Source organism: Martes martes (genome assembly GCF_963455335.1).
Source record: "Martes martes genome assembly, chromosome: 9".
Taxonomy (NCBI): Eukaryota; Metazoa; Chordata; class Mammalia; order Carnivora; family Mustelidae; genus Martes; species Martes martes.
Genome location: NC_137896.1, coordinates 89,880,186 through 90,002,081, shown reverse-complemented (window position 1 = coordinate 90,002,081; position 121,896 = coordinate 89,880,186). Strand labels below are relative to the sequence as shown.

The following is a 121,896-nucleotide window of genomic DNA, read 5'->3' as shown; positions in this document are numbered from 1 at the left end:
CACACGGGGCTCGGGCCCAGCGCGGGGGGCGGGTCCCAGGCGGGGGGCCCAGATCGGGAGCCGCGCGCTGGGGCCCAGGCAGCTGCGGAGCGGATCGCAGCCGGCGGCGGGACCGCCACAACCCGACCCGCCATGAACTCGGGACCCCAGCCTCGGACACCCCGGACACTATTCAGCATCGCAGACATCCTAGGCCCGCGCAGGGTTACCCGAGGACCTTCTACGTCTCAGCTTCCAGAGTCGAGCCCTGGTCCCACGTCGCCTCTGTGCGCACTGGAGGAGCTGACCAGTAAAACTTTCCTCGGACTCGACGGGCACGCTCCGGTGTCCTCTGAAGGTACAGCGCCGGCGAGGTCACGCCACTATGACTCGACCTTCTCCCCATCTGTCTTCTCCAGGTCCGGGTCTCGAACCTTCGTTCACCCTGGCCGCCACCCTAATCCGCCCCCCTGCCCTCACCCAACGTGCCGGGATTTGCATCTCCCGATCCTCCCCTCCCCTCCGTAGTTCCCAGGCTCCGCGGCCGCTCCTGGAGGCTGCCAGCGCCGAGGGGAAGGGTCGGTCTGTCGAGAACTGAGTGCCCCGTGGGTCTGTTCACCGTAGGCGGGCCAATCGCGACAGAGAGAGACGGGTGAGAAGGAGACAAAAGGCCTGAGCCGGAGGCTGTAAACGAGTGAGCTAGGGCAAGAGCGGTGCAGAAAGTGCTGGGAGGCGAGGTTCGGGCCTCTCTGGGGGACCTTGCTCCGCTGCCCGCGCTCTCTTCAGGAGAACGCACAGGAGCAGAAGGTCCTTGCCGAGGCAAGGGTCGGGGGACCACGAACTTCCTCTCTTCTTACCCCTTTGATCCCCCATACCTCCCTTTTGGGCTGGAGGAGGAGGCGCCGTGTCATTAAAGAAGTGTAAACCGAGAGTGCCCATCGTGACCCTTGCGTCTCTAGAAGGCCTTGGTCCGGTTCCTGTTAACACTCATCGTCCGGGGCCAGCTGCCCCTACTTTGTCCACGGTGGTCCCCACCTCGGTGCTGGCCCCAAGGCCTCGAAGGTCCCGCCCCAGATGGCCTGCCTCTGCGCCAGGTCGTCTCTGGCCCGTCCTCCTTCCACTCCCTCACCTCCGCAAGATGCCCTCAAGCCTGCTGCCTCCCATACCCACGTGGCCCTTTTCACTTTTCACTCTCCGCCTGAACCCCGGTTGGGTAAGCGGCCCCGGTTCTGGCGCCTGGCCGCCTTCTCCCACCTCTGCCTCCCCGCCCCTGGCTTAAGCTCCCCGCCCTACACCCCACCCCCCGCCCCGCCTCAGCTTCCCCTCCCGGCAGAAGCCCGATTTCTGCAGGCCGGAGACTGACCCCCGCCCTATCCTCGCAGGCCGCGCCGCCCCGGGTGCGCTGGGCCCCGGCCCCACCGGCCGCAGGCGGCGAAAGTCACGCACGGCGTTCACCGCGCAGCAGGTGCTGGAGCTGGAGCGGCGCTTCGTCTTCCAGAAGTACCTGGCGCCTTCAGAGCGCGACGGGCTGGCAGCGAGGCTCGGTCTGGCCAACTCACAGGTTGTCACGTGGTTCCAGAACCGGCGCGCCAAGTTCAGACGCGACGTGGAGGAGATGCGCGCCGACGTAGCCTCGCTGAGCGCGCTGTCCCCCGAAGTCCCGTGCGGCCTGCAGCGGCCGGATGGCGCCCCAGGCCCCGGCCCTGGCCCGGGCCCGCCGGACCCCGGGCACCATCTGACAGAAGAAGACATTCAGGTGGTCGACTGAAGGCAAAGCCGCTGCTGGCCCGGGCTCTGGGGCCCCGTCTCCTCACCTCCGTGCCCCGCACCCTGTCCGGGTTCCCGGGTGGAGGGAGGGTGTGGATCCGGCCTTCTCCGGCTCACAGTCCAGACGCTCAGTTTTCCCCGTTGTTGAGAATAAAATTGAGACTCAGTCGCAGGAGGCCTCAATCCCAGTGCCCCGTGGTGGAGAGAGCAAAATCGGTGATTGTTGTGCAGATTCCGTGTTTGGCTGAGTGCTTTAAACTGTCTCCTTTAACCCTCTAGCAACTCTATAAAGTCGGTGATATAATGATGCCCATTTCATGAAGCAAGAGCCACTAGGTCAGGATTTGGACCTATGCATCCTGCCAGGCTTCAGAGCCAGTGCTTGTCAGCCCCCACAGTGCTCTGGAAACTTTGAGCCCGGGGTAGGAGATGGGATTCTGGTAGCTGTGGGCGACTCACCCCTACTGACTGCCTTTGGTGGCAGGACTCCACCAGGCCTTTGATTCCCACCCCCCTCAGCCCCTCAGCCCCTCACCCCCCCTGGGAGACCTTACTCCTAACTTCTAGGTGGCCCCACAGTGACAATGATCCACCTGATTCTACCCTTTCCCCACCCTGAGGTTTCTTGTTAATGGGGTCTTGACCCTTCTCCTACCTCCGCTGAAAGATCCCGATACTGGGACACAGGCTAAGTGAAGCCCCCAGGGAGAAGGGCCACAACCCTACTTCTGTGACTTCTACCCTGCATTTGGGCAGGAAATGTCCCCGCCAGGATGGTGGCCTTGGCAGAAAGATTGGGAGGCCCACTGAGGTGGAGCTTGGAGTAGTGGCTTGGGGCCTTGTGGGTGAAGCCAACAGCCTACCCCCACCGGTGGACATTTCTGAGACTAATTTATTCTGCTGGTAATTAATCACTCTCTGGCAGTGTGACGGGGAGGGAAGAGGCCTACCACTAAGCAGGGCCATTTCTGCTGATCTTCACAAGACCATGCTTAGGCTCTTTCCTAGTTCCCCCCTCTCCGTGTTTGCCCTTCCTTCCCACTCAGACTTTTCCATGCTTCTGCCCAGATCCCACAGTCTCATTCTCAAGAATGCTCTGAGAGTGACCTTTCCAAGATCCCAGGGGAGTCAGCTAGGGCCTGAGTTGCAGGTGGAGGTCCCAGGAGAGGCTCTTTCAGGGAGAGTGAACAAGACTGGAAGGCAGAAGGGAACCTCGTGTTGTTAGACAATAGCCACCCCTGACTGAGCACAATTCAAGGGATTTGCATGGATTAATCTTCACAGTTATCCCAGGAGATAATGAGACTTTAATTTCATTTTAAGTGTAAAGAGACTGAATCACAGAAGCCCAAGACCACCCCACCACCTGGTCATGAAGCTTTTAAGTGGTGGGGCTGGCACTAACCTGCTTGCGTGGGTGACTCGGGCTCATGCTTTTGGCCACTGCAGGCTCTGTCCCTGTAACTGCGACTGGGCCTAACTGAAAGAAGAAAATGGTTTACGAAGAAAGCAGAGGAGAAAGAGCCAAAGGTAGGAATTTAGGCCTTGTACCGTAGCTCGAGCCTGGTCGGTGGAGATTGTAGAGAGGAGAGGTTGACCAGTGTTGGAGCCAGCTCATCTGGCTGCAAGTGTAGGGGAGACCAGGGACTGGCAGGGTCCTGAGGAAGGAGTGGATCTCTGGCCACTGTGGAAGGTAAGAGCTGAGGGGATTCAGGGCTAGACTTGGGGGATGGGGGAGGCTGTAAGGAAAGAGGAGTCTGTGTGATTATCCCAGTGACCAAAGACTGCATCCATCAGTGACCACCTCACAAACCTGGTCAACTGGAAGGAAAAATGGCATCATGGACAGAAATAATGACTACTGGTGTATATCTTAGAATTTGTCAGCCGTTATGTGTGAAAAGTATTCTTTACACCCATGTTGCCCTTTCAATACACATAGACAACATACACACACACACACACACACACACACACACTCCCTGGTTCTGGTCCAGGGCCCCTCCTTATTCCCTTCATCTGCTTCCTAAGGGCTGCCTCTCTTGAACCTTTAGAGTGACTGACTCATTCTTGTTTGTCCAAGACTTTCCCAGCTTCAGTATGGAAAGTCCCACACTCCAGGAAATCCCCATCCCAGGAAAACTGGGATGATTGGTCACTGTGCTTCTACACCCTAGGGACTCAGAACTCCGGCTGCTGGGTTGGAACCCTATCAGTTAGCAGTGTGAGTGTGGGGCAAAATGGGGACAAGGTGTCAGAAGTTCTGTGGCTCTTGGAGAAGATTCAAGTCCAGGACAGGTCAAGGGATACTGGGGTGGGGAACGTTTCTTTGAGAGGCTTGAAAAGCAAAGAGCCAGCTCAGCTTCAAAGCAAAGATACCACACAGTGGTGATGGGTGCCCATTCTTTGAGGAACCCTAGTGGAGTCCCCAAAGCAGGGAAGTAGCTCCCTGCTGCCTAGAACAAGATGGCCACACGAACAGGCCTGTTATGGAGTCATCATAATATAATCACCCCTCAAACAAACACAACCACATCTCCCCAACTAGGCATGAGCAAAGAGCTTCCAGAGCAAATAATTGTTAGGAAGGTGTGATTTAGTCAAGTTAATTGGCTCTGAGCCGTAATCTCCCTCCACTTGAGGCCTCCTAAATTCCTCTCCATAATCCATACCTCCCATAATCAATCCTTGGATGAACAAAACTCAAGCCTCTCCCACCAAAATGGTCACCGGATGGTGTATCCTCTGCCAGGTCCTAGAACAAGTGGGTGGGCATTAGGATCACCCAGAGGGCTTAATGAAACGCAACTTGCTGCTCCCCACTGTTGTCCTTTCTGATTGAGAAGCTCTAGGGTGGGGCCTGAGAATGCATTTGCAGCAAGTTCCCAGGTTGTTGCTGGTCCAGGGCCTGCACTTAAGAGAACCACAGCCCCAGAGCTCTGTATTTTGTGAAATAAGCAATAATTCACTCATAATCCCCTCTTTCCACTGTGGGAGAATCATGAGTATGTAGGACCATTGCAGATAAAAACCAATTTATTTAGCACCCATTGTGTATCAGGCACTTGGTAGGTATTTTCTCGCACTTTGACTTTCAGTCCTCATAACTGCCCTGTGAGGTAGGGATTTCCCCCATTTTTCAGATGAGGAACCTAAGGCACAGACATTAAGACCTGCCCAAGGTGACCCAGCTCATGCTGGCAGACTTCATTCTGCTATACAGTATTGAAAAACCTGCTCTGTAAACAAAAATAATCTGGGAAAGCCCTATATAAAGAAGGTTTTTCAACATCCCCTATACAGCTGTGAATGGTGTTGAGCAAGACCACAGGGGGGCAAGAATCATTTCTCCCGATGAATGTTTCCTCCGGGGAAGGCATTCTGGGAGGCCTGAGTCCCCTGCAGATCTACATTTCAGTGAGCTGAGAGTCCCAGGAAGGGCTAGGGAGGAAGCAGCCAGGGGCAGCTGTCAGGATCTTCAAGGAGAAACCATAAGATCATGATTCTTACACAGGAAGCAGGGAATGACAGCCTTCTTTGGGGGCAGTGACCCTTGGTCGAAATACTGAGTAAACTGACATGGGGAAATGCTCATTACAACGCCTAGTGCCAGAGTGGAGAAAGCACGGCCACAGGAGCAGCAGCTGGGGTGCCTGCTGGGGTCCCATGAGCAGGAAAGCCAGCACGGGTGAGCGGGCTGTGGAGATGTGTGTACCCTGCCAGCTCCAGGCAGGACCTGGTAAGGGATTTCCCAAATGTAAACCCCAGTGAACCTTCTGGCAGTTGGAGAAGGTGAGGCCCCTGGTCAGAGGAGGAGGTCAGAATGTACACCTAGTGACAGGAAACAAGGCATGAGGGGCTGGGGCTAGAAGGAACAAGGTGAGGCCGGGCTCAGGAAGATGTGAGCATCTGCCACGATGCAGAGTAGGACTCAGGCCTCAGGCATCCCCTGAACCTGCTCCTGAGCACAGATCTCTGGCTGGTGCATGAGGTGCCCAGAGCCAAAAATCAGAGCAGGCCCCAGATGCTCCCTTCTGGGTCTGATATAGTCTGAAAACCTGAACTTCTGTACAGTTCTCTCCTTAGCCTTGGTGGATTTTATTTTTCTCTACTGCTCCCAGAGGAAGCCATCTGCTTCAGAATCAAAGAAAGGCTGTTTCAGTGGACATGGGGTTCCTTTCTGTCATCAGGTCTCTTTGGCAAGAGGAATGGCCACCAGCGGTATCTTTAATTATGGCTTTAGACTACAAGATCTCAAGATATGCAGGGAACTAGGGGAGGCACACATGGCCTTGTCCTATGAGGGACAGGTCCTCCATCATCTGGCCTGAGGTAGATGTTGGGGCCGAAGTCCCAGGATACCAGAGCCCTTTGAGGTGCCCTGGAGATGGAGAGGGTAGGGTCTCCTACTCTGAGTCTGGGGAAGGGGCGAGTTACAGTGGCTCAGATGATTCGGGGGATAATGCAGCGGTGGAGACAGAAGGCCAGCGGCTCTTGGAGCAGTGCTTGGAGGATGAATGACAGACAGGAGGCTTGAGGTGCCAGGCCCAGCTTGGGAAAATGGCTGTGGGAACCCAGTTGAAAGAAGTGGCTCCCGGATTCCTCCTCGCTGATTCTGCTGAGAAGGGAGAGAGAGGGGCACCTGTTCCTCCTTTCCAGTAGCATAGCCCATGCCCCTCCTCCCACCCATCCCTGCCATCACTATCCTGATGAAAGGAGAAGCACCCGCTGTGGAAATCCCAGCCAGCTCTCCGGCTGCCCGCTCTGGGCCCGCCAGTGGGCCTGGTTCCCTTACCAGAGCTAGGTGCAGAAGGCAAGAGTGGAGCTCCCGGGCAGCATCGGGCTGGGAGCCGCCTCTCAGAGTCTCTTGGAACACAGCAGCTGCCTCTTCAAAACGCTTTCGTCCCAGAGCGATTAGAAAGAGGAAAGTTTAGGTATCAAGCAGGGGAAGGAAATTAAAACTGTCCCCTTCCTCAAACTTGCCTCAGCTCCTAGTACCACTAACACTGTGACACTGTGGTACCAGGAGCTTTACTAGAAAATGTCAGTACAGACCCAATCCCTACCCCATGCCACCCAAATTCCACCCACACTTCCAAACTCAGATCCCTTACCTGCAGTCCCATCAGGGCCTTGCCCAGGCGGAAAAGGCCCCGGGGCCAGCCCGGTCGCAGGGTGAGGGCCACCTGGGCATCGGCCAGGGCCCACATGGGCTGACCCAGCCGCTCATGGCAGAAAGAGCGGTTTCCAAATAACCTGGTAAAGACAAAGTGACCAAAAGTCCACAACACTCTGCCTCACCCTGACCTCCCAGCACAGCAGCCAAGCCCCCACTCACCGATAATCCCGGGGGTTGAGCTTCAAAGCCTGGGTAAAGAGAACCACAGCCTTGTGGTAGAAGCCATTTTGGGCAAAGCTGGTACCCAGTGCTGGGGAGGAGAGAAGGTGGAAGGGTTCAGATGGGGCTATCCCGGGGAGGGTGAGGTGAGGAGGGAGAGAGAAAGAGAGAATCTCACTTGCCAGCTCCTGGCTCTGCTGTAAGGCAACTTCCAGCAGTCCCGGAGATGCCTAGGGATGGGGAGCAAAGTCAAGCAGGATTCAGGCCTCAGCACCCCGCCAAATCCTTCTCCTTTGTTCAATGACTATTGCCAATTTCCCAACTTCTGTCATTCTCATGACAGTTCTGCAAGATGGGATCAGCCCTACCTTCCCTGTCCATGATGGAGCCTGACCCATATCTCTTAATCCTAGAGCCAGAGCACTTCTACTGGTCACCTCACCTCTGCCTTAGGACTCTGCCTGGGGCTCTCTTCTATTGGAGAGCTCGCTTCCTCCTGGCCAACCTTCTCTTGGGGGCTCCGGCTTTTGCCTCGAGGCTCCTGGCTCAGTCCCTTCTCTCTGCGGGCACTGGGAGGCCAATCCCCAACTTTGCGCAAAGCCAGAGACACAAAAGTGCTAGATAGATCCAGTGAGTCCTGTGAGCAGAAAGGAAAGTTAGGAGGGAGTGGGGATGAAATATGTCCTGGAGTAGTGAGAGAGAGGGGCGGGGTGGGGGGGCCCCGAGACCAAGAAAGGAAGGAGACTCTCACCTCTTCCTCACCGCACTGTCCCTGAGGAGGGTTCCCTGGACTGGATGGGGGGCTCCCATCCCCATTTGGGGTGGCCATGACCTGGAGGGAAGGCAGATGGGGATCACTTGAGCTGCCTGCCCTCTGAGCTCCCACCCTCCTGGCACCTAGTGTTCTTCATACCTGCTTGGAGACACTCACCTTGGGCTCCCCACCCTCCTGCTCCAAGCGCTCCTGTCGCTTGCGATCCTTTTGACGCTGCAATGATAATGATGCTGACGCTGATGATATGTTTTGAACACTACATGTAAATACACACACACACACACACACACAATCCGTATCTTGAAGCCAATTCTTTACATGTACAGTAGAGACTATAGGTCATGACCAGGTTAAGAGCTTTGCACACACTATCTCATTTGATCCCTGCAACTCCATGAGGTAGGTTTTGTTGTTATCCTTGTGTTACAGGTGAAAAAGCAGACAGGAGACTCACCAGGCAGAGGTCCCCCAGTAAGAAAGAGGCAGAATCCAGCCAGGTGGCACAGTGTGACTCCAGAACCATCACATCATAGGGCTTCCATGAGACCCTCCCCTCCAGGCTCTGAGCCCCCTCGGCCCCCTCTCACAAGAGGATCCATTATGGGCTACCCCAAGTTCTTTCCTGTCCTCACAATGTGTCCCCCTTTCCCTCTCCCCAATCCCTCTGGGTTCCCACTCCTCCTGCCCTCCAGCTACCTTCTTCTTGAGTCGTTTCTTCTCTGCTCTCTGTTTCATGCGCTCCTCTTCAGCCACCAGCTCCTCAGCCAGGTGGTTGGCTTCCTGGAAAAGAAAAGGCAGGTGACCGGAAAAGAGAGAGAGGGAGAACGAGAAAAACAAAGGGAGGCCAGCAGGATGGAAGGACCTTGAAAGGTCCAGATTAGGGGCCAGACGGATGAGGGCATATGGCAATTAGAAGAGCACTGGGCGAGGGGAGGCCCCTTGCTGACACTCTCACCTCTTCTGTCAGCAGGAGCTTCTGGGGCATGGCCACCTGAAGAAGGCTGTCTGAGCCACCAGGGGAAGGGGCAGAGGGGCTAGGAGGGCAGGGCTCAGACCCTTGAGGAGGATATAGGAAGGACTTTCGGAGACCACAGTAGGTGCCCAGTCCCTTGACCCCCTTGGGCATGTCACTCTGTCTAGGCGTTTTCCCCTCATCGCAGAAATGGTCCAGGAGGTAATCTGTCCGGAGGGACAGGGAGAAGGGAAAGAAAAAGGTACATGAGAGAGAGGAACATTTGAGGGCCAGCCCTCCCCAGGTACCAGCCTCGATCCCTGGGCTCAGCCCCTGCATGCCCCACCATGGTGCCAGAGCTGTAGCCGCCCGCTGCTCCCGTCCACATGGATCCGGTGCAGGCCCTGGGGATCACTCGCCACAAGCCTTTGAAGAAAATCTGCTATGTCCTGGGAGGGGGAGGAGAGGGGAGGTTGGTGTGGGGGGAGCTCTAGGAGAGAACGGGGGACTTGGCTGGGTCGACTGCTCCACCATGGAGACCACAACCCAGCCACCCAGCCTGGAGAACCTTACTGGCTGACCTCCCCTGCTCAGGGCCTGAAGACACGCTCGCTGCTCTGGTTTTCCTGGTTTATCACCTCCTTCACCACCCTCCTGCTTCCCAAGGGTTCTGTGTGGCCCTCAGCCCAGCCTTCTCTATCATATAAGATCTCCCCTTGACCTGTCACTATGTCAGCTACACTGAGGCCCAGAAAGAGCCCTCTTACCTGCTCTTCCAGCTGCACGCCCTGCCACATCCTTGAACACGGGTAACCCCATAGAACCCGCTCTGGAGCTACCTCACGCTGAAATGAGCGCAGCATCCCTGGCTGGCCTCTCCCCTGCACGTCGTCTGTTTCCCCCAAAACCAAGCTCTCAGAAGTTACTTCCCTACTCAGGAACTTCCAGTAATCCCCCGCTGCCAGGGCCATAGGCAGGATTGAGTCTAGCTCCTCACACTGGGATTTGGAGCCTTCCAGAAAGCCCGGGATGACCCTCCTAATCTGCCTCTGTAATTTTCTCCTGCTTGGCTGCTGTCGTCCCTCTGTTCTCAGATTTCTTCTAGTGTTGGGATCGTCCCTCCAACTGTCCCTAAATCCCTCCTGGCTCTGAGTTTCTCACCACACCTGTCTCACTTTCAAGGTTCAGTTCAAATTCCATCTTCCCTCAAACTTCTTCATCTCCAGTGATCTCTGCTCTCACTCAACCAAGCTGTACTCACATGGTCTGTGTTATACAATTTAGAACCTTATTATTCACTGCTTTTTATTGCGCTTTCAATTGGCGACCGGAAAGAACACTTTGCTGCCTGCATCTTAGTTCTGGCTTTGCCATACTGCCTGGCGATTGATTGACTCTGGACAAGTCATTTAACCACTCTGAACCTTGGCTTCATCATTCACAACATGAGATAAGACTCTTCAAGGCTTCGCCCGTTACATTCTGTGGTTCTTACAAGATTCCTCGTTTCGTGTCAGCTCTGGAGGAGGACAGGAGTCATCTTGTCCTTCTGGGGCCATTCAGGTGTAAACAGAGCGCACCCCTGACTAGGTGGTGGCCCACTGACTGAGAAACTTAGAAGCCACAGGAAAGAACAGAGTGCTAAACGAATGCATAGGAAGGACTTCAGATCAGGGAGGTATGGTCAACTTTCTAAACAGTCTCAGAGGTAGGCTATCCTTCAGGAGATAGTTCTGACTCAATAGCATCTTCACTGACACTGCTGTGGGCTTTCATCAAGTCTCATTCTCAAATTCAGTTTCCTGCTGGGTTTAATTCAATATCCTAACTGGCCCAGTCTAGCCATCTCTAAAAACAAACAAACAAACAAACAACAAAAAAAAAAGGATGATCTTGACCTTCTACCTCTCCCCAAGGCACAGTCTGTGCTACTGTCTAAATTCACCATGTGGCCGACCACGATCTGGCTCCCCAGTCCTGCATGAATCATCTCCTCTCCTCTGGTCCCGCCTCTAGCTACAGTGGTCAGTGGTCTGTGAAGGTCCTACAACACACCAAGTGTGTTCCCATCTCAGGGCTTATGTCCTTGTTACTTCCTCTCCCTGGAATGCTCTTTCCCCAGTGAATGGCTCACCCCTTCAGGTCCCTGCCTGCTAAACCGTTCCCAGGAGGCCCTTTCTGACTACTCCCTTTAAAAAGAGAAACTCAACTTCATTCAGCACTCCCTACCCTTCTTATTTTTCCTTGTATTTTTCATATCTGGCATACTCTATTGTTTATTTGTTGACTGGCTGCCTCCACTAGATGCTTCTAATTCACTGACTAAAAGGATTTTTGTGTTTGGTTTACTGCTGTCTTCCCAGTGCCTAAAACTGGTACATTGGTGGCGCTAAGTAAGTGTGGTGAATGAGCAAAGGCAGAGTGATTGGTGAGGAGACTATTCTATTAGAGATGCAGCCAGGAGCTGGCTCTGAAGAACCCTGTGTGACCCAGTGAGTTTGGACTTTGTCTTGTTAGGGATGGGAGTGGACCTGATCTAGGGAGTGAAGCACTCAAATCAAACACTCAAGTGAAACAGCACTGTGGTGGGGATGGAGAGGACATGATTCTAGGGGTGGGATGTTTAGTTGGCAGGCCCCTATGACAGAAAGAATGAATTCTTAAGCTAAGGCAGCGGCAGCAGAAGCAGGAATGGAAATGATGGGCTACAGTCAAGAGACATTTCCAGGGGCGCCTATGTGGCTCAATCAGTTAAGCATCTGCCTTAGGCTCAGGTCATGATCCTGGGGTCCTGGAATGGAGTCCCACATGGGGCTCCCTGCTCAGCGGGGAGCCTGCTTCTCCCTCTGCCTCTCTCTCTCTCTCTGTCTCTCATGAGTAAATAAATAAAATCTTTTGAAAAGAGAGAGAGAGAGACATCTCCAAAGTGGATTTTAGTGACTGGCTAATGTGTGAGGTAAAGGAAAGGGAGGATTATATACAATGATTCTCAGATTTCTGCATTAAGTAACTGGATGTCCGTTTGTGTTACTAGCCAAAACTAAGGTTAGAGGAAAAGCAATCAACTTGCAAAGTAGATGAATTAACTAACGGAATTGCTGAATTTGAGGTTTTGGAGATACCCAGGAAGCAGCTGGAAATACAGCTTCTTAAGTGCTCCCAAATCTGATCCTGTCCCTTCCTCAATAACCCTATCACCTACTTGAAGACATCCAAGCATTTCAAGCCACTTGCTGCCTCCCCCCACCACTTCATTTCTTGCAGTTCCAACCAAACCACTCAAGTCTCACTTCAGTGAAGTTTTCTAAACTTTTCCTTGCCTTGGTGTCTTTGCTCACACTCTTCCCTCTATTCATATTATCTTCCCCTAAGGAACTCCCATTCACTCCCCAATTCTCAACTCAGACCCTCGTCCGCCCAATCCTGCCCACTTTCACCACCCTCCATTTGCCACGCGCTCCTCCAAACACGAGCCCCAGGCTACGCCTCTACCGAGCCCTCCGAGCCCAGTGTGGCTGGAGAGAGGCGTGACCAAGAGAAACGGGGCGAGGGGGAGCTAAAAGTCCTTTTACCTCCGCGCCGTAGTCCTCGGGACCGAATTCCTGGCAGAGCTTGGGGACATCAGCGACCTCCAGCGGGCAGCCAGGCTGCAGAGGACAGTCTATAGTAAACGAAGGAGGTGGCGCGTCAAGGGACTTGAGAAGGATGGGCCGGAGCCTTTCGCCCACCCCGTGAAGCACAAGACCCTACTGAAAACAGGTAAACCCAAGTGGGGCTGTCCCTCCCCTCCTGGACCTCTTTGTCGTCTTGTCACACCTGCTTACCTAGCTTTATCCGCCCCACTGCCCTCGGAATAGGCGCCATCTCCCATCAACAGTAACCCGAAAGTGAAAGACCGCCTGGTATTTGATACCGCCGGGAGGGTTGGGCGGTGTTGGGGGGGGGCGGAGTAGCACAGGGTAGACCGCCATCTTTGTTAGGGGCGGAAGCCTCCGCTTACGGAGCGCGAGAGAGTCCACGACGGTCCCGGCGGCTCCCGGGCTAGAGATGACGGCTCTTGGGACCGGGCGGAGTCCCAGCGGCAGCGGGCGTTGGGCAGTGCGGGGAAGTGGGAATCGTTAGGTTCGTCCCGGACACGGCGCCCCATGGCCCAGGCATCTCGCTCTGGTGGTCTTCTGCCTCCGCTTCCTACCGTGCCGCCGTTGAGGGCGCAACCCGGAGGCGCTGTGGAGGAGCAGTGGGAGAGAAGGCAGGCGGGGACTCCTGGCGGGGACTTTCGTGGCTGGTCGTGGCTGCCGGTTGCCGGGAGCATCCCCTGCCTAGACCCGCGGCCCGGTGGAGCTCGGGGAGGGCGGCCGTGGTGGGCGGTGCCGGCTGACGCCGGAGAGCACCAAGACGAGGGCGCGGCGGACTGGCGGCGGGAGGCGGCTGCAGGCCGCCCGATCCCTCCCGCGCTGCAGCGTCTCCGGGCCGTGTTGCTGCGGTTGCATCGCGAGCGGGAGCAGCTTCTCCAAGCCCGGGATTGTGCCCGCCACCTACAGGCGGCCGTGCGCCTCCTGAGGATCATGAGTGCCAGCGCGCCGGGGCCGGGGTGGCCTCAGCTGTGCCGCGACCTGCTACCGCACCCCTCCCGAGGAGCTGTGCTGCGAATCGGCCTACGGGAGACTCTCGTACCGTTACTCCTGGCACGCCCTATCGGACTGGCCGCCCAGCGCCTGGATGCTGCCATCGAGATGCAGCTTCGGGCTCTGGGTCGGGAGGCGGCTAGCCCGGGCTTGTCTTCCCAACTTGCCGACGTGCTGCTGGCGCTTCCCGCCTACCACCAGCTGCAGGAAAAAGCCTTGAGCCATGTCCCCGGGGCAGCGCGCCCTTTCCCGCCGGCCCGTGTGCTCCGCCTCCTGACGGGGGAGCGGGGTTGCCAGGTGGCGGGTCAGCTGGGTGAGGCGCTCAAGGGAGCGGGCTTGCGGGATGAGCTCCGCAGTCGGTGCCAAGAAGAGCGGGAGCTGCTGCCGGGGCTGCTGGGGCTGCTGGGGGGCGTGGCGGATTCAGCCACCAGTGGACTGGGGCTTGAAGGGGCTGGAGCCCTGTGGAGCCGGTACTGGACCCTGCTGTGGGCAGCTTGTGCTCAGAGTCTGGACCTGAGTCTAGGACCCTGGAGGGACCGCAGGGCAGCGGCACAACAGCTGAGTCAGGCACTGGGTCAGGGTGAGTGATGGGGCCTGGATGGGCCTTTGCGCAGACCGGGGTCTCTTTCTTCTCCCTAGCCACGTCACTCCCCTGCCAAGCTGACTGCAGAAGCAGGCCCTTTAGAATGAACACTACCTCCCCCATCCCTTACTCCCACCTCTCTAACCCTCTCCCGACCCAATAGGCTCTAGCATCTGGGTTTCAAGGCCAGTCTTCCTCTCTACTCAAGTCTTGAGTCTTGGTGGCAGCCTCCCCTCTTCCCCCGTCATTGAGTGGGTGGTGGTTCTGGAAAAGAGAGGCCTTCTTTTCAGGCTCCAGAGCCGTTTCTCTCACTAGCGTCCCTGCCTCAGGAGTGTGAGAAGGAGTTGGCTTCTTTGTGTCGCAACCTATTTCATCAGTCTCTTACCTGGAGCTGGGACCAAGGTGAGAAGGAAGGGGCATTGGGAGTGAAACAGCCCCAGATTGCTCCTTCCTCATCAAACCTTATCCCTCATCTTCAGGCTTCTGCCAGGCCTTGGGATCTGCTGGTGAAGATCAGAGCAGCCTTGCGTCATCCTCTCATACCACTGAACTTTTGCAACAACTCTTCCCTCCTCTCTTGGATGCCCTTCGAGAACCCAGGTCAGAGCTGCTCCTCTGTCAGCCTCCAGGTGAGACAAGGTGCTGGGTGTGGAGGAACAGAACAGTTGAAGATGTCCCCGTTATTCCTTTACTCTGTTCTGAAGCCTGCTTCCTCCCAGAGGGGTTCTGCAACCCCTCAGATACTCCATCCTCCTCTCCCCAGGTCCCACACCACTTGCTCTGGGGCTCTGTACCCTGCAGACCACCTTGGTCTGGTTTCTGGGCAAAACTCAGCAGCATCTGGCAGCATGGGCCCCAGGTTCCTTCCTGGTCCTGATCCAGAAGAACTTACCTGTGAGTAGCTAGCCAGTGGGAAGGGGAGCAGCCTGGGCTGGGCTCAAATCTCACTTTCTGTTTCTGCCAAAGCCTCTATTGCACGAGGCAGCAGCTCTGTCTAGACTGGCGGCAGAGGAAAGTTTGGACCTGGAAGTGGAGCAGCAACTGGGCCTGGAGATCCAGAAGCTAACTTCACAGATCCAGGTGGGAAGAGCAGGGGCCCTGACAGTGGCAGTTGAAGAGTCAGTTCTGTGCCCAGTTTGGGGGGTGGGGTGGTGGTGATAGTCGTGGAACATTCCAGTGACTTGGAATCTGCTTGGAGTCTCTGCTGATTTTATTTTTTCTTGCTCTGTTCATTTTTGTTCTCTCTTTCCTTAGCTTGTTATGGAAAACTTCAAACATATACAAAACTAGAGAGAAGAGTATAATGGACCCCCATATTCCTACCACTGAGGCTTTAACAATTATCAGCTTGTGGTCAATTTTGTTTCATCTATATGTCAGGCTCTCATTTTGTGATGTTAACAGCCACTGATGATCACTGCCTAGATCCATTATTTCATTAGGGGGTACAAAGTGGTGATATTCCAATTCTATCATATCTTTATTTATTAGTACTTACTCCTATAAAGAAATTTGCCCTCATTAGTTACTTGGTTACTTTGAAGTATATTTTGTAAAGAAAAAGCAAGATAAATGACTGAATCTTTCCTTTTACCTACTAGCTTTTTTTTTTTTTTTTTGACAGAGAGATCACAAGTAGGCAGAGCAGCAGGCGGGGCGGCGGGTGGGGGGGGCAGGCTCCCCACTGAGCAGAGAGCCCGAGTGGGGCTCAGTCCCAGGACCCTGAGATCATGACCTGAGCCGAAGGCAGAGACTCAACCCATTGAGCCACCCAGGCACCCCTACCTACTAGCTTTTTTTTAAAAAAAAAAAAAAGCTTTTATTTATTTGAGAGAGAGAGAGAGAGCGCACACGAGCGCGCTCAGGAGGAGGGGCAAAGGGAGAGGGACAAATAGACTTCCTGCTGAGCACACAGAGGTGGGGGTGGAGGGCTGGATCCAAGGACCCAAGATCATGACCTGAGCCGAAGTCAGCCCCTTACTTACTAGATTTGAGAGGATTTTTCTCCCCTTTTCCAAGTTTATCATTTACATTTTTATTAAAGTAATACATGTACATAGTTTAAAAATGAAGTAGGATATTATTTTAGAAGCCTTCTAATGAAAAAAATAGTACTTTAATTGCCCCCAACCCACTTCTATTCCTGTTCCACAGTGATAAGCTTCATCCATTCTTGCCTATTTTCTAAGATTTTATTTTCTTCTAAACTTATGAAAAATATTATATTTTTATTTTTATTTTTCCCCATTTTGCACAGTATCTGCTCTTACTATGGAAGATGTTTCAGTTTTTTTGTTTTCTCTTCCTGCCCCAGTTTCTCCTGTGCCCTGAATAGGGGCAAGGCTATAGAGTTCATTCAGGCTTTGTCCCTCTGCTCCTTTTCTCTCCGCATCTCTGCTTACTCACAGTGCCTTGGTGCTATGCACTGCGTAGTTTAGCCCTAATCTACGATCTGCACCTGCCTGTTCCACCTTAGTTTATTGCTGTCTCCTTCAACTCAACATACTCCAAAGCAGGCTTCTCATGAGGGCATTGCCCAGTGATGGCCACGGGAATCCCCTGAGGAAGGCAGGCCATGGCAGGCATGTCGTTACAGAAGCTCTCTACAGGGTCTGTGGCTCAAGGTGGTGGCTATGCAGCCTCAGAAGAGTGGCAGGGGTTACTGGAGATGGGAAGTTCATAGTTCCTTGAGGGAGTAATGGGGAGATGACTGATCAAAGCAGAAACTCCCTGTGTGCACGCCTGTGTGCACACATACACACACACACACACACACACACACACACTTTTGTCCAAGGTTGGGTGGGGGACTGTGGAGGAGAAAGCAGGTTGGCATAAAATTGTGGAGGGCACTGAACACCAGCCCACAGAATTTGGGCTTTGTTTCATGAGAGATGGAAAGCCATGGGAGGAGTAGGAGGGGAACAGTGGAGACCGTCATAGAGTCTCATCCAGCTGTAGCGGTCAGGTTGGGAGGTAAGGAGACCTAAGAGAAGGGTCCAGCTCTTGCTAGTTGTGAGAACAGGGACAGGAACAATGTACTCACCATGTGAACTAACCATTGTGGGAAGGACTCTGCATGCCTTGTTCCTCTAGGAACATCCCAGACAGAAAGACTCTTTCATAATGTGACCCTCTGTTTCCTCGGAGTATTGAATGCAGGGAGATTCCAAACAAATGTCAGTTGACAAAAGGGTAATTTCCTTGGCATAAATAAGAGGGAGTCTGGGTTTTCAGAAGAGAGGAAGAATTGGATTTAGGATAGGCTGCTGTCAGGATATGTACCAGGAGCCGCATGGGCTCTACTTCCCCCTGTCCGGCCCCCAGGCCCCTTCTTCTCTTCAGGCTAACAGGCATCCAGTCACCTTGTCTTTACAGAGCTGCTACCACATTACCCATTTATTGGGGTTCCTCTCCAAAATAGGCTTAAGAGACCCCTCTTTTTTGCTCTCCCATTCCAAAAAGATAACCTATCAAAGCACAGAAACCAAACCAGCACATGGGCCTTTTCTTGCTTTATAGGTTACACTACTCTGGGAAAATGGAAGTGGGGTGTAAAAAATATTCAGTGTTAAGGACATTCCAAAGGTTCCTGAATCTCAGAGAGTTAAAGTCGTTGCTCCTGGTCTGCATATAATTCCTGCCTGCCTTTCACAGTTGATGGAAGACCATACAATTCCCTCTCTTCAGCCTCTGCCTGTCTGTAGGTCATGCAGATCCCTCTCTCTAGCATTTGCTTTGGAACATTCATAGTGGTGAGGGTGTGTCCCTGTTTTTTTTCCTCTTGATGTTCCTATAAAGTAAAATTAACCTGGAGGACTTCTAGATGCTGAACCAAGCTGAGGGAAGCAGGGTAATCCTATGGCAATTGTCTATATAATCTTTTCTGGGTCCTGGCCTTTAGGAAGACCCAATAAAAGTTAGGGTATCTCTTGTCAGAATGGCCCAAGCCCGTAGAATTATGCATACAGTTCTGTTCTGGGGCTTTATGGAAGCCAGTTTAAACACCTCAGATTTAGAAGAGCATCATAACTTGGCAAGTCCCTATCAGGTAAGCCCCTTTCATTTTTTTCCATATATCCACAGCTCCTGCCTGAGGAGTCACTAAGTCTCTTTTTTCAAGAATGTTATAAACAAGCCACACAGGGCTTCGAAATCTACATGCCACGGGGTCGGTACTGGCGGCATCGTCTCTCTCCTGGTAACTCCTCTTCCCAGCATCCCCTTCCACAGTTCCCAAGGGGTAATAGTCTTCTGACCCCTCCAAATCCTAGATCTACTGCTCTGTCTCCATCCTTGTCCTTGCCTTCTGTGCCCCTGCAAATCCTATCGTCTTCCCCCAAACACTCTGTTAGGGGCTCAGTGGATCTCCATAGCCTCATATCCTGGCCTTTCTCTTCTCTCACTCCAGAACTCCCCAGCATTCCTAGTGAGTATGCTGGGTTGGTGGTTCGCACTGTCCTGGAGCCTGTGTTGCAAGGATTGCAGGGATTGCCACCTCAAGCGCAGGCCCCTGCCCTTGGCCAGGCACTGACAGCCATCCTGGGTGCCTGGCTTGACCACATCCTGGCGCACGGGATCCGGTTCAGGTGGGGAGAAAAGGAGGCAATGGTAGAGGGCTGAATGGAACTGGCAAAGGGGAGGGGATAAGTGGGGCAGAGCAGTTGCAGAGGCCTTAGAGGCCCATGGCCACATTGTACCCTGGCCTTCACTCAGCCTGCAGGGGGCGCTGCAGCTTAGACAAGACTTTGGAGTGGTGCGCCAGTTGTTGGAGGAGGAACAGTGGGGCCTGTCCCGGGAACTTCGCCAGACTCTGCTCACGCTCAGCATCTTCCAGAGGCTGGATGGTGCCCTGCTGTGTCTATTCCAGCAGCCCCTGCCTAAGTCTGAGGTCCAGAGGAGGCCTCCGTGTTGCTGTGAGTCACTCTTCCCCAACTCTAGGCTCTTTGCCCTGCCCCTTGCTACTTTATGTGCCCTACCTCCCATCCTCATCAGTTACCTCCTGTGGTTGTCAATAGTTGTCAAACCCCTCCTCCTGCCCACTGCCTGTTTTCCACTCCTGCCTTCCCAGGTACATGCAATGAGGTCCAGTCCATCGAACTGCCCAGCAGCAGCCTCAACAGCCTAGAAAGCTTGGAGCCCCCTCTTCGGCCTGGAGCACCCCCAGCCCAGACAGCTCAGCTGCTAAGCACACTGTGGGGAGGGGGACCTAGCCCAGAGGCTTACCTGGTGGGAAATCAGCAGGCCTGGCTGGCCCTGAGGCAGCACCAGCGCCCACGTTGGCACTTGTCTTTTCTTTCCTGCCTGGGGATCAGTCCTGAATCCTAAAGAGTCTAGGACCAGGAGCCACAAAGTCAGAGCTCCCCAACTCTGGCTGGAAAAGCCCAAATATTTAGAACTGCATATTAAAAAAACCTACATTTGGGAGCTTAGAAGAAAGGCTACCTGAGAACCACAAGCTACACAGAACCTGGACTTAAAGTGAAGCATCCGTGATCACTCCAGTGCCTGCAATCCAGAGTAAAGGGCCAAACCACAGCCAGGAACCTGGAGGTCAGCATCCACGGGAGGCTCAGGCCTAGTACCCCAGGAGTGAATACCTCTCAAGACTCGCACTGGGAGGAGGGCCATAGTGTTGGATCCCAGAGGAAAGGGAGAGGGAAAAAGCAGTACAAAGCAGAGAGACCAGGATGCCACTTCCTTTTAAGTCCTAGGAGCCAAGCTAAACACAAAGTTAGTTCATCAGGAACCACAGAGGTGGAATAGGCATTTCTACACTTAGATCAGTCCCAGGAGTTGTATTACCCTCCACTCCCCGTCTCGTAACTATTTTCAGTCACTTAAGAATACTGGGCTAAAGGACCTTCACGTTTAAATTGCCGTTACTCAGAGTTCAACAAGTTTAATCTTCAGTTACCTGAGTAGCGTCCCCCCTACCCCCCGTAGCTATATAATCCCTGCCATGGTAGTGTCCCCACCGAAGGGACCAGCGCTTAAGATGGTGTTAACCTAGATCTAGCACAGCAGCGTACAGCGTACGGAAGGGGTAAAGGCTGCAGGAGACGGGCGTGTTACCGGAGCCAGGCGCAAGGGCTTCTGCACTATTTATTGTCTTCACCGTGGTACAAGAGGTCTATTGATAGGTATTTACTGACCGCTTACTTCAGGGCCCTCCATACTCTGTGTGGAACCACCTCCCTCCCTGGGGCCTTCCTCGTCCTCTCGGGCTGAGTAGCCCGGGTCGGCGGCGGGGGCGCGCAAACACTACGGAACGCTGATTCCGGAGTCGGAGGGTCGGAGAGCCGCACCCCGCAGCCGCGGGGGGCAGGAAGGGGCGGGGCGCTGCGTCAGAGGACACTTCCGGCCGCACGAGGCCTTCCGGCGCGGAGGTCACCATGGCTGCGTCTTTGGCTCGGCTCGGCCTCCGGTCGGTGAAGCAGGTTCGAGTTCAGTTCTGCCCCTTCGAGAAGAATGTGGAGTCCACGAGGTACGAGGCGGAAGAAGCGGGGACGGGAAGGGGCCGCGCCTTCCTCTCGCCGGGGGTCTAGCCCCCTGGGCCGGGAGCTCAAACGTTTTCACACCGCAGGACCTTCCTCCAGGCGGTGAGCAGCGAGAAGGTCCGTTCCACCAACCTCAACTGCTCGGTGATTGCGGACGTGAGGCACGACGGCTCCGAGCCCTGCGTGGACGTGCTGTTCGGTGGGCTCGGGTGGGGAGGCGGGCGGGAGGGGTGCCAGACAGCCCGCGCGCCCTCAGTCCCGGCCCCGCCGCCCTCCCAGTTCCTGACTCGTTTGTTTCTTCCCCAGGAGACGGGCATCGCCTGATTATGCGCGGCGCTCACCTCACCGCCCAGGAAATGCTCACAGCCTTTGCCTCCCACATCCAGGCCAGGGCTACGGCGGGGAGCGAGGACAAGGCCGGCGCGAGTACCGGGCGCTGATAGCGCAAAATAGCCCAACAAGCAGGTTTTAGCTTGGGGTGGCTAGGATACCTACCTGAGAAGAGCTTGAGAGACTTAATCACTCGAATCACCATCTGGAGGGACACGGAGCGCCAAAAAAAAAAAAAAAAAAAAGAGAGCGAGAGAGCCATGTGATTACTGATACAACCAGCGTTTTTGGAACAAGACACAATCAGATAGGGGTCTGGACAAACTTGAATTTATTTCACTTTCTAACCATCATCCCGCGCTTAACCCTTTTGAATTTGGCTTCACCCATACTCACCCAAGGTACCTCTTACTCTTATCAGCCAAATCCAGTGCTGTTTTTCTCCATTCTCACCTTTCCATCTCAGTAGCGTCTGCCACTTTTAATTCACTCCCTTGTAGAACTTCTCTTCCTCTTGTGGCTTTTTCCTTTTAGCCATAAAAGTGTACCACTCCCGTCCTTCATTTTCTTTTCTATTTCTGGGGCATCTCATCCTCTGTCATAAGTTGAGCTACCCTCTCCTGTTAAATCCTACATTTTTCTTTGGCTCTAATCTACTGATTACCTCCAAAGTCCACAACACTGTCCAAAATAGAATTGATAATCTTATATACACATATACTTGCCTCTTACCCTGACTTCCCCATTCCTTTTAAAGGCATTTCATCTTCTCAGCCACCAGGGCTGGAAACCACAGCATTTTCTCTGGTTCTGCCCTCTCCCTTTCCCTGTATATCCAGTCAGTAAGTTCAGAATATTCTTAAACAAAGGCTTCTGAAATGTTTTCTCCATTTCCATTCACTTATATCCCACTAATTATATCATTGTATTCTCCCACCCAGTCTCCTTTTTTCTGATTATTTTTGCTGCTGCTTAACTTTATCTTTCAAAGCACATCACTGTTTTTATATCTCCTTGTTTCACACTGTACCTAACCTGTTTTTCATACTGGGTTGCTACCCATTAGTGTGGATCATGAAATCAATTTAAGGGGATAAATCAGCCTTTTAACAACAAAGTAAAGTAGAATAGTATCAGTGCATGGCACAGGGAATGAGAAGTATTCTTTTTTTTAAAGATTTTTTTTTATTTATTTGACACAGAGATCACAAGTAGGCAGAGCAGCAGGCAGAGAGAGGGGAAGCAGGCTCTCTGCTGAGCGGAGAGCCAGTGAGGGGCTCGATCCTAGGACCCTGAGACCATGACCTGAGCTGAAGGCAGAGGCCTAACCCTCTGAGCCACCCAGGTGCCTTGAGAGAAGTATTCTTTTAAGAAATTTTGCAGCCTATAAACAATATACATATATAAAGTAGGAAGTATTTATATGTGGGGGTATCTGCATGTACTTGGTTGCAGTGTAGAATTATTTCTACCCTGAGTTGTAGGAAAAATGCTTGATTGCTACGGGTTTCAAGAACTTCAGAATGCTTAGCTAGGCAATCAAGGATCTGTAGACACTGTCTGCTGTATTCTTTGCCAAATACATTTTCCATGACTTTGTTAACAGTGTTACTACAGTGCTGCTCTGCTTAAAAGGGTGCTATCTTCAAGAGCTGGTTTTTCCCCCTCCCCCTTTAAAAAAGAAACGACCAAAAAACAAACAGCCTATCAGGAGGGAGTATGGTGTAGTGAAGAACCAGAATTCCTGGGGTTGAAATCCTAACTCTTGTCCCTAAGTAGCTCTGTGACTGTGGAAAATTAGTCTCAGTGCCTGTTCCCTCACAGATAAAATGGGGATAATAGTACCTATCTCTTAGAACTGTTGAGAGGATTAAATGAGCCAATACCTGTAAAGCACCTAGAACATTACTGGGAGCAAAAGTGTTGTCTAAGAGGGCTTATGCTGTAGCCAAAAGGATACTGACAGCCTAGATTTGTTCCTCAGCTCGATGGTTAACTGAATCTCTGGCCAGATTTTACCACTCTTCTTGTCTGAAAAAGTGGGGATGGTTCAGACATTGCTGTAGATTGAATGCTGGCACTGTGAACTTGAGGTTGGGGCTGTTTTCTCTGTGTCCCCAGCACTTTGCATAATCCCTGATACACATAGTGTGCAATAAACATGTGTTGAATTGACAGATATTTACTATCTACCTTGTGCCTGTAACTTTGATTAGTACTGGCATACAAAGATGAATAATGAAACCCAGGGATGTAATAAGTGCTACAATAGAGATATGAACTAGATGCAATAGTAGCAAGAAAGATAAAGACAGGAGTGACGATTGGGATTGTTCAGAAGGTGATCGTTGAAAGAGCAAAAAGTCTACCAGCGGAGGAGGCAGTGTCAAATAGATTATAGCAAAATAGTAAGTGGACATGCAACATACGGTATTAGCTTTAAATAATGAGTTTGGATGGGAGCTAGAGTAGCATCATGGTGTTGTGTAGGGTTTTTTAAAGGATGATAGGGACTTGTACTTTATGAACACGTCTTTTATGCAAAGCTGTTGGTGAGAAGTAACTAAATCCAAGTTGCTTTTCTGAACCACCATTAATTGTGATGTTACCTCTCCTGGGTCCCCCTGAGGTGCAGGTGCTACTTCCTACAGCCTTCCCTCCCCTGGATATAATTGATCCTTCCCCTAAGCTGCTTTGCTTCTTGGGTTGTAGAAAAGGGGTGGGGGGTGAAATGCATTCTCTAAACTGCATGCACCACCATTACGGTCCTTTTAGGGTTCAGCTAGATAAGGAGTCCTAGACTGTCAGAGGGTCGTTTAAAGACACTGTTGGAACAGAGCTCAAGCTTCCTCTTGGGTCCACTCTGGCACATTCCACTTAACTAGGAAAGAAGTCACGGGCGTGGGCAAAGTGATCCAGACTGTTTCAGATACCCAGGCTCCAAGCTGGCCTCTTCCTGGCTCTGGCCAGTGCCAAGTTACTTGAACTTTCTAGGCCAGTTTTCGACCACCTATTGGGGCAGTTAAATGTAAAACAGTCGGGATGGCACCTCAGGTTCTTAACAGATATACATTTTAAAAACAAGCGAATGTGAGATTACTTTTCTCTACTAGCCTGTGAACTCCGCGAGGATGGCAAATAAACTCTGGAGACAACCAGCCATATTTCACGCCGTTGGCGGCGGTTCCGGACTCGGAGACTTAATCTGACGTGGCGGGGCGGGACTTCCGGCAGGAGGCGGAAGCGGAGCGGGAGGCGCGGGCCGGCAGGTGCGGCTGACAGATCTGTGGACGCCCCGGCGCCGCGCGCAAGTGGAGGCGAAGCAGGACCCGGGCTCCATTGCCGCCTCTCCGAGCTCCCGCAACGCAGGCCTCTGTGCTGGGATGGCTCGGGGCGAGCGGCGGCGCCGCGGAGCGCCGGCCGACGGAACGCGGACAGCTGAAAGGGCGGTTCGGGGCGGCCCGGCACGACGGGGCGGCGAGGCCCGTGGCTCTGCCTGGAGAGCGGCTCTGGGCGTCGTGGTCCTGGCTCTGGCCCTGGGCCTGTCAGGATGCTGGCTGCTGGCGTGGCATCGTGCGCGGCGGGCGGTCACACTGCACTCCGCGCCCCCGGCACTGCCTCCCGATTCTTCCAGCCCCGCCGTGGCCCCGGACCTCTTCTGGGGCACCTACCGCCCTCACGTCTACTTCGGCATGAAGACCCGCAGCCCGAAACCCCTTCTCACCGGTAACTGGGCCTCAGGACGGGCGGGTAGGCAGGCGGATTCTTAACCTGGGAGCCCCAGCTTCACGCCAGAGCAAGAGTGGGGAGGGGTGTTGTTCAGGAGAGTTATGAGGAGGGATGACCCTGAAATTCTCGGAGACCCAAAGGGACAGGTCCCCTGCTCTCTCTTTGACTTACGTGGCCATTCTACCCCTAGGACTGATGTGGGCTCAGCAAGGCGCCACCCCAGGGACCCCTAAGCTCAGGCACACGTGTGAACAGGGGGACGGCGTGGGTCCCTATGGCTGGGAGTTCCACGACGGTCTCTCCTTCGGGCGGCAACACATCCACGATGGGGCCTTAAGGCTCACCACTGAGTTCGTCAAGAGGCCTGGGGGTCAGCACGGAGGGGACTGGAGCTGGAGAGTGACTGTAGAGTCTCAGGTCAGGGCCTCAGGACACCCTTCCCCCAGCCCAGACTCCCTCCACCCTTTCTTTGCTGGCATTTCTGCCAGCAAATGCAGTATGATGTGGCAGTTAACGACAGGGGCTCCAAGTCTGGCTGCCTGCCTTAAACATTGTATGACCATTTCTATTTACTATCCATAAGCCATGGTTTCCTTTTTGCAAAATGGAGATACAAATAGCACTTAACTCATAGGATTATAAAAATGAAAGAAAATGATAAATGATATGTAGAGTTCTTAGGATAGTATATGACACAAAAGCACTCTATTATAATTTCTAGCAAACCCTGTGCAAAGCTCTATATCTTATCTCACTGGGTGCTTACCATCACTGACCCTCAACACTGTAGAAGTATGTTTACCATGTTGCTCCTGCATAGTGCCCCTTTCAGTAAGGCTGAATTTCCAGGAGATACTGCCAATCTAATGCTGTGTTTTTCTGTCCTCCTTGGCACCCAGACCTCAGGTACCTCTGCCCTCCCTTTGGTGTCCCTGTTCTTCTATGTGGTGACCGATGGCAAGGAAGTCCTAGTGCCAGAGGTTGGGGCCAAGGGGCAGTTGAAATTCATCAGTGGTCACTCCAGTGAACTTGGTGACTTCCGCCTTACACTTATGGCACCAACCAATCCAGGGGACACTGCCCCCAAGTATGGCAGGTAACTGGGGGAAGAGTATGGGGGTGATGGTAGGGGTGGTATGGGTGCTGACTTGGCCTGATTTCTATTTCCCCCAGTCTACCTTCTTTCCATCAGTTATTTCCCTCCTCACCAGGCTCCATGTCCCCTGCACTGCCAAGACCCTCCCATCCTGACTCCCAATCTCCTCTTATTTCTCTGTATATCCCTTACCATTTTCTCCTGAGTAATTTTTTCTTATTTATCTTCTTCCCTTCAAGCTACAATGTCTTCTGGTCCTCCAACCCAGGACTTGCATTGCTGACAGAGATGGTGAAGAGCCGGCTAAACAGCTGGTTCCAGCACCGGCCACCAGGGGCTTCCCCCGAACGCTACCTCGGCTTGCCAGGATCTTTGAAGTGGGAGGACAGAGGCCCAAGTGGGCAAGGACAGGGTCAAGGGCAATTCTTGATACAACAGGTGACACTGAAAGTCCCCTTTTCTGTGGAGTTGGTGTTTGAATCGGGCAGTGCCCGGGCAGGAGGAAGCCAACCCCTGGAGCAGCTGGCAGGCAGCCTGCTGACCCAAGCCCTGGAGAGCCATGTTGAAGCCTTTAGAGAGCACTTTGAGAAGACTTTTAAACTGAAGGAGAAGGGCCTGAGTCCTGAGGAGCAGTCTTTGGGTCAGGCTGCCCTCAGTGGCCTCCTCGGTGGGATTGGCTACTTCTATGGACAGGGTCTAGTGTTGGCAGACATGGGAGTTGAGGGGTCTGAGCAGAAGGTGGACCCAGCTCTCTTTCCACCTGTTCCTCTTTTCACAGCAGTGCCCTCCCGGTCATTTTTCCCACGAGGTTTCCTTTGGGATGAGGGCTTTCACCAGCTGGTGGTCCAGCGGTGGGATCCCCGCCTTACTCGGGAAGTCCTAGGTCACTGGCTGGGACTGCTCAATGCTGATGGCTGGATTGGACGGGAGCAGGTGCTGGGGGATGAGGCCCGAGCCCGGGTGCCTCCAGAATTCCTGGTGCAAAGGGCAGCCCATGCCAATCCCCCAACCCTGCTTTTGCCTATAGCCCACATGCTAAAGGGTGGTGACCCTGCTGACTTTGCCTTCCTCCGCAGGGCCTTTCCCCGTCTGCGCGCCTGGTTCTCCTGGCTCCATAAGAGCCAGGCAGGGCCAGTGCCACTATCTTATCGGTGGCGGGGCCGGGACCCTGCCTTGCCAACCCTGTTGAACCCTAAGACGCTACCTTCTGGGCTGGATGACTATCCCCGGGCTTCACACCCTTCGGCCAGTGAGCGGCACTTGGACCTGCGGTGCTGGGTGGCCCTGGGGGCCCGTGTGCTGGTGCAGCTGGCAGAGCAGCTAGGAGAGGCTGAGGCAGCTGCAGAGCTGGGCCCACTGGCTGCATCACTGGAGGCAGAAGAGAGCCTGGATGAGCTGCACTGGGCCGCAGAGCTAGGAGTCTTTGCAGACTTTGGGAACCACACAAGAGCAGTGCAGCTGAAGCCTCGGCCCCCACAGGGGCTGGTGCGGGTAGTGGGTCGGCCCCACCCTCGTTTACAGTATGTGGATGCCTTGGGCTATGTCAGTCTTTTTCCCATGCTTCTGCGGCTGCTGGACCCCAACTCCCCCCGCCTTGGGCCCCTGCTGGATATTCTAGCTGACAGCCGCCATCTCTGGAGCCCCTTTGGTTTACGCTCCCTTGCAGCCTCCAGCCCCTTTTATGGCCAGCACAATTCAGAGCACGATCCTCCCTACTGGCGGGGTGCTGTGTGGCTCAATGTCAACTACCTGGCCTTAGGGGCTCTCTACCACTATGGTCATCTGGACGGTCCCCACCAGGCCCGGGCTGCCAAGCTCCATAGTGAGCTCCGTACCAATGTGGTGGGCAATGTGTGGCGGCAGTATCAGACCACAGGTTTCCTTTGGGAGCAGTACAGTGACCGGGATGGGCGGGGCATGGGCTGCCGCCCTTTCCAGGGCTGGACCAGCCTTGTCCTACTGGCCATGGCTGAAGACTACTAAGGGGAGTTTGAGAGGGGTGGCAGGCCCGCACTTTGGAATAGAAGGACAAGGTCTCTAGCTTCTGCTCTCAGCCCTCAGATACTAGTGCTTCAAACCATCCTCAGCTCATCTCAGGTGTCTCCTTACTGTCATCCCACACAGCCCTGGGGTGAATGTGAATTCAGAGTCTATTTTTCTAAATAAATGGAAAACCATGACAAACTCTATTGCTTTTGCCAGCTCTGCCTCACCAAGAGGTCTTAGCTCAGTCCAGACCTTAGGACTGCCTACTGTTCTTCAGAGGAGGGTGGGAAAAGTGGTCATTACATGTCCCCTCCAAATCCAGTTAGGTCAAGTGCAATGCAGCAAGTTGAGCACTAGTCCACCCAAATTCACAAGCAGCTGGTTCACATCTCTTTAATGAGATCAAAGGCTCCTGTGTATGTTTTTGGGGGGTAGAGCTAGCACAGTCCCCCAAACACTGCCACTCTTCCTCAGGACTCCACCCCTTTCAGGTAGATTCGAGATGGCAGGGAGAGGCCAAGAAGAATTCAAGGATTTGGGCCCCGGGCTGTTTCTAGTGGGCAAGGAATTCACCCACCCTCCCAAAACTGTTTATGGGATGTCCCCTTCACTGGAAGCTAGCCCCACAGGAGAGACCTGGGGTACAGGATCAAGGGGCAGCACACAAGAGTCCTCCAGATCTGGTGGGGTGGCACTAGCCCTAGCCTCCTTGACTGGCTTGCCCTCACTGGAGTCAGAACAAGGGCAGAGCTCAATACCTGAGTCACCAGTCAGGCGGCGATAGCGGCAAGGAGGAGGTGTGGGGGCAGGGCTCACCCCAGCCCCAGGCTCACCCTCCTGATGAGGGGGTGCGCTCTGGTGGGAGGAAACACCTTCCACATTTGTTTCCTCGCAGTGGGCAGGGCAGCTAGAAGCAGAGGAGCAGCAGGTGCGGTCACTGGAAGCAGTCAAGGGGCAACCTGAGGCTGCAGTGTAAGGAGGCGGCGGTGTGCCGGGGCGGTGAACCACATCCTCATAGGCTGGGGGTTTGAAGGTGCTGAGGAGGCCTGCAGGAAAGAATGGCATGGTTGGTGTGGCAGCCAGCGGTGGGATAGTGGTATCTTTGCTATTAGGGAAAGTGTGCTTTGAAATGTCTGAAAAGGGAATGTGGGGATGATTCAGGGTTCTGGGTTGGGAGGGGCCACTGGTAGTGTGCCCAGAGCCTCAAGCCACTCACGAAGGTCAAGCAGTGAACCGGTAGGGACAGGGCCAGCCCCATGGCATGCCCCGTGGTAGGCCAACAAGTTGATCTCGCGCTGGCGCTGCTGTTGCTGCAGCCGGAGTTTAGCTCGTCGATGACGGAAGGCGCAACAACAGCTAAAGAGGATGAGGACAGTCCAGAGCAGCCAGAACCCTGCAAGGGGTGAGGAAGGAGGGTCTTAGATACCTCCCAGGTAGACAGAGGTCCATGAAGGTTGGAATTTTGAGGCCCGAGGAATTCTGAGAGTGAGCAGAAGGACCCGAGAATAGCCCCCTTGGAGACTCACACCAGAGCTCATAGTAGTAGGTGCAGCAGCCCGTCTCCCCGCAGCAGTGACCACTCTCACAGAGGTAGGGCTGGTTGTTCACTCCTGGGCAGAGCTCTCGAAGCTGGGAGCAAGGAGGCACTTAGAACCAAAGGAGATCCCAGCCCCAGGCACTGTCCACCCCCACACCCCTACATGCAGGGACAGAGTCCCACCCTGTGAGCCAAGTTGAGCTCAGAGAGATCTGTGGGGAGGGGAAAAGTGACAGTGAGAGGAGTGTTCAAATATCTGAAGGGCTGCTGACACGGCAGAGGATTTGGAATAACAAGAATCTGTCTAGAAAACAAGATGCAAGGTGTGGACATACAAAGAGGCAGATTTCAGTTCTGCATACAGAGACTTCTCTCACACTGGGGCTGGCTCCCAGGGTATTTTCTGTTAAGGGAGTGTTTGGGCAGAAGCCAGGGGGCAGTCTGAGCTACCTCAAAGTCTCAGACAATAGGTAAGGGGTTTAAGGCAATTTCCAATGCTAAGATGCTTTCATTATCCACCCTCCCCCCACGGGCTACCTCCCCACCCCCACGCTGGATCTTTCCACCCCTGGGTCTCAGGCTTCCTAGGGTAGAGGAAGGGCCATTTGAGACACAGAGCAGTGCTCCCAACCAGATGGGATTGCTGTGGATGATAAAGGATGGCATCCAGGGCGCGAGTCTGGGTTCCAGCTCTTCTCCAAATTGCTCCCTCAAGAGAAGACGCTGCCGGACTCTGTTGTGACAACAGGCACACAGAAAAACATCACAAATAACTGTTGCAAGACAGAGGGAGCTTCCCTGGGCCTCACTATGCCTTTGGTCACTGGAGAGCCACTGCAAGCTTCCACTGCAGCCATGGGATGGGGGTCTAAGAAGCTGCAGGCAAAGTCAACTGCATCTACATTACAAAGTTTAGACAAAGAGTAGAAGGGACATATTTAGGAACTTCACAGCATCTTTGGCTACGTGAGTTCCTCCCCAACCCCCCAAAAGGAAGGGACAAGGAGAGGGGAAAGAGAAATAAATGGCTGTCGTGATAGGCTTTTGGAGCAGTCGGGATACCTGCTGTTGCGGCACGCGAAGTGCCCCCCAGGCCTCCTCGCTGCCGTTCCCGCTGCTGGCCTGAGCCATGCCTCCACCTACAGCCCCCGGTAGACCACAGCCTCCTCTATCGCCAGGCGCCCCGCCCCTGCCACTTCTGCCGCCACCGCCATGGTCCCTGCCCGGCCCATCTTCGCTGCCGCCACCATCACTCCGCGGCCGGAGCTTCCATCCGGGGAGAGCTCTGCCAACTAGCACCCAGATTGCTCGATCCTACCAATCAGCGATGCCCGCCGGCGGACGGGCCAATAGGAACGGACCAGAGGTTTCTCCCAGGGACCAATCTACAGCAGCGCCTCCGCCACTCTCCCAGACAACAGGAGCTTACACAGACAAAGAGCGGGGCAAGGTTCGACCATGGCCCTGACTGACAGCAACAATAACCAATATGGACAACAGAACGGGCTCGGAACTGCCAGCCAATAAGCGGCCGTCCAGAAAAGCAAAGTTTCCGCTGATTGGCTTGAGCGCTATTTTCGGGGATGACGCGGAAGGCCTGACCAAGCCAGGTAACCCCACTGGAAGAGGCGGTGCGGGGCACGGGGCGCGTCCCAACAGTGCCCCAGTGTTCTTGCGGCCTAGTGACCGTTTCCCATGTGTCAACGCAATCTCCCGTGACGGCAAAATGTGTGTACCGGGCATTGGCCTGCCCATACCCCACTTCCCCAACTCTGTACAAGTCGAGGCACCGGATGAAATTTAATAATAGGGTGGGGAACATAATGAAAACAGGACAGGGGAGAGGGCGCAGAGTCCGGGTCAGGTCAGGGACTTAAGTAGCCAAAAGAGGGGACCCGGGTCCCTCGGGCCCCCCAAGCCGCATCTGCAGGTTGATGCGGTAGCACTGAAGGCTGCAGAGCGCCTGGCCCGTGCGGGAACAGGCGTAGCGGCGGGGATGTGGGCAGCCGGGGACCGAGCATCGAGGGGGAGGGCCAGATGGGGACGGTCGCTGGGACAATGGCGCAGGGGTGGGGACACCAGGTGGGAAGGAAAGGGTGGAACCCTGTGCCCCGCTGCTGTAGCGCACCATGGGGGCCGGGGCAGCGGTCCTCCCACCCCGGCGCTCACCCCGCGCCGCCCCTCGGCCTCCCCGGCCACTGGGTGCCGCGGTCTTGGTGAGGCGCTCGATAGTCTGGTTCTTGTGCTCCTCCGCCCGCCGAGCCGCCTGTAACCGTCTCTTTCGCGCCCTCTCCTCGCGTTTCAGCAGCATCTCCTCGGTGAGGGCCGGGGCCGGACAGCCCCCAGCTACAGGGACCGGCAGCATCGGGGAAGGCTGACTCCGCGCCTTCTGCAGCAGAGCTCGCTGGGGAGAGACACACCGAGTGGTGTCAGGCGGGCGACGTCTGCCCAAACCGGGGTTGGGGAGGCGGGGGCGGCAGTGGGGATCTGGAAAGCAGGCTCTTGAGAAACACTGGCCTCGAGGGTAAGCGAGGGATGAGCACCCTCTCCAGGAGCCTTAGTACTGCCTCCTCCCAGATCTCCAGACTTTCATCTTCAGATCCTTGACTCTAAACAAGAAAAGCATTAATGGTTCCTGTCTGCCCTGAGTACCAAAACTCTGTTTACCACCTCTCTGGAGGTGTTTTTGTTTTTTCTGTTTTAAATCTTTTCATCTCATTCCAAACGGTGGGAAAAGATCTTTGCTTCGTGTCACCAGATGATGCTACAATTGAAGAAAGGGGGTCTGGAGGTGATCTAGATTTAAGAGTGGACCCACAGATGTGTCCAGTTAGTCAGAAGCTGCTCTCAAACAAGTGGCATCTCACCCAAACTGACAGAGAATTTGAGAAAATCAAGAGCATGTAGTCACAAGAAGCTGTCGTTTTTGAAAACTTTGATATGCACTGAAAACAAAATAGATCTCAGGGTGACTATGCAGTGTATTTATAGTGGTGCTGCTGTATATATAGATCTGGGATCTTTCTTCTCCCTTTAAATGTGATATGTTCCTTGGGATGCCTGGGTGGTTGAGTGGGTTAAAGCCTCTGCCTTCGGCTCAGGTCATGATCCCAGAGTCCTGGGATTGAGCCTGGAATCTCGGGCTCTCTGCTCAGCGGGGAGCCTGCTTCCTTCTCTCTCTCTGCCTGCCTCTCTGCCTACTTGTGATCTGTCAAATAAATAAATAAATAAATAAAATCTTTCCCCCCAAAAAAGTGATATGTTCCTAATCAATTACGAGGACTTATTTTGCTACACAATTTGCTAACATATTACACAAATTTCAAAAAAAAATATTTTTCTTTTTAATATAGTGTGTAAATTAAAACAGAAAATTACAGGCTTATGACAAGTATAAGGTGCTACTTAGGGGAATGGCTTTGTTAGCAGTAAGTCCTTCAGATTTTTTGTTTTGTTCCTGAAGCTTTGCCTTGGCTGTCTAGTTAAACATTTGACTAATATTGTGTTTGATTTTGGAAGTATTCTTTTTTTTTTTTAATTTTTTAATTTACTTGACAGACATCACAAGTAGGCAGAGAGGCAGTCAGAGAGAGAGGAGGAAGCAGGCTCCCTGCTGAGCAGAGAGCCCGATGCAGGGCTCGATCCCAGGACCCTGAGACCATGACCCAAGCCGAAGGCAGAGGCTTAACCCACTGAGCCACCTGGGTACCCCTGATTTTGGAAGTATTCTAATGACACAAAATTTGAATAAAGTTTCTCCTGGAAAAAAATAATCTTTTCATCTCAAGTGGATAGCATCAATTGGATTATTGCTCAAGGCCCAAACTGAGGGTTACCCTCGATTCCTCTTTTCTGCCCGCTCCCTAACTCCCAACAATTATTTCCAAAACATATCCAGAATCCATCTGATTTCCTCCACCTCCATAAATTCACCTTGGTTCAAGCCACCACCACCTCTCACCTGACTACTTCAATGGCTTCCTGGCTGGTCTTGCTTCTACTCCTTACCTGCACTAAGAAGCCAAAGTAATCTACTGAAATATAAATCAAATCATTTTCCCGCAGACAATCCTTTCATGCTTTAGTCACACTTATTTTTCTCCTTGACAACTACTAGGCATGTTCCACTCTCAGGTCTTTGCACCTGCTGGTCTCTGCCTGAAAAGCTCCTTTGGTATTGGAAGTGTAATCTCATCAGAGAGGTCTTCCCGGCCTTCCCTATCTAATGTTGTCTCTTCCCACCACTTTCCATTTCATCACCCTATTTTTGTTACAAACCATACTTTTCACAATTACTTACCCCCTCCCCCAACACACACACACATGAACACCTGCTCCATGAGAACAGAAACCTTTCCTTTCTTCCACTATTGATATCCCCACTGCCTAGCAACATTCTTGAGACTTAGGAAGTTCTCAATATATATTTAGCCAGTGAACAAAGAATGAACCAACTTACTTGTCGAGCAGTGAGCAGCCGCTCGTTGATCTCCTTCTTGAGATCTCCATTGTCATCGAGCTCCCCCTTCTCCAGGGCATCCAGCCACCTCTGTTCCTCCTCTTCTTCTTGACCTCCTAAGCCCCCTGACAGGTCCCGAAGTGGGGAGGGGGACAGATTACTGTCTTCATCTGAAAAGCAAAGTTGGAGAGCTAAAAGTAGAATTGTTCAGATGGAGAACCCTAATTTGGCCAAATTAATACTGAGACACTCAAAATTCTCACCCTCCTCCGAACCAACCCTCTTCCGTTAACCAGATATAATGAGAAGCCCAGTTTCCCCACCTCCAGATTCTTCTCACCCAGCCAGGCACGGTACTGCTCAAGGGGGACTCCTTCCATTGGTTCCTCTTCATTGTCCACAACCATAAGGGGAGAGGGTGAGCGAGGACCCTCAGGGATCACAGTGAAAGTAGGAACACTGCAGAGAAGCAACCACTATGTAAGTTGAGCAGTTCTCTCCTCCTGCCTGACAGCTACAACCAGCATTCCCCTACCCCCTCTTGGGTTCTGCCTTCACCTGGGCCCTTAAGTCAGTGTCCACCCTCTGTCTACTGGAAAGCCCAGCCAGCTTCTCCCTCTATCTCTGCCTGCTCCTAAATTTCCCCAAGTAAAACCTTGGCTTTCTTGGCCTCACCTCTTGGTGCCCAGGACCTGCCCACCCAGTTTGATTTTGAGTTTAAGTTGGGGCTTAGCAGGTGAAGGCTGCGTTGGCCCAGCCTCCTCTTCCTGATGGTGTTTCTTCTTGTGTTTTTTCTTGTGCTTCTTATGCTTTTTCTTGTGCACTCCATGGCCGTGGGCACCCGCCAGACTCAATTCCAGCGCTTCCCCTGCGTAAGGAAAGCCTGTCAACGGTGTACGACAAGAGCGGGACAGGAGGAGCCTTGAAGAACCCAATACCCCCGAAGGGCCCCACTCTTCCAGCCGGACACGCTGTTACCGTAACAACAGACCCGCCTCTCTCCTTCCCACCTGTGGCGAAGTACCCCGGAGTCTCGGAAGAGCAAAATGGGATTCCTTTTTTGCGAACGCCTAACTTGCTTTATCGACCCGCGCTTACCGGGTTCAGGGGCTTCCATAGCCCCAGGGGTGCTCCCCCGCCGCCACAGCTTACTCATGGGGTCCTGCAAGAAAAGGGGGCTGGAAATGGTAGGGACACATGCTGACAAGCCCTTTCCGCCCCGCGGAAAAACGGACTCCGGCAAAATAACAGGCTACTTCCGGTGCGTGACAACCATGCTTGTGCGGGCTGCGCGCTGAGGCTAAAACCCTCCCTCACAAACAATGAGGCTTCTAACAAAGGTTCCGGGCCCTCTGAGGCCGGGACAGCTCGAAGGGGCGCGGCTTTCCCCTCGCTCCACCTCCCCGCTCTCGATTCCAGAACTCAGCGCGGGCGATTCGATTATTATTGCACTCAAACGTGGTGAGTGTATACTCTGTACCAAATTCGGGATTTAGGCTATAAGGCTATAAAGATGAATATGAACACTTTCCCCTGCTTTTGAGGAGCTCACAGTGCAGTGAGTTCTAGGAAATTACATTGCCCGCAAAATGGCAGAAGTGCCTAATAGTACAAGTGCCCTAGGAGCAGAGCAAACGGTATTTAAGCCTAAATTCTCATCAGTAGAGAAATGAATTATGGTGCATCTATACAATCTGGAACACTATGATAAGTAATTGATTGACATGGACTTTAGGTCCTGTGGATAATAGCGTTAGAAACAATCTAAATGTCCCACTAATGAAACACCAAAATAATTTGGGGCATGGATATGGTACGTCCATACAATGGGCAGCTATGCTGCTCTTCAAAGAAATGCGGCCTCTGAGTGCTACCCAAGAAACTAGTGACATCATTTCTTTTTGGTGACTGGGGAACAAGGGTGAAGGGAGACTTATTTTTCATAATATACACCTCTGTGCCTTTTGAACTTTGTATAAAACATGTGTCGATTTTACCTAATTGAAAAAGAAGGGGGTGGGGTGCCTGGGTGGCAGTCGGTTAGGAGTGGGACTCTTGGTTTGGCTCAGGTTGTGATCTTGGAGCCTGGTGTGTGTGCTGCCCCACCCCCACCCCGCCCCACGGTGCTCAGAGCGGAATCTGTTGAAGAGTCTCACTCTCTCCCTGTTCCTCTGCCCCACGCCCTCGTGCTCTCTCTCTTTCTCTCTCAAATAAACAAATCTTTTAAAAAGGGGGGGGCGGTTTCTGGGTGGCTCAGTTGGTTAAGGGTCTGTCTGACTCTTGATTTCAGTTCAGGTCATGATCTCAGAGTTGTGTGATCAAGCCCCTTCCAGGCTCTGGGCTGGGAGTGGAACCTGGTTGGGATTCTCTTTCTGTCTCCCCCTCTGCCCAGCCCCCTGCTCTCATGAGTGCAGGCTCTCTCTGGGGGAAAAAAAAAAAGGACAACAGTGAGGTAGATCTGTACGTGCTGTCATATGAAATAAGAAAGGTGAGTTTCAATATGATGTTATGCCATTTAAAAAGAGTAATATGCTTCCATATATGCAGGAAAAAATTGAGGAATATATACTACTCCTTAGCCTGGTTATCTTCAGAAGCTGGGGTTGGGAGGGGCCCCTAGCTGGCTCAGTCAGTGGAGCATGTGACTCTTGATCTTGGTGTCCTGAGTTCAAATCCCACATTGGGTGTGGAGCCTACTTTAAAAAAAAAGAAGAAATTAGGGTTGGGGAACTTTTACTATCTAGATCTGTAATGAATTTTTAAAATTTATTTTTATTTTTAAAAAAGATTTTATTTATTTATTTGACAGAGAGAGAGATCACAAGTAGGCAGAGAGGCACCCAGGGGGTGGGGGAAGTAGGCTCCCTGCTGAGCAGAGAGCCCGATGTGGGGCTCAATCCCAGGACCCTGAGATCATGACCTGAGCCAAAGGCAGAGGCTTAACCCACTGAGCCACCCAGGCACCCCATATAATGAATTTTCTTAACACCTAATATGTATCACATTTATAATTAGAAAAAGGTACCACCTATATATATTTAAATATGTACAATATGTACAAGATCAGTGTCCAAAAAAGGTAGCATCAATGAACAAAGAAAGAACTGATTCAAGAGACATTTCAGTGACAAAATTAAAAGGAATCAATGAAATTATATATGGGAATTCAGGAAGAAGTCAGTGTTATATAATGATTGAGATTAAAAGAATGAACCTTGGAATCAGACAAGCCTATTATAAAAACCCATTTCCACTATTTATTAGCTGTATAACCTTGAACTCAAGTTATTTAAACTCTCTGAACGCTGGATTTCAGCCTTGTAAGATGGGATGAAGTAGGATCTACTTTAGAGGGCTCTTTCAAGGAAAAAAGCAAATCAAGAATGCAAAGCACCTAGGGGCGCCTGGGTGGTTCAGTTGGTTGGGCGACTGCCTTCGGCTGAGGTCATGATCCTGTAGTCCCAGGATTGAGTCCCGCATGGGGCTCCCAGCTCCATGGGGAGTCTGCTTCTCCCTCTGACCTTCTCCCCTTTCATGCTCTCTTTCTCTCTCTCAAATAAATAAATAAAATCTTAAAAAAAAAAAAAAGAATGCAAAGCACCTAGTATCTAGAAAATAGTAGATGTTCAATAAGCAAATGACAACAACAATAACAAATGATTTTTTAAAAAAGATTTTATTTATTTATTTATTTGACAGTGCACAAGCAGGAGGAGCGGTAGAGGGAGAGGGAGAAGCAGGCTCTCTGCTGAGCAGGGAGTCTGATGCAGTGCTCCATCTCAGGACCCCGGGATCATGACCTAAGCTGAAGGCAGACACTTAGACTGAACCACCAGGCACCCCTAATAAATGACCTGTGCATTTCTAGCTCAAGTATTTAGAGGGAGCGTGGTATGTTAAATAAGAAAGAGAACATAGGAGAAGCAAGTCAGTTAGTGTTGCCCAAGGTGAATTTGAAGTGCCTGCAGGGATGCCCAGAGATGAAATACTGACTGGAGGATCCAGTGCAAAAGGTGTGAGTGGGGGTGTCATGGGCATAGTAACAGAGGTGCCCCCAAAGGTACGGAGTAAGTGAGACATTCCAGAATGACCAAACAGATGAAGAGGAAAGGACCAGGTCTGAGTGAGTAGCTGTCCTGGACAGGCATGCAGACCGGCCAGGCAGGGTTGAGAAGAGGAAGTCAAGAGAGAGGCAAGAAAGGCACCCACGATCAGAGAGTATCAGGAGACCAAGTGTGTGATCTGCTGTGTACTGTCCTGCAGAGGGCAGGCTGAGCTCCTAGAAGAGGAGGCGGTCTAGCAAGGTGTGGAAGCAATAGTGCTGTACCATCAGGAGTCAAAGTGAGGGATCACCTGTAGTTAGTGTTTGTCAAACACATTATAGCTTATCGCCCGGTTTCATATCCCTGCTCTCCCTTGGTCCTCTCCGTAGGGGAGATAGTATTGTTCCCTCATGAAGAAACTGAGGCTCAGAGAGGTTCAATGATTTGGCCAAAGTGGCATAGTTAGGGAGTGGCAGAGCCAGCCTCCAACAGAGGTTTCCTGACACCAGGCCCAATGGTGTTTCTTTAACATCCTGATGCCCAGCAGGGAGGAAGTGGCAACAGCAAGTAGCCACTGGTTTCATTATTTTGCTTTGTTTAGAGTGGAAGAGGTTTGAGCATGTTTGTAGGCTAAAAGGAAGAACTTTATTCTCCTGGGTTCTTAGCCTTATTTTTAAACACAATTTCTTTTGAAATAATTGCGAACATGCAGAAGATTTGCAGGAAGAATACAAAGAAGTCTTCTGCTTCCTAAAATCAGATGCTGTGATTGTTCACATTTACTATCCCCCACATTTACTATTATGGGTATTCCTTTTCTGATTGATCTGAGACAAAGTTGCAGACATGATGCCATTTCACTCCTAAATGTATCACATCGTGTATTTCCTCAAAACAAGTACTGTGTTCTATAACCTTTGTGCAACCCTTTCAATCAGGAAATTAACACTGATAGAGCATGACCGTCCAACCCACAGACCCCATTCAAAAGTTTCACCTGCTGCCCAATGTCTACTTTTCCTTTTAAGCCCAGGATCCAAATCCAGAATTATGCAGTACATTCCCTTGTCATGTCTCTTTGATCTGCTTTAATCTGGAACATTTGCTCACCCTTTCCCTATCTTTCACGACCTTGACAGTTTTAGGAAGTACAAACCTTTGTGGGCACCTGGTTGGCTCAATCCATAAAGCCTGCAACTCCCAATCTTGGGGTTGGAAGTTTGAGACCCACACTAGGTGTAGAGATTACTTAAAAATAAAATCTTTAAAAAAAAAAAAAAAGTACAGAGAGTACAGGCCTTTGATTCCCTAGAATGTTCCTCAACCTGGATACATCTAGTGTTTGCTTGTGTCCTGACTCATAATTGTTGGCGGGAGTACTATACAAAAAAGACTCTGCTGTGTTCTTCTCAGTGTGTCCCATCAGAAAGCACCACTGATGTTCTAACCTTGATCACCTGGTCAAGGTGGTGTCTGCTAGTTTCCCCCCCTGGAGAGTCACCATTTTCACTTTTGTAATTAATGAGCTATTTCCTGGGGAAATACTTTGAAACTACTCTGATATCCTGTTCCCCATCAAACGTCCACCCATCAGGCTTAGTATCCATTGATGACTACTGTATGAATCAGCAATACTGTAATAATTGGCAATGGAATCTTTCTACTTCCATTATTCCAACTACATGCATTAATGGGCATTGCTACTGTGAAGAGATTCCATCTTGCATTCCTTTACGTGTGTAGTTATTTATATCATTACGGTTTCCTATTTCTGTCAATGAGTGGTAGTCCATTACTACCATTATTTATCTTGATGCTGAAATATGTCCCAGCTTTGGTCATGGGGCATTTCCTTAAGATGATTTCTGTGTCCTTTTGACATGTCTCCATCATGCTTTGAGTGCTTTTTTTACTTTCCAGCACTAAAAGATGTTTGGGGCTCTTCTTGTACTTTCCTTTGATAAGGGGTGGGAACCAAGAGAGGCCAGGAAGTAGCAGCCTGTGGGTGAGGTTACACAGAGGGTACACCAGTTACACCACAGTACCGTGCTGATGAGGACTTCTCTGCTGACACAGCTACCTGCCCCTCACGGACTGCAGGTGCAACGATCATATCATGAACTCTCCCTGGGTCTTGTTTTCACTCTTTCAAGATTCAAAGTCCAGTTGGAAGCATTCCAATTGGTTGACTTAGGCCAAGTGCTTACACCTGGGATGTGAAGAAGTGGGAGAGAAAATGAATGACCTTCTCCAGCTGCCGTAAAGAGAGTAGCGCCTCAGCCTATCAATATCGTCCACAGTAGGGGACCACACAGAAACAGGAAAATGGTTTGAACACCGGGTGACCAGCAGCTCCTCCAAATATCTACTTCAGAGCTGGAGAGACAGATACCTACATAAGCAAAGGAAAAAGTTGGAAAGATTGTGCAGCAAACCAGTAGCATGCTGGTAAATGTTTAACAAAAGCTCCTAGGGGAAAAGAAAAAAAAAATCCAGCCCTGATTTTTGTGTTCACCTGTTTCTGTTGTGTAACTGCTCCCACCATGCCCAATTTCAAACATGATGTGATGGAACATGGGAACTTAGGAAGAGCTATGCAATGGCTCACTTTTACGTAGCATTTCCACTATACCGATACTATCAATGCAAATCACCTCAAGAGATAATAGGAAAACACAGTGAAATAATTAGGAAGTGATGAGTTTTATCTCCTTTGCCTTAATATAATTTATTTCATTGTTTTTAGGTTCAATTTTTAATTAAAGCTGTGCTTTTAACACCTGGGATGCACAGTTCTGAAATATTCAGCAGTTGTCTCTTATGAGCCCGTGTGGGGCTTCAGTACACCATGGCACCAAATGTCTCAGTGTTTTTCTTTTTGATGATAGGGAAGGCATGCCTTTATTCTTATTTTTTTTTTACCTTATATTATATTTTAAGTGGTACAATTAAGAGTGTTCTTTTAAAACTGTTTTTGTGTCTTCAAAAAGGAATTTAATCTTAAAAAAAAATAAATCCACAGAACTGTTGACCCTGGTTTCTCCACTCTGTCATGAATGGTGTCAGCTGGCTTCCCTGACCTTAGTTGAAACTTCCTCCAATTGATTTATGCAAAAGGCTGCCAGATTGTAATCTGTAAAATACAACTCTTCGATGTGCCGCTTCTTTTGCAAAATATTCTGTCACATGGAGTCCAAATTCTCAGGCAGCATTTGAGCTCTGTCTCCCTTCCAAACGCCTTCCATTCTTCCACCTTTTGTCAGGGGCTTCCAAACCCTTCCCCAGAGCCTGTGAGCGCAGCTGAGGACCTGGGGAGAGGACAATGGTTAAGGCTCCAGACCTGCTTCCATCACAGCAGTTGATTCTGTTTCACATATTCCAGGTAAGAGTTCATTTGGAAAACAAAACACCACATTCTGCTGCTAACAAACAAACAAACAAACAAAACAAACCCCAGTTTTGAAATGAACCCTTTTAGTCTACCTGCTACTCATCCCAGTCAGGTGCTCTGAAATCTGCCTGTTTCCTTGAGGCATTTCCTGTGTTCATTTACTTCACTGATAGTTGACTGGGTACTTCCTTTGTGCCAGACACTGGGCATAAAGCAGTGGACAAGACAGACTGTTCCTTTCTGGGGAGCTTACAGTTAAGAGAAATGACGATAGATATTTGAAGAACTAAATAACAATTCCGGGGGGCCTGGCTGGCTCAGTCAGTGGAGCATGTGACTCTTCATCTTGGGGTCATGAGTTTGAGCTCTGTATTGGGGGTAGAGTTTACCAGGAAGGAAGGAAGGGGAAAAAAAGAAACAATGCCTTTCCCCCTCTTCCTCCTCACCCATCCTTTGAAGTTTATCTCAGAGGCCACAGATTTTGTGTGTGTGTGTGTGTGTGTGTGCAAATGGTGATTTTATTAAAGCAAGGGAACAGGACACTGGGGAGAAAAAGCTGCTTCCAGAGTCCACATATTTTATAAAATTTTTTTATCTGCCTTTCCTACAGACCAGAAGAACTCCCTTTTCCATGTGATTTTTGTATGTCAAAGCTGTTCGCTGTTCTTCCTGTCCAGCATCCATTCCCTCACCTTCTGGTGGTCATACAGGAACAGTTTTAAGGAAACTACCTCTCCCTTCCCTCCTCTCCCAGCTCAGTAGGTTCCAGCTGGTCTTCAGGAATGGCCATCTGACCCAGGTCTGGTTGACTGGCACAGAGAATCCCCCCCAGCATAGTGACTGGTTCAGGTCAGGCCACCCCTCCGGCTACAAAGGTTGGATAAAAGATCCCAGATGGCCCATAGTAAATCTAAGACATGTATAGGAGGTTCAGGAAGCAGATGCTGTCTTTTCCCCTGAAAAAATATAGACCCGGAATTTTTGGCAATGATGCTGTGCTGTGGAGGGTGAAGCCAACATGGAGCCAAGTAGAACTAGAGGAAGGGAAAAGACCCGATCCTAGTGACACGGAATGCCTGGGTCAAGCCACCTCTAGCCTGACCTTGGGACATTTTAGTTCCTTAAGACAATTAATTTCCCCTTTGTGGAAGTAATTTAAGTCAGGTTGTGTAGAACACTGAGCAATTTGCCATAGCAGAGCAATTTTAACACCTCTAAAGCTAAAGGTGAGTATTTCTCTGGCTCCAGCCCATCTGCTAGGAAGGAGTTTCACTACTGTCTCTCAAGTTCTCTCCAGGAAGTTCTGGAGTCCCCAGAAGACTCCCCAGTGTGGCCAGCAAGCTAATACTCCGCCATTTCCTTCTCTCTTACTAGGCTTTGTGGAGGTGAGGAGAGCCCCCTTTTCTTCACAAACTGAGTGGTAATCTTGGCCATCCAGCAGCGGCTGAAAAATAGTCAATACTGAGGTCAATGATCAACTCACCCTCTTAAGGCACTTAAAGTCTGGGTCCAGGGAGCTGAGGTCACCTGTGCCCCTATCCAAAGACACAAGGCGCTGCACCTGCGTCTTTATCTTCATAGGTCCACTTACGGGGCACTTGTTTAAGCCCGCACTATGCTGGGCATTTTACACCTATTCTCGTATGTAATCCTCATAGCAACCTGAAGGAAGGAGATAATCACTATATTCCCCGTTGAACCGGTGAGAAAAACTGAAGCTCAGAAAGTTCAGTGATTGGGTCGAGGCTCCAAGGTAAGTAAGTGACAGAACGGGATTACAAGACGTGCTTAAGCACTGCCCCACTAATTGTGTGGATGTGTACGCAGCCGTGCATGGGGAACTTAAAGCGGGAGGGGGTCGAAGAAGGGACATTTGGGATTGCAGGAAGTTGAGATGATCATTTCGGAAGCTGCTTAGGGGCGCAACTGGGCGCGGTCCCAGGGCCCTGCCAGAACCGCACTGTGCCACGCGGCTATTCCTGCGGCCAAGGGATTTTCCGCGCGCAGGGAGTGCGGCTTGCCAGGTGGGGGCGGCTGCTGGGCGGGGCTTCCCTGGGCCCGCCCCTTGCCCAGGTGAGGCGCCGGAACCTGGGGCGCGACCGGATGGTGCGCCCCCGCAGGGCTCAAGAGGTGTAGGGTGCCTGGTTGTCGGGTTGTCGGGCCAGGCCTGCTTGGCGCCCCAGGACTGGCCGGGCCGGCCGGGCCTCTGGCGGGGGTGGAGAAGGAGAGTGCCGCGCCCTGCCCGGCCCAGGTGTCGTCTCCGGGGGCGGAGTTTGGAAACCGGGCTGCGGGAGCTTCCCGGCCGGACCGGCGAGCGGGCGTCGAGGGACAGCGGCGGACTAGACCAGGCACAGCCAGGCGGCTCTGGGAACGCACCGAGTAGGTAAACGCGCGGGGTCATCAGCATGTTCTCGCGAAACCACCGGAGCCGGGTCACCGTGGCCAGGGGTTCCGCCCTGGAGATGGAGTTTAAACGCGGCCGCTTCCGACTCAGCCTCTTCAGCGACCCGCCAGAGGTGAGACCCACGTCCATGCCTTCCTTCCCCTTCCCCGGCTCCCGCAGCCCTGCCTGCCTGGGCTCCTCGTCCCTGCCAGCGTGCGCGCCGAGGGGCGGAGATGCCGCGGTGCAGGTACAAACCCGTTGTTGTTGACTTCCCAAGTGAGGCGCGGACCATCTGAAAGTTCCTCAGACCCCTCTCAGAAAGCTCAGACACTCTGACCCCTTGGGATGACTTGCCTCTGCCTGGAAAAACTCCGGGTTGGTTTCAGTGTAAGGGTCCGCAGGCTCGATTCCCAAAATATGCCTGGACCCGGCCTCTCCCGGGCATCCCCCCCCCCCCCGCCGCCCCACCCCGCCCCGGCAAAGGGCGGTGGGCAGGTAGGCGGGCCCTAGACCTCTCGGACTCGGCGGCGGCGGCTCCCGCTTCTTCCCCGGCCTCCAGCCCCATCTCACAACCTGTCCCGGCCGCCTGGGACAGCCTTCATCATCAACTGGGCTCCTAGGCCACGTCTGACCACTTCGTTGAAGCCCTCCCCAGCTGCTCCTCTGTGCCCCTGAAGGGCTGGGGGAGAGAGAGAGAGAGAGAGAGAATGTGTGTGTGTGTGTGTGTGTGTGTGTGTGTGTGTGTGTGTAGGGGGGTATCCCTTTTAACGATTTGGGTTATTTACTACACCAAAACTTTGTAGTCCCGTCTAGTCTGACAGGTCCTCCCCCGGCCCACCGCTCTACCCCTTGACCGGGTCCGAGCCCTACCTGTTACTCCTGGTAGAGACTCGGGAGTTGCTGAAAGTTCTGGGACTGAGAGGGCGAGTAGCGACAGCAAAGAGGCTGTCCCTGAGGTCAGCTCTCCTACCCTGCTGGGCCTGGAAAGGGTTAAGTGAGGGGGCCTCCCTCCCGCCCCCTCTCCCTCCCGGCCAGGATTCCAGGCCTGGCTTCTGCCCTTTCCCCCCTAGCCTGCCCAGAACAAAGGCCCTTTCACATCCATGCCCCGTGTCCCAGCCCTATTCTGACTCAGAACCTAGAGGACCTGGGGAAAGGGGCTCAGTCGGGTCTCTTACCAGCAACCCTGTGCGGGGCCAGCGTGGGGGAGGGAGAGGCGAGGCCCGGGGACCAGGAGGAGGGGCCTGTGGGCTGGGGCCGCCCCCGGGACAAAGCGGGCCTACCGGGCCAGGGCCGAGGAGCCGGGGCGGAGTCGCAGGGCCCTCCGGCCTCCGAGGGGAGTGTGACTCCGTGGGCCCGGGTTGGAGGGTGGGGGGGGGGGGAGGTGGCAGAGCTGCAGCTGGCTGGGAATCGGGGCTGGTTTCCTGTCTGGAAGGGAAGGGGCCCGCAGAGGGGAGCTGGGGCAGCAGCAGACAGGCACACCCCAGCCTTTCTCCCTCCCACACCTCCCTTCTGCTGGAAAAGCGAGGTAATTGTGAGCCCAGGGTGGGGCGGGCTGGATCAAGGCCCCAAGTTGGAAGAGGTGGCTCTGGGGGTTGGGCCGCATTTACCCCTTTGTCCCGCTCCCTGGGCTCACTCTCCCCACAAGTCCTCAGCTCCATCCTCTTCTTTCTGAGAGTGAGAACCCCCCTCTGAAAGCTGCGACCTCCTGCCAAACCCCACAACTCTGTAAAACCTGCATGAGGCGGCCCCGCCCTGCCCCCTTCCAGCTGTGCCTGCCCCTCACGCCCTCCCGGCACACAGATTCTCTGTCCACCCGGCCAGGGATGTGGGCGGGGGCTGGGGAGGGGCCAGAGTCGGAATGAAAGGGCCTTTTTCTTCCACAGCTGGGAGAACAGCTGCCACCAAAGCAAGACTGGACACTCTGTGCCTAGAGCCCCCTCTGCAGCTGGCCTCCCTTCCTGGGACCCTGCTCATTCTCACCTCGCTTTCCTTCCCTCCCATGCCTGGCTCCCACCAGGGCCCTGGAACAGTGGTAGGCAAGGAAGGTTTGTCCCAGCAGCCCGAGGGGTGTGACAGGAGCGCAGAGGGACAGGGGCAGCCTCTGCCCTCTGCCCACTCTTTCAAGACCAGGGGAGCAGCGGGAGGAGGAATTGTGGAGCAGCGCGGAGCCTGCCCAGCACCCCCCCTCTGGAGGGGTCCACAGGGGAAGGGGCACTGGGGGCACAGAGATGCAGGACAGATTGCACATCCTGGAGGACCTGAATATGCTCTACATTCGGCAGATGGCGCTCAGCTTGGAGGTAACGCCCCCGCCCCCAGGACTCCTCTGCGTGCAACCCAGCCTGGGTTTGTGCCCTGCGGGTCTCTGCAGGGGCTGAGAAGGGAGGGGGGCACTGCTCCAAGTGGGGAGAGGGACAGGTGGTTATGTGTGCCTTGCTTGTTAAGTGCCAACCAGCATTATGTTGGCAAAATGGCCTTCACACCTATTTCTGAAAGCTCTGGGGGTGGGGGTGGATGTATGTTTTGGGCCCCAGGGGTCCTTTTAGGTGTGGGAAGAAGAGAAGACTTCAGGGTAAGAGAGGTTTGCAGGAAGGATGTGGCCTTGCTGGAGAAGGGAAGGCGACTCTGACAGGATGTAACGATCTGATGGCCTTGGAGGTGGCAGGGAGCTGTTTATTCATTTATTTATTCTTAAACACTTTTATTGAACACCGCCTATATGTCGAGCTCCTTGTTGACCATGGGACACCTCAGTGAACCATTCAACTGGGAGAACACAATAAACATGTAAACACAGAAATCATCCCCCCAGTGACATGATGATAAAAACAGGGGTGTAACACCCATCAGGTGGGGAAGGCAGCATTCAGCGTGGAGGTCAGAGCAGGCCTCTGTGATGAGATCATGAGCTGAGACCAGAAAGATATGAAGATATGCGGAGACTAGAGGAATGGCTTTCCAGCTGGAGGGCATAGCAAGGGCAGAGGCTCTTGGATGAGGTTGTGCTCCAGTTCCAGTGTGGCTGGAACATAGGAGTTGGGGCTGAGATCATGGACAGACCCCAGATTAAGGCCTTACACAAGGCCTTTTACTCTAGGTGCGGCGATGTTGGCTCACCCAAGGGTTTTAAGCAGGGGAACGACTCATCTAATTTTTTTTTAAGATTTTTATATATTTATTTGATAGAGATCAGAAATAGGCAGAGAGACAGGCAGAGAGAGAGGAAGGGAAGCAGGCTCCATGCTGAGCAGAGAGCCCCGATGCAAGGGCTCGATCCCAGGACCCTGAGATCATGACCTGAGCTGAAGGCAGAGGCTTTAACCCACTGAGCCACCCAGGTGCTCCTCATCTAATGTTTTAAAATAAGGGCTTCTGTGGTGAATAGGCTAGGCAGGCATGGAGGGAGGGAGAGAGGAGAGTTGACAAGAGAGGTAGCAGAAGACCACCAGATAGGAAGTTGTTATGGCTTTAGGGGAGTGAACCTGGTGGTGTGGTTAGAAATGCTCATGGTAGAGACAGAGAAGGGGGTGGATTTCAGATGACGGTGGTAGATCTGATGGGGCTTGTTGGTGGATGGGCCTTGAGAACTGAACATGGATTTGCCTCATGGCAAAGAGGGAGCTCTGGAATGATTCCCAGGTGTGCCCAAGCTGGGTGGTGTGGCCATTTACTGAGATAGGGGAGGTAAAGGAGGCTGTGGAAGTGACCGCCTGGATAAGGCAAGAGTTTGCTGCTGAGGAAGGTCAGAGGAGGGACTGTAAAGAGTCCTGATCAGGAGTGGAAATTTATTGCCAATGTCGCCCCTCTGCCCTGGCGCCCACGCCCTGGACCATAGCAGACACTGCTGGTCAGTCACGGCACTCTTGACCAACAAGCCCAGACGTGGACTCGCGATTTTTCTCTGCATGTCCCTGGCACAAAGTGTGCAGGTTGTTTCCCTTACAAGGGCACCAGCCAGAGGAGGAGTCCCAGCCTGGTTTAGGGCTATATCAGGAGGGGACACCTTTATCTAACTTGTTTGCCTAGAGAGGGTTACCTTTTTCTAATTAATATGCAGAAAGGTGCTCAGCGAGCCCGTTGGGACTCTGCTACTACCTATTGTCCTGTAGTAGCACATGGGGTGAAACCTATTCCTCTGCGCTGTCCGCATTACTAGTTACATGTGGCTACTTGAATGTATAATTTAGTTAATTAAAGTGAAATAAACAATTTCTTGGTTGCTCTAGCCATTTCAAGATGGCTGTGGAACATTTCCATCGCTGCTGGAGATGTTATTGAACAGAGCTGGTCTAGGTATTTAAATGTTTAAATTCAGCATCTTCTCTACTCCCCTGCGCACCCCCCCACCCCCCGCAATGTAATTTTTCTTCATGGGAGGCCTGTCTGAGTTCTGGAACAGAGGATGGGGCTTAGATTTCACTTTGGTCACCTCTCCTACCTAGTGGAGAAACTCACTCCATCAAACTCAGCAGTACCCCCTCCGCCCCAGTCCCCACTCAAGAAAGAGAGATCCATTGATATTTCAGAGATTGGCCAGAGAGGTAATCATGGCAGAGTAAATCCAAGAACTTTCTGGAGGAAGCAACTTAAACTGCAAGTAAAGGGAAGATGGGAGTGAGAGAAAGGTCGTTCTTAAATATGTGCTGGTCCAAAGTAGTGATTAGACTTTCTCACTTAATTCTCAAACAGTACTATGAAGGAGGTGGGGCACTCCCCAGTTTACAGTCTCCAGAGGCTAAGTTCTCACAGCTAGTCAAATTTCCCAAGCCAGGATTTGGATTTAGCCCCAGTGGAGATTCTGAAGGGAACAGAGGTGATGAGAAGCAGAGCAGTAAGTCAGGGACTGAAAAGAACAGGAGGGAGGGACAGGAAAAGACATCCGCAAGGGCCTAATGTGTGCTGGGCTTCTGCCCATGACTCATCCTCCTTCAGCCCCTTGGGCCTTGACCCAAGTCCTGCTGACATCCAACTCTGGGCTCTTTCCCAGGAGAGTAGTGAAAACACTGCCTACATCAGGAGAAAGGGGTGTGTGAGTGGGGAGGGGGGATGAGAAACTATCCCTGGGGTGGCAAGATGGGGACAAAGCATAGGGATCTATAAACAGTGCCAGGATTCCTGAGATGCTCTGCCCAAAGGGTGGGAGCCAGAATTTCTGGGGCCCTGTCCTCCCTGAAGCTGTGGGAGAGTGGGTCTGGGGCCAGAGTGGGGTGGGAGGTGGTAGCAGAGGTGTTGGGCTCATCCAGGCTGAGCCCAGACACTTTTCCACTGCTCCAGTTTTTCCAATTTACATACTCTCCTCCCTCCCCTGTGCTCCTGGGCAAGGGGTCACCTTGGAGGGCCACCGCAAAGCAGGAGGAGCCTCTGGGCCTCCTGCAGCTCTAGCGGCACCAAGGCCAAAGCCCTATCCAGGGCAACGGGGGAGCTCCGGGAGCGGGAGCGATGTTGCGCGCGACTGCGACTGCGTCTCAGGGTTCTGCTGCCCGGAGCCTAGCCCCACCAGGCGCAGGGAGGAACCACCTGCGCCCGGGAGCCCCTCAACCCGCTCTCGCGGCAGTTGGGAGCTGATGTCACCAGCGCCCTGAGCGCCACGGCAGGCAGGCGGGCGGGGGCACTTGCAACTCCCCAGACCCAGCGCGCCGCCAGCATTGGTGCCTCAAGCGCAATGGACAGGGCTAGGGAAGGATCCGTGAGTGCTGGGGCCCGGGTAAAGAGACTAGCCGGGAGAGGGCTTGAGCACGCTTCTCTGTCCCCTCCCTCCCCCCCTTCTCTCATCGTTTCCTGGTGTTTGTGCCTGAAGCTGGAAGCAGAACGGGATGGGGGTTGGCAAGCAGGACAGCTTAGCAGAGGTGGGACCCTAGTGCAGACAGACATAGAGGGGCTGGGAGAGTGGGGCAGCAGGAGCTGTGTAGTCTGGGAGGGCTTCCTGGTGGAGGGGGCATTGGGACCTGGTTGGCCTACTTCTGAAGGGTCAGGAAGAGAAACTGTGGGAGAGGGGTGATGAAAGTCAGGCCCAGCCCAGTGGTGGCTCAGGAAATAAATTGTGAAGGAAGAGTGTGCGGAGAGGCTGGACAAGGCTTTTGAAAGCAGGAATTTAGGGTGTTCAGGTCTTGGAGACTTGAATGCTGGAGACACAGGGGACAGAATCAAGAGCACAGTGTGAGAGCTGATGTGAGGGTGAAGACAGGTTTTGGGTGATCACATTCACCCTCCTCTTCCTACCTGGTGCCTTCCCTGGGCTTCCTCTCAAACTAAGCTCACACTGTCATGCAGTTAGGCTTCCCCCTCCTTTCTGAAGCCTTCCCCATCACCTCAGCCAGAAGCAAACAGGGGCTGTCTCCCACGAGTGTGTTTATGCCATGACAAGGCACTTAGGGGGCAGCCATTAGCATCTGCATCTCTCACTGCCCAGCTGGACTTTAAATGTGGGCCCTTGGACAGCATGGGGATGCTCCGGGGTTTGTTGGGTGAACGCTACTTCTGCCAAAGTAACATTTAAAGAAAGCATCCTCACCATTCCTCCACACTATGCGCTGGGCACTGTGCTAAATGCTTTACATTTCTGGCTTACTGAATCCTCACAGTCCTAGCGTGTGTGACTACTTCCAACCTCATTTTATAGATGGAGAAACCAAGTCTTAGGGAGGTGGAGTAAATTTTAAATTTCTTCCCAGCTTCTCAAGACTGGCAGAACTGACTCAGACCCAGATTTGTTTTATGTCAAACTGGTGCTCTCGCCCTTCGCACTCTGCCAAGACCTCCAGGGCTGAGTGAATGTTCCTGAGAATCCTGGTGTCTGTCTCAGTGCCTAACCACCCCCCATCCTTATTCACAGCCTGTTTTGCCCCTCACTCCTGATCTCCTGCCCTCCTGCCTCCCCATCCCCAGTCCTTGCCTCTCTCCTCAACTTCCCAAGCTGAGAGGGCCAGCAGGTGGCAGAGCCCCTAATCTGGAGTGGGTACAGGGTTCTGTGAAGTATGGGTGAATGCTATAGGGGGTATGCTCCTGCACAGATCCCTTGCCAACTAGATGTTCCCCATCACTTGAGTCTTCGGGGTAACCCAGGAGGGTCTTTACTATCTTGTCCATTTTCTTTAGTTGGTGGTTCTTGGCCCCGGCTACACCTCAGAAACATTTGGGGAATTTTCAAAAAAAGACACCCACTAAATTCTTAGAGATTCTTATTCTGCAAGTCTGAAGTAGAGCCTGGTAGTGTGTGTGTGTGCACGTGCACGCGCACACGCGCATGCCGATGTTTAACTGAAAGGATTTAATTTTTTTAAAAGGTAACACAAGGGGTGCCTGAGTGGCTGAACTGGTTAACTGTCTGGCTCAGGTCATGATCTCAGGGTAATGAGATTGAGCCCCACATCGGGCTCCCGACTGGGTGTGAGCCTGCTGATTCTCTCTCCATCTCCAAAAAAAAAAAAAAAAAAGGTAACACAATTTCCAATAGCACAGAAGTAAAGAAGGATATATTTTAAAGTAGTATAAATCTGTTTTCCATTCCTGGCACCCAGGCCTACAGTGTCTCTTTTATGCATATATATATATGAAGTGAGAAGAGAGTATCACAGCATGCTACCACTTGTACAACATATAAGTACACACACACACACACACACACACACACACACACATAGGGGGGGTTGAGAGAGAAAGAGAACCTGTGCAAGTACAAGCAGGAAGAAGGACAGAGGGAGAATCCCAAAGCAGACTCCTCCTCGATGAGCACAGAGCCTGACCCAGGGTTCAATCTCAGAACACTGAGATCATGACCTGAGCCAGAATCAAGAGTCAGATGCTTTTAACCGACTGAGCCCCCTGGCACCCCCTCACTTCATACATTTTGAAGATTATTTTATATCTGCATATGTATGTCTACCTAATCTTTGATGTCTGCAGTATTCTATATTCCACAGGAATGCTGTGACTTATTTAACCAATGCCTGAGTGAAGGTTTTTTTTTTTTTTTTTTTTGAGATTTTATTTATTTGACAGAGAGAAACACAGCGAGATAGGGAACACAAGCAGGGGCAGTGGGAGAGGGAGAAGCAGGCTTCCTGCTGAGCAGGGAGCCCGAAGTGGGGCTCGATCCAGGACTCTGGGATCATGACCTGAACTGAAGGCAGAAGCTTCAGGGACTGAGCCAGCCAGGTGCCCCTGAGTGAAGGACTTTTGATCTTGGTGTTTTAAAACAATGTTGCAATGAATGTGGCTTTGCTTACATGTGTAACTATATTTGTAGGATAAACTCCTAGATATTGAATAGCTGGATCAGAGGATATGTGAATTTCTAGTTTTCATAGATTTTTCCAAATTGTGCTCAAAACAAGCCAGTGGAATTTATGCTCCTACCATCAAATGCATAAGGACATCTGTATTTTTACAAAGCTTCTCTGGTTATTATTGGGCAGGTGAGGCTGAGTTACCTGAAACATGTTTCTTAGTTTCTTCTGGAGCACATCCTGCTTAAGTCTGGAGCATGCTTCAGCCTATCCCCAACTGACATTTCTGTCTCATCCTTTCCCCCACTCTGTCTAGGACACAGAGTTGCAGAGAAAGCTAGATCATGAGATCCGGATGAGGGAAGGGGCCTGCAAGCTGCTGGCAGCCTGCTCCCAGAGAGAGCAGGCTCTGGAGGCCACCAAGAGCCTGCTGGTGTGCAACAGCCGCATCCTGAGCTACATGGGTGAGCTGCAGCGGCGGAAGGAGGCGCAGGTGCTGAGGAAGACTGGCCGGCGGTGAGCACAGGGTTGTGGCCCAGGGTGTGTGTGTTCGGGGTGTGGGTCACCCTGAGGATGACGTCCCCATGAAGCCTTGTCAGAGCCTGGGAGACCCCTTGGTGTTTTCTCACCACAATGTGCTGCCCAAAGGTGCACTGGTGAGTAGCTCAGGCTGGGCTCAGGAAAGCCATGTGTCTGGTGAAAGGCTGGCAGGTTGAGGGCTGAGAATGTAAACTCGCCCCTTGGCTAAGCACTGCCAGTGGTCTGAGGGGGCGGGCTGGGTGGCTTCTGGAAATCTAACTTCCCCGAAGTCAGTTCACTGGGTGGCCAGCTGACCACAGACTGACAAGAGTGTACCTGAGGTTCACCAGCACGAGCACTGCTTGAGAAAGGGAATAATAAAACAGTGTTTAAGGGAATGCCTCCCTGTTCACATAAATTAGATGGTGTATTTTAAAAGGGGTCGGCTTCTGGATGTGAAACGCCAGCTGCACCGACAGTTCGTGCTGCCAGTCTGACAAAGCTGCAGCCAGATGGCTGAGGTAATGCTCGGCTACAACTAAATGTTGGAGAAAATACCTGGCAAGTTTATCATTCTGAGAACTGGCCACTTGGGTAAACTGATCATTTGGAAAACTGGCTGCTGGCAAAATAAGCCTGCTTGTTTTGAGTGGGGAGGAAGTGCCAGCCGCTCACTGGGGTGACATCCATCCCAGCTCTGCCGTGAAGGCTGCCACAAGAAGGGGTCACCAGGAGCTCTCCAGAGCCCGTCCATGAAGCCCCCAGGGGAAGGAAGATAACCAGCTCTGTGGCTTCTCCACAAAGCTAACGGGCAAGCAGACGGGGTGAGGGGGGCAGGTCCTAATGTGAATTTGAGGTCTCCTGAGAGGCAGCCCTCAACAGGCTCTGCCCTGCCCAAGTCCCACCCGGCCTAGGCAGTGTGGGGTGAGGTACACCCCAGATCGCTGACAACTAAACGCTTTGCCCTCACTCAGTGGCACATCGTTTAGCTTAAGGCCTTACTAAGTTGCTAATGACATTAGTGACCTTCTGAATTGGGTGGCTAAACTGGCTTTCCACCTGAGGAGAGACACACGCTCGGAGAGCACTGCTGATGAGTGGGGTGGAGGGAGAAAGGCTAGGTGTCTGGGCCACTGCACTGGAGGCTGAGGAACTTGGGGTACTGGGAGGAGAGGGAAGAGAGAGGTTTGTGGCAAATGGAACACAGATGTTCTTTACTTGTGTTCTTGATTTTCCAACCACCCCAGTACTGTCCTATATCGAAGAAGTGATAAGATGGTAAAGCACAGCCTCCCCTATTGTTAAAAACAAAGCCTGAGAACTCCTCCAGGTCTGGGGTTTAGTGGAGATGAGCCCTTGAAAAGGAGTCTCTCTGCAGGCACCTGTTCCCTCAAGCCTCACTTGTGCCTGGCAGGGGTCTGGGGGAGATGGTCAGAGAGGGTTCTTGGAGGAAGAGGAGCCTGGAGCTTGTACTGCCTGTGAGCTAATGTGCCTCTGGTGTCCCCAGGCCCAGTGAACCCCTGGGTTCAAGTGACAGCTCAAACAGTCCCTCAGCCCTGCCCTGTCAGTCTGGTTGGGGACCCAGGGGCTAGGCCCTGGGCTGGAGGTGTCCTAGAGCCCTTGAGAACCAGGACAGGATTGGGGGGAGAGTAATGTCTAGAGGCCAGCCCAGGATGCTGTGATTTGCCCACAGGCCTTCTGATAGTGGGCCACCTGCTGAGCGTTCCCCTTGCCGAGGGCGTGTCTGCATCTCCGGTAAGAAACACAGCTCTTCCCCACCACCGCACCCCCCAACCCTGGCCCCCCCAGCTGCTGGCGTTCCTTGCCCAACTACATGATCTCCTGCCCTGTCTCAACATCCCTTCCTGCTCCTCTGCCCCTCAGACCTCCGGATTCCACTCATGTGGAAGGACACAGAATATTTCAAGAACAAAGGCGGTGAGTTCCATGCATGCTGGGACAAACTGAGGGGAGTGACCTGAGGTTGGAGGCTCTCGTGGGGCACTGTGCTTACTAGTTTGGGCCTTTGTCCCCAGACCTGCACCGCTGGGCTGTGTTCCTGCTGCTGCAGCTAGGGGAACACATTCAGGACACAGAGATGATCCTGGTGGACAGGACCCTCACAGATATCTCCTTTCAGAACAATGTGCTCTTGTGAGTGCCTTGTCCCTGGGGGCTCCCTCCTGTCTCCACTCTCCTCCAGTCCTTGGATGGAGCTGCAGGGGAGGAAGGAAGATGGGCGTCACCTGGACAGCTGTCCTGTACTCGCACCACATCATCCTCCATCCTGCCCACCCCCTCATGCCTCCCTGAACTTCCCCAGAACTAGCCTTCTCTCTTCCGCCCACCCTCCTATAGCACTGAGGCAGGGCCAGATTTTGAACTGCGACTGGAGCTGTATGGAGCCTGCTTGGAAGAGGAGGGGGCCCTGGCTGGAGCTCCCAAGAGGCTTGCCACCAAACTCAGCAGCTCCCTAGGCCGCTCCTCTGGGAGGCGTGTCCGGGCATCACTGGAGAGTGCGTCGGGTTCGGGGAGCAGTCCTATTCTGCTCCCTACCCCGGCTGTGGGGTAAGGCCCTCCATGCCCCCGCTGCCCTCAGCTGCATATATCCTGGCCTCAGGTGGCCTCTGAGCTGTGTCGAGCATGCAAACCTATTCTGTGCCACTGCCACAGCGTGCAGACCTACATGAAGGAGTGGCAGCCGCTTGGCTGGGAGGCACCCTGACCTGTGCCCTGGAGCCAGGCCCAAGTCAGCCAAGAGGACCAGTAGGAATATGGGTAGAGCTAAGTTTGGGGGGCTTGAATTTTTTGCAGCAGCAAATGCATATTATGTGGATAGGACAGAGTGCCCTGGTTGGAGCGAAGTAGCCTGGGTCCTGCGGGGTTGCCTGCTGGTGCCTGGAAGCACCCAGAGACGCTGGGTCTCTGAGCAGCAGTTGGAGAAGCTCTAGGGCAGTGACTTTGCTGCCTTTGGAGACAGACAGGAGGTCAAATTCCAGCTCTACCACCTACTAGCTGTAAATTATGGGCAAATTTCTAAACTTCTCTAAGCCTCAGGCTCTCTCATCTATTCACGAAACAATGCCACCAATCTCCCAAGGCTGTCGTGGGAATACAGTGGGATAACATACGTAAAGCACAGGAAGCACAGGACGTGGCACTTAGCAGCAGCTCGGGAAATGTCCTTACCCCTGTGGGGGAGGCCAGATAGTTTTCCTGCAGTCTAGGATGCCCGGCGCCGGGCTGAGGCCCACTTCTCTGTTGCGCAGTGGTCCTCGTTACCACCTCTTGGCTCACACCACGCTCACCTTGTCGGCAGTGCAGGATGGGTTCCGCACACACGACCTCACCCTCGCTAGCCATGGTGAGTCTGTTGTGGAGGGAGGGGACGCTGGACAGTGAGAAGAGGGGCTGTGGGATGGTCCCTTTTGTTCACCACCCTTACCCTAAACTTCCTATCCCCCAGAGGAGAACCCCGCCTGGCTTCCCCTCTATGGTAGCGTGTGTTGCCGCCTGGTGGCTCAGCCTCTCTGCATGACTCAGCCTACCGCCAGTGGTACCCTCAGGGTGCAGGTGAGGGGCCCTGAGGCGGAGAAGGGACCCTGGAGAAGGCAAAGGACAGTTGGATCATCTAGGCACCAAAGGACTATTGGAAAGTCAAGATCTGGGTGGAGGAAGGAGGGTTATGGCAAGAAGACAGGAGGATCAGACACGAGGGTGGGCAGAAAGGAACAGACTCTCAGTGGGAGAATGGGAAGAAGGGTGTTGGGGGTGTGATTCCCCCAGGAAACCTTGAGTCATTTGTGCAGCAAGCTGGGGAGCTGCAGGACTGGGCGCGAGTGCATGGAGTCCTGAAAGGCACAAGCCTCTTCTGTTACCGGCAACCCGAAGACGCAGACACTGGGGAAGAGCCGTTGTTTACTATTGCCATCAACAAGGTGATGGGTCCCTTGGTGGTAAAGCTACCAGGTGCCAGGGCCCAGGAGCGTCTCCTTCAGGTCCCAGGAGGGTGGGTGCAGAGAGATAGAAGTCAGGCCTGCTGTTCCTAACAGCACCGCACCCAGCTTCAGGGCCAGGAATGTTCTCACCAGTGTCACTGGAAAAGGCTCTTCTACTCACTAGCGTTAGCCCCTGTCAAGTCCCAGAGGGTCCCACGGCCAGTTTAGGATTTTCATCCTCTTTCTGCCTTTTCTCTCAAATTCCATTCTGCATCTTCTCCCTTTCCTGGCTTTGTCTCCCAACCCAAGTCCAATGACCCCTCTTAATTTCCAAGCCCTTTTGCTAGCTTTCCTGACGACTTTTATGAAAGTACTGAGGTATATTAGGCCTCAGCGTTCCTGCTCGTCTCTGTGCCTCCCTCAATCCCATCTCTGTCTGCTCCTCTTTCCTGACTGAGGACGCTCTGTCTCATCCCCAGTGCTTTCCTGCTTTTCCTTCCACTCTGCTCAATAGGAGATGAGAGACCCAACCAGCTCTTCCTTCTAAGGCAGGGATGAGCAAGCCTGCCTGGTATCTGTGACCGCTGACTTCTGTGACCAAGGTGAAGGTGGAAGCAGACCCCTTCCTTCTCCTGCAGGAGACTCGAGTCCGGGCAGGGGAGCCGGACCAGGCTGCAGGCCGGCCCTTGACCCTGAGCATCAGTAACCGGTATGGGGAGGACGAGGTGACACACACCCTTCAGACAGAGAGCCGAGGAGCCCTACATAGCTGGATGGAGGCTTTGTGGCAGCTTTTCTTTGACATGAGTAAGAGGAGGGGGCTGGTTTGAACCTTTGGGAGGGATGGGGTTTATTTTTATCAAAGGGCTCTATTTCCAGAAAGTGTGGAAGGGGATGTAGCGGGGGAGGGGACGGCCTGGCCATCTCAGTCTTCCTCCTCCCACCCTAGTCATTGCTCTCCCTTCAGGCCAGTGGAAGCAGTGCTGTGATGAAATCATGAAGATTGAAACCCCTGCTCCCCGGAAACCACCCCAAGTACTGGCCAAGCAGGGGTCCTTGTACCATGAGATGGGTGAGTGAAAGTATACTCCGGGAACCTGACAGCAAGTGGGGTTGGGGGCTTCAAGGCAGCCCAGATAATGGGAACAGAGAAAGCAACAGGCTGAGGCAGAGCTCTGGGGACCCAAGGCCCTCTCGGTCCTGTTGTATTTGTTTCTCTTCTCCAGCTCTTCTTAGAGCCATCTCCACCAAAGTTCCAAACCAACCCCCAAAGAGCCGGATTCATTTCATGGATTTCTTTCCTAATTTCTTCTTCTCTGTTTCCCTTTCTGCATGCGGATTCCTGTCTCTTCCTCTGACCCTTCACTTGCTTGGCACTGCTTTCATTTTCCTCCTCTTTTCTTGATTTTTTTTTCACCCACTTCTGCCCACCCCCTCATCTCCATCCCCCCTGCACCCTGTATCCCATAGTCTTATCAGAGCCCATGGCTCCAGGGGGCCCTGGTGAGGGGCTTCTTCTGCAGGATAACACAATCTCAGCTGAGATCCGGGCTTTGCTTTCCTCCTATTACAGTGACAGGTGATGGTCAGGGCTGGGTAGGCCTGGGGCCCAAGTTCTGACTGGCCCCCTCCCCTCAACCCCTTCCTGGTGTCACAGCTATTGAGCCGCTGGATGACATCGCAGCGGTGACAGACATCCTGGCCCAGCGGGAGGGCACAAGGCTGGAGACACCCCCACCCTGGCTAGCAATGTTTACAGAACAGCCTGCCCTGCCTAACCCCTGCTCACCTGCCTCAGTGGCCCCAGCCCCAGCTCGGACCCACCCCATGCCCTGGGGGCGACCCCGAACATTCTCCCTGGATGCTGTCCCCCCAGACCACTCCCCTGGGGCTTCCCGCTCCGTTGCCCCTCTCCCCCAGCAGCGATCCCCACGGTCCAGAGGCCTCTTCAGCAAAGGCCCACCCCGCACTTGGCTCCAGTCGCCAGTCTGAGAGAGAAAGGTGCTGGCCGCAGGATCTGGCCAGAGGAAGAGACAACCTACGAGCAGCTGGGCTCCGGGTGCGGTGCTGTCGGCAGCAGGTTGGCCAGCTTGGCCTCCCCTTCCTCTGCTGGACTGGGGGTAGGCTGGGGAGCGGGAGCAGAAGCCCCTCCTCAGCTATGCTTGCCAAGGTGTTGAGGGGCTCCTTCCTGGGACTGCCTCGGACCCCCCAAACCCTTCCTGGGAGAAAACTGGAACCAATCCTGCCCTACCTCCCTGCACTAACCAGCTTTGAGGATGGCACTGAAGAGCCTTGGGAGGGAGTGCACCTCCCTGTGACTCTCACATCAACCATTAAAGTTATTTAACGGCAGCCCTCACCTGGTTCTTGAGGACAGGTTGCCTCTCTGCTTGGTCTGGAACTGCCCCCTCCCCTCATCCCTGGAGCTTAGTTGACCGGCCTGTGATACTGAGTAATCAGACAAGGGCTGGGTGGAAGGGTACTTTATAAATACCACAAGGAGAAAGGAGGGCTGCTCTTCTCTCACACGCTGCTGAATCTCAGGATCTCAGCAAGGTCATAGCCAGTCACAGCAAAGGAGCTGCCTGAGGGGTCACAGAATCGGGCACCGCACACCTGGGTGTCAGGCACACACTCACCATGACAGTGTTCCACCTGGGGGAGAAGAGGGCTGCTCAGGGCCTGCTGCCTCATCCGCGGACCCCCCTTTCCACTCCTCCCACAACACGCACCTCAGTGCAGCCATTCTCTGGGCTTCTGCTCAGCTTCCAGATATGTACAAAGGTGTCCTCGGCTGCAGAGAGAAGCTATAAAACCAAAGGTGGGAGGATAAGTGGGCATTAGCAGGTGCTGATGGGACGAGTATAGGCTGGAGTGCCTGGCCCAGGCACCCAGGGAGAGGGCTCCACTGAGAACCAGACAAGCCTGTGGAGTTCCTCTCAATGTCCCAGCACCAGGGGCACAGGTACGTAGGGGTGGAGGAGGAGACTGACCTTGCCCACCTCGGGAGCCAGGTCCAGGGCACAGATGGCCCGGGCGTGGGCGCTGATCTGGACGTGCAGAGTTCCTGTACCGGCCTCATATAGACGCACTTGCCCATCCCCATAGCCTGCTGCTACTGTCCCGTGCCACAGCTGCACGGAAGGGCATGGGACCCTGCAAGGGTGATAAACCACTTTAATTTCCTCTGACCCCTCAGGAAGGCATCCACCCCCTTCCGCTTCACCTACCCAAATCCTGGAATTTGGGTCACTAATTTGAATTTGGGCCCTGACCGCCAGACACACAGCAAGCCTGAGTTATCTGCCGTCACCACGTCAGCCATGCAGTCCTGAGGAGAAAAGCAGGATCAGTCCTTCCCTTCCTCCCCTGCTGGGTCCTATACACAGGGCAGGAGGGGAAGGGAGGCAGCATTTGCATCTTTGCCTCTCCAGGGAAAGGGCAAAATGTGGAGCCCTTATCGGCTGGATGTGGGGTTCCCTCGGGATGCATAAACTGCCTCCCTTACATTCCTTAGAATCTCACTCCCCAGACCTGACAAACCATGTGTGAGGAGCGGGGTATATAACTGCCCTCACTGGATGGATGAGGAAGCTGAGGCCACAGTGTTATGATCTGGAGGTCCTGCAGTAAGCCAGTCACAGTCATGACTACAGTCCAGGCCCCAGGACAGTCCCCAACCCCAGGCAACCAACATAGACCCTGGGCCCAGCCCTGGGTCAGGTGCAATGGAGGATATGAATGAGAACACACATACCCTGTTCTCAAGAGGTTTGTGATCCAATTAGGGAGACAAGAGTTGTCTGAGGCTAGTACCAATTCAGGGCTCAGCCAAGGGAGATCAGTGGGAGCAGGAATAGAGGGATGGCTTCCTGAAGAGAGTGGCACTGGAGGTGGGCAGGACTTGGCAAGTCCAGAAAAGGAAGCTGCACACGTCAGAGTTGGAAAGTATCTTAGACACCATCTGTCCCAACTCCTCAGTTCACACCAGTATTGAAAAGTGTTCGTGAGCTATTAAATGCCACGTAAATGGAAAATCAGATTTTATCACTGGACTTGAGGTTGCTGAAGCCTGGGAAAGGGCAGCAATTTGCCCAAAGTGATCCAGCTGCTTAGCAGTGAAGTCAATTCTTAACCCACGTCTGCTGCCTGCCGAAGTGGGAAGGCTCCCAGGCTCACTGGAATAAATAGGGGGAATCCACTCACCTGTCCCTGGGCAGGCTCGGTCGCAATGTCTGTGACTGATGTCTGGTGCCCAGTCAGCTCTTCACTTAGTACAACGTTGGGACCCTTGACTGGGATGTCAAACACCAATACCTGGCCCGACCACGTTCCTGCAGAACCAGTGCCCCACTGATGGCTTCCTGATCCTCCCGAGTCTCCAACCACCACACATAGCACGCTCTCCACCCCAGAAACCTCTGCAGCAAACCCACCACTCACTGCTCCAACAGCTCTGTTCCGCCGTTGACTACCATTACTCTATCCTATCCTGCCCTTCTGAAGCCTGCCATGGCTTTCTGCAGTCTCTATAAGAGCCCCCTTCACTCCCACCCTTCCCTCTAACCCTCAAAAATTCCCTCAAACCTTTAGCATCATCCTAACTAAAGCCCACACCCCTATGCCACAGCACCCCCCGATGCCCTGCCTTTGGCCCCCTCACCCACACAGATGAAGCGGCCACTGGAAGCAATTCCTCGGGCAAACACAGCCTGTACTGAGTATGAAAGGGGAAAACTATTAGAAATAGCACCTCCGCCAGCCCCACCAAACACTCCCTACCCCCACCCCACTCAGTCCTGCAGGTACCTGGAGACGCATCTCCAGAGTCCAGCGCGTGCCAATAGACCATGACAGAGCCATCTGACTCGTACATCTGGAAGACAAGAGCAAGGATGGGGGCACATCCAGCTGACTTTTGCAGAGCTATGCTGAGTAGTTCACATACAGGATAGCCTTAGAGTCTCACTCCTCTGAGCTGACAAACCATGTGTGAGAAGGAGGTATACAATCCTCGAAACAACTGTGGGAGGCAGGCACTACTTTTATTTCCATCTCAGGATACTGAGGCTCTGAGAAGTTAATTAAATTGCTCGAGGTCATACAGCTAGTAAAGGGGCAGGTATAGGAGATGGCACTTGGGAACTGGAAAAGATAGAAGGAATGAAGATGAGAAATAAGGAAGAATAGGCTAAACATGTAAAAGGTTTGTAAGTGTTTAGAGGTAAGTGGGAAGGTGTTTATGGGTCTGGGGGAAGAGTTGAAAAGACTCTAGTGGGGGAGAATAGGAAGCTCTTCTTACCTGTATTCCTCTATGTGAGGTGAGTACCAGCAACACTCGGAAGGGGAGGACACACCAATGGACCTATAGGGAAATGGCCCAGAGTAGGAAGAAATGGTCAGACTGGAGGACAGGAGGTCTCCAGAGTGGAAAATCGGAGGGTTAGGGAAGGCCTATTCCTGAGGCTTGGAAAGAAAGGACAGAGATGAGGATTCAGCAACACCACTCTCAATTCAATGCCTCACCTGGGTGATAAGTGGAGGGCTCACTCCGGCTCCCTCCTTAGCGTGGAGCTGGCGCTGGGCCAAGGGCACACCCTCAGGAGCGGCGCTGAGAAGCTGGGCGCTGGGTCCATGGACAACCCCAAAATGTGTGAGGTTGCGGGAGGGCACCTGCAGCACACTGAGGTTATTGCACAGGGGTGCAGCCGAACCTCGAAGGGGAATCGGGCGCTCCCGGCGGAACATCCTAGCGGAGAAAGGCCCCAATCACGGGCGCGTAGGAAACACGACAGTGGTGATTCCTGCGGGAGGAATGGGGGGTGCTGTCGTGAGGCACTGAAGGAGACCACTGAGGTCAGAATGTGATGGGGAACCCGAGGACTGCAACAGGGGAGTCCGGCGTGGGGAGGTCTTGTGGAGCAGGAAAGGGGAGCCCCAGAGCTGAGTCAGTGGGGCGATGGGGGAATCCCTGAGGAGGAACGGTGGTGGCACAGGACCTGGTGGCCCCAAGCGCCCGAGCGAAGGCAGATGAGGCAGGGTAGTCCCCAGACCCTTCTTCTCCCTTCAGCTGGCTCCCCGAACCCCCCGGCCCAGGCCAGAAGTCACACCCGCAGCCCCAGGGTCGCTTGCCTGACTCGGGGAATCGCTCGGTCCCTCCGAACCCGCCGCCACCATAGAGATGACGCACGTACGCACGGCCATTGGGCGGAGCCGAGCAACCCTAACGTCCGGAGCGCGGCCCGGTTGCCAGGGCAACCGTGGGCGGGGCGAGCCTCTCTCCTCCAGGTCGGGCGCAATGTGCACGGCGCCGCAGTTGCTTGGGAGACGGTTAGGCGGAGGTGGCAGCATCAAGGAAGGGAAGCCGAAGCAGCGGGGTTGGAGCGACAGCTGCGACAATGGCTCACGAAGGCTCGGTGAGCTTCAGCTCAGCTGGGGGTGGGCCAGAGTCCGGACTGGCATTTAAGGTCGGCGTGGGGAACCGTGGGTCCGCCCCACGCCAGCCGCCGCCAGCCCACCATGCGGGCGTACAGGGCGACCAAGGAAGCCACGTCGGTTTGGGGCAGAAAATCTGCACCTGCACCACGCACACTAACACGCTTTGTCACACTCGGAACCTGAGGGAAAAAGTCAAATGTATGGTTCAGTGCCCAAGAACGGGAACTGACTTTGGAAGCAGCTAAGGCATGTAATAAGTCTCTTAAACTGAGGCCCCCATTCAAATGGATAAGCCAGAATTGGTCAGGCACTGGGGAGAGGTGTTTCTAAATAAACTCCCTTTCAAGGATTTTAGGAGGAAGGAATGGGTTAAACAACAGCTTTGAGGCTGCATTTGAAAGTCAAGTTGTTTAAAAGCCAAGACTTAAAAAAAAAAATTATTTTTATTTGAGAGCGAGAGAGCCCACGAGAGACAGGGACTTGTGGAGGGGCAGAGGGAGAGAGAAAATCTCAAGCGGACTCCCCGCTGACTGGGAGCTCCACGCAGGGGCTTGATCTCACTACCGTGAGGTCATGACCAGAGCCAAAATCAAGAGTGGAGGCTTAACCTACTGAGCCACCCAGGTGCCCCCCAAACCAAGAAATTTTTAAATAAAACACATTTGAGGAGACTTTGTGCAATAATATCTCTGGCCTCTAGAGGCCACATGTAGGTACAGTCACCGTCAGGAGTGGCAGATGAGAGGCTGGGAGGGTAAGTCTAAGGAACTGGCTCCCCTCTCCCAGCCCTACCTGCCTGGACTAGTCTGTGGGCTATTCCCTGGGCTTGCCACCAGGGCTGTTTTCATTAGCAGAGAAAGGAAATGAGGTTTAAGGGACTTTGAGTTCAGTGTAATGTTTAGGAAACACCAGATACAGCAGAGAATGAATTTGAGGGGACGTCTCATAGGAGGCAGTAAGGTTGGGGTGAGGAGATAAAGATTGGGAAGACTACCTTTAGAGGTAAATTTTGGAAGGAACCAAGTGAAGGGAGACATGTAGGAAAGGAGGAGGCTCCCAAGAATCTTCCTATAAGTTTCCTATGTCCCTAAAATGAATTTATGGAACTAGTCTTTTTCTTTTTATATGATTTTTTTAATTACAAAAGGACACAGACTCATTGTAGAGAACTTACAAGATAGAGCACAAGAAAGAAACATATCTACTGTGACAATTTTGATGTTTTCCATTTCTTTTTTTTTTATTTTAATAAACATATAATGTATTTTTATCCCCAGGGGTACAGGTCTGTGAATCGCTAGGTTTACACATTTCACAGCACTCATCATAGCACATACCCTCCCCAATGCCCATATCCCCACCACCCTCTCCCGTCCCCCCTCCCCCCAGCAACCCTCAGTCTGTTTTTTGAGATTGAGTCTTTTATGGTTTGTCTCCCTCCCAATCCCATCTTTTCATTTTTTCTTTTCCTAGCTCCCCCCAACCCCCCCACATTGCATCTCCACTTCCTCATATCAAAGAGATCATATGATAGTTGTCTTTCTCCGATAGACTTATTTCGCTAAGCATAATACCCTCTAGTTCTATCCACATCGTCGCAAATGGCAAGATTTCATGTCTTTTGATGGCTGCATAGTATTCCATTGTGTATATATACCACATCTTCTTTATCCATTCATCTGTTGATGGACATCCAGGTTCTTTCCACAGTTTGGCTATTGTGGACATTGCTGCTATAAACATTCGGGTGCACGTGCCCCTTCGGAGCACCACGTTTGTATCTTTAGGATATATACCCAGTAGTGCAATTGCTGGGTCATAGGGTAGCTCTATTTTCAGTTTTTTGAGGAACCTCCACACTGTTTTCCAGAGTGGTTGCACCAGCTTGCATTCCCACCAGCAGTGTAGGAGGGTTCCCCTCTCTCCACATCCTCGCCAGCATCTGTCATTTCTTGACTTGTTAATTTTAGCCATTCTGACTGGTGTGAGGTGGTATCTCATTGTGGCTTTGATTTGTATTTCCCTGATGCCGAGTGATGTGGAGCACTTTTTCATGTGTCTGTTGGCCATCTGGATGTCTTCTTTGCAGAAATGTCTGTTCATGTCCTCTGCCCATTTCTTGATTGGATTATTTGTTCTTTGGGTGTTGAGTTTGATAAGCTCTTTATAGATTTTGGATACTAGCCCTTTATCTGATATGTCGTTTGCAAATATCTTCTCCCATTCTGTCAGTTGTCTTTTGGTTTTATTAACTGTTTCCTTTGCTGTGCAAAAGCTTTTGATCTTGATGAAATCCCAATAGTTCATTTTTGCCCTTGCTTCTGTTGCCTTTGGCGATGTTCCTAGGAAGAAGTTGCTGCGGTTGAGGTCAAAGAGGTTGCTGCCTGCATTCTCCTCAAGGATTTTGATGGATTCCTTTCTCACATTGAGGTCCTTCATCCATTTTGAGTCTATTTTTGTGTGTGGTGTAAGGAAATAGTCCAATTTCATTTTTCTGCGTGTGGCTGTCCAATTTTCCCAGCACCATTTGTTGAAGAGGCTGTCTTTTTTCCATTGGATATTCTTTCCTGCTTTGTCGAAGATTAGTTGACCATAGAGTTGAGGGTCTATTTCTGGGCTCTCTATTCTGTTCCATTGATCTATATGTCTGTTTTTGTGCCAGTACCATACTGTCTTGATGATGACAGCTTTGTAATAGAGCTTGAAGTCTGGAATTGTGATGCCACCGACTGGCTTTCTTTTTCAATATTCCTTTGGCTATTCGAGGTCTTTTCTGGTTCCATATAAATTTTAGGATTATTTGTTCTATTTCTTTAAAAAAAAGGTGGATGGGATTTTGATAGGGATTGCATTAAATGTGTAGATTGCTCTAGGTAGAATAGACATTTTCACAATATTTGTTCTTCCAATCCATGAGCATGGAATATTTTTCCATTTCTTTGTGTCTTCCTCAATTTCTTTCATGAGTACTTTATAGTTTTCTGAGTACAGATTCTTTGCCTCTTTGGTTACATTTATTCCTAGGTATCTTATGGTTTTCGGTGCGATTGTAAATGGGACTGACTCCTCAATTTCTCTTTCTTCTGTCTTGTTGTTAGTGTAAAGAAATGCGACTGATTTCTGTGCATTGACTTTATATCCTGACACTTTACTGAATTCCTGTACAAGTTCTAGCAGTTTTGGAGTGGAGCCTTTTGGGTTTTCCACATACAGTATCATATCATCTGCAAAGAGTGATAGTTTGACTTCTTCTTTGCCAATTTGGATGCCTTTAATTTCTTTTTGTTGTCTGATTGCTGAGGCTAGGACTTCTAGTACAATGTTGAACAGTAGTGGTGATAAGATGTTTTCCTTTTCTTTAACATATACTGATTTATACATCAGAGATGACACTTGGTATGTAATTTCGTATACTGTTTCTTTCATTTATCATTACCTATATTGCAAATTCTTCCTAAAATTATCTTTAATCATTGCATAATATTCCTTATATAGAGGGCACACAATTAGCCATATATTCTCTTTTTGTTAGATAGATATTTTCAATATTCTGCTATTATAAATGACAGCAGAAGGTCTATGTTGGAGGATATAATTTTATTTTCATTTCAGGATATGCCTTTGGATGTGTTCATAAAATTGGAATTGATATTTTTGAAGGTTGGACATCTTTTCAAACGTTTATTAGTCATTTACAGTTCCATTTTTGTGTAATGTTATGTCCTTTATTTATTATTCTTGGGGTCTTATGATTTTATTTTTTATGTGGGTTTTTAATATACTTGGGGATATTTATCCTTTTTCATATTTGTTGCAATTTTTTTTTATTTTGGAAAGCAGGATAAAGTCAGGCTCTAGAGTCAGACAAACCTACATATGAATTATGACTTCACTACTACCTTGCTGTGTGATCTGGACAAATTCTGTAAAATGAGGATAAAAATAGTATGTAGTCTAAAAATGTAGGACTTGAGTCAGTGTTTGTAACTGATATGCTTAGGTGCCGGTAAATGGTAACTACTGTCAAGTTGTAATTAGGAGTGTCTTAAAAATAAGTACAGGAAGGGGTGCCTGGGTGGCTCAGTCATTAAGGGTCTGCCTGCTGTCTCTTTCTGTCAAATAAATAAAATAAAAATTTTTTAAAAGTACAGGAAATTTTTGCCTGTATGTATATAACTCTCTAGCTATTTCTTTATTATTTCTTTTTTTAAAGATTTTATTTATTTGACACACAGAGAGAGATCACAAGTAGGCAGAGAGGCAGGCAGAGAGAGAGAGGGAAGCAGGCTCCCTGCTGAGCAGAGAGCCCGATGTGGGGCTCAATCCCAGGTCCCTGGGATCATGACCTGCGCCGAAGGCAGAGGCAGAGGCTTAACCCACTGAGCCACCCAGGCACCCTCTTTATTATTTCTTACATAATGTTTATGCTTCGGCAGTTTTTTCTCACCCAGAGATTATATGACAACTTAATCTATTTTTTCCTACATTTTATTTTTTGCTTATATTTTTGTTTCATTTGTGTGTGTGTGTGTATCCTTTAATCCATTATTTAGATGTGTGTTGTAAAATGAGCATCTAAGTTGATTTGGGGGAGAGAAGGAGACTAGTGTTCTTTAAACACTAACCATTTATTGACTTATCCTTAATTTTTCTGAACCCTCAAGAACTTTGAACCTTTTGAACTAGTGCCAATAGACTGTGGTGTTAGAGCTCTACATAGCCAGGGTGTACTCTGTAATCTGAAGCAAGCGCTGGTTAACTTGTGTCCTTCCAGTTTCTTTGTAAAATGGGTTTAGTGAGCTGTCATGAAAATTATATTAGCAGGGTTCCTGGGTGGCTCAGATGGTTAAGCATCTGCCTTTGGCTCAAGTCATGATCCCAGTCCCGGGATCAAGCTCACATCCAGCTCCTTGCTTGGCAGGGAGCCTGCCTCTCCCTCTACTGCCCCCCGCTGATGCTCTCTCACTCTATCAAATACATAAATAAGATCTTTAAAAAAATAAAAAAAATGAGGGCGCCTGGGTGGCTCAGAGGGTTAAGCCTCTGCCTTCGGTTCAGGTCGTGATCTCAAGGTCTTGGGATCGAGCCCCACATCGGGCTCTCTGCTCAGCAGGGAGCCTGCTTCCTCCTCTCTCTCTGCCTGTCTCTCTGCCTACTTGTGATCTCTGTCTGTCAAATAAATAAATAAAATCTTAAAAAAAAAAAAAAAGAAAAAATAAAAAAAATGAAAATTGAATTAGTTAGGCCAGGGGTGCCTGACTAGCTCAGTCAGTTAAGCCTCCTACTCTTGATTTGAGCTCAGGTCATAATCTCAGGGTCCAGATATCAAACCCAATGTCCAACTCCCCACTCAGCAGGGAGTCTCCTTGAAAGATTTTCTCTTTCTGCCCCTCCCCCCCAAATAAATAAATAAAATTTTTAATGATTTTATTTATTTATTTGACAGAGACACAGTGAAAAGGAAACATAAGGAGGGGGAGTGGGAGAGAGAGAAGCAGGCTTCCCACCAAGCAGAGAACCCGACGCAGGGCCCAATCCCAGGAGCCCAGGATCATGATCCAAGCCAAAGGCAGACGCCCAATGACTGAGCTACCCAGGCACCCCTAAATAGATAAATCTTAAAAAAGTAAATTAGCAAGGTCAAACATCTAAAATAAATTTGACATGTAGTAGGCCGTTGGTAAATTATTCCTTTCAAAAGGCTTTTCCTTCCTACTGGACAGCTTGAGAAAGCTTCCTCCTAGTCTATAGCTGCTTCTCCATTCCACTTCTCTGTTTCCTGCCCTGATTGCCCTGTTCTTTCCTCACAGAGGCAGGAGAGACAGATCCGGGACCGTGGGGTGACCCGATCCAAGGCGGAAAAGGCTCGGCCCCCTACGGTGCAGGCGCCACAGGTGGACATCGTGCCTGGGCGGCTCACAGAGGCTGAATGGATGGCACTCATGGCTCTAGAGGAGGGAGAGGATGTTGTGGGGGACATCTTGGCTGATCTGCTGGCGCGAGTCATGGACTCTGCTTTCAAAGTCTACTTGACCCAGCAGGTGGGCCTGGATCCAGGTTCTTCAGACCCATCTCCACCCACACCCACCCATCCGTCCAGCCCACCCTGGGCTGAGATCCTCTCTCATCTCCACAGTGCATTCCATTCACCATTAGCCAGGCCCGGGAGGCCATGCTGCAGATCACTGAGTGGCGTTTCCTGGCCAGGGATGAGGGAGAATCAGCAGTGGCTGAGGACCCCACGTGGGGTGAGGATGAGGAACCGTTGGCATGCACGACAGATGCCTGGGCTCAGGGATCAGTGCCTGTGCTGCATGCCCCCGCCTCCATGGGCCCAGAGGAGACCTTCCAAAACGAGGTAAGCCCAGCCCCCAGCTCCCTCTGATCCCCACACCCCTTCCCTAAGCCCCATCGAGCCTTCTCTTCAGGTCCTCTCTGGACTCCTCTACCCTTAGTTCCTGTCTCCTCTTTCCAAGGTCTCACTACCCACCCACTACCCCTACTCCCAATGCATTTCCCTAGGAACAAGGGAGCGAGGATCGGATGTCTCTAGGAACACGGTGGATGGGGAGAGGCTCTCAGGAGCAGATGGAATCTTGGGAACATTCTCCAGAGCTGCCAGTCACTCAGGGACCACCACCTACCCCAGAGCTGTTTCAGGACACAGGGTCCCAGGGTCCTTTAGAGGACTTGGACGTCCAGGCCAGAGACCACCAGGCCACAGTGGGGTCCTTGAATGCGAGCCGCCAACCGTCTGTGGAGATGGCTCCCAATGGCAGTCCCCACCCTTCTCTGGAGCTGTTCCAGGTAGCCAGCACCCAGGCCTTGACTCAGGCGGCACAGCCCCGGGGCTCCCAGTTCTCGCTGGAGGACCTCTATTGTTGCACGTCCCAGCCGCACGTACCTGGGGACTGGCTGAAACTCAAGGAGGAGGACGTTCCTCTCATCGAGGAGGACGCGCCCCTCATTGACTCGGGCGTGTTGGGGGTCGGCCTCTCTGTGGGCGACCCCACCACGCTCGTCCCCTCGGCCTCATTAGAGCCACAGCAGCCTAGGTTGGAGGACCCGCTGCGGAGCCGGCCTCGCTATAGGATGGGTCGCAAGACTGGGGCGCATCTGGACCCCAGGCGTCTGCCGCGCCACTGGGTGCGCCCTCTGGCCGAGGTTGTGGTTCAGGACGCCGAGGCACGCCCCCTGGAAGCCTACCGCGGGCGACAGAGGGTCGCGAAGACCAAGACTCCTGAGGCTCCCGCCAGATCCCTAGCGCCCAGACCTGGTGCTCATGTCTCCCCGACAGTTTTCTTCTCTCTCCCGCCTAGCGTTCATTTCCCTGCCTTGGGCCTGGGCCCTGGCCTCCAATCCCCAACTTTAAGCTTAGGCCTACCATCGCCAGGCTTTGGGTCAAAGTTGCCCTTTCCCAAACCTGGGCTTGGCTTTCTTGCCACTCATCTGGCTTTCCCTGATCTGGCCCGGAGCCCCAGCCCCAAACTGTGGCCTGGTGCGAAGTGGCCCAGTGGCTGGGAGGGGGAGGCTGAGTTGCTGGGTGAGATATGGGCTGGCCGCAGCCATGTAAATCCACAGGGCCTGGATCCCGGCAACCGGGAGGGTCGGGATCCTCGCAGGGGGCCATATATGGCACCCCGAGTCCTTGAGGCCACGTCCCAGGTGATGTGGAAGCCCATGTTGCTGCCTGACGCAATGAAGCTGGCTCCTGGTGTGAGCATGTGGAACCCAACCACCCAGGTGCTGCTCAGGGCTGCAGTACCCCAGCAGGAGGACAGGGAAAGTGGCACCTTTCTTCCCAGTGAGCAGCAGCCCATCCAGACAGGCGCCCCAAATCCTCAGGTGTCCGTGAGACAAATAATGAAGAACCCAAAGCCCAAAGTGTGGTCCCTCCTCCCCGAGCACCTACCCTATTCTGGGCTCTGAAGCTCAGGTGGTGTGTTCCTTCTTTCTGCTTGCCCAATAAACACCTGAGTTGCCTGAAGAGTTGACCTGATGTCTTTGTCAGTTTCTTCTAAGGGCGCTCAATCAGGAGCAGTTGCCCTACAGTCCTAGAAGGATACAGAACACTGGTTCCGGGGAATGACCCCGTTTCCACCCTTGGGAGACCCTGCACTGGGTCACTGTTGCTCCCCAGCAGAGGCATTCTGGAGAACCATCCCCCTCTCCCCAGAGGAGTAGACATAAGGGCTGCAAGAGGGGTCTGTCTCAGATGGAATCACTCAGTCTCCTTGCAGTAGGGGCTGCTTAAGCACACATTGATTAAAGACGGGGAATTTGCTATCTTGCTTCTCCAATACCTGCAATTCACCAATCCAGCTTAGAGTGCAAGTCCAAGTTTCACTTGGAGACAACCATCAGCTTATACACATTTCAAAGAAGCGCTGGCTCTGGGCTAAAGAGAGCAGTGAGGCAATCAAATGTCCAAAACTTGCCATTTAAGGTGGAATTTACTCCCCAGTCCAAACAGCATGCTTGAGCAAATCTGAGAGTGAGTAGCCTCTTTAAATTTTGTGTCCTAGGCACTACCCCAGCCTGATTGCTAATCTGTATTCAGCTTTGACTAGTTCCTCCCCAGTTTACCTCCACCACAGCCCAGCTCCCCTGGTGGCAGACCACCAAGTCTTTGTTATGGCACTGTGGTCGCTACTCAGCACCCTGGTCTGGAGCCCTGGGTCTGTCCTGTTCATGCTGGTTCTCCTGCTTCGACTAAGTGTGTGGTTCTGGCACGAGTCTCACCTTTGGGACCTCCAGCAGTGCTCCACAGACCTAACTGGGAAGACAGCAGTGGTGACCGGTGCCAACAGTGGTGAGTCCTCTTCTCATCCTGTGGCCTCACTAGGTGCCTCAGGCCCCAGTGGCGCCAGGAGGGAGGGTGGGGGCGAGGACCAGCCTCTCTAGTCACTCCCCAGGCTAGGCTACTCTGAAGCTGCTCTCCTCCAGGAATAGGGAAGGCTGTATCCCAGGAGCTGGCCCGCCGTGGGGCCCGTGTGATCCTTGCCTGCCGGAACCGGGAACGTGGACAGCAAGCCCTGGCTGAGATCCAAGTAGTCTCAAAGAGTAACTGCCTCCTGCTTGGCCAGGTGGACTTGAGCTCAATGGCCTCCATCCGGAGCTTTGTCTGGTGGCTTCTGCAGGAGTCTCCTGAGATACACCTGCTGGTTAACAATGCTGCAGTCAGTGGTATGTTTCCTCCGGACTTGTCTCAGGAGCCTCCTTTCCGGTTCAGGGACCCTAAAACAGGCATCCACCAAACCTAACCTGTGCACCTTGCTGAAAAACCTGGAATTCATACACGACCCTAAAAACCTGAATTCATACATGCCATGTTCTGTGGCATTTCTATTAAATGCCAATTTGTCTCACAGATCTTGTCTCCTTCCATTACCTCACCTGTGTTCTCATCTCCTCCCAGGAATCCCCAAGACACTTACCCCAGAGGGCCTTGATTTCACCTTTGCTACCAACTATGTTGGGCCCTTCCTGCTTACAAATCTACTCCAAGGTAAGGAAGAATGGGGTGCCTCCCTTCTGTGCCACCCTTGCTTCTCCACTCCCCTGGCATTTTCGTGGCTTACTGTCCCCATGGCCACTTCCTTCTGCTTGGCCCTAGCTGCTCACTGCGTGATGACCCGATATGCTTTCCCCCCTCACACAGCAGGGGAACCCAGCTGACACAAGTCAGGAGTAGGAGGCTGGTAATAAAATCAGTGAGCCCCAAATACAACCAGCAAGAGGGTTTAAGATCCCACCTCTCCTAACCCCCAGATGTGCATTTTAGCTAGACCAGTAGAGTCAGTCATCTCAACAAAAGGTTAAGGGGAGCACTAGACCACTAGGAACATAGACACCAAGAAGCCCTACTTCCTGCTCTCAAACAGCTCAAGAACCACCAGGAATCTAGACAGAACGCATCTCTCTCTTGGGCCTGAGTCCTTTGATTTTCTGATTTTTTTAATACTTTCCGAGTAAGGAAGTTTGGGTTCTTCCTGGGGAGGCTGGGACAGAATGAGGGGCAGGTGCCTTCTTCCTAACATTTTCTCCTGGATGTGTAATAGCCTCTTTAAAATAAAATCAATTGTTTGGGTTAGGTAATATGTGTCCAAAACACAAAATTGAAAGTGTACAAAAGGGATTACATTTTTAAAAATTCTCCTCTCCTTGAAAATGAGCTACCATTCCCCTCTTGAGAGGCAATTTGTGTTGCCAGGATCTCATGGACTCCTTAGCGGCTGATTAAATGAGCCCCAGCTGGAAAGAGAGCAAAGAGCAAGGCAGAACTCGGGGGGTTCTCAAGTAGTAACTTTTCCCCTTTTGACAAATTGTAACACCCTGTCTACACCTTGCCTAGTCCTATTTTCTCAAACGGTCTTCTCTCCTCCCCTTCTCTCTCTCTTTTTTAAAGTGTCTTCTCTCCTCCTCCTCTTTCTCTTTTTAAAGATTTTATTTATTTATTTGTCAGAGAGAGTGAGAGCACAAGCAGGGGGAGTGGCAGACAGAGGGAAAAGCAGGTTCTCCACTGAGCAAGGAGTCTGATGCAGAAGTCAATCCCAGGACCGCCGGAGTCAAAATCAGATACTTAACCGGCTGAGCCACCCAGGCATCCCATCTCCTCCCCTTCTTCATTCTTTCTCCTGCTTGTAGGAAATCATTCTTCACCACATCACTTGCTTAATATCCTTGGAAGGTATTTATCCGTTAGAGGAGAAACTCTAAGCCTGTTCTTTCCATGCACAGATCCCCTGCAGACTGAGAGCCTCACCTTCTCCCCTTCCTTAATCCACACTCTGCTCTCCAGCAGACAGTCCGTAGCTATGCTCTGTAGCTCTTGGACCTTGTTTTTTTTTCCGCTCTGGCTCTGCTTTTTGCACATATGCTTGTTTCTATGAGGAATATCCTCTTCCGCTCTTCTAGCTGACTTAACTTTAGTTCCTCCGCCAGGAGTCAGCACAGATATCACCTGTGCTGTGGATCCTGCCAATACCTCCCCTAGCAGCAACGCCCCCCACCCCCGCATTTGCAGGGCTCCCTCCACCCTTGTATACATCCCTGTTCCTGCATCAACACTGTTCCATGAGGATCTGTCTCCAACTAGGCTGTGAGCCCCTTTGGTCTTTATGTCACTATGCCTGCAAATCTCCGGTCTGTTTTCTTTAAGAATAATTTTCTCCCCAGCAAATTTTGCCTAAATACCAGCTGCTCAGTTTTTCATTTCTGACGCGTGATCTAAATGTACAGCTCAAAATAGTTTTGGCATTTTGAACACCATAAACTTATATGTGATAACTACTATTTTTCATATTTTATATGATCCAAATTTTATAGAGATATAGATATATAGTGAGGTACTGAGGTACACTTACCCCAGAGGGCCTTGATTTCACCTTTGCCACCAACTATGTTGGGTCCTTCCTGCTTACAAATCTTTAAAGATTTAACTTATACTATTGATTGTAATTTTATTTTTGTGACCCTGGAAGATAGCTGGGTTTTTAAAGATTTTATTTATGTATTTATTTGTCAGAGAAAGAAAGAGAGAGCACAAGCAGGGAAAGCTGCAGGCAGAGGGAGATGCAGGCTCTCCACTGAGCAAGGAGCCTGATGTGGGACTCGATCTCAGAACCCTGGGATCTTGACCTGAGCCTAAAGTGGATGCTTAACCAACAGAGCCACCCAGGCCTCCTGAGAGGTGGTTTAACACACACACACACACACACACACACACACACACACACACACTCTTTCCCAAGTATCTCTACATACATTTCTTCCCCCTTCAACCCAGAACCCTATGTCCTTAGCATCTGTCTTGGTGTCTGCCATTATCCAGACACCTAATGAACGTTTGTGTGACAAATACGCCAAAGATAGCTTCCACAGTGTCTCCAACCTCTGCTTTTCTCTCAGCCACCAGTGAGGTAAAACATAAACAGGGATCAATTAAAGCAGCTCCAACTGACAAGTGGAAGAAAAGCAAGACAAAAATCCAAATAATACAGTAAAAGAGGAGGAAAAACATTAGGAAAGCAACTAATGAAAATGAAGTCTCTGTTCACATTAAGCTGTCCTATGCTTAGCCTGGGGAGCATGGGGTGTGGGGCCCACTGACCCTATCTTGAAAGCCCTGGATGGTCTCTGCTCTCTTGGGAGTCTCCTGGAGAGGTAGGCTGGGGAGTGGGCATGGGAGTTCACTCCAGAACTTGGATTGATGGAGTGGGGTCCTCTTTTCACCCAGGGGCCCTACAACGGGCAGGGTCAGCCCGGGTAGTGAATGTGACTTCCTTTCGGCATACACGCGGCTATGTTGATGAGAAACATCTGACAGGGGCTGGGAAGCCTTTGGCCTTCAACCAGAACTACGATTGCAGCAAACTGCTCTTGACCTCCTTCACTGGGGAGCTTGCCCGGAGGCTTCAAGGGACAGGTAATTGCCTCTGACACACCCTATTCCTCCATCCCAGTGCCGCCTCCCAACACTTAACATCTTACCCAACATGTTCTGGCCATAAACTACTCCCAGTGTCCCCCAGGTCAGCTGTTAATCTCCCCCACTGGTCATCAGTGCAGCCTATAGTTCTCTCAACCCTGTCTTCAATCTCCTTTTTCGATCTTTCCAACTCTCTTACCACTCACAACAGGTCTCTCCTCTCAGTATTCTCCCAAACCAACACCATCCACTGTGTTCACCCAGGGCTTTCTGATACTCCTGTCTCCTCACTGGCTTGAACATATCACCATTTGTGTGAGTTCCAGAGGACTGACTTTCTTGGCACCACCCCCAAATCTCTGGATACCTCTGCCTCACAGACCTGGTAGAATCCTCCCATCGTTGCCCACTGGAGAACCACACTTACCCTTTTCTTCCCAATATCCCCCTCTCATTTCACTGTGCACCGTACCCGTGTCTCCTCCTCTCAGGTGTGACTGTGAACTCTGTGGACCCAGGTGTCGTATACACAGAGATCATGAAGCAGTTCTCTTGGCCATACCGATGTTGCTTCTGGCTCTTCAGCTTCTTCTGTAAGGTGGGTAGGGGAGGAGCCGGCTCAGCCTGAAGAGGGTGGGGCAGCACTGTGCTTCTGTGTGTCCCCAGCAAGGGAAAGTCAGTTTGGCCTGACCCCCTCTCTTCCCCTCTACAGAACGTCAAACAAGGGGCAATTCCAGTCCTCTACCTGAGCTTGGCAAAGGAGCTGGATGGTGTTTCTGGAAAACATTTTAGCAGTTCCTGTATGATAACTCTTCCCGCTAAAACTGCTCGGGATCCTCAAGTGGCCCAAAGGCTCTGGAATGCCACAGTCCGGCTAACAAACCTAGAGAAGATGGACTGACCCTCTGCGACCCCTGCCCTACCTTGCCATCCTCACAGGCTCCCAGCCCTCCTCTGATCATGCCTTTTGTTTATTGGCTCCAAGCATCAATCATCTTGTCCGGATAACAATCACTTCCTCTTCCTACTGGCTCAGGGCCATGAAAGCTCAGATTAGCCAGAGGATCGTTTCAGCTTCTAATTTCCTGCCACTTCTCTGATGGAAGTATTCATCCTGTGGCCCCTAGGATCTGCAAACCTATAGAGTCCCACTTGGTGTTGAGACGGAGTAATAAGCCAAGCAGCAAGATCAGTTAATGCAGGTGCTGGGAGCCCATTGTTTTTCTCCCAGGGTCTTTGTTCAGCTATATACATTTTGGAATCAGCTCTTCAAATTTCACACGCACACAAACCCTTCTGTGATTCCATTGTATCTACTATTTAATTCTTTCCAATATCTTTACAAAATTTTAAATAATTTTATCCATAAAGATCTTACATTGGCTTTATTACGTTTAATTCAGGTACTACATTTTGATGCTATTGTGAATGATGCCTTAACCTTTGTGTGCTGATAGTCTATTGAATGACTATAATAAATTATCTAAGTTTCATGAATTATCTGTAGGTGCTTTGGTTTTTCTACACAGAAAATCACACTGTCTAGGAAAAATAACAGTTTTAGTTCTTCTCTTTCCACTATTCTTTTATTTCTTTTTCTAGAAGACCTGTATAGGTTTTCTAGTATTAAGCCAACCTTGCATTTCTGGTCACTGTGTTGTGTAGACATTGCTAAATGGAGCATACTCAGGTTTTTGTTTAGCACTTTGTACCGTGTTCATAAATGAGACCGGCCTGTATTTTCTTTCTTTCTTTCTTTTTTTTAAATTTTATTTAAGCCATCTCTACACCCTACGCAGGGCTCCAACTCATGACCCCAAGATGAAGAGTCACACACTCTCCCAACTGAACCAGCCAGGCACCCCTGGCCTGTACTTTTCTTTACTCATGTTGCCATTGACTTGTTTCACTGTCATGGATCTATTCACTTCATAAAATGAATTGGGGATTTGTTCTAGTCCAGGAATATCATCTGAGAAGCAGACACTAAGTTGGGACTGAATGTACAAGAAACTCTTTAGGGGAAATGGCTGTGAGAGAAATTGGGAAGGAATCTGGGAGAAGCTGAGGGGACCACCAGACTGGGATCTGAGTCAGACCCTGAGTGAGGGAGGGGAAGAAGGCTGGTTGGGAGCCTCAGAGAGTAGTGGAAAGATTTTTTCCATTTTTAAACTCCCTCTCTCATTTTGAAAGTATTAGATAATCTATTTCGGTTCTTTAGTGTTTAATCAAAAAATTTCAACCTGTACATTTGACTTAACAGTCTCCCTTTCTTAAGGATTTTATTTATTGTAGAAAGAGGGCTTGCAGCAAGGGGTGGAGGGGCAGAGACAGAATCTCAAGCTGACTCTTCAACTCCTTGCTGAGTGCAGAGCCCAGAAGAGGCTCAATGCTCAAGGATCCATCTCACAACTCTGAGACCGTGACCTGAGTTGAAACCAAGAGCCCGCCGCTTAACCAACTGAGTCATTCAGGTGCTGCAGACTTAACACATATGTTGTCTCTTTAGTAGGCATTTTTACACTTCTTTCAAACAATACATAGATGTTAGAATTCTTTAACATTAATTATTCTCTTTGAATTTATATGCTCTTATAATCTGATATTTTGATGATTTTGTTAATTTTTTGTTATTTTGTTAATTGCACAAATCAAATGTATTGTTATTATTTTAAATAGTTCATATTTGTGTAGACTTACCCACATGTTTAATATTTTCTTTTTTTTTTTTTTAAGATTTTATTTATTTATTTGATAGATCACAAGTGGGCAGAGAGGCAGGCAGAGAGAGAGAAGGGGAATGCGGGGCTCGATCCCAGGACCCTGGGATCATGAGCTGAGCCGAAGGCAGAGGCTTTAATCCACTGAGCCACCCAAGTGCCCCACATATTTTCTTTGCCTTCTCTTCTTTCTTGTGTCCCAGATCTTCCACCTGGGATTATTTTCGTTTTACCTGAAGTACATCCTTTCGTATTCTTCTTCTTTTTTTTTTTGAAGATTTTATTTATTTATTTGACAGACAGAGATCACAAGTAGGTGGAGAGACAGGCAGAGAGAGAAGGGGAAGCAGGCTCCCCGCTGAGCAGAGAGCCCGATGCGGGGCTCGATCCCAGGACCTTGGGATCATGACCTGAGCCGAAGGCAGAGGCTTAACCCACTGAGCCACCCAGGCGCCCCCATCCTTTCATATTCTTGTCATGAGGATTTAAGGTACATAGAATTTTACTAAGACAGTCCCCAAGATTCCTACCCCCTGTGTGCACATTCTGTATAATCTCCTCCCCTCCAGTGTGAGCAGAACTGATGAATGTGATGGAATTTCACTCCTGTGATTACCTTATATACTGACAAATGGGATTTGCTCATGTAATTAAACTCTGTCATCAGCTGACTTTGAATTCATCAAAGGGAAGATTACTGGTTGGGGGGGAGGCTGACCTAATCAGATGAGCCTTTTAAAATTGTTCAGGTCTTCCCAGAATTCAGAAAGATCCTCTTGTTTACCATGAAGAAATAAACTGTCACATTGTGGAGGGGAACACCTGGCTTCCAGGAGTAGAAACTTTGGTTCCCCAGCCATAATGAACTGGATTCTGTCTTTGAGTCTGGGAGAGGACCTGGAGCCCAGATGAGACTGCAACCCCGGGCAACACCATGATTTTACCCTGGTGACACTCTGGGCAAAGGACCCTGCTAATATGTACCCAGACTCCTGACACAGAAACCATGAGACCATACATGGGTTCTTTCAAGACACTAAGTGTAGTGATTGGTTACGCAGCAATAGAAGACTCGTATAGGAGCTGATGATAATAAACCTCAGTTTTATTGGCTTGAAAATGTCTTTTTTTAAAAAAAGATATTGCTTATTTATTTGACACAGAGAGAGAGGTCACAAGCAGGCAGAGAAGCAGGCGGGGGCCGGGAGCAGTCTCCCCACTGAGCAGAGAGCCCCATATGGGCCTCGATCCCAGGGCCCTGAGATCATGACCTGAGCCAAAGGCAGAGACTTAGCCCACTGAGCCACCCAGGCACCCAAAGATGGAGAGGTAACAGAATACCACTTTTTTTTTTTAAGGTTTTATTTATTTATTTATTTGTCAGAGAGAGAGAGAGAGAGAGAGGGCACACAAGCAGGCAGAGTGGCAGGCAGAGTGGCAGGCAGATGCAGAGAGAGAAGAACAAGAAGCCCGATGCGGGACTCGATCCCAGGACCCTGGGATCATGACCTGAGCCGAAGGCGGCAGCTTAACTGACTGAGCCACCCAGGTGTCCCAAAAATGGCTTTATTTCACCATTTTTGAGGGATCATTTTGCTGGCTAAGGAATTCTAAGCGGGCAGGTGTTATCTTTTAACCCGTTGAAGATAATATTCCTTTGTCTTCTGACTTTCATTGTTGCTATGAGAAGTCAGGGGTTAATCTAACAGTCCTTTTTTCTCTCTTGCTCCTTTTATGATGTTATCCTTGTCATCACATTCCTGCAGTCTCACTACTGTTAATCCAGATGTGTATTTCTATTTGTTTATCCTGGAGGCAGTCTCTTGGGTTTCCCGAATCTGAGGACCTATATGTCTCCTGTATTTCTGTTTGTTTGATAGATTTGACATGTTATCTTTTGTAAATTTAAGGTATACAGTGTGTTACTTTGATACATTTATATATTGTAATATGACTGCTATAGAAGCAATGTTTATCACATCATATCATTACAGTACAACATTATTGTCTATATCCCTCGTATGATTCATCAGACCTCTATGGCCTATTTACTACTCATTACAAGTTTATACTCTTAAACACCATTAATCTTATCCTTCCCATCCCCCCTCTCCTAGTAACCACCATTTTACTTTGTTTTTTCATAGGTTTGACTTGTTTTAGGTTGCATATAAAAGTGATGTCATACAGTATTTGTCTTTCTCTGTCTGACTATGTCTCACTAAGCATAAGGTGCTCAATGTCCATCCACGTTGTCACAAACGACAAGAGATCCTTTTTTCTCATGGCTGAATAATATGTCATACACATTCATGTGTGTATGTATGTGTATATATATGTGGGTGTGTGTGTATATATATATATATATGCTCTCTCTATATCATCTTGGAATTTTTTTTTTTTTAAGATTTTATTTATTTATTTGACAGAAATCACAAGTAGGCAGAGAGGCAGGCAGAGAGAGAGGAGGAAGCAGGCTCCCTGCTGAGCAGAGAGCGCGATGCGGGGCTCGATCCCAGGACCCTGGGATCATGACCTGAGCCGAGGCAGAGGCTTTAACCCGCTGAGCCACCCAGGCGCCCCGTCATCTTGGAATTTTTTTGGCCACTCATGTGATATACATTCTGGTCCCAAACTGATGTGAGTACAAGCTTATTGTTTCAAATTACCAGAGAGGATTTTCCCCCATTACACCCACGACTAAGGATGAGAAGCTTTTATCCTTACTGTTTACTTTTGTGGAGCACTTTTTTTTTCTTAAGTCACTGTCTGGGGTGTTACTCTTAGACTCTCCTGGCTTTATGTGCATGTGTGTAAGGGGGTAGTAGTTTTCTATTCCAGTCTTCTCTGTTCAGCCCCAGATTTCGTCTTCTGTCCCTACTTAAGGCTCTTTAAACCCCAGTTCCAGGCCACCTAAGGGTTGGGTAGCAAACACTGGCTCCAGGGATCATCTGTGCCTTGGGATTTGTAATTTCACATCATCTCTAGCTTCTGAGAAATTCCCTTACTTTCCCACCAATTCATTTAGGCAACGTGGGCAGGTGCGTGTGCGTGTTTGCGTGTTTGTGCGTGCATGTGTGAATGTTGCATTCCAGCATTTTTAGTTGCACTGTATCAGGTGGAATTTCCACGATATTTTGTCCTCTATTGCCAGAAGCACCCATTTATTCCTTCCTTTGTCCTTCCCTCCCTTCTCTCATGTCTGTATAGCCAGTTATTGCAGCACCATTTGTAGAATAGTGCGTCTCTCTCCCACTGGCCAATAATATAAATTATGGCTAATATCAAATGTTCCCATGTATTTGTGTTTGTTTTACGTCTAGACTCTTTTCTGTTCTAATGGTCTATTTTGTTTTCTGTACCTACAACGGTACCATATTGCCTTCATTACAGTAACTTTAAAATAACCACAGTCACCCCTGAGCTGTGTTCTTTTACTTCAAGAGTTTCTTGGCTATTTTTGGCCCCGGGGCTCTTTTCTACAGATTTACTAATTTGTTAGCATAAACTCCTAGAATATCCTGGTGGGTTATTGACTGGGATTGTTTCAAATACATAAATATGGGATAATAAGTTCCTTGTGACATTAAATTTTCCTGTTCACAAGTATGCCATATCTCTCATTTATTTAGATTAACTTTAATGTCTTCAATAAGATTTTATAATTTGGTTGTGCACATATTTTGTTAAGCTTATTACTAGGTGCATCAATTTCATTAAAAAATCATATTATTGAGGCACCCAGGTGGCCTAGTCCATTAAGTGTCTACCTTCGGCTCAGGTCACGGTCCCGGGGTCCTGGGATTGAGCCCCGCATCGGGTTCCCTGCTCAGCCGGGAGTCTGCATCTCCCTCTCCCTCTGTTGCTTCCCCTGCTTCTGCTCTGTCTCCCTCTCAAATGAATAAATAAAATATTTAAAATTTTTTTTTAAAAATAAAAATTATACTAATTAACTTTCCATTGTTGGTTATGGAAATGTAATTGATTTTTTATGTTGATTTTTACCGCTAGCCACTTTGCTATTTTTAAATCAATTCTAATAATTTTTAGATTCCTCTTTTAAAGGTTTTATTTTTAAATTTTTAAAGATTTTAAAAAAGATTTTATTTATTTATTTGACAGACAGAGATCACAAGTAGGCAGAGAAGCAGGCAGAGAGAGGAGGAAGCAGGCTCCCTGCTGAGCAGAGAGCCCGATGCAGGGCTCCATCCCAGGACCCTGGGATCATGAGCTGAGCCGAAGGCAGAGGCTTTAACCCACTGAGCCACCCAGACGCCCCAATTTTTAAAAGATTTTAATTTTAAGTAATCTCCACTCAATGTGGGGCTTGAACTCACAACTCTGAGATCAAGAGTTGCATGCTCCATCAGTGGAGCCAGCCAGGCACCCCAATAATTTTCAGATTCTTTTGACATTTTCTATGTAGGTCATCATATCATCTGTGAGAAATTGCAGTTTAATTTCCTCCTCCTAAACGTTATTTTTTAATATTTTTTCTTACTTTATAGTTATGTCCTAAAATACAATGTTGATTAGAACCAGACGTATTAGACATTTCTGTATTCCTGATTTTAGAGAATCTAACGAGATTTTGTGTACTTTGGTACTCTGATTTAACAAAGTATCTGTCTCTATAGATACGGTTTTTCCCGTGATTTCTGCAGTAGGACTTGTGTGGTCCTAAGTTCCCACTGTAAGAGGAACTTTTTATGACTGTTCTGTCTTACCCCACATAGTGGGTTCTTAGTACATTGTTCTCAAGGTCCCCTGAGGGGCCACCCTCACGCTGTCCCCACCCTTACCCCAGAAAGAAGTGGGGAAAAGCAGGCCTGGCTCTCCCTGGACCACCTTGACTCCTCACACTCTATCAGTGTGTGGTAACAAAGCCAAGTAATGATGAGTTGAACATTAGGTTCTTTTTTTGAAAAGCTAGAGCTCTCATAAAAGCATAAAAAAGCAGGGGGAAGAAGGGTTGAAGTTCTGTCTCTAGACTGTCTGATACGAAAGCACTGGCCACATGTAGCTACTGAGTATGTGAAATGTGGCTAACATGACTAAGAAACAGAATTTAAAATTTTTAATTAAATTTAAGTTTAAAAATGAATATTCAACCTGGCATTGAAACACTTCTAAATATGTTTGAAACAAGTTGCATATATGAATATGCTTCTTCAATTATAAATTATTTATTTATTTAAATTAATTTAACTAACATACAGTGTATTATTAGCTTCAGAGGTAGAATCTAGTGATTCATCAGATGCATATAACACCCAGTGCTCATTCCATCACCCAGTTATCCCATTCTCTCCACCGCCCCTCCAGCAACCCTCAGTTTGTTTCCTATAGTTAAGAGTATCTTATAGTGTGTCTCCCTATCTGTTTTCTTTTCTTTTTTTTTTTTTAAGATTTTATTTATTTATTTGACAGACAGAGATCACAAGTAGGCAGAGAGGCAGGCAGAGAGAGAAGGGGAAGCAGGCTCCCCGCTGAGCAGAGCGCCTGATGCGGGGCTTGATCCCAGGACCCTGAGACCATGACCTGAGCTGAAGGCAGAGGCTTTAACCCATTGAGCCACCCAGGCACCCCTCCCTCTCCGTTTTCATCTTATTTTTCCCCTCCTTTCCTCTTTAATCCTCTGTTTTGTTTCTTAAATTCCACATATGAGTGAAATCATGTATATTTCTTTCTCTGTCATATTTCGGCTAGTATAATACTCTCTAGTTCCATCTAGTTCCATCCACATTGTTGCAAGAGACAAGATTTCATTTTTTGATGGCCAAGTAGTATTCCACTGTGTGTGTGTGCGTGTGTGTGTGTGTGTGTGTGTGTATACATACACCACATCTTCTTTATCCATTCATCTGTTGATGGGCATCTGGGCTCTATCCATATTTTGGCTATTGTGGACATTGCTGCTATAAACAATGGGGTACAGGTGCCCCTTCAAATCATTATGCTTGTGTCTTTGGGGTAAATACCTAGTAGTGCCATTGCTGGGTCGTAGGGTAGCTCTACTTTCAACTTGTTGAGGAACATCCATACTGTTTTCCAGAATGGCTACACCAGCTTGCATTCCCACCAACAGTGTAGGAGGGCTCCCCTTTCTCCACATCCTCCACATCCTCACCAATGCCTGTTGTTTCCTAATTTGTTAATTTTAGCCATTCTGACTGGTGTGAGGTGATATCTCACTGTGGTTTTGATTTGTATTACCCTGAAGCCAAGTGACATGGAACACTTTTTCATGTGTCTGTCGGCCTTTTGTATGTCTTTGGAGAAATGTCTGTTCATGCCTTCTGCCCATTTCTTTCTTTCTTTTTTTTTTTTTAAAGATTTTATTTATTTATTTGACACAGAGAGATCACAAGTAGGCAGAGAGGCAGGAAGAGAGAGAGGGGGAAGCAGGCTCCCCACCAAACAGAGAGCCCGATGTGGGGCTCTATCCCGGGACCCTGAGATCAGGACCTGAGCTGAAGGCAGAGGTTTAACCCACTGAGCCACCCAGGCACCCCGCCTTCTGCCCATTTCTTGATTGGATTATTTGTTCTTTGGGTGTTGAGTTTGGTAAGTTCTTTATAGATTTTTGGATACTAGCCCTTTATCTGATATGTCATTTGCAAATATCTTCTCTCATTCTATTGGTTGTCTTCTGGTTTTGTTGACTGTTTCCTTTGCTGTGCAAAAGCTTTTTATCTTGATGAAGTCCCAATAGTTCATTTCTGCCTTCGTTTTCCTTGCCTTTGGAGATGTGTCTAATAAGAAGTTGCTGTGGCCAAGGTCAAAGAGGTGGTTGCCTGTGTTCTCTTCTAGGATTTTGATGGATTCCTGTCTCACATTTAGGTCTTTCATCCATTTTGAGTCTATTTTTGTGTATGGTGTAAGAAAATGGTCCAATTTCATTCTTCTGCATGTGGCTTGTTCTCTGCCTTTATCCAATCCCCTCTCCAAGTCTCTCAACCTGAAAATCATCTCCTCCCCCTAGGAACCAGCATTCTTTTCCTCAAGGAGAAGTTTTCCCCTCTTGGTCCCTTCCCATGTTTTGTAAAGCACAGGATTCCACCCAATGAGCACAGATATTCTCTGTTCAGCATCACAGTTTGGGAGGATGGATTCCAGTGATGCAGACTGGAATTCCTAATCAGAGGGATGCTCAGGCTGGCACCTATGAAAAAAGACATAGAACAAAGATGCTATTAATTTTCCTTGAAGACCATGCAGCCTAATCCAATGTAAAAGAAACAATATTTCTCCTATTAGTACATCCCATCCTTTAGACTCAGGGGCACCCCCTTTTATGGTGCTGATGAGCAGTTGGGTCTTTCCTGTATCCCTACTCCCATTCCAGTTAGGCAAACTGAAGCATGTATGTCATCTTGAACTAAGGGGAGGGTGGAAAGTTTTTTCCTACAAAGGGAAGGAAAGCAAGTCACAGGCACATGAAAAGAGTAAATTTTGGAGAATAAGTAGTTGCTGGGCCATCCAGAAACAAGGAACACAGAAGGAATTTTGATCAAACAGTCCTTGTCATGTTCCTCCCTTTATACCATTCCTAGTTCATATTGTAATGTAGTTATCTATAGTGAGAGCTCTCTTCCTGAAGCAGGTCCTCTATCTAAATTCTTTAAGACAGTTAGGTGGGAGGTCAAAATTTCTTCCTCTCTTGGTCCTTGATTGTTTTTAGTTTGAAATAATCTACATGTCAAAGTGGCACATTTTGGGGCAGATTGCCCTTGGTTCCTAGAGTTGCACAATAATGTAGGTGTATTTAGTTCCACTGAACCATATGCTTAAAAATTGTTAAAATGGGAAGTTTTATGCATGTGTTATCACAATAAAAAGTATGTGCATGTAGTATCTTTTAGATTAATTTTTATATGCTGTTTCTCTTTGACTGAAGGGGATGGAAGCCATTTCTACTACAATTACAGATGCATTTGTTATTTGATCCAGATGTATCCTACCTGTATATACCTGATCACATATGGAGTGTCATATGTACAGGGTGATTCATTGTAGCCTTGCTTGCCACAGCAAAAGCCTGGAAACAAAGTATCCCACTAGAAGAGGCTGGCTCATAAATTATGTATATCCAGACAATAGAGTACTATGTAGCTGAAAAAAATAAGAGGGGCACCTGGGTGGCTCAGTTGGTTAAGCATCCAACTCCTGATTTTGGCTCAGGTGATGATCTCAGGGTCATGGGATTGAGCCCCACATCAGGCTTGGGTGTGGGGCCTGCTTGAGATTCTTTCTCCCTCTGCCTCCTCCACCTGCCCTATTCCCCCGTCCTATGCTTTCTTTCTAAAAAAAAAAAAAAAAAAAAAAAAAAAAAAAAAAACTAAAAAGGAAGATCTCTATTTACTGATTTAGAAATATCCAGCATATATTAAGTGAAGAAACCAAGATGCAAGTGTATATAGCATGCTATCTTTTGCATAAGAAATGGGAGGACTAAGACTATATATTCATATTTGCCTGAATTTGCATAGAACAAATAGAAGATAAACAAAGGTTACCTGTAGTGGGCAAAGGGAAAGAATGGATGGAAACAAAGTCTGAAGGGCGGTTTACTTTCTATATTGTTTTGATTTTTGAATTATCCAAATACATTATCCATTCTATATATTAGAAATATTTAAAAGGTGAAATGGGAAAAAAACAGGGCCGTGGTAGAGATGTTGCCCAATTCATCCTTTCTACCATTTATACCTCCACCCCCACCTCCACCTCACCATCAATTTTATGGACTTTTCAGGTTGTTTTCAATGTTAGATTAGCTGAGATAAGCATGATATCACAATGATTATTATTCAGTTTCTTTATACGGATTCATTTAATTTTCCTAACAACTTAGTAATATGGACAATATCATTAACATTCCCATTTTACAGATGAGGCAACAGGGGAACATGGACGGGTTAAGGAACCTACCGAAGACCTCACACAGCCTGTAAATCAAAGTTAGAATTCAAACCCCTCATATATCAAATCCTGGCTCTCCCAACATCTTTGTACAAGTATCTCTGAACACTTGCCCTACTATTTCACTTAACTACACTATTATAAGTGGGTGCATTGGGTCAAGGGGTTTGTCCTTTTGTTTTTTCTTTGTAGATTAGACAAGCCAAAATGCCATTAGGTGCATTTGCGTTATTTTACATTCCCATTGTAAAGGCGTGAAAAAACTGTATCCCCATATGGATGACGCCGAGTAGCCGCAAAATTTAAATTTTCTCCTCAAGCTAACTGACGAAATACGGTTATCACTAATGTTTTAACTAGCAGTTTAGCGCTCAAAAGCGTAGGGACCCCTGGAGATACATTTGCCCAGAGCAAGCAGTCCTCCAATCCCTAAACACTGTCTCCCGACGGCCGGCAGAGGGCGCAGGCTTAGAGGTGCCTCTCTCCTGTGGTCCTAATTGGCTTCCCAGGCACAGTGCGCACGCGCACATCCCGCTCCAGGTGTCCAGCTTTGTGCCTGACAGAGGTCGTCTCGGCTGCGCTCAGCGCGCAGTTTTCAACCCGGGCTGGTCTTCGGGGAAGAGTAGCGTGTTGCCTGGAGCTGGAGCGTCCCTGGGCCTCTGGGGCGAGAGGGTGTGGGGCGGGCCTCAAGGGGTCGGGCGGCGCGTCGGGCAGCCCACGCGGGCGGGGCGGGCTGGGCGCGACCGGCAAGGTCTTGGGCGTCGGTCGCCGGTGGTGGGGCCGGAGCCGGGCGCGGAGCCCCTGACAGGACAGGTACGGAGGCGGCCACCCTGCCAACCGTCTCCTCCGCTGCCCCCCTGCGTGTTCGCTAGGTTCCCGGCGGCGGACGGGGGGCCTGGTGCTGGGCTGGGCTGGGGCGCGGTATGGAGCCCGGTGTGCGGAGCGGGGACGGTAGGGGTGGGCCGCGGCGGGGTGGGCGCCTGCCTGATTCTGGGCTTGTCGGACCCACCTGCGCTCTTCCGCCTGGCCGTGTGCTCCCGGGGTCGGAGTGGTTGTGTCCCTGAATTCCTCCGCAGCGGCGAGGGTCTCCCTTCTTTCCTGGGAGCGTCTGAGGCACCCCTGAACCCATTCTGAGCCACAGGTTTCTGTGGGCACATGATTAAGAAGTTTGTGTCAAACGAAAAACAAACAAACCAACCAACCCCCAAATCTCATAGAGGACTCAAACATGGGGACCTGGATATGGGTCTGGTATGTCTGTATCTCCGACTCCCGGGGTCCGCCTTAACTGGCAGGATGACCCTTGAGAAGTCATCTTGCACATTTCGCTTGTCTTTAAGGCAGAACCACAGGTAAATCACACAGATGAGGAACTCCGGTGTTTTTAAAGAGACAATGATTTGGAAGCTTCCCCTCATGTATTGCAGTGAGAACTGCAAGCCCACGTTGACCGCTTACTAATCAGTATGCTTAAGGTACCGAGAGTCCGAGAACTATGAGGTGGAGACTGACATTCTTTACCTGGGGTCCAGCCAGAGCATGAGTCACGGGGATATTAAAGGAGATTGCCGTATTTTTTTTTTTTTCCTTAAGGCATTTTGTGCTCAAATATGTTTAGGAACTTCATGGTTAAAGTTTTCTCTTCTGTGGTATATTTCAGAGCCTTCACTATGCTAAAGATAGTTACCATGAATCTCACACTGAAGTATGGTATGGAGAGTTTCACAGATTTGAATGGGGAATGCTGTTTTTCTTCGGTGCGGATTCTGTTTAACAGTTGAAGTAGTTTGGGGAATGCAATTCCAGATTGGGAAAATCAAGGTTTGGAAGGGTCAGTGTAGGTCAGTGCTTTTCAAACTTTAATGGTGCATACACCTGCCGGTCTTGTTAAAGAACAGATTGCGGTTGGGTCTGCATTTCTAACAAGTGTCCAGGTCCTGCTGCTGCTGCTGCTGCTACTGCTGCTCAGATCGCACTTTGAATAGCAAGGGTGTAAGTCACTGGATTGAAATTTAGAGACTGTATTCTCCTTCCTGCTCTCTGACACAAACTTTGCTGCCTTGAGCGAGCCCCTTGACCTGTCCAGGCTTATAAAATAGGAGGCTGGACTAGAAGAGCACTAAGGTTCCTTTCAGATCTAAAATGCTGTGATTCGAGTTCAGTTACCCTTTTGATAGTTGAAGTCCATCTAAAATATCCTTCCCAGATAGCCAGTTTGGGCTTGAACACTTCTAATAATGGGGAATTTACTACATTTCATCTTGAGATAGCTTAGTAAGGAAGTTTTTCAATTTTTTGCAGAAATGCGTCTCTGCAACTTCTGTCCTATTGGTCCCAGGTTCTCTTTGACAACTGAACAGGAAAATGAGTACAGTCTCCCTTCCAAAGGTGACTCTTAAAGTGTTAGATGATAGCTGTTCCCACCAAGTTTCCTCCACTGAATTATCCTTAATTCTTCCATGACAGTGTTTTAGATGCCTCTCTTAAATTTCGTCTTTCTGCAGGGAGTGTAGTGGGGCTTTGGTTGGCCTCTGAAGGATGGGTGGGGCTGGCAAGACCAGGGAAAGCATCCTAAGCAGCTGACAGTGGTGCAGAGATGACACTGCATATGTCACAAGCAGGCCTGTTTGTTTAAAGTGAGAAATGGTGTGTCAGTGAAAGATTTGGGGCCAGGGGCTATCTGGGCAAAACAGTATTTTAGAGTGTGTCATTGTCTTACTCTGGGATATAATGTGTGGCTGGAAATGGGGAGAGAGGGAGGGAGCCAGATGTGCTTCACGAATCAGTAGTAGAGGACTCAGGCTGGTGATAATAAGCGTGCCTTCCATTTATGTATAAGATTTTACAGATTACAGAACCTTCCACTGGCATGATCTCATTTTATTTAATAATCCTGTGAGGTAGGCAGAGCAGCTGTTACCCTGTTTCGTAGATGAGGCTCCAAAGAGGGAAAATAGTTTGCCTCAATTCTCAAAGCTATTAAATGGCCAACCAAAGAGATGACAGTGGTAATGGAGAAGAAAAAAGGGATGCGGGAGGCGGTACTAAGAATTGGTGAGTTGGGCCTGACATGAGGATACAAAGGAGAAGAACTTGTTAGGGAAGATTCAAAGATGTGGGAGCTTTGTGATGCTTTTGACAACTTCCACTCTAGGTTTTACTCTGTCATCTCTGTCATTGCTAGGAGTTGCTAGGCTGCCTGGAGTTATGGGTTGGGAGGGATTGTAGTAGAGGATTCCCAGGCTCCTTGGCTTGTGTATAGCTATTAGTGGTACTGTCTTAGGGTCCTTTCCATTTTGGAGACTCTGGATTTGGCTTTCTATCTTTTTTCTTTTCTTTTAAAATATTTATTTATTTACTTAACAGAGAGAGAGAGAGAGAGAGAGAGAGAGCGTGCCGGTGCACAAGTAGGTGAAATGGCAGACAGAGGGATAGGGAGAAGCGGGCTCCCCACTGAGGAAGGAGCCTGATGGGAGCTTGATCCCAGGACCCCGGGATCATGACCTTAGCCGAAGGTAGCCGCTTAACCCAGGCGCCCCTCATTTTTCTTTTCAAGTTCAGGCTAGTACCAGTAGCACTTGGCTGATGGACAAATTGAGTGTCCCCACACTCCTACACATCCCCTGAGGGCTTCACTTAAGCAAAGACTAGACTTTGTCACCTCCAAAGCCTCACTCAAGCTGTTTTCCCAGATCTGCATTTGCGGTATAGCCTAGAAGCCTCTCTCTGAGTCCTTTCACCATGAAAATATGTGAGATTGAGAACCAGTGTCATTACCAAATTCCGTACCCTCCATTTTTAGTTTCTTAGGCTCCTGTCTGGAGAAGAAAGAGCTACATCTGCTGGGGTTCGTGTGTACATGTCTGTTAATTTCCTCTACGTTGGGGGGGGGAGTGGTCTTTGAGGGTGGAGTTACTCTGGAAAATTTGTCAGAGCCAGCTTATATCCCAGAGCCTGGTATTGGTACAGGCTTGTATTTAACATTGAATGTCTTCTGTGTGCAGTGCTTAGGATACTGAAATGAATAAAAACTCTCTTCCCTGGAGGCGTGCGTGATGGGATAAGGGGGACAATATTTTAATAAAAATGTGATGTTATAATAGAGATATGTCCTGTGAGAGCACAGGAAGGAATGAGTAGCTCTGTATGGAGACATTGGGAATCTTCAGGACAAAGGTGGTAATTGAACTGAGCCTTGATTATTAGGAAAGGGAATGGCCTTGGTGATTTTTGCAAAAGTTATAGAGGCATAATGGGGAAGGTAAGTATATCCATGTAGCTGGAATGTTAGAACTTTGAGTTCAGAGGAGAGGTGATCCATGAGACTAGATATTCATAATGAGGCCAGGTTTTTAATGACCTGAAGTGCTGTGCTAAGGAGATTCAGTTTTGTGGGCAGAGAGGTGATATTGATTGTATTTTGGGAAGCTAACTGTGGAAGTAGACTAAGGGGAGAAATTAGATCAGGGACATCGGGAGACTCTTGTAATATAACATAGGCATGGTACAACGCTGAACTAAGGATTAGGTCAGTGGGGGTGGAAAGGAGATGAATCTGAGACAGTAGAGACAGTCAATCTGATGTAATGATTAATGGGTTGTTGAGAACAAGAGAGGGAATTGTTAGGGATGACTCTATTTTCTGTTTTGGGTGGGTGGTGGTGCCAGTAGAAAAGAGGAATATAGAAGAGGAACATTTTTCGAGGGGAAGATACCAAGTGTGTTTTGAGTTATGTTGAACCTGGGGGGTGTCTGTGGCACTTAGCAGACAGGTGGAAGTGTGGGTCTGAGATTCAGAAGAGAGTCTGTGCCTGGGGCAGTAGGTGTAAGTGGGGGTTGATGCCATGGAAATGGATGAGCCCAGCTCTGCTTCTAGGTGGCTGAAGATGACAGAGGAGTCAAGAAGGTTTGGTGTGCAAGGTATGAGAGAATGTTGCCTGGGGACCTAGGAGAGGAAAAAGTTCCAGGAAAAGGAGCAGCAGCTTCAGCTGCTACAGGGAAGTCAAGCAGGATGAGCTTGGAAAATGCACCTTGAGACTGGACAGTTGGGAGATTGTGGTCACCAGGGCTCTTACTTTTTTCAGTGTGAGCAGCTACTGAGAAGTGGTAGGGACAGGAGTGAGATTAAGCCAGATCGAGGAGTGGTTGGGAAAGGAGGAGAGAGAGGGTGTACTCACTTTGAATAGCCTGGCAGGGAAGGAAGGAAGAGAGGTGGTGGCATCTTGTGGAGGAGGTAGCAGAGACTAGAGATAGTTTTTCCTAGAATAGAAGTCTCCAGCATAGGTTGCTGGATAATGTATAAGAGCGAGTAGAGAGGGTGCGTGCAGTTGAAGGGACAAGGGAAAAGATGATTGTTAAGTCAGATCCTTGGAGGAGGGTAGAAGGGTTGACCTGGAAAAGAAAGGGACATCATTTTCTTTGAAAGAGGAATGACAGAAGAAAGGAAAGAATGTAGGAAGAAAGAGGCAGTGATGGTGGCAGATATATCTAAATTTGCAAAGGAATTCTGCTCTAATAGGTTCAGGTTTTTTTCTTAGGAACTTTATCTGCTGAGGGGAGGTGTGGTTTGGGCTCAGATAGGAATTACAGTAGTAAGGGAGGCTTGAAATAACTGTCCAGAGGAAAGGGACAGAGATCAGACCTGAGATTCTCTCCAAGAGTGTTAAGTACCCTCAGAACTTAAACCTCACACTGTAGGCCCCTCCTTCCTCTTTCTTCTAATAATAATGGCTGATGTTTATTGAGTGCTTCGTACCAGGCACTCTTCTGAGCGCTTTTCAGGCATTCTCACAACAGCTCTTTTAAAGGAATTGTTACAGTGTCAATTTTACACAAGAGGAAATGGAGGCATGGAGGATTACTTAGGGTTAGTAGTGCTTTGATGAGCCTCTTACCTCTGCAGAAATGGCATTCCTTCCTCTGAGGCATCAAGAGGAGGCAGAAATTGAATCCCAGCTCCAGGTTTCTGGACCTTGAGGGGCTGGAGTCCAGGGCTGCTACAGAGAGGGTCTTACCTGGCTGGTGTGTGGGCATGCTGGTGGCATGGGTGGGCAGGGTAGTGGGGTCAGTGTGGCTGCCGGCCTTTTATAGCCACATCGGAAACTCTGAATTCCGTGAATGAGACTAGCGTCCCGACCAGAAAGACAAGTGACTGAGAGTGCTTTGTCAAGTATTTCGGGCTGAGACTGTGTCACCCGAGACAGTGCATACTTAAAAGGGAATTGTCCCCATCCAACCAGAAAAAGAAAATTTTTTTTCTGCCAGATATGGGAGTAGGCAGACTTATAACCTTACATAATAGCATAGATTATTAACACTCACCTTTACGTTTTCCCCTTTGATATGATAGAATTTGCAGGTAGGGTACGCTTGAGTGAAGGGGGAGAATGGTGGGATAGCATGGATGGTAGAGAAACAGGCTTACCTTTTGCTGCTGCAGCTACTGGAGCATCGTTTCCGTGTCCTTCCTCTTGTGGTTGCTATGGATACGCCTTTGCGTGGTGACTTGAGGAGATTGATTTCCATTACGATCAAATGATGACGTGGATTTAAAAAGAGAAAGGACAGAATGCTCTGCTTTTGGGGAGTGGCCGGTGAGCTGCCCAGAAGGCAGAGCCCAAGCACAGCCAAGGTGGCTGTGGCTTTGTTGGCTGCCTTGGCTTTTGCTGAAGTTGTGAAATGGTGCATCTCTCTCTTTAGAGCGCAGGCTCAGGGTTCCCTGTCTGCAGGGTCCTAGTGCCAGGGAATTGCTGGTTGATTCATGGGGAGGAACCAGCAGCAACTTCAAACAGGCTGTCAAGTAGGACTCCTGCTAGCACAGGGAAGGTTGCAGTTCTTAAATGTGGGGCTGGCGGCTTCTCATGTACCTGGTGCCATCCTGCAAAAGTTCCTTTATTGAGGATAAGTGGGGAATATTGTGTAGATTTCCTTCCTGGCTCTTGGAGGTCTGGGCCTTTGGAGGTGGGCCTGGCAGTCACTGGGTGTTCTTGGGGGAAGGGGATACTTTGGGAGGAGATTGAGTTACATTCAGAATGAGAGTGGGCTGCAGACATTTCTGGGGAAAACAAGGAGCTGGAAAGGTAAAGAAAGTCCATCTAGGATTTAGGTCCTATCTGTATGAGATCTGTAAGGCAGATACTGGAGTAGGACTTTGGAGCAATGGGCTGTGTACCTGTCTTCTTTCTGGGTTCCTGTGTGTCTGAAACCCAGCCTTCCATACTTCGAGGCCCATAACTTCTGTTCCCCACTCAGTGAGCAAATAGCTCTTTTTTTCCTGATTCCTGAGGGACTTACATCCACACTTATCCCTTCCTTACCAGTGCTTTCAGAGATGTACAGTTTTGTCCTAGTCTGAAGAAAATCTGAATCTTGCTAGTTGCTATTGTGTTTCTTTTATCTTTGTAACCAAACTACTCTATACCCAGTGCCTGATATAGTTCAATTCAAGTGTGCGGGCCCTGCTATGAGACTGCCTGGGATTCAAACCAGCTCCTCTATGAGAGGGATGAGGGAAATCAGATAGCTGGGTTTGCTCAGGATTAAGGTTGGGTGAGATCGAGACAAGAGGTGGTCAAAGGCTCAAAGGATGCTGGGGTGCTAGTAAAAGCAAGGTAGGAATAGTGCAGACTCAGTGCCAAAGAGGCTTCTTTTTACTTGTTCCTTCTTAATTCTTAACAAGCTACTCTCTTTCCTGTCATTTTCTGAAATAATCTCCAAGACCATTGATTACCTATTTATCAGACACCTGTTTTCGTAGATATTTCAACAGTATTTAATATCACTGGGGAAGAAAATGAATTAGAAGTCTAGGGCATATCTATCTTGTCTCTGGCTGAGGGAACATGTAACTCAGAATTGTCCTGTGTGACATGGCATGGGGCCCAATGGTGCTGTGATATGATCACCTGCCTGTACAGCTAGTCACATGTGCCCCCCTGCCATTTTCTGGCCATGAGACTCAGGAGAGTCATTTGACTTCTGAGACTCAGTTCCATCACCTATAGGACAGAGATGATGCAATCTGTTTTGTCCGCATCACAGGTGCATTTTGGAAGGAGACAGTGAAATATGCATGGTAGTGTACACAGTTAAATTTGCTCTGGAGAAGGTCCTAAGAAGAGGACTTACCTTCTCTCCTACATGTTCAGTTTGCCTTCCCATTTCCTCCCAATTTCTTAAATGTTTTCAGTCATCATTCTTCCATTACTCACGCTTGAAAGCTCCTGAGTTTGTTCATTTTTTTGTTCATGCATTCCTTCATCCATCCATTTATTCCTGCATCTTTCAAGTTCCTGCTGTATGTAAGTCATCATTGATGTAACTTCCCAATAATGATGGAGATGATATCTACATTTTGTTCAGCATATATTCTGTGCCAGGCACTGTGTTAAGTGCTTTCTTCAATCTTACTTAATCCTCACAACATCCCTGTGAGGTAGGTATTATTTCCACCCTTTTTTCAGATGAGGTAGTTTTTTTTCAGATGAGGTAGTTGGGCTCAGAAAGTTAACTGTCTTGACTAGAGTCATACAAGTGAGGAGGGAACCAAAGCTGTGTCTAGGTCTGTCTGTCTCTGGAGCCCGTGCAGGCACTCTGCCTCTTTCTCCACGTGTGATCTTCTTAGGGCCTTCTCACGGCATTTTTGTACATTCTCTGAATTAGCTCCTATCCTCTCCTGCTTCTTTCTCTTTCCCTCCCTCTCTCCTTCCCTCCCTTCTCTGGCTCAGACCCTCCCCACCCCTTGTGCATTATGCAGCAGTCTCCTCGATGTTTTCCTGTCTTTACTGGGTTGCTCCTGCCTCCATTCCAGCCTGCTCTGCCACCCGTTTGATCCTCCTAAAATAACTTGTCATGCCAGTCTCCTGCTCAGGAAGAGACCCACTTGTTGTTACTGGATCATGTAGATGGACTTGTCTCTCTCCTTCTGAATGTTAAACTCCCTAACTATCCATACTTACCTTCTAGTGCATCTCAGTATTGATGTCATTATTTACTCAATAAATATATGACTCCATGAGGTAAGGGTGATGGGATCACAAAGAGGGAAGTTGTGGTCTGTGCTTTAAAAGGCTTATAGTTCGATAGAACTCATCTAGAATTTTTTACTGAAGCCAATCTAGTCTTCTTTAATATTCCCTAGTCAAGCAAAATTATGCTGTCTCTACTCAGTGTGTTCACAACTTACAGTGTTTGTAGGCCTTTTCACATATCCAGAAAACAGCCCATAATTCAAGACATAGTCAGGTACCCCTTTTCTTGTTCTAATTTATTTTTTAACCCCTTTTTAGTTCACCTTTCTTTTGTCTGTAGTTCCTTAGAACATTTGTTGTCTAGATATTTTATTTTTAGACTTATATATCATCTGTTATGTCAGCTAATTTTTTGCACTCTGTATTTTTGCAGAGCACTTTTACATGCTTTATTTTATTCGGGCCTAGTAACATTAGCTTAGAGATGACAGGTGATATTCCCATTTTATAGAAGAAACAGCCTCCAAGAAGTTAGGTGATCATGTAAACCTACGTGACTGGTCAGTTGTGAGGTTGTTCTTAGATAAGTTCTCCTGAATATCTGGAGGCAGTGTGGTCTAGAGGGGGACACAGCCTAGGAAGAAGCCTAGAGAGATGTGTGGTCGACACTGAGGTGAGTGGAAAGTGCAGAGGGTTCTGGGGCAGCCCCTGGTTCCAGTTTTGGTTCCACACCTCACCTTCTATGTAACTTCAGGGAAGTTACTCAGTTCTCTAAGCCTGTTTCCTTGTCAGCACCGTTCCTGGCCTGCTTCTCTGTGGGGTTATTGTGATGTCCAAGGATAACAGCATGGATATTAGCTGACTTGTTGAGTACCTACTAAATACCAGGCAATGTCCTAAATGTTTTACACGGATTATCTTGGCTAATCCTCAGAACCGCTCTCTGAGATATGTTCTTTGTTCCCAAATGACAGATAAGGAAATCAAAGCACAGAGATGTTAAATATCTGGCCCAAGTTCATGCAGTTCCCAGGTGTGGAAGCCAGGAATTGAACATAAGCAGTCTGAGTCTAGAAACAGTACTCTTAACTATAGTACTATAGAGCTATGTTTTTCAAAGTACTCTCTAGACTGTAAAGTGCTCTGAGCTTGGAAGTCCAGGCTGCAAGGGGCTGCATGGCCCTGCCTACCTGGGTAAGTGTGAAGGGAAGGGAGGAGGTAAACATGGAGAGTTTTACTAGAGAAATGGTTCCCTAGCGGGTCTGGCCAGGATTGAAGATGGGGAGAGGTGTTTTGGGGCCATATATCTGGCTATTGGCTGTCATTCTAGTGTCGGGCTATCTGGCCTGCCTTAGAAAGAGAGTGGAGTGGAGGAAGATTCTGTTTGGCCAGTGAAGTCCAGTGCAGACAAGACAGGTATCCCTAGATCCACACCGCATCTGGTGGAGCTATACCGGTCAGACCCCAGGCCAACCTTGTTTGGTGCTCAGGGGCAGGGAGCCTGGTGTGCTGGCTCGTAGCCCATGTTAGATGGGTGAATGAACACAGAAGCATCTTGACATAGCCCTCTGGAGACCTCTCACTAGAATGCTTAATCTTATTAAATATTTATAATTATAAAAGTAATATGTGGCTATTACAGAAATTTGGTGATATATAGAAAAGAAACCATCTTGTTTTTTCTGTTGAGGAGGTGGCTGGGAAGCCAAGAGTGTAAGTAAGGGGCAGGTGGTTGAGGTGGGACTGGGGAGGGGGAGGTGGACTGGGCCTTGTGCTACAAGGGGCATGTGGAGCTGTCTGCTCTTATTCATGCAGTTGAATGTGACAGTCTCGGGGTTTGAGCTTGGCCCTTTATAACAGCCAGAAGGGAGAAAGAGTCTGGCAACCTTTGCCAGTGTGGAGGTACTTGACTTGCTTTGCTGTATGAAGTTACCTCCATTACTGCCCTTCCTTTGCCATGTCGTGCGCTGGGTCTGGCTGGGTCTGGCTGGTTCGGTCAAGTGTGAATTGAAATCCAGACTAATTACATAGGTTTGGACCCTGAGTCTAGAGTTTAGAAGAAGGAGGGAGAAAGATGAGCCCCAGAAAGGGGGGTATGAGACCCTTCCTTTGGCTGCAGGGAGCTGATCTTCTTGAAGTGTACCTTGTTGCTTGTGGTCCTGCTGAGGCACATTGTGAGGGGAAGTGTTGGGGGTGGCAGCAGTAATGCTGAGGGGTGCAGACTAGGAGGACAGTCAGGGCTGTGCTCCCAGCCCTGAACTTTGACGGTTTACTCTAGAGGTGACTGCTGAGGGTCTGTGGTGTGGGCGGAGCCCCCGCAAGTCCCTGCCTTGCTTGTCTGGCCCAGGTGAAGCAGGGGGGCACTAGGACCCAGAGGCTAACACGGTTCCTGACAAGTCTAGAGCAGCACTAGCGCAGAGTGAGACTCATCAGCTGGCAAGCAGGATTCGGTGTCTCTGGGTTCAGGAATCATCAGGCAGCAGAGAGGACTTGCTCCTCAGCCCCCATCTCTGCCCCCATCCCTACCCCGGTAGGCCACCGAGTGAGGTCCATGGACTGGGGAGGGCCGTGCCTGACGGCTTCTGTGTCTGTCCATGAGGGCCTGGAGCCCTGACCCTCCTGCCTAGGTTTCTGCCTTTTCTCTCTGTCTTTGGCCCGCTGGGGGAGGGGGTAGAGGCCGGGTGAGCAACATGGCCCAGAGCAAGAGGCATATGTACAGCCGGGTAAGTGGTCCTTATCTGGGATGGCCCTGGGAGGGCTGCTGGAGAAGGCCTGGGTGCCTGTGGACACTGCTGTGGGGGCTGGGGAGACAGGCTGGAGCTAGGCTGGGGCCACTCGCAGCAGGGACTGATGGTGTAGGGCTGGACAGGCCTCCTCTCCCAGTGTTGGGACTTCAGTGGGGACTGGCAAGGCCTGACCTTTGACTCTAACTGGACCTCTGTCTAGAGGTTCCTGAGGGGATTGGACTATGCTGGGGACTCTCGGTGGGGTTGGTGGGTTACAATGGCCTTACAGTGACGCCTTTCTTTAGAGCTGCTCTGTTGTTTGTCACTTGCTTTCTCTCTATTCTGGTTTAGATTGAATCTGTACGCACTATTGTGTCCACCTGGTTTCGAGAGGCTTATTAGGGTTGGGAGGTTGAGGGAGTCTCTTGAGTTTGGGGCTAGTCCTGATGTCACTGTCAGTTTTTTTTATTGTGAGATCTGTGAGAGCAACCCTGCTGTCCCAGGTGTGATTTGGGGTCCTGAAGCCCCTGGGAGCTATAGCCTTATCTTCCTGGATGAGCTCTTAGGGGAAGGGATTTGGGAAGTGACAGGCTCTGGCAGGGCTCCCTTCTGAAGCCAAGTGGGAGCATTGGAGGGAGCCCTGTGGAATCTTTAGAACCAGGGAGTCACTTTCTCATGCCTCATTCATCTCTTTGCTATAAGGCCTCTGGTTCATGGAGCTGTTGTTGCTAAAAATGGCTTAGGTGTGATTTTCTTCTAAACCATGGCCCTCTTTGGAAACCTAATTTCAGGTTGTGTCCTGTCATCACGGGTGTGTCAGAAGCTGAGAACTTCCGAAGGACAATGTTTAGTCTGTTTCTTTGCTTTGTTGATCCATGGGATGATAGCCACCCATTTGGACCACTGGGCAGAGTCTAGGGGACAGTGTAGGTCAGATCTGAGGTACCAGATTTACCTGGCCTTTGTTTTTCTTTTTATAGCAACATAATGTGGGGGAAGGATCTCTAGAGCTTGGGGTAGAGTTGTTAGGACAGGGCTCAGGCCAGGAGGAAGGGAACTAAATGGTTGAATGGGCTTCAGTGAGGCATCTAGGAATGTCATGGTGGGTGTGTGGATGGGGTGGGGGGAATCGGGTCTGGAAGGAGTGATGGTGACTTGAGGGCTGGAAGGAGGCACAGTTGTGTACCTTTGAAAGGGAGAGGCCTAAGAGAGCTGGTTGACCACAGGGAAGACAGATAGCAGTGGGAGTAGAATAGGATCCTGTGGGGTCACCCATGAGTCACCTGTCTTCTCAGCTTAGGCACCTGAGTCAGGGCACTGGGTTTTGGAGAGCCTGGTCTCAATCGAGTTATTCGCTTGAGCTTCATTCCCCTCCTTGGGGGCAGTACTCCTGAGACACTGACATTCACAGGTCTGTCATTGAATTCTGATTTGTTATAAAATTTAAATATAAACTCTTAAAAAAACGGTAGCAGATTTCAAAGGAGTTTGGAGAAGTGTTAGAACATCACCGGTACTTTTCAGAAGGGAATTTGGGACCCACTTCACCCTGAAAATGGGGTTCAGGGAAGTGACTTCTTGTCCTTTTTCAGTCCAGGATCCTGACTAAGGCCTTTCTGGTGCATTAGGCTGCTACCCTTGACCTGAGGCCTTTAACTGCATATGTTTGCACGTGTCTTTCTTTCAGACGCCCAGTGGCAGCAGAATGAGTGCAGAGGCAAGTGCCCGGCCTCTGCGAGTGGGCTCCCGTGTGGAGGTGATTGGAAAAGGCCACCGAGGCACTGTGGCCTATGTCGGAGCCACACTCTTTGCCACTGGCAAATGGGTCGGCGTGATCCTGGATGAAGCAAAGGGCAAGAATGATGGAACTGTCCAAGGCAGGAAGTACTTTACTTGTGATGAAGGGCATGGCATCTTTGTGCGTCAGTCCCAGGTACCTCTACCCTGTTTTGAGTGTGTGCGTGTGCACATGCTCTGTCACTTGTGCAGCTTTTGTGTGGGGCTCCCTTTTCCTGGGCATGAGTGTACATCTCTGGTTGAGAGAGTGGGAGGTAGCGGGGGAGGGAAGATTGGTGATCCATCCTTATGTCCATCCTTATGGAAGCTGCCCTGTACCCCAGGCTTGCTTGGGCCGTGGGGTGGGGGCAGATCACAGCCATCCTTGATTTGACTATATTGAGTCTGTTCTCTGGCTTCAGATCCAGGTATTTGAAGATGGAGCAGATACTACTTCCCCAGAGACACCGGATTCTTCTGCCTCAAAGGTCCTCAAAAGAGGTAACAGCCACTCAGTTAAGTTGCCTTCCCACATCTAGAAGTCCTCAGGACTTCTGCCCAGAATACAGGGCCACAGTGGTTCATGAGATTTTTCCATCACCACCATATTCCCTTGTTACATCTCTTCTACCCCACCACGATGGTCTCTGCTCCCACCCCTCTATACAAACACACAATTTATTTCTGCTTGCTTTCTACAGAGGGAGCGGACTCAACTGCAAAGACCAGCAAACTGGTGAGTGGTTGGGGATGGGAGTGGAGAGTAAGAGAGAGAAAGAGGGGAAGGAGAAAGAGGAGGGAGACCACTCCTAGGCAGGTAGAAATAGTAGGTGAGTAAACGGAGTTAAGCCTTCCTGTCTCCAACCTCCTTGAGAAGGAAGCTTTCTGGGTATGAGTTGCTGCTTTAGGGGTAGAATAAAGGTGGTAGCAGGGAAGAACTGTTAGGGCCCAGAAGTTTAGGGTCAAATGGGGCCAAGGCTAGGGGTGACAGGAAAGACAGGTCTGACCCTAGTAGTGCTATTGCCAGCTTCCTACCTTTTGGTACCCAAGACTGCCAGGATGTTAAAGGTCAGAGGGTAGGGGTAAGGTGAAAACAAGAAGAAGAAGGAGCTGTCCTGCTCACAAGTGAATGATAAGGAGCCCCACTGCTGCCTGTTTTAGGCTGTATGCAGAGGCCCTGTTCTAATTCTCCGCTGCTCTGCACAGGGTATGTGTGGTGGGGATTCAGACCCTCCAGCTTCTCTGGGTCGGGGTGTGGACATCCTGGAAGCTAATCCTTCAGGGATCTCACTTACCCAGGAGCTGGTAGTGACCTGACTCTCCCCTTTACCTGTCTGTACCTGAGTTGGTCTTAACACCTCCCCCAGGATGTCTGGCCAGGTAGCACACTGCGATATCTGTTCTCTAACTCTCCCCTTTCCTACTCCTCATGCAGCGGGGACTGAAGCCTAAGAAGGTGGTGTGTTTACTATTTGTGCCTGGGTGGGTGAGGGCCATGAGCCCCCTCCCCAGCTGTCCTGCATGTCCTTGGGCTGCTGCATGCATGTTTGTGTGACCTTGGGGCTGGGATGGCCAGAGGAAATGGTGGCCTTGGCTTTCAGGGTTCCTTTGAGGGATGCAAAGATATCAGGCTTAGTGTCCAGGCTCAGGTGGCACTCATTGGAGATGACCGCTGCACCTACTTGTCCCCCTCCCCACTGCCTTAGGACTTCTAGTTAGAGACTCCAGACATTCGACTGTAAATGTAAAGCAGTAGCATGGAGTAGGGCATTTACTGGGTTACACTCAGTTTCAGTCTGAGTTTGGGGGCAGTGGGAGGAAACACGGAGGTTGGGAGTGGAGAAAGTACCAAACAAGATGATTGGGCAAGGAGCAGGAGGCCAGGGAGCAGAGCACAGGAAGAACAGCCCTGAGTTAGAAGGCCTGAGAGTCCGTGTGTCTGTTTCTGGGTGGGCTCTAGCTGTGGATGCCCGCCCTCACTCTGCTCTGTCAGTCTTTCCCTACCTCTTCCTGCCTCTGGTGCTGCACTTGAGGCCCGCCTCCCACCCCTTGCGGCCTTCCATCAACCATCATTGTGTGGGGCTCAACTCTGCCACCCCCAGACTCTTTTTAAACTCTGAAGTCACTGCCGTGACCACTTCCTCTCACCAGCCCGTGTCTTGGGCCTGTGCCCAAGCTATCTCTGAGTTGCATGTGCCTGTCTGACCTGTATGTCCTGTGCCATATGTGTGGTTCTGTGACTTCCTTGTCGCCAGCTCTCTCAGGCCCTTTTGACCTGCATGAAGAGCTACTGGATTGGGCCAGTGGGTGGGGAGAGGAAAACATATTTTCCACTCCTGGTTGTTGATGGGTCCTCACTCTGGAGTCTTGTCATGGAAGAGACCACATTCTGGTGCTTGCCTTAAGGTCCTGGCTCGGGTGGGAGTGGGGATATAAGAAGGAAAATAATGCTGTAAAGGGTGCTGAGCCCATTACAAGGTTATAGAAACTTGGGCTTTTCCCTGGATTATTGTCTTCTGGTTGGGGCTCCCAGTCTTGCCTCAGGCCCCTGCATAGAGAAGAGCATTGACCTGCAGTCTGATATCCATGGAGGACTTCTCACCACAGGGGGACCTGACCCTGGGCAGGGCCTGAGCTGTGTCCGAAAGTGGGGGTTTTGGCATCTGCCTGGGGAAATGTGGCAAAGCCCAGCCTAGGCTGCCTTCCTTGCTCCTGTGCAAAGTGCCAGTCAAATAGTCAAGTCCCCAGCCAGGTCGTCATCTCCAGTGGTTCTTGCACAGCAGAACACCTAGTCCAGGGCCCTGCTCTCACCCCCCAGGGGGAACCGGGGGCTAGCACCAGAACAACAACAACAACAAAAGGAACTTTGAGGGGGAGGGCAGAAGAGAATCCAGATGTCTCTGCAAGGTGCCCAGTCCCTTCTGGAAGGTCTTTAGAGACAGGCTTTAACCTGCCTGTAACCAGGGGAGGTTTGGGAGAGGAGCGAAACAGTCATTATTAGAGCTGCTGCTGAGTGTTTCCTGGGGTTTCTTATTGTCATTGTATGCCCCTCAGAGCGAATGCTGTCACAGAAGGGGTATTCTGGGTGCCTGCGCCTCATGAGAGACCAACCGTAAGGGCGTTGTCGTGTGTATAAGAGACAAGTGGAGTTGATGGGGCTGTGGACAGAGGGGAGTGTCTGAGAGAGGCTGGTGGAGCAGTGAGGCTCTGTGCGCCTGCCCAGTCCTGTCTCAGCCCCAGAGAGTACCATTTCTGGGATGGTCCCTAGCCCAGTTTTTTGGAGCAGACTCTTGGGGATGGGGGTGGGAGGAGGGAAGGGGAGGGAGGAGTCAGAACGCGTTCTACAGAGGCAGAAGCAGGGCGGGTTCTGCGCAGGACTTTGTCCAGTCATGTGGAGGAGGAGGAGCCAGCAGAGCCCGGCAGTTGCTAGGAGACCAAGGAGCAGTGGCTCCACCCCCACGGATCAGAGGAGGGTGGGTGCATGACGTCAGGTGGAGCTGGTGCTGCGGCCACTGAGGCTGCCATCAGCCTTAGCTGGTGAACTGGGCCGGGCTCCTCTCCGGTGCCTGCCGGAGCCTGGCTGTCCTACTGCGCACCTGCGGGGGCTTCTGCGACTGAGCCACAGCCGTTTGCGGGCCGGGAAGCCGGCCTGCCGGGAAGCTGAGGCTGCATTGTTGGGATTTGATGCACTAATCTCCTGTCTCCGCCGCCTTTCCCTCTGTTCGGTCTCTTTCCCTCCCTCCCTTCGTCTGTCCTTCCTCTGTGTGTTTGTCCATCCTCCTCTGTCCCTCCTTCTCTTTCCTCTCCTGGCTTTCTTTGGTTTTCTGCAATGATGAGACAGGCACCGACAGCCCGAAAGGTACTCTTGCTTGCTCTGGTCCTGCTGCCGGGTTGCCAGGGCGATGGTGGCAGCAGGCTGCTGGGGTGGGGGTGGGGGCTGATCGACTTCATCTGTCTACCTGGTTGGGGGAGGAGGGTAGGGATGTGGAGGAGGAGGGAGAGGTGTGTGTCACTGCCATGGCCCACACCCTGGGCATTTGCTCCCTGCTTTGGGCTCTGACTGTGTGTTCTGGGCCTTGTACCCAGTGGCCTCACAGCCTTGGGCTTCAAGCAGGTTTTGCTGCAAACTGGCTCTGGGAGTTTCCTGTGAAAGGATGTGGGGAAGCAGGTCTCGGTGTCTCCATGCCTCTAGCAGGCCTGCCTCACCCTTATCCTTTGCTAGGATGCCTCTTGGTTGTACTCTCGGCATCCCTTCTCCACCAGGGTTTGTATTAAAGGGCTTTTCCAGAGTGGGATGGGGAACCTAGAATAGTTTTTGACCCACAACTATGGAGGCTCAGCTCAGGGTAGGAGGGGTGGGGTTTGGTCTCCTTAGACTCAGTGTCTCCTAGAGGTAGGGTCCAATCCAAATCTGTTTTTGCTATTTTGTTGTAAGATACTGGGTAGCAGGAATACAATTTGGAATTTGGGATTAATCTCTTTTGGTTTAGGGCACTAGTTTCTCTATGCTGCTGCCTACCCCCACGTCCTTTCTTGCAGCTGGGTGGGGTTACTTTGCTGAGCTCTGGGTTCTGGTTAATGCAGTATTCATGGTCCTGACACCTGAGCCCTTTGCCCTAGGGATGGGGACTGCTGCAGGATGTGGTCCTGGGGGAGGTGAAGACAGCAGCGCTGTTTTGCCTAAGGGGCCTGAGCACCCCCCTGCTGGGGTCATATCACTCACTTCTGGGCTTCTAGCATCACTCTGGTCACATGGTATTTCTAGGGGGTCTTCTGTGCAGTCTGGCAGTTGAAGGAAGGGGCTGACCTGGGAAAGTCCTTGGCAGTGGTGGGTGGGCGGGGCCTCTGGCTCTGGGCTGGAGTGCTAGAAGGACGGTCTCTGGGGACCTCCACCAGCTGCTGCCTTTGGTCTCCTGTGGCTCAGGCTAGAAGATGGGGATTTCTGGGATTTTCAGGGTATTTGAAGGGGTGAGGTCTGCAAGGGTTGGGCATAAGTGGGGCAAGGAGCCAATGGAGAATAGGATTCTGAGGTCCTGGAGTAGAAACAAGGTGATTCACTGGAGGGAGAAGGGGATGGGGTGAGGATGGGAGTGGGGAGGCAACTAACTGTAATCCCATTCCTGGTACTTCTTCTGCTCTCATTGCTGTCCTTTCTGCTGTCTGTCTTTCTGCCATTATCCTTTCTTTCCTGACTCCTCCTCCTCCTCTGGCTCCTGTTGCCTGTCCAGACCACAACTCGGCGGCCCAAGGTGAGAAAAAAAAAAGGCCTCTGTACATGCCACTGCTGAGTGTAGACTCACATTTCAGGCATGTGCTTGTGTGTGGGCATGTGTGTGAACAAGTTAAAGGTGGTCGCAGTGCATCCTGGGTTCTCTTTTTTGGAGGAGTAAGGGGACTTAGGGTGGTGACAGGCCTCTCCTGGGAAAATGACTTCTGACTCTTAGGAGGTTATCTGAGCCAGTAGCCTGACTGCAGAAGGGAAATGAGAGTGGTTGTGGTCAGTCAGGGCTGGCTTTCTTGAAGAAGGGCATTTTGACTAGTTTTTTGGTGTGTGAGTAGGGGTAGAAGTTAGAAGAAAGGTGAAGAAGAACTTGTCAGTGTCAGGGGATAAGGACCTGGGGTTATCTGTGGGTAGCATATGAACTCTGAGTGTCAGCCCATCAGGAGAACTTCAGGGCTCAGTACTGCAAGAGAGAGCACTGGGCAGGCCTGTCTGCTACAGGGCCTGGGGCTCCAGGGAGCTCTGCCCCAGCCCCATGGGGCCCTGGGTAAATGTTGCCTGGTTAGAGCCCCTTTGTCTTGTGGGAGGGAGATGACAGAACGTTGGCCCTACTGACCATGTTTCAGAGGGGAGCCTAGGAGTACAACTTCCACTCTGGCCCTTTTACCTGAAGGGTCCCCTAAAGTAGACCAAGGGAGGGAGAATCACCTCAACTCCCAAAGAGTGGCATATAGATCTTGGTACCCCCACTTTTAGCCCAGCCTTCTCTGGGAATATGAAAGTTAGAGAACAAACTCCAATTTGTTCTTTTGCTCTGGGAATGACATTGAGGCACTTTTTCTTCCTGGGGGAGGAGGGTACAGGCCCAGAACAACAGTAGAACTGGGAGTATTAAGAAATTGCTATAATGATCACAACTGGGTCACAGAGGGGAGGACTGGGGAGTAAGGGATTCTGCTCTAAGGGGGTAGTGCCAGAACTGGGAGGAATGTGGAGTCAGTGCCAAGGGAGAAGCATTATAATCTTATGTCTTCAATCACTTCCTCCCTCTCTCCTCTGCCCGCCTCCTGCCTCCCCCGTCCTTTGTCACTATCTCTGACTCTGTGTCATTTTTCCTCTCCCCTTCACTCTGCTTCTCTGTTCTCACTGTGCTTTGATACTCTCTCACTGCCTTTTTCCTTCTCTGTCTCCTTCCCTTGGCGGATTCTCATATTCTTTCTCACTGCCCCCCACCCCGTTCTTTTTCTGGCTTGCCCCTGCCCTCTCTGAATAGCCCACCCGCCCGGCCAGTACTGGGGTGGCTGGGGCCAGTAGCTCCCTGGGCCCCTCTGGCTCAGCATCAGCAGGTGAGCTGAGCAGCAGTGAGCCCAGCACCCCGGCTCAGACGCCGCTGGCGGCACCCATCATCCCCACGCCGGCTCTCACCTCTCCTGGAGCAGCACCTCCACTACCTTCCCCCTCCAAGGTAAGGACTGGGGTTGGAGTGAAGAAGAACTAAGACATGGAGGGCCTGTGACCCTAGGCAGGATCTTAGAAATTTTCCAGAGGTGGGGGAGACCCAGAATTTGGGTCCAAAGGGTGGGGACACAGCATATGGTTCTGCCATTGACTCAGCTACCTTTTCTTTTCTGCCCTTTTCCACACTTTTCCCTTCTGGACCCTCCTTTCTCAGATGTTTGTAGGCCACTTTTGCTTTTGACCCTGGGGCTGGAAAGATGTTTACGTACATTCCTGTGCTTTTGCTCCAGCTCAGCCTTGGTGGGGAGAAGGGGGAAGCTGTGTACCTACTGAGGGGTCTCTCCTTTGCAGGAGGAGGAGGGGCTGAGAGCCCAGGTGCGGGACCTGGAGGAGAAACTGGAGACCCTGCGGTTGAAACGGGCAGAAGACAAGGCAAAACTAAAAGAGCTAGAGAAACATAAGATCCAGCTGGAGCAGGTGCAAGAATGGAAGAGCAAGATGCAGGAGCAGCAGGCAGACCTGCAGCGACGCCTCAAGGAGGCGCGGAAGGTGGGACTTGGGGGGAGCTTGGGACCAAAGCCAGTGCACCGGACAGTAGGCTGGAACCTGGAATATCCCGTGAGAAAGGGTACGTGAGGTGTCCCTCACTGGTACTCCCACCAAACTCCACCCCTCCTCAGGAAGCCAAGGAGGCCCTGGAGGCAAAGGAACGCTACATGGAGGAGATGGCTGATACTGCCGATGCCATCGAAATGGCCACTCTGGACAAGGAGATGGCCGAAGAGCGGGCCGAGTCCCTGCAGCAGGAGGTGGAGGCATTGAAGGAACGTGTGGATGAGCTCACCACTGACTTAGAGATCCTCAAAGCTGAGATAGAAGAGAAGGGTAAGGGGCCAGGAGCTGATGGGGGCCAGATGGTGGGGTTGGAACCATGTCTGAGAGTGTTGATGATCTTCCCCAGGCTCAGATGGGGCAGCGTCCAGTTATCAGCTAAAGCAGCTCGAGGAGCAGAACGCCCGCCTGAAGGACGCCCTGGTGAGGTAGGGTCCCCGCCCTGCTTGGCTCCAGGCTCACTCTCCTTTCTCTAGATGCACTAGAGAGTGCCCATGGCCAGTGACTCGGACACAGCGCTTCCTCCCTTCTCCCTCTCTGCTTCTCCACAGGATGCGGGATCTTTCTTCCTCCGAGAAGCAAGAGCATGTGAAACTCCAGAAGCTCATGGAGAAGAAGAACCAAGAGCTGGAGGTTGTGAGGCAGCAGCGGGAGCGTCTGCAGGAGGAGCTGAGCCAGGCAGAGAGCACCATCGATGAGCTCAAGGAGCAGGTCTGGGGAGCCCAGGCCCTCACCCAGGGGACCTCTCTCTTCAAAGGCCAGTGCCTTCTCTTTCTAGGTGCCTTTCAGCAGCTCTTTCCCTCTGTTCCCTCCTTGTAACACAGGTGGATGCTGCTCTGGGTGCCGAGGAGATGGTGGAGATGCTAACAGACCGGAACCTGAATCTAGAAGAGAAAGTACGAGAGTTGAGAGAGACCGTGGGGGACTTGGTAAGAGAATAGACCCCTGACTTCCCGCCCAGGTAAAGGGTATTTGGAAGGCACTTGCTGGAAGAGGGACCGATATGACCTCTGACCTTTGAGCAGGCTGTGTGGTGAGTGGCCCACCCTGACCTGCTACCCTGACTCTGCCTTTCCTTTGCCCCTACTGCCTTGTGGCCTCCCAGGAAGCAATGAATGAGATGAACGATGAGCTGCAGGAAAACGCACGCGAGACAGAGCTGGAACTGCGGGAGCAGCTGGACATGGCAGGCGCGCGGGTCCGGGAGGCCCAGAAGCGTGTGGAGGCAGCCCAGGAGACGGTCGCAGACTACCAGCAAACCATAAAGAAGTACCGCCAGCTGACCGCCCACCTTCAGGTGCCTGTGTACCCCCTGTTGTCCACCCACAATCACCCCGGGTTCCCTTGTGACCCAGCTGTGCCTCATTGTCTCTCTTCTCCTAGGATGTGAATCGGGAACTGACAAACCAGCAAGAAGCATCTGTGGAGAGGCAGCAGCAGCCACCCCCAGAGACTTTTGACTTCAAAATCAAGTTTGCTGAGACTAAGGCTCATGCCAAGGTCAGGGGAGTGGATAGGCCAGAGAGTGGGGAGTGTTGGGGCATCCAGACTGGCTGTGGCTGTAGGCTGATCTGCTGTGGGGTTCTGGACTTCACGTGGCTGGAGGGGGGGATGCTTTGCATGGTGGTCTGGAAGACTCCTCGCTAGGGCTTGTCCCAGAAGCAGGGGGCCTGGTGGAATGAGGCGTGATAGTTCCGAGGTTCTCTCCAGCCTGGCTGAGAGCCCACCTTCCTGTCCACCTCACAGGCAATTGAGATGGAATTGAGGCAGATGGAGGTGGCCCAGGCCAACCGGCACATGTCCCTGCTGACGGCCTTCATGCCTGACAGCTTCCTTCGGCCGGGTGGGGACCACGACTGCGTCCTGGTGCTGCTGCTCATGCCTCGTCTCATTTGCAAGGTATGGCTGGTCAGTCTAATCACTTGCTGTGTAGCAGGCCCAGAGGATGCCGAGTGAAGATAGCGGTCGGCGTCCCTGCTCACAGAGTTTATCTTGTGGTGGAGGAATGCAGTTGGCCAAGTCGCAGATGCATGCATATTACAGACGCTGGGTTGTGAAGGGCAGGTGGCTTCTCTGAGACAGCACTGCTGGGGCTCTGATTTAGGTGGAAGGGTGGCACCAAAGGAAGAACATTGGAACTGAGACCCGGAAGGTAATTAGGAGCTAGTGTGGGGGATGACCGTCAGGATAGGATTCAGGTGAAAGGATAGTGGGTGCAGTAGCTTTAAGGCAGGAAAGAGCTTAGTCCCACTGGTTCACTACCCTTTCATCTCCACATCCCAAATCCTCACAACCGCCAGTAATCACATCATTATCCTTTCCCTCGGTGAGACTCCTTTGCCCACCTAAGAGCTGTTTCTGCTTTCCTTCTCCACATGTGTCCATGCGTCGTCCCCCCTACCCCCACCCTCCCGCCTAGTTGCTCAGTTTTGTGTCCTGTGTTCCTGAGTCTGTTCTGTGTTCCTGAGTCTGTTCTCCATCCTCTGCTCTGAGTCCCAGGTCCCTGGTGCTTCTTCCCATAGGCAGAGCTGATCCGGAAGCAGGCCCAGGAAAAGTTTGAACTAAGCGAAAACTGTTCAGAGCGGCCTGGGCTCCGAGGAGCTGCAGGGGAGCAGCTGAGCTTTGCTGCTGGGCTGGTGTACTCGCTGAGTCTGTTGCAGGCCACGCTCCACCGCTATGAGCAGTAAGTGACCCCCCAGCCCCTGCCCCGGGACCACAGGGCCAAGATTGGATGGAACTGAGAGTTCCTGGCAGGTCTTGGCCTCAGAGGACCCTTTTCTGGTCTCCAGTGCCCTCTCTCAGTGCAACGTGGATGTGTATAAGAAGGTTGGCAGCCTCTACCCTGAGATGAGTGCCCATGAGCGCTCCTTGGATTTCCTCATTGAGCTATTACACAAGGATCAACTGGATGAGACTGTCAACGTAGAGCCTCTCACCAAGGCCATCAAGTACTACCAGGTCTGGGGCGAGAATTCAGGCTTGGCACAGCAGGGAGGGAAGGTTTCTTCTGCTGAGGCTGTTGCCAGTGTGGCCAAGGCTGTATGTCCTAGGCTGGCTGCTTAAGGCTTGGCTTTCTCCTAAACGCACTTGCCCAAGGATGCAGCTCCTTGGGGTCTCAGATTTTCTTATACCTCTGGAGTCCTGTGGTGACTGGGGCAGTCTGGGAAGAATTCGCCATCCTTCCAAGGTCTGAAAGCGGTCTGTTTGTCATTTCTCCTCAGCATCTGTATAGTATCCATCTTGCTGAACAGCCCGAGGACAGTACCATGCAGCTGGCTGACCACATTAAGGTGAGGTGTCTGGGCCAGTGCTTGAACCCTCTGTAGAGGTCAAGAGGTCAGCAGTGGGGGACATCAGGTCAAGAGACCTGGCCCTTAGGTGTCAGGTGTCCCATAAGACTGGAACAGTCAGATCAGGGAAGCCAGAGAACCAACATCTTTGTTGGTGGAGAGGAGAGACTTGTTAGAAATAGCGATGGGGCTGAAGGGCTCCTGTTGGGGGCTGACAACCACACGCGTCTGTCCTTACAGTTCACCCAGAGTGCCCTGGACTGCATGAGCGTGGAGGTGGGACGGCTGCGTGCCTTCTTGCAGGTGAGAGCACAGCCAGATCTTTTTCACTTCCTTTTCTTTATTAGTCCCCACCTGCTCACCTCCAGCCCTAATGCTGCCTTGGTTCCCTGTCTACTTCCTGTTCCCTGAGTAGGGTGGCCAGGAGGCTTCAGATATTGCCCTTCTGCTCCGGGACCTGGAGACATCGTGCAGTGACATCCGCCAGTTCTGCAAGAAGATCCGAAGGCGAATGCCAGGGACAGATGCTCCTGGGATTCCAGCTGCACTGGCCTTTGGAGCACAGGTTTAGGGCAGCGAAGGGGGAAGGAAAGGAAGCTGAGTAGAAGCAGGAGGGGCCTAGAGTGTTGAGGTCTGCATCTGGTCAGGGAACAAGAATGGTCTTGAGGTAGCTGGGAGCTCTGGCGCGGGACCTGGGGTGGGCTCCTGACTCTGAACTGTCGCACAGGTGTCGGACACACTCCTAGACTGCAGGAAACACTTGACGTGGGTGGTGGCCGTGCTGCAGGAGGTGGCAGCTGCTGCCGCCCAGCTCATTGCCCCACTCGCAGAGAATGAGGGACTGCCTGTGGCTGCGCTGGAGGAGCTGGCTTTCAAAGCGAGCGAGCAGGTGGGCCTGGATGGCTGGACAGAGGTGGTGCCAAAGTCCTGGGGCCAGTATGGGATTTTCACTGCTGCCCTTGCTCCTGCAGATCTATGGGACCCCCTCTAGCAGCCCCTATGAGTGTCTGCGCCAGTCGAGCAACATCCTCATCAGTACCATGAACAAACTGGCCACAGCCATGCAGGAGGGCGAGTATGATGCAGAGCGGCCCCCCAGCAAGGTGGGTAGGGAGCTCTTTGGAGGTGCTCGAGGACCCCAGACCCTAGGACCCCTCGAGGACTTACAGAGTTGCTGCTGGTGTGGGAGGGCTGGGAGGTGGGAGAAGGGAATCTGGAGAATACCACCCTGCTTGGAAGGCAAGGCTTTCCCTATGCCCAGCTCTCTCTGGAAGGAGCACATTGGTGACCTCCTCTCCCCATTTCTGCCTTCTGCTCCCACCTGACCCCTAGCCTCCCCCAGTTGAGCTGAGGGCTGCAGCCCTTCGTGCAGAAATCACCGATGCTGAAGGCCTGGGCTTGAAGCTTGAAGATCGAGAGACAGTTATCAAGGAGTTGAAGAAGTCATTGAAAATCAAGGTGAGGGTGGAGGGTAGGCTCGGGATCTGCGGGGCCAGGAAATACTGCTGAAGTATAGGACAGCTTTGAGTGTTAGGGATCTCCTGGGACTGAAACTGGTTGGGGGTTGAGGGGAGAAGTGGCACCTGTGATCAGTGTGGGGGAGCACCTATGGGCTCTTTGGAGCTTCTGGTTCGTGGTCTGTCCCAGGTCCCTGGGGCCCATGAGAGGATGTAAGGGAACTAGACACTCTGTCCTTGTCCAGGGGGAGGAGCTGAGTGAGGCCAATGTGCGGCTAAGTCTCCTGGAGAAGAAGCTGGATAGTGCTGCCAAGGATGCAGACGAGCGCATCGAGAAAGTCCAGACTCGGCTGGAGGAGACGCAGGCACTGCTGCGGAAGAAGGAGAAGTCAGGCACCTTCTCTGCGTCTCTGCTTGTTCCACTCCTTCCTGCCAGCCGCTCTCCCTCCTAACCCGCAACCCCCACCCCCTGTCCCCAGGCCCTCTCCGAGTGAGACTCTCCTCAGGGGAACAGATACCATTTTCCTTCCCCACTGCCAACCCCGTTGTGTCATCCCAGTTGGAGCATGTGCTGCTCCTGGCTCCTCACCAGCAGGGCTACTCTGAGGCCCTGTCAGGACTGAGAAGTGGGGCTGGTGCTCTGGGGAAGGGACACTGCCCAAGCCCAGATTCTCATCCACAGGGAGTTTGAAGAAACGATGGATGCACTCCAGGCTGACATTGACCAGCTAGAGGCAGAGAAGGCAGAGTTAAAGCAGCGGCTGAACAGCCAGTCGAAGCGCACGATCGAGGGGCTCCGGGGGCCCCCTCCCTCGGGTATTGCTACCCTGGTCTCTGGCATTGCTGGTGGTGAGTGCAGTGGGAGAGGCAGCGTTAGCCCAGAGGAGATTGAATGGCTTCCCTCCTGTCCTTGGCCTCAGTTTGATTTCTCACCCCCTCTTCCTGGATGTTCACCCAGGAATATGTTTGCCCGGTTTTGCTCTGTGAAAGCTTTTTACCAAGTTTTTACTTCTCCTGAAGATAATGCGCAAAGTCTCCCTTATCAAGGTGGGGCATTACCAGCTTGTCAGCGGAGCCCAGAATTACGATTACAGTTAGACTCTAGCAGATGTCCCTTTTGGGTCTGGTCTTTCTGTGCCAGCCCAATATCCCAGACAGTCATCAGCCTGCAGCAGATTAGGCTAATTTTGCTGCTGTACCCAGCCACGCCTGATGTCTTATCTTGATTGCTCTTCTGCTTGCACTTTGTATTTCTCTCTACTGAGTTCACGTGCCTTTATCCTGTGGTATGGCTGTCTTTTCCATTGCTGAGTTCTCCCAGTTCCACTTGGGACTTGTATTCTGACCTCTCTCTGGTCTCTAGTATGGTCAGGGCTCTTTACCTGGAGTTTTTCTGGTTCTGAAGCCCAGTCTCCCTAGTTTTCCAGGACCAAGGGGGTATCCACTGCTGTGCTGGTTCTCATCTACCCTTTCAGTTTTTCAGTTTCTTTCTTACTTCCAGAAGACAGGCTCCTCAGGATCTTTAGAGCTCCCCTGCTATGCCTGTCTTGTCAGTTGGCCTTCCCTAGGTTCTTGTTCTCATCAAAGCCCCCCTCACTGGTGCCTCTTGTTCTTGGGAGGTGACCGAGGACTTGTTGGCCTTGGACTTGTGTGGTGTAGTTGGCTCCTATTCCTTGGGCAAGGGGTCTCCAGAGTTACCACATTGTGTTGTTGTAGCACAGGCTCTCTAAACCGATACTGGTTCTGATTCACAAAATTTCCCACTAAAAAAGAGCATCTTTCGCCCCAGAATAATGGGGAACCCAAGGAACAGGGAATGCAGCTGTACCCTCAACTTCAGCTTTGCTGCTGCGAAACAGTATGGGTGCAGACATTTTGGGGTCTCGGGACCAATCCCTCTGCCCTTCTTAGAGATGGAATGTGAGGCAGGGAGCAGGAACGCCTCCTGCCCCAAGTGCTCCCTCCAGTGCGCGCCCCCACTGCCGCTCTTCCTCACGCTTCGCCCCTCTTTCACACATACTTGGTCTTCCTACAGGCGCAGAGAGCAGGGGCAGGTTCTTGTCGGAGGGGGAGTAAGGGTTAGGAACAAGTTTTCCTGTAGATTGTGTCCAGGATTCCTCTGGTGTGGCCCCTTAATCCCAAGTCCTCTAACTCATCTCTCCTCTCTTCCTGCTCCCCCATGGGCTATCCTGAGCACAGAAGAACAGCAGCGAGGTAGAGAGCCTCCCTGGCGCGGGGTTGCCAGGGCTGTGGGAAGTGGGTCTGGGGGAGCAGGGTAAGACTCCCCCCTTGGGAGCAACCAGGACTGGAGGTGGGAGTGGATAATGAAAGGGGATGAGCAGGGATGGTGCCCATCTTCCACCCTCTCCGCTTGGGGCTGATGACATTCGTCTTTGTACATGCAGGAGGTGCCCCTGGGCAGGCTCCAGGATCTGTGCCAGGCCCTGGGCTGGTGAAGGACTCACCACTGCTGCTTCAGCAGATCTCTGCCATGAGGCTGCACATCTCCCAGCTCCAGCATGAGAACAGCATCCTGAAGGTGAGGGGGTCACAGGAATGACTGGGGTGCAGATGGAGTCCACCTGCCCCATTGATGATAGATGGCAGGACCTTCTGTTGCCTCTTACCACCATTCCTCTTCTTCCCCCCACAGGGAGCCCAGATGAAGGCATCTTTAGCAGCCCTACCCCCTCTGCATGTGGCAAAGCTCTCCCCCTCACCTCACGAGGGCCCTGACAGTGAACTAGCAGCTGGTGCGCTGTATCGTAAGACCAGCCAGCTGTTGGAGACGTTGAATCAACTGAGCACACACACCCACGTAGTAGATATCACTCGTTCCAGTCCTGGTATGGACCCATCAACCCATGAAATGAGTAACATACCCCCCTCCCTTTGCCCCAAAGCTGTAACCCCTACCCAGGCATGTGCCATATGGTAGAGCCTCTTCCTAGCATTGCATTCTGGCGTCAGTGTTCGGTTTGCTTGATTCATCCATTCTCTTACGAACCTGCTCCATGAGAGGGTCTACTGTCGGCACTCCTGACCCTTCATCCGGGACACCTGGCCTCCTGGGCCTTGATGGGCCTCACTAGCCTTCCTTCCTCACAGCTGCCAAGAGCCCGTCCGCCCAGCTCCTGGAGCAGGTGGCTCAGCTCAAATCCTTAAGTGACACCATCGAGAAACTCAAGGTTAGCTCAGACCCTACTCTTCCTCGGTCTGCAGAGTTTGCTTCATAACATTCCCTGCTGGAGCCCTTAGTACATTTGTTTCCTTGGGCACTCTCAGAGTTCCTCTGGGCCCAGCCCTGTGCTAGACAGCATACTGGGGAGGAGGTGGAGGGCAAGGCAGGGTTCCTGTCTCAGAAGCTCACTGTCTTGGTGCAAACAGAAGACAGATTCTCATCAACAAATTGGGTTGAGCTAGGATCATCTTTAGAGAGCGGGGTTCGGGTGCAGATTCTTTAGTGCTGAGTTCACAGCGGAGTAGAATGGTTGGGGGTGGCTTCCCAGAGGCTGTAGAGTCTGAGTCAGGCTTTAAAGGATAAAGTGTCTGTAAAGTAAGGATGTTGGATAGGGATGGAGTTGGAGGTGAGAGCAAAAGTATGGTGACAGGACCGGGTCCCTGCTCCTCCTGATCCTGGCATCCCTGTGAAACCAGGGAGATTCTGGGCTAGCCTGAGCAGGGGGTGTTGTTGCTTAAATGAATCCTTGTTTTCCTCCTTGCCAGGATGAGGTCCTTAAGGAGACCGTATCTCAACGCCCTGGAGCCACAGTCCCCACTGACTTTGCCATCTTCCCTTCGTCAGCCTTCCTTAGGGTAAGAGGGAGAATGAGGAGAATTGAGGCCTCAGGTGGGTCCTTCCCTCTTCTCCAGAATATGAAGCAGCCTTTGGGGGCTCAGGTCCAACAACTGCACATCCTGAGTTAACTGGCCAATTCTTACTCATAAGCAACTCAGATGTGCTTGCAGTGCTTCCAGAAATCCCAGTATTTTAGCAGTTGAACATCTTCTATGACTTTTGACACCTGGAGAGGCTCAGAACTCTCTTGACAGACTCTCTACCCCAATTCTGATTTGGAATATGTGGTCACCATAGACTAGGAGCCCCAAAGTCTGTCTCATGGGGGCTGCCTTTGTCCCAGTGCTCAGAGTCCCTGTCAGTGGCACACAGCTCAGGTGAACCTCTGACTTGGGGACCTCTTCCCCTTGCCAACTCCCAGGCCAAGGAGGAGCAGCAAGACGACACGGTCTACATGGGCAAAGTGACCTTCTCGTGCGCAGCTGGCCTTGGACAGCGACACCGGCTGGTGCTGACCCAGGAGCAGCTGCACCAGCTTCATGGTCGCCTCATCTCCTAAGTGCTCCTTCCACCCCATGCACTTCTACCCTCCGCCCTCCTGGTGCCACTCCGCCTGACGCACAGCCGCCTCAGCTAGTCCCCATTGTAGAACTGTGCACAGCTGTTCCTGCCCTGTTCAGCTTTATTTCCACCTGTCAGAGCCCCACCCCTGCCCCTTGACTTGGGTTCCCCTATTTCCATTCCTTGGCCTCTGCCAGCATTTGCTGTTCAGCTGCTCCCTCCTTCCTGAGGGGCCTCAGGGCATGTGGGGGGTAGGCTGAGACCCCACCACCAAAGGTTCAGTGAGGTCCCCCTGATAGAGGACTTCACCCCTTGATTAAAGCAACTTCTGCTTCAGTGCTTTCTGTGTGGTGTTGGCAGTGGGACTTGGGCCTTTTGGTTCAGAGCAGGAGTGGAGGAGAAGGGATGCTGAGGAGGCTTTGGCTGTGCCAGATTTGAGGGTCCCTCTCTGTAGAGACCAGTGGAACGGCATGCCCCTAACACTCATGTGCACTGAGTTACTGTGAACAAGGGGAAAAGGGCTAGACCAGGGACTTGGCACCCAAGTTCTTTATGGAGTGAGGGGAGATAGGACTTAGGGTCAGCCACCCTACCTCCATGCATCTGTCAGCCGGTTCCCACTCACGTAAGAGGGACCTTTCCAGAATGCAAACTGGGCCATGTTATTCCCTGCTTTAAATCCTGAAATGGTTCTTCCAGCTAAAATTTCTAATTTAAATAAAATCCTTAAGTCATTTCTCTAAGTATCTAGAGATACTTTAAATTCACTAGAAGTGCACACAAGGCCATCTGTGTTCTGGGTCTTGCCCACCTCTCCAGCCTCTCACGGGGCTACTCGTCCACGTGTGCCTTGTGGTCTTCCCTTAGCGAATCCCTGCAGTTGCTTTGGCGCCCTGTGCTCTCTCAGGGCTCCTTTCCGCTGCCCAGAATGCCAGCCACCTCCTGCCCTCTGCTCCCCCTGCGTGCCCCACCCTTCCTCAGCTGACATCCTGTTCATTTATTAAGACAGCCCTGGGCTTTGCCGCCTTAGGAATCTCCAATTCCTGTGGCCTCTTGGGTGCTCCCGTACTGGAGGGAGTAGAGAATGCGAACGTTTTTTCCAGGTGTGCTTGGATTTAGTGGCTTTGTTCTTTGACAGGGTTTCTAACCTTTGGTTTGCTTTCTCAATGGCAGAATGGGAAGAGTGATGCCTCCCAGGGTTGCCATGAAGGCTAAAAGAGAGAACGCGTGCTGGCTTCCAGCACCGTGGCCCGTGCCTGGCGGGCCTGCTTCTCTTCCCAGTGCCTGCACCCACAATACTGCTTCATACCGGGAAGCATCTCTTGTCATTGCAGTCATCAGTTAACCCTTCGGTTACCCACTGTATACAGCATGAGAGTTCCTAAAGGTTGTCTTTTATCTCGGCATCCCCCAAAACACAGGGAGAAGAGCACATGTTTGGGAAGGAGAGCTGTGAATTTCATTTTGGAAATGGATATGAGGTGCTTGGAAGAATGTATGAGTGCAGATGGCCCTGGGCAGTTGGAGCTGAGGTCTAGAGCTTAGCAGGGAAGTCTGGATGGGAGATACAGTTTCGGGGATGAGTTGTGTCAGTCGTGGTTGGTTTGGATGAGGTGTAGGATGAGGATGAGGTTTAGTGCAGGTCACTTAGAGAACTGAACCAGAGGCAAAACCAAAGTGTAGTGCTTTATAGTAGCTGCAGTCCCAAAGCACTGTGACTGAGGAAAAGGGCAGGAAACTAGGCAGGGAAGAAGAAGAAACAAGGTTTGTTTTAATGAGTCGTCCACTGCTTCGCCAAAGCACAGCTAGCCACCTGCCCACATGGGCTGTCTCTGGAGAGACCGTTCACAAGCACGGTACCTGGTTGCAACATTACACTGGGGTTGATGGAGGGGTGGAGAGCAGATTCGCCTGTTCTCCCTCCTGTCTTCTGTCTTCTGTGGTGCTCTCCCTTACTTGCTGGGATTGTATGACTTGGCCACGGGAAAAGCCAGATCCCATGCCCTGTAGTCCCCCAGGTCCTGAAGGAGTACGGTGAACAGAAGGCCACTGCCCTGCAGGACTTGGTCAGGGCAGAGCAAGCGACTGATGGCTTGGAAATAAGGTGAGGCCACAAGTCACCTGAGGAGAGTGTCTAGGCAGAGGGAGGGCAGAGCCCTGGGCAGTTCTGAGTATTGAAGAGCCTGCTGTGGAGCCTAGGGCAGCATTCATTGGAGCAGAGGCCCCCAGAGGAAATGTCAGGGCCAAGGAGGAGAGATTCAGGAGAGGTAGTCAACAGCCTCTAATATAGCTCAGAGGCAGTGTGGCTGCATTCTAGAAAGTTGCATCTGATTCTCAGATGCCTGGTGAGCTGAGCAGTCTCAGTGGGTTAGAGGGAGCAGGAACTGGGTCATGATGGCAAGAAGGGGAAGAGAGCAGCATGTGTGTACTGTGTCCCAATGTTCAGTCAATGTTCAATTGTGGAAGCTGGCCAGCGGATGGCAGACCGCTGACACAAGCATCATTGCCTGTGAATAGTGATGAGAGCTGCTTATGAGGCCCACGAGGGTTCGGGAAACTGGGATGTGATGATGAGGGGAGAGAGGCCTAGTGAGGCACTCGGTACAAGGATTGGGGAGAGCATGGGAATGGCCTCCTTTGGTCCATCCACTAAGCTGACAGCTGTGATGTGAGAACCAAGCAGACTGGCTGGCCTTTGGCAGGGGCAGGGTATGAACAGCCTCAATCTTGTCAACTAGGAATCCCTCTCTTTTTGGGGTTCTTGGGCAGATTCTCAGGGTCAATGGCACTTTACCCAATATGGTGGCCGCTTTGTGAAGTAAGAATAAGGCTCATATTCCAGCTCTTCCACTTATAAGCTATGGGAATTTGGGCAAGTTCCTAATCTTGTCCTCAATTTCTGTGTCTGTACTGGGGCTAATCGCACCTTTCTCAGGTGTATCCCTTCTGGAGGGAATCTTCAGAGCAAGATCAAGTGAAATAGCATGCTTCACCCAGGTACTCAATAAAAAGGATACTTGGGAGAGGCTGATACTGAACAAATGGAATGACATACAAGCAGTCATGTTCCGAAGACATAGATTTATGACGCAAATAATCAATTTTGGGTCCCAAAGGAGAGGCAGTCCTTGGTGCCCAGCTTTCGGCTTGTTTTTTGGGCAGTTACCATCTTACTCGCTACTGTCCAGGCACTATTTCCTCTTCTTAGTGGGCCAAGCCTGAGGGAGAGTCAAAGTCACCCCAGTTGAATTTGCTTGCTTAGTTCCCATTTTTTGTGCTACCTGACGGTGGGGAGCAGGAGTGGAGGCAGTATGGAGATTTGAATCTCTGCTGGCTCACCCTGGGAAACGTGCCAGGCCCCAGAGCCCATCATGCCCTACCCAGCCCTGGGGCTGAAAGCAAACAAAGCTTCCTAGGATGAAATACCTTGACCTCTGGCAGGGAGGCCTAGAGGCACCTAGAGAACATGGGCTCTGAGGGTGAGGGCTCCTGCCTCCCTGTGGGTGTACGCTCCATGTAGCCCTCTCTGTGAGGTATATTGAGAAACCTGTCACTCATCCAGGCTGCTTTCATCCTTACCACGTATGCCAGCTGGAACGGGCACTGCTGCTCCCGGGGACACAGGGCGGCTACTGCTGACGTGAGCAAAGGGCCAGCCTGGCATGTTTGACCTCCATTCCTTTCCGGAAGCCTGGGGAGTTGGGGAGTGAGACCTGGACTCATCTTGCTCAAATAACGTGTCAGAGTAAATATATGTCTGTCACCCCGTGTTTCATTCTGTTACTTTTTATCATGGGAAATTTCAACATTCAAATGAGGAGAGTAGGGTGTAAAGAATCTCCATTTGCCTAAATCTACCATTTCATGACCGATCGTGTTTCCCCACGCCCCTTTGCTCTCCTTTCCTTCCAGATTATTTTGAAGCAGATCCCAGCCATCGTCTTCTCATTTCATTTCAAAGTATTTTTAGGATCCCTAAAAGATAGTGCTCTTATAGAAAACTGTAATACCATTATCCCACCTAAAAAATTTAATTCATCAAAGATCCAGTGTTCAAATTTCCCTGATTGTCTCATAAATGTTTTGTTTTATAGTATGTGTATTCGGGTAAGTTTCAAGGGAAAGACAATACACCACAAATAGTTGTCTCTTGAGTCCCGTTTTCTAAGTTGCCACTATTGCACCAATACAACATATGCTTTATATCCGTATGTCTTAAACTTCATTTTTTAAATAAAATATTTTATTTATTTGACAGAGAGTTCACAAGTAGGCAAAGCAGCAGGCAGAGAGGGGGAGAAGCAGGCTCCCCGCTGAGCAGAGAGCCCGATATGGGGCTCGATCCCAGGACCGTGAGATCATGACCTGAGCCAAAGGCAGAGGTTTAACCCACTGAGCCACCCAGGCGCCCCCTTAAACTTTATTTTTAATGTGTCAGTCAATATGTACATACATACTACATATATGTACACACACACACAAGATCATCTTGAGAATACAATAAATACAATGTGGAGGAAGATTGAGAACATAGGCTCCCAGTTCTTAGTCATCAATGGTTGTAGTGATTTTCCTTTCAGTGTTTTGCATTTAAAACTTAAATTTAAAGATGTTCTGCCATGGCTCTGTGACCATAGACCTGTTGAAGGGGGAGTACAATGAAAAAAAAAAAAAAGGGACCCAAAGTTAGGAAGAGATAAAGGAGGGAAATCAAGAGAGAGAATATATTTTGAAACTAAATGTAAGAATTTCCTTCATTCAGATTGCAAGCATCAGTCTTCACTTGGGGATAGCAAGATACCATAAACTGGGTGGCTTATCAACAACAAAAATTGATTTCTTACAGTTCTGGAAGCTGGAAGTCTGAGATCAGGGTGCCAGCATGGTTGTATTCTGGAGAGGGTGCTCTTCTGGTCGCAGGCAGCTGACATCTTGGATCCTCACATGGCAGAAAGAGAGTAAGCGAGCTCTCGGGCCTCTTGGAAGTGGACTAGTCCCATTCATGAGGCTCCACACTCGTGACCTAATCATCCCCCACAGGCCCTACCTCCAGATACCATCACATTAAGGATTAGATTGCAACATGAATTTTGAGGTACACATAATTTCAGTCCATAACAGCATCCAAGTAAGTGCTAAGAAATTATATGCTCTTACTTCTGCCTCAAAGTTGCTTATTAATTAAACAAATTGATAGGGCCCCTTCACCTGTGAAGGAACAGTCTCCTCACAGCACTGTACACGGAAAGGTGGGCTAGGGAGAAGGGAAAGTGGTGGGAAAGCAACCTGTTTTTGAGGTTCTCTAGGTGCTGGGTACTAGAGCCTTCACTTTGGGAAGACTCAGTTAGCTGGAGCTATG

The 121,896-nt window shown here is 50.9% G+C and overlaps 12 protein-coding genes across 24 annotated transcripts; 8 read left to right on the top strand and 4 right to left on the bottom strand.

The window, feature by feature from the left end:
* Positions 1-703: 703 nt before the first annotated feature.
* LBX2 (ladybird homeobox 2) lies at positions 704-1,916 on the top strand. Its single transcript, XM_080814386.1, has 2 exons — positions 704-1,192; positions 1,362-1,916. Exons 1-2 carry the CDS (start codon positions 1,054-1,056, stop codon positions 1,745-1,747), a joined length of 525 nt encoding a protein of 174 aa, XP_080670512.1. The 5' UTR covers positions 704-1,053; the 3' UTR covers positions 1,748-1,916.
* A 2,848-nt stretch (positions 1,917-4,764) lies between these two features.
* On the bottom strand, positions 4,765-12,821 carry TTC31 (tetratricopeptide repeat domain 31). 3 transcript variants are annotated; one of them, XM_080812920.1, is made up of 13 exons: positions 12,636-12,821; positions 12,384-12,472; positions 9,158-9,260; positions 8,815-9,038; positions 8,556-8,639; positions 8,016-8,072; positions 7,836-7,916; positions 7,527-7,721; positions 7,263-7,314; positions 7,085-7,175; positions 6,861-7,002; positions 6,542-6,643; positions 4,765-6,364 (listed from the first exon to the last, which is right to left on the bottom strand). In XM_080812920.1, exons 1-13 carry the CDS (start codon positions 12,673-12,675, stop codon positions 6,065-6,067), a joined length of 1,560 nt encoding a protein of 519 aa, XP_080669046.1. In that variant the 5' UTR covers positions 12,676-12,821; the 3' UTR covers positions 4,765-6,064. The 3 variants fall into 3 exon arrangements, with proteins under 3 accessions (XP_080669046.1, XP_080669048.1, XP_080669047.1); XM_080812922.1 differs by having other exon boundaries at positions 12,384-12,458; positions 12,636-12,713; XM_080812921.1 differs by having other exon boundaries at positions 4,767-6,361.
* Positions 12,822-12,851: 30 nt separating this feature from the next.
* CCDC142 (coiled-coil domain containing 142) lies at positions 12,852-19,347 on the top strand (the record flags this gene model as incomplete). Its single annotated transcript, XM_080812919.1, has 9 exons — positions 12,852-14,016; positions 14,335-14,421; positions 14,499-14,648; positions 14,783-14,913; positions 14,986-15,099; positions 18,106-18,220; positions 18,431-18,608; positions 18,736-18,935; positions 19,091-19,347. The coding sequence occupies exons 1-9, from the start codon at positions 12,957-12,959 to the stop codon at positions 19,345-19,347; spliced, it is 2,292 nt and encodes a 763-aa protein (XP_080669045.1). The 5' UTR covers positions 12,852-12,956.
* Positions 19,091-23,033, top strand: MRPL53 (mitochondrial ribosomal protein L53). Its single transcript, XM_080812923.1, has 3 exons — positions 19,091-20,506; positions 20,606-20,718; positions 20,826-23,033. The coding sequence occupies exons 1-3, from the start codon at positions 20,415-20,417 to the stop codon at positions 20,957-20,959; spliced, it is 339 nt and encodes a 112-aa protein (XP_080669049.1). The 5' UTR covers positions 19,091-20,414; the 3' UTR covers positions 20,960-23,033.
* A 1,054-nt stretch (positions 23,034-24,087) lies between these two features.
* On the top strand, positions 24,088-28,045 carry MOGS (mannosyl-oligosaccharide glucosidase). The gene is made up of 4 exons (XM_080812869.1): positions 24,088-24,575; positions 24,769-24,995; positions 25,478-25,674; positions 25,914-28,045. Exons 1-4 carry the CDS (start codon positions 24,233-24,235, stop codon positions 27,655-27,657), a joined length of 2,511 nt encoding a protein of 836 aa, XP_080668995.1. The 5' UTR covers positions 24,088-24,232; the 3' UTR covers positions 27,658-28,045.
* Positions 28,030-30,667, bottom strand: WBP1 (WW domain binding protein 1). Of its 2 annotated transcripts, XM_080812870.1 has the most exons (5): positions 30,260-30,472; positions 29,829-29,930; positions 29,187-29,289; positions 28,877-29,053; positions 28,030-28,706 (listed from the first exon to the last, which is right to left on the bottom strand). In XM_080812870.1, exons 1-5 carry the CDS (start codon positions 30,326-30,328, stop codon positions 28,252-28,254), a joined length of 906 nt encoding a protein of 301 aa, XP_080668996.1. In that variant the 5' UTR covers positions 30,329-30,472; the 3' UTR covers positions 28,030-28,251. The 2 variants fall into 2 exon arrangements, with proteins under 2 accessions (XP_080668996.1, XP_080668997.1); XM_080812871.1 differs by lacking the exon at positions 29,829-29,930 and having other exon boundaries at positions 30,260-30,667.
* A 311-nt stretch (positions 30,668-30,978) lies between these two features.
* On the bottom strand, positions 30,979-34,977 carry INO80B (INO80 complex subunit B). The gene is made up of 5 exons (XM_080812868.1): positions 34,755-34,977; positions 34,332-34,524; positions 33,997-34,115; positions 33,657-33,826; positions 30,979-31,601 (listed from the first exon to the last, which is right to left on the bottom strand). Exons 1-5 carry the CDS (start codon positions 34,810-34,812, stop codon positions 31,071-31,073), a joined length of 1,071 nt encoding a protein of 356 aa, XP_080668994.1. The 5' UTR covers positions 34,813-34,977; the 3' UTR covers positions 30,979-31,070.
* An 8,180-nt stretch (positions 34,978-43,157) lies between these two features.
* On the top strand, positions 43,158-58,530 carry RTKN (rhotekin). Of its 6 annotated transcripts, none has more exons than XM_080812641.1 (13): positions 44,755-44,998; positions 45,357-45,773; positions 52,015-52,214; positions 53,911-53,972; positions 54,102-54,155; positions 54,254-54,371; positions 54,576-54,785; positions 55,487-55,581; positions 55,684-55,790; positions 56,027-56,155; positions 56,794-56,962; positions 57,123-57,227; positions 57,813-58,530. In XM_080812641.1, the coding sequence occupies exons 2-13, from the start codon at positions 45,702-45,704 to the stop codon at positions 58,145-58,147; spliced, it is 1,656 nt and encodes a 551-aa protein (XP_080668767.1). In that variant the 5' UTR covers positions 44,755-44,998; positions 45,357-45,701; the 3' UTR covers positions 58,148-58,530. The 6 variants fall into 6 exon arrangements, with proteins under 6 accessions (XP_080668766.1, XP_080668769.1, XP_080668768.1 ...); XM_080812644.1 differs by having other exon boundaries at positions 44,846-44,998; positions 58,079-58,530; XM_080812640.1 differs by lacking the exons at positions 44,755-44,998; positions 45,357-45,773 and adding an exon at positions 43,158-43,606.
* Positions 58,524-62,351, bottom strand: WDR54 (WD repeat domain 54). The gene is made up of 10 exons (XM_080812646.1): positions 62,288-62,351; positions 61,682-61,959; positions 61,458-61,520; positions 60,965-61,031; positions 60,819-60,872; positions 60,362-60,489; positions 59,386-59,486; positions 59,149-59,311; positions 58,888-58,962; positions 58,524-58,810 (listed from the first exon to the last, which is right to left on the bottom strand). Exons 2-10 carry the CDS (start codon positions 61,901-61,903, stop codon positions 58,679-58,681), a joined length of 1,005 nt encoding a protein of 334 aa, XP_080668772.1. The 5' UTR covers positions 61,904-61,959; positions 62,288-62,351; the 3' UTR covers positions 58,524-58,678.
* A 143-nt stretch (positions 62,352-62,494) lies between these two features.
* Positions 62,495-70,585, top strand: LOC308348484 (uncharacterized protein C2orf81). Its single transcript, XM_080812574.1, has 4 exons — positions 62,495-62,571; positions 68,404-68,634; positions 68,730-68,951; positions 69,116-70,585. The coding sequence occupies exons 1-4, from the start codon at positions 62,554-62,556 to the stop codon at positions 70,520-70,522; spliced, it is 1,878 nt and encodes a 625-aa protein (XP_080668700.1). The 5' UTR covers positions 62,495-62,553; the 3' UTR covers positions 70,523-70,585.
* Positions 70,586-71,129: 544 nt separating this feature from the next.
* Positions 71,130-76,520, top strand: LOC308349711 (retinol dehydrogenase 12-like). Its single transcript, XM_080814509.1, has 6 exons — positions 71,130-71,405; positions 71,540-71,779; positions 72,012-72,101; positions 74,832-75,020; positions 75,515-75,621; positions 75,736-76,520. The coding sequence occupies exons 1-6, from the start codon at positions 71,228-71,230 to the stop codon at positions 75,922-75,924; spliced, it is 993 nt and encodes a 330-aa protein (XP_080670635.1). The 5' UTR covers positions 71,130-71,227; the 3' UTR covers positions 75,925-76,520.
* Positions 76,521-87,395: 10,875 nt separating this feature from the next.
* Positions 87,396-117,275, top strand: DCTN1 (dynactin subunit 1). 5 transcript variants are annotated; one of them, XM_080812733.1, is made up of 31 exons: positions 87,400-87,481; positions 100,051-100,296; positions 100,562-100,640; positions 100,841-100,875; positions 101,575-101,595; positions 103,981-103,998; positions 105,368-105,388; positions 106,634-106,825; positions 107,170-107,367; positions 107,499-107,703; positions 107,780-107,858; positions 107,982-108,141; positions 108,255-108,359; positions 108,536-108,727; positions 108,814-108,930; positions 109,177-109,329; positions 109,953-110,113; positions 110,220-110,388; positions 110,652-110,720; positions 110,961-111,023; positions 111,136-111,285; positions 111,448-111,609; positions 111,692-111,823; positions 112,053-112,178; positions 112,423-112,565; positions 112,860-113,026; positions 114,583-114,716; positions 114,831-115,023; positions 115,286-115,365; positions 115,904-115,993; positions 116,398-117,275. In XM_080812733.1, the coding sequence occupies exons 2-31, from the start codon at positions 100,069-100,071 to the stop codon at positions 116,533-116,535; spliced, it is 3,780 nt and encodes a 1,259-aa protein (XP_080668859.1). In that variant the 5' UTR covers positions 87,400-87,481; positions 100,051-100,068; the 3' UTR covers positions 116,536-117,275. The 5 variants fall into 5 exon arrangements, with proteins under 5 accessions (XP_080668863.1, XP_080668859.1, XP_080668861.1 ...); XM_080812735.1 differs by lacking the exon at positions 101,575-101,595; XM_080812734.1 differs by lacking the exon at positions 103,981-103,998.
* Positions 117,276-121,896: the final 4,621 nt, after the last annotated feature.

What these genes read in the sequence shown, in the direction of transcription:
- LBX2 (XM_080814386.1), top strand. Translation starts at nt 1,054, where the DNA reads ATGGCCTGCCTCTGCGCCAGGTCGTCTCTGGCCCGTCCTCCTTCCACT. An exon ending in TCCGCCTGAACCCCGGTTGG is followed by an intron (nt 1,193 to 1,361) that starts GTAAGCGGCCCC and finishes CTATCCTCGCAG; the next exon opens with GCCGCGCCGCCCCGGGTGCG.
- TTC31 (XM_080812920.1), bottom strand. Translation starts at nt 12,675, where the DNA reads ATGGCGCCTATTCCGAGGGCAGTGGGGCGGATAAAGCTAG. An exon ending in CCGAGGACTACGGCGCGGAG is followed by an intron (nt 9,261 to 12,383) that starts GTAAAAGGACTT and finishes TCCCCCTCCCAG; the next exon opens with GACATAGCAGATTTTCTTCA. An exon ending in AGGCCCTGATGGGACTGCAG is followed by an intron (nt 6,644 to 6,860) that starts GTAAGGGATCTG and finishes CTGGGACGAAAG; the next exon opens with CGTTTTGAAGAGGCAGCTGC.
- MRPL53 (XM_080812923.1), top strand. Translation starts at nt 20,415, where the DNA reads ATGGCTGCGTCTTTGGCTCGGCTCGGCCTCCGGTCGGTGAAGCAGGTT. An exon ending in AAGAATGTGGAGTCCACGAG is followed by an intron (nt 20,507 to 20,605) that starts GTACGAGGCGGA and finishes TTCACACCGCAG; the next exon opens with GACCTTCCTCCAGGCGGTGA. An exon ending in CTGCGTGGACGTGCTGTTCG is followed by an intron (nt 20,719 to 20,825) that starts GTGGGCTCGGGT and finishes TTTCTTCCCCAG; the next exon opens with GAGACGGGCATCGCCTGATT.
- MOGS (XM_080812869.1), top strand. Translation starts at nt 24,233, where the DNA reads ATGGCTCGGGGCGAGCGGCGGCGCCGCGGAGCGCCGGCCGACGGAACG. An exon ending in CCCGAAACCCCTTCTCACCG is followed by an intron (nt 24,576 to 24,768) that starts GTAACTGGGCCT and finishes TTCTACCCCTAG; the next exon opens with GACTGATGTGGGCTCAGCAA. An exon ending in ACTGCCCCCAAGTATGGCAG is followed by an intron (nt 25,675 to 25,913) that starts GTAACTGGGGGA and finishes CTTCCCTTCAAG; the next exon opens with CTACAATGTCTTCTGGTCCT.
- WBP1 (XM_080812870.1), bottom strand. Translation starts at nt 30,328, where the DNA reads ATGGCTCAGGCCAGCAGCGGGAACGGCAGCGAGGAGGCCTGGGGGGCA. An exon ending in ATCCACAGCAATCCCATCTG is followed by an intron (nt 29,290 to 29,828) that starts GTTGGGAGCACT and finishes CCTTGCTCCCAG; the next exon opens with CTTCGAGAGCTCTGCCCAGG. An exon ending in CTACTACTATGAGCTCTGGT is followed by an intron (nt 29,054 to 29,186) that starts GTGAGTCTCCAA and finishes CACCCCTTGCAG; the next exon opens with GGTTCTGGCTGCTCTGGACT.
- INO80B (XM_080812868.1), bottom strand. Translation starts at nt 34,812, where the DNA reads ATGAGTAAGCTGTGGCGGCGGGGGAGCACCCCTGGGGCTATGGAAGCC. An exon ending in TATGGAAGCCCCTGAACCCG is followed by an intron (nt 34,525 to 34,754) that starts GTAAGCGCGGGT and finishes TTCCTTACGCAG; the next exon opens with GGGAAGCGCTGGAATTGAGT. An exon ending in GGCTGCTCACTGCTCGACAA is followed by an intron (nt 31,602 to 33,656) that starts GTAAGTTGGTTC and finishes GTCTCTCCCCAG; the next exon opens with CGAGCTCTGCTGCAGAAGGC.
- RTKN (XM_080812640.1), top strand. Translation starts at nt 43,496, where the DNA reads ATGTTCTCGCGAAACCACCGGAGCCGGGTCACCGTGGCCAGGGGTTCC. An exon ending in CTCCCTACCCCGGCTGTGGG is followed by an intron (nt 54,786 to 55,486) that starts GTAAGGCCCTCC and finishes TCTGTTGCGCAG; the next exon opens with TGGTCCTCGTTACCACCTCT. An exon ending in GTGGTACCCTCAGGGTGCAG is followed by an intron (nt 55,791 to 56,026) that starts GTGAGGGGCCCT and finishes TCATTTGTGCAG; the next exon opens with CAAGCTGGGGAGCTGCAGGA.
- WDR54 (XM_080812646.1), bottom strand. Translation starts at nt 61,903, where the DNA reads ATGTTCCGCCGGGAGCGCCCGATTCCCCTTCGAGGTTCGGCTGCACCC. An exon ending in CCTCACATAGAGGAATACAG is followed by an intron (nt 61,032 to 61,457) that starts GTAAGAAGAGCT and finishes CTTGTCTTCCAG; the next exon opens with ATGTACGAGTCAGATGGCTC. An exon ending in CCGAGCCTGCCCAGGGACAG is followed by an intron (nt 59,487 to 60,361) that starts GTGAGTGGATTC and finishes TTTTCTCCTCAG; the next exon opens with GACTGCATGGCTGACGTGGT.
- LOC308348484 (XM_080812574.1), top strand. An exon ending in AAGTCTACTTGACCCAGCAG is followed by an intron (nt 68,635 to 68,729) that starts GTGGGCCTGGAT and finishes TCATCTCCACAG; the next exon opens with TGCATTCCATTCACCATTAG. An exon ending in AGGAGACCTTCCAAAACGAG is followed by an intron (nt 68,952 to 69,115) that starts GTAAGCCCAGCC and finishes GCATTTCCCTAG; the next exon opens with GAACAAGGGAGCGAGGATCG.
- LOC308349711 (XM_080814509.1), top strand. Translation starts at nt 71,228, where the DNA reads ATGGCACTGTGGTCGCTACTCAGCACCCTGGTCTGGAGCCCTGGGTCT. An exon ending in TAACAATGCTGCAGTCAGTG is followed by an intron (nt 71,780 to 72,011) that starts GTATGTTTCCTC and finishes ATCTCCTCCCAG; the next exon opens with GAATCCCCAAGACACTTACC. An exon ending in TCTTCAGCTTCTTCTGTAAG is followed by an intron (nt 75,622 to 75,735) that starts GTGGGTAGGGGA and finishes TCCCCTCTACAG; the next exon opens with AACGTCAAACAAGGGGCAAT.
- DCTN1 (XM_080812733.1), top strand. Translation starts at nt 100,069, where the DNA reads ATGAGTGCAGAGGCAAGTGCCCGGCCTCTGCGAGTGGGCTCCCGTGTG. An exon ending in AGCTGACCGCCCACCTTCAG is followed by an intron (nt 108,728 to 108,813) that starts GTGCCTGTGTAC and finishes CTCTTCTCCTAG; the next exon opens with GATGTGAATCGGGAACTGAC. An exon ending in CTGCTGCGGAAGAAGGAGAA is followed by an intron (nt 112,566 to 112,859) that starts GTCAGGCACCTT and finishes TCTCATCCACAG; the next exon opens with GGAGTTTGAAGAAACGATGG.